This window comes from Gymnogyps californianus, chromosome 18, assembly GCF_018139145.2.
Source record: "Gymnogyps californianus isolate 813 chromosome 18, ASM1813914v2, whole genome shotgun sequence".
In the NCBI taxonomy this organism is placed as follows: domain Eukaryota; kingdom Metazoa; phylum Chordata; class Aves; order Accipitriformes; family Cathartidae; genus Gymnogyps; species Gymnogyps californianus.
Window position 1 is genome coordinate 3,101,915 of NC_059488.1, and position 144,179 is coordinate 3,246,093.

The 144,179-nt window shown below is 41.9% G+C and overlaps 1 protein-coding gene across 4 annotated transcripts; it reads right to left on the reverse strand.

Moving 5' to 3' along the window:
- Positions 1–15,664: 15,664 nt before the first annotated feature.
- On the reverse strand, positions 15,665–89,748 carry TNC (tenascin C). Of its 4 annotated transcripts, XM_050907715.1 has the most exons (27): positions 89,611–89,748; positions 62,978–63,563; positions 60,722–62,035; positions 58,647–58,910; positions 57,682–57,797; positions 57,430–57,586; positions 56,568–56,837; positions 55,244–55,429; positions 54,399–54,488; positions 53,412–53,675; positions 43,278–43,550; positions 40,940–41,212; positions 39,536–39,808; positions 36,925–37,200; positions 34,357–34,629; positions 32,605–32,877; positions 26,998–27,120; positions 25,605–25,748; positions 24,320–24,439; positions 23,728–23,871; positions 22,758–22,888; positions 21,641–21,773; positions 19,640–19,791; positions 18,632–18,728; positions 17,768–17,929; positions 16,315–16,478; positions 15,665–15,805 (listed from the first exon to the last, which is right to left on the reverse strand). In XM_050907715.1, the coding sequence occupies exons 2-27, from the start codon at positions 63,438–63,440 to the stop codon at positions 15,695–15,697; spliced, it is 6,246 nt and encodes a 2,081-aa protein (XP_050763672.1). In that variant the 5' UTR covers positions 63,441–63,563; positions 89,611–89,748; the 3' UTR covers positions 15,665–15,694. The 4 variants fall into 4 exon arrangements, with proteins under 4 accessions (XP_050763672.1, XP_050763673.1, XP_050763674.1 ...); XM_050907716.1 differs by lacking the exons at positions 34,357–34,629; positions 36,925–37,200; XM_050907717.1 differs by lacking the exons at positions 34,357–34,629; positions 36,925–37,200; positions 39,536–39,808.
- Positions 89,749–144,179: the final 54,431 nt, after the last annotated feature.

Genomic DNA, 144,179 nt, shown 5'->3' on the forward strand with positions numbered 1-144,179 from the left:
ATGCAGTAGTTGAATGGCAATAAATCTGTTGTTAGATTAATTGAAAGAAGGTAGAGGAGGAGGTGCCACAAGTGTTCAAGTTACCACAGGAGACAGTCCTAGACGGCTGCACAGACCACAGCCTGTGTTTTCAACACTCCTACAGCAGAATCGGTTGTGATAGCCATCTCTCTGAGCAAAAAACTGGCTTCCATGAAATGCTGTGGCTCTAAAGCTGGGAGAAAATGATTCAATGAATCATCAGTTCATTGGAAAAGGCACTTCTGGGTTGGCTAAGCCAGTTCGTGAATTTGAGTTGAATTTTGCTGAATGGTTGAAGCGAAACCACAAGTGCTGAACACTTTTGGAAGTGCTGAAACACTGGAATTAGACAAGATTAAACAGTGGTTTAGACAGATCCAGGATTAATTGCTTTTATACTTCTGATGGGTTTGGTTCTCACCAAAACCTGAGCTCGGTGATGGAGACGTTCCTCATCCATTAACAGGCTGGATTAAGGTACCAATGCACACCATAATAACTGTAGATATGATCTCCCTCTCTGAGTAATTCAGACCACAGATTTGAGCAATGATGTTCTCCCATCCTCAAGAAATCACTGTTATTAAATAGCATGCGCAAACCAGAACACCATAAGCTGAATGAAAGGGTAGGAAAATACCTGATAATAATTTCCTGAAAACTGCAAGTTAAAATTCCCTCCCTGGAACTCACTTTTACAGGATGAGTAGATAAGTCTGTGAATTCAACCACTTATGACCTGGACCCTGCAGGAGATCAACAACCCTTTCAATATTAGTTGGATAAGGAGAGAGCTGTAATTTTATTTTTATGCCAGGAGCAGCAGCAGCAATAGGCACTAGAAAGGTGTGCTCCATACGTACAATAAAACCATTCTGGAGCCAGCGGATGCAGATTGCCAAGAGCCACTTAACGAAACATCAGAAACACCACCCGCTGTCTTTGGTCACTGCGATGAATCAGAGCACTGTACAGAGTTAGACCAAATACCCATCTAGCCTGATACACCATCTGCAAGCACAGTAATTAAGTACAAGATGCTTTGGGAGAGAGTATAAGCAACAGGCAAAATATAGTGGGCATTCACCTGAGTTATCTAATTGCTATTTCAGTCCAATGACAATGAGATCCATAATTTAATCATGCAATGTATACAGCAAATGTTCTTTTCCTTTATTTTAAATGTTTTGAAGGGTTTATTTTCCTGGGGTGCCCCTTAGGCTTGTTACATAAAGAACTGGATTCATCTCCGGCTCGCTGCCTCCATGCATTCAATATTCATAGTGCTCTGTCCTACCTCCTCTCAGGGATGGCGGTTAAGCTCAGAATCTGTTGCATCCTCTAATCCTCCCTGTACTGTCCCCTCTGCCTGGTCCCTTTCCAGACCTTCCAGCTCCCCACGGGGTGAGACAGCAGCTACAGCACCAAAGCCTGCCTTTTCCAGTACATGATAACTTTGCCCAAACACTTGTTGGCAAAAAAATAGCTAAGAGCATCAGCCCCATTGTGCAAGGCTTTCCCTGGGATCAGACCTTGGTACCAGAGGGTCTCCCAAGCAAATCACAGCTGCAGCCCTCTGGGTGCAGGAGATGGCTGTCGATGAGGAGCTTTTCCTCAGCCAAAAGGACCCCTAGATCTGTGCTCCAGTTCTTATGGCACGCAGACTGAGCTGGGAGAGCACCGAAGCCTTTTTATTTGGTGGCTGCTGGCTTTGGAGGACATGAGAGGGTTACTTTCACCCAGCTTTAGACGTCTGCAATGGGACTTGCCTGCATATTGCGCTCTTTACTTTGCAATCCAGAGGGAGAAATGGACGCTTTTCAGAAGGGGTTTGTCTAGCTTATTTTATGTATCTGCTTCAGAAGGGCATGATTCATGCCCTGGCAGTAGCCGTCTCTCTCCAGTGACTCAGCTGCTGTTCACTTTTGCTAAGAGGGCTCCATCTCTGGAACACTTGAATGTCTGGGCAAACAGAGAGCCCGGCTGCACAGGGGAGCAGCTGCCTGAAGTCTCAGACCATGGGAAAGGAGAAAGAAAATCAAAAGCAAGGTGTGCTCTTTAATATGAACCCTGCAGGGCAGCCAGACCTGACGGGCTGTGACCTCCAGGAGCAGCCGCCGGCAGCTGCTAATGAAACCCCATGAGACAACGAGCGAAAGGAGTTGCACGCCACCGTTTTGGCTTGGAGCAAAAGGCATTAAAAATGAGCACGGTGAAAGGGAAGGTGTTGCTGCGGGTTTCTGGGAGGAAGCGGCACGGGCAGCAGGCAGGACTCCCTGCCTGTCCCCATGGGGGGACCAGGGCTGCGCGCCTGCTCGCCCCTTCCTCTGCACGAAGAGCCAGGGGGGATGCAGCCCTTCCCGGGGACTGCCCCCCGCGCCCGGTGGGGAAAAGCTGAGCATCTCTGCTTTGCCTTAAGAGGTTTATCCAAGAGCAGGAAATCCCAAGCTGGTCAAAATTACGAAGAAAAATTAAAATGAAACAATATTTACTTGTTAAAAGAGCTGAGGCAGGGCTTTAGGTTTGTTTTCACTTCAGCTAATGCCAGGTCAGTTTTTCTTTTGATCTGTATTAGTCCCCCCATCCCTATTGAGGCAGGCACAGTGAGAACACACTTCAGACTAGCTGACAGATTTCTGGTGTGGTTTTGTATGGTTTCCTGAGAATCAGGGGACATTTCTTGTTTTGCAATTTTACAGAAACCCACAAGTATGCCTAAGTGCTTTAAAGACCTAATAAACAGGTAGGTGTTGTGAAAGGTTAGCAAGGGGCAAAAAGTTGTAGCACTGCCACGGTCGGCTCGTCTGCTGGCCCCTCGCAGCAAACCCGCTTTGAGGTTACTTGTAGCTGCAGCGAGCACGCCGCGCCGAGGGATTTTGAGATACGAATGAGGCGGATGGTTATGAAGCTGCAAGAAAAATGTGGTTAGTTTTACTAGCACCTGCGGCAAATTCCTCTCAGAGGTGCTCCCACAAGGCAGTGTGTGTTGTACAAGATGATGCAGAAAGAACAGGAGGAGGGAGATGATTGTGTCATATGTTCCCCTGGGGCTCGCTGTTTTATTTTTGAAAGAACAAAAAAAAAAAAAAAAAAGCTTTAGAGTTCTTTTTGTTTGTTTGTTTCACAGGGGACATTCAGTGGAAACTATTACAGTGGCATCATAGGAAGGAGCCAGGCAGCCTCCATCTGCGTGCTGAGCTCATCTGGATCCCTGTGCCTCGAGGAGGAGAGAGCTGAGGATGAGAGCAGAGGCTTGCACGGTTGAAGCAATGGGGGTGGCAGTCAAGAGAGGGAGGCGATGATGCTTTTGGCTCTGGCAGTGATTTGCTGTATGTATTGAACTGGGCATTTAGTGCCTTTGTGCTTGGGTTTTGACACAGATAAAATGGAAATCCCCAGGAGCGAAGAGGTCTGTTGTGGGGCTGCTGTCTCTTGGTGTGTTTGAGAGGTTCTGTTGAAAGTGTTTTCTAGCACTACTGAAAGTGTTTTCTAGCAGATTTCTTTATGAGAAGAAAAATTTAATGTAAGAAGAAGAAAGATTAGGAAAACATTTAAAGTACAGAATGGCAGTTAGTAGCTCTTGTTTTGCACTCTTCCCCATGCCCACATGTCCCTGGAGAATACCTATATCTGGCTATGCTTTTTGCAATTATACAAGCAAAGATATAAGGAAAGCCTTCTTCCATAAGTGTTCACCTAAGAAGAAAGCAAGAAAGTTATAGAATCAATGATACCAGATGATTACTGAACCAAACCATCTCTCTTCCCCCAACCACAGCACCACACAATGGGTTTTCACTTTCTCCCAATGGCCTTGAAAACATCCTCATCCTGAGGAGCAGGCTGTTTTGAGCTGATGTTTCTGTACCTCAGCCTATAGAAAGGGACTGGGGCGCTCAGAAGGGAAGGCATTTCTGTACAATTTCTGGTATACCTCTTTCTTGATAGATGGGTAAGAAGCATTGAAACACTATGAGGTCTCTTACACTAGAACATATGAAGCATCTCTTGAAAGGACAATGACATGAAAAATAATCATCTCGTGACTCTTACAAGGACTAACTTTGTAGCCTTCAACTTAGTACATTAGAAATAACACCAGTGCCATTTATTGCTGTACACTTATGTTGCTAGAACCAACATAAGCAGTGAAGTAAGAGCTGCCAGATGTGAAAACCGGCCAAAAATGAACAGATTTGGATAACAGCTCTAGGTTTCCTGTTTTTTGAAGTCCAACTTGATAAACTTCATACTAATTTGCTGAGTACCTTTAGCCCCACTCGAAGTCAAAGGGAAGGTCCTGCAGCTAAGCCTGGCTGAGGAAAGAAGCCTTGAAACACCTCACATGGGCCAAGTGGAAATGAAGGCTCCCAAAGTCACAGGTGACTTCCAAAGAGTGGGCACGCTGGCTGAAGTGAGAGGCCTTTCTGCCCGACTTGCACCTACCTACACGGGTTGCAGGCTTAAGGCTGTCAACAGCTTTAAACCATAAAAAAAGGAAAGAGTCAACAAGGGAAATGTAAGAGTACGGTGCCAAGACTGCACTAATGGCTGCTTGTATATACATGTGGTTCAAAAGGATGTATGTTTGCAATAACTCTATTAAAATAAGCTGTGGTAACTTGAGGGGAGGAATTTTCCTTTCTGCTGAAGTCCATCTGGCAGCTTACCCGCAAGTGGGCAAACACAGCAATGTCTTTGGGGCCATGGTGCCAACCCACAACATTGCTAAGGTGCAAAGCTTTTGTTAGGAATAGATGGGGGGTGGATTTTTTTTGAAGAGTGTTTGTTTTCTGTGCTTTATTTTCTTCCAGGAAGAGATAGCTGAATCTTAGAACTGATGCGCTCCAAACTGTTAAATGCTGGCACTGCTTATTAGCTGCTTGCTCAGTGGAGAATATTCTTCCTTATATAGGCCTTTCAGAAACTAGGTCAGAGGATTAACATGAGTACTGGTTGCTAAAAATCCTCTTTGACAGCTTGCCTGCCTTTATTATTTTCTCACTTTGCCCATTGCAGACACCAACGCCTGCCAGCTTCTCTATTGATTTCTCCTGGGGTGAGCTGTGATGACCGCAAAAGGTAGCTCCACTCCCTGCCACCGCTGCAGACCCTGCAAACACCCTCGGCTGGTTGGCCTGCTCGGCGTGTTTGACCCCCGACATCAGTTGTCTTCCCAGGAAGAAGAGGTTGTTTTTCAAAGAAACGTGGCGGTGCCGCGCCAGCCTAGGCGTTCGGTTGATTTGTCAGTGGAAAAACATGTGAACACAGATGCCCTTGTGTGCTGAGGGACGGCATACTCAGGATACGCTGCCTTCATTTTCCGAAGGTCCTATTCTGAGAAGAGGGTAGCTGGGCTAAATGCCAGGCAGGGTGTTAGATGCTCACACAACAGTCCCCCTAAAAAGCTACGTCTTCTCCATCGGAGCTTCTAGGAAGTACTGCGCTGCAAATAACAATAATAATAACTGAAGCCTTCTGTGAAATGTTTGCACTGAAACTCCACGGAATATTCTTACTTTTAGACGCTGATGTTAACTCTGAAGGATCACACACAGTACATTTGTGCTGATGGGACATTTCTTGCCATGCTGTTTACAGGAGATAGATAACATCTTTCTGTGAGATACATATATCTATATTAAAAATACATATACCCACACATATTCACATATGCAGAGCATCAATAAAAGATTTAAAAACTATCATTATACACCCACTTGCATGAAATAGAAGTGATTTCCTAGCAGGAACAGCACACACTGTTACCATATACACTCTTAATCTGATTCCTAATCTATATGCACATGCATACCTATTTCAGGACTAAACTAACAAAAAATAAGATTCTCAGTGAGGGTTTTAAAATCTCTAGATGGCCACTTAGCAAGGTGCGCTTAGTTCCAGAAATGCTAAGTGCAGAACAGCCCCCCAAAATCCGCTGTGCCTTCAGCACTTTGAAAATCTGACCACCTGGGAGGGAGCAAAGCCTCACGATAGGTTCTGGTTTCGCAGCTGATCATGCAGCCTTCAACTGAAAAATAAAGCAGCTGATGTTTCTTTGGCCAGTAACACATGCAAAGCTCAGAGGTTTTTTCCTACAGAACCCTTAAACTGTCATCATGTGTTGTTTGCTTTGCAGTTGGAATAAAAGTCGCTTGTCGGCCATGTGTATCCTTTCTGCTATTTCTTCTCCAGATCCATGGCCTAACAAAGCGTACACACAAGTTATCCACTTTTCATTTGGGCACTAACTGTTCAGACAGCTGAGCGTGCTGACGATGTGCTTTCTTGCTATGTTCTAACTCCAGACAGCCCGTCGGTTGCAGCTGCCCTTGGTTTTGCTGCCTTTGTGATAGAGCCGAGGGCATACCCTCATTTTTTACTGCCTCCCATTCAGATGAAAAGTTGGTGTCTTGTCTCAGAGGTGCCATGTGTCTCCGTTTTTGCTGTACTGTAAAGTTCCCTGGGTATCCACATAGGTAACAGGATCAGGTGGTGTTTATTCAGTGTTCAGCTAAGACGAAGAAAATAGACTTCTCCAGAACCCAGTGTGTTGCGAAGCCTCCCAAATCAATGCTTTATTGAAATGGGAAGTTTGATGAGAATTGCCAAACTGTAGTAAGGAAGGAAGCTCTAAAGGCACAGATTGTTGAAATCCTTCCCTGGGAGAAGCAAAACTTTCCAGCTAGGGGCATTAAACAAAGCTAGAAGTACACGATTACTGTTCTTTTACTTTGATTATGTTCCCCACCTGCTCAGGCCTTAGGCACATGAAGGAAGCTCTGATCTGGGATGAATTCCTCCCAGGACAGAGACACGTCTTTGGTTCTTCCTTTCTTTTGTTTATCTGTAATGTACTTTGAAGCACGTACATAAGTGAATGAACTGATTGCTACAGAAATCAGAGAAATCCTACTTGTAAACACACTATAACAAGAAAGATAAACTTGCTTTTATCACACACTAACAGAGGAGTGGAAGGGGGTATTTTGGAGTATTGGTGATTTCTGCTTGCATGTAGTGTGGGGCTGGCGGGACTCAGCAGCCCCAGGCAGTTGCTGTCAGCTCGCCAGGGCCGATGCTGAGATCCTGGTACCCGCTGAGATCCTGGTACCCGCTGCCACTTGAAACCTCAGTGGTTTCTGCTCGCTTTCTAAGCCGCAAGAAATACTGACATTTATGCTGAGCTGGTAGCACTTTGGGGTCTCTATAGCAGTGATGCTCCCAGCCTTGCAACGATTGTATTTATATGTATGTGTGTGTGCACGCATGCATGCTGTTCATGTGTTCTCTCTCTCCCCCCACCCCTCCCAGTACAGATGGATATTTGTGGACAAAAGCATATACAGACATGGATAGTTTCTACATATGCATAGGTATAGGTATACACATATATATCACCTGTTGAAGTACAGCTGACTCGCTGAAGGCTGAAACTATTTGGCAGCTCACAGCAGTGCTCCCCCTGCACTTGGGGCATCATTTGAACTGCTGGAAGAAGGCAGGCTGGCAGGGTGCAGGACATTAACCCAGCCCCAAAAGCTGCTGGCGAGAGCCTTCGCCCTGGCAGAGCCATAGCCCAAGGGCCTCTACAAACCCACAACAGCCCACACTAGCCTGTGCAAGGCAAACAGGAAAGAAAACAACCTGAAGGGACTGCACCCTGTAGCACTGCAGTGCAGGGTGGTGCAGAAGTGATCAGAGATGTCACCTAAAGTGACACACACACACTCTCTCCACTCTCACTCACTCACTCTCACTCACTTCTGTCCACACAGATATGTGTGTGTTGCACTCTATATGCAGAGCAATCCTGTTTCCCCTTGCAGCAAAGAAAGAGAGGCTCTCCTGCTACCATGTGGAAGCAGCACCTCATCAAAGAGCTGTTTTTCAGCTCCATAGCCAAGTAAGATGACAAGGGTTTGGGACGGGGGAGATGGTTCGGGCTGAAGCAGGGCTTAGAATTGAGGTTTTGCTCAGGGGCACTGAAATTTTGGTAGCTGAGAGACCTTAACCTGTTTCAGTGAGAAGAGTTCAGAGCAGTGGCTGGAGCTGCGAGTGCTTGGAAAGCCTTTTGGAAAGCAAAGATCAGGCTGGTCAGATGCAATCACAAATGTGAAATCAGGGTATCCTCCCCCTTAAGCCCTCCCGCAGGTATCCATGTATCCAAGTATAACCATGGCTGGAATATATTCACACACAGGGCTTCAGAGGAGACTCCTTTGGGCTGGTGGGAGACTGCCAAAACACAGAGCTGCCGCCTGTATCATTGGTCTGATGAACTTATTAAAAAAGCATCTGCAATTAATTTGACTGATGTGCCAGCACTGCAGTGGGGTGTGTTATCTCGGGTTACTATAAGGTAGGGGATGTACATAGCTTGTACTTAAAACACATAAAAATTGGCATCTCAGGGGTCTGAGCTCATTTTTACTATTTATTTTCTAGGGAAAAGTCAAATGGTTCAGGGTATACATATACTCAGAATATGATGGATTTTTTTCCCCCCCCCGGTTTGTCTCAGCCAGTTACACTTCTTGGGTCTGTCATAATAGACTTGAAACATCTCTCTGGTGGCTACTTCAAAATTTCCCTTCAAAACCTTTTTCTAGGGAAGATAATATAGCTTTTTTTTAGCTAAGTACCTTCTTTGCAAGCAGCATCCTATTTGCATGGAAACTAGAACATCTTGTTAATAAAGAAGTCCCAACTCCTCCTAAAGCTGAGACTTTTACAATTGGTTTGATGAAAAAGTGGAAATTACCTTTGAGAATAAATCTGAATGGTTGTGCTCTCTAGTGACATAGCCAGGAATTCTTTTCTTCCACTTGGACAAGAAACAGTCTTTTTCACATTATTTCTCTCTCTCTTTGCCAGTTACAGAAATAGAAGGACAAGGCACGAAGTAAAGTAAAAGTAAAGAGGCAGGGGAAGGGCGGGGAGGAAATGAGCACTTTCAGTCCTGAAAGTAGTTTCAGTTTAAGCAGTGGACAAAATTTCAGGTTAGCTGTTGTTTTTAACCCTTTCCGCACAACCATAAAGCAGGGGGATGCCTTAGGCAAAGGGAGCCACGAAAGTGGCAGTGAAAGGGATTATCTGTACTGAAACCATCCATGTGTTGTTTTTTTCCCTTCTAATCTGTCTATCTCTCTTGGTCTCTTTCTCTCTTTCCTCTTTGCAGCATATAATTTACAGTAAAAACACAGGAAGCTGAATGATTTCCTCTGAGGAAAGTACCTGACAAAGAGGTGAATGAGTAAAATCATCAGGCCCTTTGACTTCATCACTACCCATGTATCCTCAATGGTTTCAGGCAGAGATGCTATCTTACAAGGAGATGCCTTTGAAGCGGTTTAGCCAGTGCGTGGCAGGCGGGAGGTACATGAGGCTTGAATTTTTTCCCTGTGGGAATCCAAGCACAGGGAGTCCTGAATTTGTGAATAACAGCAGCTGTTACTTACGTGGCATGTTGTACACCAAAAAACCTCTTAACTATTCACACACCGTGACTAGTGGTCATTCTGCACACGGTGCATGGGCTTCGGAGGCCCCTCTCCGTATCCAAAGACTGAGGGCTGCCAGGCTGACTCTCGGGAGCTGCAACGGGGGTACTAGGCAGGGGGAGGCAGTTCGCAAGCTCCTGGCTGCCTGGCATAGCCATAGCTGCCATTTCAAATCTCTCCCCTCTATTCCTCTCTGCAGTCTTCTGAGAAGCCAAGTTGGGGAAGCAAAACATCAGCACTAAGGAATGTGACTTGGGCCTCCTGCATTGCAAGACCCCTTTGAAAAGCTCAGTCCAAACTTTTGCAATTTCAGAGGTCCTGAAGAGGAACTTTTACCCTAAAAACCCCTTATCCTCAATGTCACCTAAAAGGGCACAAGTGAGTAACTCTTCAGATACCATCTCAATGAGACCGTGAGTTCCCCACACTTTAAAAGTGACTAAAACTGAAGTAGGTTTTTCAGTGTGCATGTGTCTAAATGTAGGAGTAGAAGGGATGAAAGACAGACAGAGATTGTATACTTGGGTAGAACATCAGCCTCTTTGTTTAACTATAATGCAATAACTTCCTCTATCTTTCTTTTCCAACTCCTACTACCTCCAGAAAACCTTCCTTTAAATTACAGAGGTGTTGAAAGGCTTGCATGTGGTTATATTTTCCTGCTCCATCCTCCACTCGGGATGTCATTTCCACTGCAAAATGAAATAGGACTGATTCATTTTGCAGAAGGAACATGATTGATACAAGCCCAGATGGAAACTCATTCTCAACCCTGTGGAAATTCCTCACCAGGGTTGCTAGTCAAGTGAAAACCTCTTCACTGTACAATCATCAGGGCTGTGTTGCTACTCCTAAACTTCTTGGGCTGGAGCCAGGAACAGCTTGTGAGCAGCTGAGGATGACCCAGAAAACCAGAGCTGTTCTTACATCATCTTTTTATTCTTTTTTCTGAGAATTGTCTTTCCCTCTCACCTAAACCAGCTTCTTCTTCACCAGAGAGGTCATGTTATTCTCTAGATTGAAGGTCTGATTAAGATGTGTTTTTTTACAGTGAGGCTGTCAGCCTTCCAAGAACAAACATCACATGTGCAGCTTTTGCTGATATTTCCTTGCAGTCTCTTGGTGACAAACCACACCTTGTTTGTCCAGACAAACATATGTTGTAACCACACAAAGCTGCTATGGCACTACAGGCTGAGATTTCTTTACCTGCTGAGGCTGCCGGGGAAATACCCAAGAAAAAGGCATATGAACAAAGGCTAGAGTCAGGAGGGTTTCTGAGCAGACTTTTTTCAAAGAAAATGATAAGGCAATCCTGAACAGGGGATATCCCCACCTGGAGCTCTAAAGCTGCTGAAGCGTTCATGTCTTCTTTTTTTTTTTCATTTTACATAGGTGTTTTCCCCCACTTCCCATAAAATACATTTTATCATTTTGCCTGATCATTTTGTCAAGAACCTCTATTTGTAGCGTTATATGAAGGTGTCTCGTATCTGCTCGTTACTTCCAGTCTGCTCCTGATGGAGTGCAGAGAACGAGCAGCCACCAGCCAAGCACCGTCTCAGCAATCCCAGCTCTGTTCCAGAGGCCTGTGTCATCTTGTGCACATCCCTGGAAGGCAGAAGTATGAAGTGGCAAGGTACCTGTGAGGCTGATGTCACCACCCTGCCATTTTCTGGGTGGAGGATCAAGCTGCTGCTTATTGATGACATCTAAACATTTCTATTCAGCTTTCCTTTCTACTAATCAAGGTCTGACAGAGAAAGTTCATTAGGTTAAGCACAAAGAATGCTTAAAAGAAGAAGAGAAAAAAAAATGAAGAAAAAAGTACTGCTCCTGCAGAGTTTAACAGCCCTCTGAGTTAACGTGGCAGCTGTGAGAAGGTTTTTCAAGGCTGCCGTTTTGGATTCAGGTAGTGAAGACTGAGACCAAACGGGTAGCAGGGGCAGCCACTGGATCACTCTATACCTGACTCCTAGTTTTACACGCTCTTTAATGTCCATTAGGCCCAACTCCTCTTAAAGCAAAGCAAATCAAACTTGTAATTTTGAATGAAGTTACATCCTTGTACAGGAAAGAAGGTGTCTTCTGTTACGAATCACTGCAATAGTTTGGGCTACTTCTTCACTAATGCAGGCTAGGGCAAGATGCCCTGGTTTTGTGGTTACATTTAGCCCAGCAATACGTGAGATTCAATTCCCTTGATTAATGAACAAAATGGAATAGCATCAGGAGAAGAGGTAAGGGAGCTGCACTCAGAGAGAGTGCAGCAGAGGAGGGTGCTCTCCTGGGGTCAAACTGAGCCGGCATCAAGGTCTTACTCTGGTTCAGGCAGATCGAGGAATTTAAAGTGTCTGTCATCTCCCACATCACACTGGAGTGCTCTAGCCACTCGATCAGTGTGGCTGCGCACTCATGCCTGGATTCAAAAAAACCTCATCATTTAGTAGTCTGAGTCCCACAGAGGATTTAATAACCTAAAAGCTGCCATCAGCTTAAGCCTCAGTCCCCCAAAATTGTCAATCCAGCTGTCTTTTGCCCAACTGGCTTGAAGCGCTCACCTCACCCAAACTTAAGTAAGAAATCCAAGTCTGAGATCCTGCTAGGACTGCAGTATGAGTAAGGGTCTCTGCAGGGCTGGGCACGCATGTTGACTGAAGGAGGAAGGACAGGTACAGTGGCACTGGAAAAGATGCTTTCCATCTACATGTCTCAAAAATACAGTCCTAACCCCACAAATCCCACTCACTTCCCCACATATCGCCTTCAGTGCCTCTGAGACCTTGGATCTTGCTGCCTAAGTATTTTTGAAGCCCTTCCTCTCCTGCCCCCTTGAGGCTCCTAAACTGCTTCATCACGTTAAGTATTAACACCAGCACTAAGGTGGTTTATGGTTTTTTAAGTTGACAAAGCAACCAGACAGCAATTTGGTGCACCCTTGGCAGGTTTATAAATAGATTTCAAAACTGAGGGTGTTTTTAAGCTATTCTCACGAGTTACAATCAGGAAAGGGGGGAGAGAAAAACCGGAATGTCTTTTAAATCCCTTACGATAGTCCATGGTGGAACTGCTTGGTACCAAATCAAGCTTGTGTCAGCTCTGAAGGGTGTTTTGGCATGTGTTACTTCAAGGATTTGCCAGTTTCTCTCTCACAGTAGTAATCATGAAAAATACCAAGCAGGGCATCTGTCAGTGAGTAATTACAGGAAATATCATCTTTCTTCTGTGCAACGTGTTTGCGTCATTTCTGGAGCGAGGCACAAATCTGAGCCTGTCTCCAGCAGCCCTCTTTGGATCTGCCAAGCTAAATGACATCACAGCCAGCTTTGTGATGTTACTAGAAATGAGGAAATAATTTCATAAATGTGAAGTCTTCCTCTGAATGTCTGCAAACAGACTGCAAGAGCTCTCAAGTCCCCAGTTATACAGATTTACTGCCATTTCCTGATAACTTGAAAGGCATCTTCAGAGTGGAGCATTATTTCTTCATTACTGGATTTGCTTTTATACTGCCAATCATTTGCTCTGACAAAGACCAAAGAAGGGCTATTAATTACAGAGAATGAATTTAATATAGCGCTGCACCTCGGACCCTTGCCAGTGCTCTGGAAGGTCAAAGGAGACTTGTGTTCCCTGTGCAAAACAAACAATATTCACTAGTATAACTTCAACTGGGGGGAGAGGGGGAGAAAGAAATTCAAAGTACATGGAATAATATTCATGAAGGAAGTTCCTCTTTGACACGTGCTTTTGCTGTGACCTAGCTCCTGCAAGCCAAAAATAAACATTTTCCTCACAGGTGTCCTTGCAAAGTTCCTGCTGTGTGGCCATAGGGCAATGCTTTACTACATGCAGCTAGTTTTCCTAACAAAGACCACTGCTGCAGAGACACCAACAACAGCTAGGTAGCTTGGAGTGCTGGATGTCACCACACGAGAAGACAACAGTGAAGAATGGCAGCGTCTGGACCGATGCTGGATACCTGCAGGATTTCCAAGTGCTGCCAAACAGAGCAGGCACAGACCAAGACAGACGGACTCCGTGTGCCATCTGCCGGTAGCCAGGCTTAAAATGGATGAGGAGAGTGAGCAGGGCTGCCAAGAGATGCAGGAATAGAAACTGTATGAACGGAAGACCTCCAGTGTTTTACTAATTCTGTTAGGAACTTCTCCCACTTCCCCAGCCAGGCATTGCCTGTTCCCAGCCAGTAAATCCTCTGCCCCATCCCCGTGCATTCTCTTAGCCTGTGGTCCTAGAGTCTGCCTAGCGATGAATAGCTGTGCACGGTGTGAGATGGTTCCTGGGAGATGCATTATAAATGCCTACAGAAATTGGACATTCTGAAATGTAGTTGCTGAGATGACTATTAATAAAGCACAGCACACAGGCTTTGATGCTCCTGTCTGCAGCACCTTCTGTCTCTCCACACAGCAATTCCTGCTGGCCCAGGGCTCTCTCACAGTAAAGCTGGTCCCAGTGCACGCTCCAGCATGGGGGGTCCCCACCAGGCTCTCCCCTCTGGGGCATTGCCAAAGTTTCAGTCAAGACTGTGAACAACATGGCCTTTGGATATAACCGTTCCCAAGGGCTAATGCTCAGCTAAAGCTCAGAAATGCAATAATCAAAGGATTGCAATTAAAAATAACAACAATATTAAAAGAAAAAATATACATATAAATTAGGAAGATGGAACCTAAGGGTGAAGGGAAGTGATTCCTTCCCTCCTTCTTTTCTTCCCTTCCTGATTTTGAAGTTTTTTAGTGATATTTCCCCTGCACACAAACTTTTTACACCCTGTGTCAAATCAACAATACCTGACCTTACCTAATAGCTAGCACTTCACGGTCTTATTCACAGAGCTGATCATATACGCTCTGACTGAAAGCATCTTCTTTCCCAGCCACCTTCCAGTGATTGCCAAGGAGGAGACAGAAACATTTGCTCTGTTTGAAAAGTGCAACCTTGAAGTAGGGCAGAGAGACTGGATTAAAACAAAAGATCTTTTATTGTCTTCAACTGAAGAGTATGATACAGAGGAACTACACGTAGGTTTCATTCATATAAAAAAGAGAGCCCTTTATTTACACAAGTGTTCAAAGTTGCCAAGGGTACCTAACAACACCTCCGTATTTTCTTTGTATTCTTTTGTTAGTTATTCCCACCTAGATGGAGCAAGCATTGGTCAGTAACACTTAGAAAAACATTTAAGAAGCTTTTAGGCAGGAAAAAAAAGAAACATGTTCTAAAAGAAACCAAATCCTTATGGGCATTTCACTGTAACAAACCCAGCAGAATACTTACAACCAATCACTGACAAAAGGAACAGTTTTCAGTACGGGCTCAGCAGCCAAATCATTCTCAGCCTTTCTTTTACTTCCCCATCTAAGTAAACGTACCCTGGACATGCACAAACTCAACATGTATGAAAAAAGGTAGAAATTTATTTAAAAGTAATTGTGCTTTTATTTATAAAAAAAATTTACAATCAGACACTGTCCTGCTGTGTTTCCAAAAGCATGGTTCTCTTAAAAATGACAAAACCTTAGCTTATTATTATTATCATTATTATTATTACTTTGTCATTATATTAATAATATTAATCTTATGCTTAAGTTTAAAAACATACTGCTTTCCCCTTCCCATCCCCTCCTTCTCTGTGGTACTTGATATATATAAAAAAGGGCTTTCCAACAACCAATGAATTTCAATTATAACTAATAATAATAATAATGATAATTGTACACATTTCTGTGTGTAAAATATGGCTGGTTCTAAAACAAACTACCAACATACAAAGCTGTTCTCCCTCCCTTACCCTGGGCCACCCAAGAGATAGTCAGACTGTGGAAGAACTTTATCCCAGAGGCTTTCTGAGAAAATAAAAATTAATAAAACAACATACAACCCTTAAGATCGTTGTCTTTGGTGTGGAGGACATTACTGGTGGGCAGTCGGAGCTGCTCTGCTGAAAATGCTGGGACACTTAAGGCTTGTTGTTTGGACTGCTGCAGAAGCCTCTGTTGGGCCAAGGGTCACTAATGCTTTGGTACGACTACCAGCTCCTCACATCCCACCACCCCAGTGATGCCAGAGGATCTCCCCACACCCCCACTCTATATCCCACCCCCCATCACCCTGCCCGTAGCCCCTTCGCCACCTCTGGGGCTTTACGCTCGCTTTCGTCTTCCTTCCAGATTTCGGAAGCTGGACGGTCTCAGCTTCATCTCCGCAAACTGGATGGAATATTCGTGGCCCTTCCAGTGGAACCAGTTAACACCCTGCAAAGAAAAAGATGAAGTGTGGGAGGTCACACATTCACTTCTCCTGTTGTCAGCCTTTACTGCTCTCGTTTCAGATTGCAGGCTGTTTTCTAACTTGGGAACAGAGGCGCAACAAAGTAGAGGGCCTTTGGGAAGCACAGAGCTCCGGCCGCTAGCATGCACGACCTGCACAAACCAACCCACATGCTGTCCCCCAGAGCTGTCACTCTTTGCCTGGCTTTCACGGCAGGAAGAACATTTTGTTTCACGTGTTGAAAACTGCAATCGTTCCCTGCACACATGGGATCTTGCCTTGGAAAATCATACAAAAACATCAATATTTCACCAGCTGACATTAAATTCTTGTTTTGTGAGCAACTGCCCATATCTTTCCCTACCATCCTTTGGTCTGGAGAGTGGGCTGGGTTGGTGCTCTGATGTCTGGCTAGCTGAACCACCAGACAGATCCATAATTGCAATTCCCCTTCTTCTAATGCTTTACGGAAGCCTTCAAACACCAAACTCACCTGACTGTGGCTGTTGTCACCATATCTGCCCATCAGATTGACTCGGTGACAATTCTTGTACCAGAATGCACCCTTGTATGACAAAGCACAGTTGGTGATGGCAGAATCGTTGTCCTTGTCAAAGGTGGAGAAGGACCTTCCATTATGGTACGTCATGGAGTCACCTGGATGGGGGAGACAAAAGAAAGAGCAAGGTCAGTGGTTTGCCTAGTTTAGATGACATGGGAGTGACCATTCTGCAGAAAATGTTTGGACTGTGCCATGCACTGTCTGTAAAGCCTGGCTGTGTATCTAAGTTTTTAGAAATTGACTTGTTTTAATACAGAAGGAAGTACACAATTTTTGTTGTTGGAGGCAAGTCAAAGTATTTTTCCAGGTGGTCTCTAATCCCCAACTTATTAAGTGTTTTTTTATGCAGCTCCATTTCTGCACTTCCAGCTGAAAGCTGGATTTTGGCCCTGTACAGAAAGCAGTGTGGACAAACCAAGTCCAAAGAGACCTCCCCAAGGAGTGAATCAAGACCAGAGGAGTCTCCATACTTAGCTGGTCCATGCAGTAAAGCTACCCATCTTCTTTAGCTACCCATCACCTAGAGAGATGTCTGCCTACCACTGACTTCCCACTCCCAGGGTCTGGGTGCCCATTTACAGATGGGTGCAATAGGAGCAGCCTTCAGTCTATGCTGGAAGCAGAGCTCACATTCATCCCTTAGTATCTGTGTTGCTCCATCCATTAATCTTAGACCTGAATGCTTAGGAAGAGGAAGTAGTAGGATTGACTCATACTAGCTGTAGCAGCTACTACTGCTCTGCACCAGGGTGTTTGCCTTAAATAGACATTAATTCTACTACTGCTGCATATCCTTTGTCTGTATCCCTATAGGCTGTGCAGAAAGTTCATGTGATGGTCACAGGGCAGAGTCCATACACACACATCTCTGTGGTCTGTTTTATGCACCTAGCAGCATGAAATTATCTCCTTTTAAGACATCCTGTGGAGCTGGATTTATCTCTTAATCCTTTGAAGCCCTGAAGAGGACTCAATAAGGGCTGCAGGGTTTGACCCAGTATGATTACAAAAGGCAGATGATTTGTTCAGCAAAATTACAAATCATGTTATAGCAGGACTTTGCTGCATATTCCACTGACAAGAGATGAGGCTGTGCCAAGCAATTATTAGCTGCATAAACGACAGTCAAGCATTGGCCAAATGAGATATATGGCTGTTTAATATACTTGTTTATATTCTGTCATAAGCATGCCATAAAATGTGGCACCTAAATGACTGGAGGATTTAAAATGGAAACATAAAATATATTGATATGTTCATATTTTCAAACACCTAACATACAAGAGGTACCTGCTGTGATGCTGATCTGCAACATTCACGCAGTTACCTTGAGCCAACTGGGAGGAAATTGCAAATCAGAAGAAAAAAAGATATTTCATCTCACCTGCTGTGCCACTGTACCCGTCCACTCTTAGCCGGTATCTGCTCTTCGCATCTCCAACGCTGAACCTGTCGTAGACAGCATAAGCTGCCTCACCTTTGTCCCGCAGATCCACGCGCAGCTCATACTGGCCCTGAGAAGTGATTTTGTGGAGGTTCTCCAGACCTGTGGACATAAATGAACAATTCATTTGCCTCCCCATGTTTATTTCTCTACCATCATGTTATCCCATAAAGGAGGTCACATACTGGCCTGTATAGATACACCAGGGCATAAACACTGGTGAGGAAAGTGAGCTATTTCAGCTGTAGGGTAATGTTAGCACAAAAACAAATAGATAAAACCAGGCTGACTGAGAGACCTCTTCCCTTCAAATCACAGTAGCAGGTAGCCCTTTGGGAAAAGCAATCAAAGTTGCGCTGTGTGATCATCATTGGCTTTCATTTACAACCAAATAAACTGTAGCACAATCTTTGAAAATTTGCTTTTTACTTCTATTTTCCCCACTTTGCTTCTTTGAGTCATATGCTTTTGTTGCTGGGGGTGTCCTAGGAGTACAGGAAGAAGAAGGTTTGCAGTTGCTTCTCAGATTTACCTTCTGACTTCTTACAGAGCACCAGCGAGCATTGGTTTGGTACGTTTGGTGACCCAAGGAGTATGACATCTATGAACTGCAACTGGAGGGACTGGCTTGGACCTAGCAATTTCAATCTCCCCCACAGCACGCTGTCCCTAGCCTCCTTTGCCCAGACCGTGTTCCCCTTTACAAATACTCTTGCCAACTAAATGGAGGCTTCAAAGTGGCTCCTAGTCTTTTGGGCTGTGTTCATGTTTTCTTTTTAAAAAAGACAAATTCTTGCCACTTACCTATCCAGAATTCAGCCTTAGGATCTCCAAAACCAGCCACATAAGTCTTCCAGTTCTTGTAGAAATCTTCCTTTCCATTTTGACGCCTCAGGAACACCTACAACCACCGCATGCAAGAAGTGTTATCGACAGACTGCCTTTGACAGAAAGGGCACTAGCAATGCGGCTTTTACAAATGCAGAGCTTGGCATTGCTGCTCCCCTGCCTTTACCACCCAAAGCAGCAGTCTCACTGCAATTACTGCATTGTACCAAGACTGTTGAATGCTCCTTGCTTTTTTTAAGTCTCTAGTTTCTCTATTGGGTTCCCAGGCTCCCCTGTATGATGTGGCCTTCTAATTCCTGCTCTCTGCTTTTTTAATAGCCCCTCGCAGTTCTGTATTGCTCAGTCAAGACTTTCTACATCCCCTAGTCTCCTAGCCATGCATTTTTCCAGCTCCTTCTTCCTTTCTGTGCCCTGGGTCCCTCTGGCCTGTTCAGATTTGAGGATGTCAGTACAGAGAGCTGGCATTTTTATTGTCATTCATTTGTTGTCTGGGTGGGACGTGTCCCTTGCATAATGGCGTGGGAAGCCCGGCCACATGGCTGCTGAACAAACGCTTTCTCTGGCCTGTGCTTTAACCTCCTTCACGGTCTCTCTCATTCAAATACAGTCAGTCCGCCCTCCTTTCACCTAATTAACTATTTAGAAGGTAGGTATCTGATCTAAGATGGTCATTTCAGCACCCAGTGGAGAGAGATCAGTGCTTTTCCTAGGTGCTGAAACCACTGATGTGACCCATCCTTTGGAGACACCTCTCTCTCCTCCAACTACAGGAAGAGCTGTTAACCTTGTTCTAGACACCTAGGTGTCCAACCCGAGATAAAATTCCCCCAAATTATAGACAAGTCAATCCTACTCTGATAACAGAGCACTATGAGGGATGGCATAGACAAGCAGGGATCCCCCCTGCTCTCAGCGCAGGCAGATGCGCATGAGCGTGGTGCGGGCCCTCTCCCTCTTACTCACAATCCATCCGCCCCCGTCCTCAGCCATGTCGCAGAAGACTTGCAGAGGCTGAGCCTTGTCCCCATTCAGGTAAACAGTGTAGAGCCCAGAGGTGGTTTCTCCATTCAGGAGAGCCTGGGAGCAGTCTTTAGGGTAAGGATAGAGAAGACCAGCTGCACACACAAAAAAAGAGAAAGCAGTCCTTAAGAAATCAGCAATTACAAGGAAGTTGTTGAATACAGATGACTCATGAAAATCTGTTGTGGGTCAATGGCACAGCCAGGTACAGAGCACAGGAACGGGCTTGAAATTGCTACCCTACGTACAAAAGATTCACAGTAAACAGCAGATGATGTAAATTTTTCTTTTGAATATGCTTTTGCACATCTGTCTACACTTTTGGAAGTGCTGTGAAAGCCAGATAACTACTCCCTGCTATGGTGGGAGTGCATCCTCCAGCTAAATATTTAAACAGCATGAGCTGTGTTTACTGCAACTTTTCGGTAAAACCGAATCTACCAATCTCTGATTATGTGACAGAAAAGGGAGGGGGAAATACAAAGACAGGACTACAACTGAAAATAAATAAATTGGGAATATTTTGCTAGCAAGTACAATATTAAATATGTTATAAAACTAGGCTTTTAAAAACTAAAGCAAGCAATAACAGTTGAAACTATAGGGAAATGTTGTTAAGCACTTCTTTCTGACAACAAGGTAATAGCATCGTTGCAGTCAGAACAGTTTCTAACCCCCCAGAAAGCTTTTCTTTTTTTCTTTTTAAATTCACTTAGGCCATTAACTTTTTCAGCCAATGGTCTAATTAAATGATGTTCTAGGTGTGTCCATAGGAGAGTTTTTAACTGTGGCTGCTCACAGAGTGGCTGTTGTTCCCTTTCCAGCGTGCTGCACATCCCTGCCTGCACCTCAGCTACAGAGAATTTGCACCAGCTTTGGGATTTGGAGAAAAGCGGCTCTCTGCAGGGAGTTACTTCAGTGTTTCCTTCGCACTAAATAGCGCACAAATGTACTTTAGAGTTAAGGCCAGCCTTAAGCATCTGCCTGAACAAGGCTGACACTGCGTTCATACGGGCAAAGGCAACCCATTCAGTCCCTGCTTATGGTCAATTTGCCAAACGTCACTTAAATACACCCAGATTTAATTCTCCTATTTCTGGTTGTGGATTGTTGCCTGTTGGTTGAGTTCATCCTGCTCTACACAAGAAGTGACTGTGAGCAGACTCGGGGCTGTGTCACTTTTATTAGCGTTTCTGTGAGTCCTTGGGCTGAAGTTGGTACAAGCAGCAGAAGGGAGAATGGAAACGGCTGAAGGTCCTGCTGGGTCTGAAAGGCTGGAAACCGTGAAAAGAGAGACAAATGACAGGCAAGGTTTCACAGTTAATACTGAACAACTTTTTTTTTTTAGTGTCAGCTGTGAAGTGACCTTCAGAGAACCCAATCTGTTCTTGCATTCAGCTCACTGGAGAGCTGTCCTGTTAGAGCTGGAACAGACATGCCGTGTGGCTTTGTGAAAACCGATCTCAGAAAGAGGAGGAAAAAACCTGCCCAGAAATTCATCTCCTTGGGCCACTGAACTGATTTGTGTGTGTGTGTGTGTGTGTGGTTTGCTCCATTTCAATTAAAATGCTCATTTGTTTTAACAGCTTGCTATGCATCAATACAGAAGTAAATCAGGGTGTCGTTTGGATTTTAAAGAGTAATGTTCCTTTTGATATTCTACACGGGAAAGGCAGATGTTTCATCAGAGAGAGACTATAGAGGTGATGTGGATGGATATAAAGAAAAGAATTTCACTGTGCTAGTCCGGGGAAAGCAGATGACACTACAGCTCTGGGGGAACAGGGACTTTTGCACTGACACTACAAGCAAATGAAGACATACTGACAATTGGATTAAAAATCTTCCATGAGGTCTGTGTCTGCTTATTGCAGAGCTCAGCTCTGTCCTGAGAGCAGTAACTTATATGTTATTTCAGCTGTGCATGTGCTCTAAAGTCCTTACTTGTGGTGAAAATAGTCTGGATTGTTTTGCTCTTCAGGGATCTGTTCAGCGCCTGGAGTTTCACTGTGTACTGGGTAGATGGGCTCAGCTCTGTCAGGCTGTAGGAAGTTGTCTCGGGGTTTAGGATGACTTCCTATGAGGAGGAGAAATAATACAGGGAAATCTCAGTGAGAAAATCATAACGACCAGAACTATTACGCATTGTAGTTTGTCACACTATTTTTTGTGGTAATTATTTATGGTATTTTTAAACATCTAAAGTATTTAATACAAAACTTCTATTCCTCAAAGATTTTTATCAAGCTAACTTTCTTTAGAAGTTTGAGAAAAGTTGCCTGGAAATGGATGTTTACCATCATAGTGTATAAACTGTGTGGTTTAAAAGCAAGTCAGCACAAATGTTTACACGCCTTGAACATACACATTGTATAGATGTCTCCGTGAAACTCATAAAAAACTGAGAAAAATCACCCTTTAGGACAAGGAAATATCATACTCCTGTCTCCAAAAGGCTGTTTTTCTGTGACTTTAAAAGACTGATTTTCAGTATGGTTAGGGAATTTGGCTTCTTGAAAATCAGAACCCCTTCTGATGTACCAGGCTGGGCATCCAAAATTATCTGTCATTTTTGCTGGGATTCACCTCATCCATATTTAAGCATCTAGTGTAATCTAGTTACGTAGGAACATAATAAAATTATTGGCGAGCAAGAGGCACTTTCAAAGGGGATTCATCCTGCCTTAGACACCTCACTTGCACAGGGAGGAATTCTCCTAAGTTTAGAAAGGGGAATCCCATTCGTTGGGGTGTGTGAATTTATTCCATGATACAGGTTTGGAATGAGGGAAAATGGTTGCTTGTGCTTTTATCCGTATTGTAGAGAGATGACTGTCAAAATTCAGTCTGCAATTGAGCTTCTGTTTCAGGATACAATATAGGAAAGTACTTAAGCAGGCTTTAAATGCATTTGTGTTCAAACTAGCACTGAAACAGGCACTTAGTATTTTACCATGTTTAACTTAAGGCACATGATTATGTTCCATTGCTGGACACTTCAGAGCATCTCTACTGCCCAGTTTTGAGGCCTAGCCCTTCTGGTTTGGTTATAAATGTTTACCTTGACTCTGCCATCAATGGACTCGTAGATCAGGAGATAACCAGTGACAGGAGCACGTGGAGGCCTCCAAGTTATCACAGCTGTCTCTAACTGAACCTCAGTGGCACTTAAATCTCTTGGAGCATCCAGTCCTGAAGGAGACAACAGATCAATTACAATCACATCTATATGGCATTTAGTACGCTGGCTATCTTACGGGCAGTATATTAAAACAGGTCAGAAAAGCAAACTACTTCTCCCCAGAAATCTGAAATTAAAAAATATTTCAACCTGAATTTTGTGATTAAAAAATAATTTTCCCATTGGAAGTTTTAAAATACAGGTATTTATTTTATCTAAGTTAAAATATTGGCTTGTCTCAGGCACTTCAGTTTATAAGCAGTTGCATTGAAATGTCTTTTCAAACAAAATCGTGCCTTTCATTATTCCACACAAGAAGACAGATCAGTATCTACATATTCCCAGGAAGAAAAACTTTGCTTCCAAAGATGCCTCTTTTGAATAGGAAAACTTTTCAAACTTGGTCTGGCTACAGCTTCCCTTCTCCACTGTAATTATAACACTGAATTTGTATGGCTCAGCTCTTAGTTCTCTAGTTAACACCCTGGGACAAGTCAAGTAACAGTCAGGAAAATGAGAAACATCCATGATTTCATTGGTGCTAATGGAAAGCCGTAAGTATGAAACCAACTGGATACCTTCAGCATTGGTACCCCAACATCAGCCCCCAAAGAAGAGCTCCTGCTCCTGCTTTGTGTGAGCATCTGTAGAACTGGTGACAGAAAACCACCTTCTGGGTCAGTCACACCAGCCTGCCACCAGAGAAAATTTGGTGCAAATACTATTAAACTTCAGGTTTCTAGTAAAAAAAGCACAATGTGCTGGCTGACTTTATGGTATTAGAGAAACGTAAGCCAGGTGGGACCAGAAGAGATGGCAGCTCTCCTCGCAGTGAGGTGGGACATAGCACCTGTAGTAAACTGGGTGGAGAGGGTCTCGCTCTTCTGTGTGTCCTTCACCGCGTGGACACTCAGTGTATACTCAGTCGCAGGTCGAAGGCCCTTCAGGTCATACTCCACAGTGTTTCCTGATACCATCTGAGTAACTTCTGGTTCTAAGAAGAAAACACAGAAGAGAACAGGTTGCGGCATTATTCAGACATGTCATGATGTACTCAACTCCATGCTCTGCTCAGTGATATTTTTTTACCAGCCGGGAGCAAGTGCAAAATAGTAAAAGCCCGGAGCCCATCTCTCTGCTTACACCTATGCTGAATCTGAATTAACACCAGAGTCCTTTATCGAAAAGTATTAGCACTCTCTAGTGTTCATATGAATTATAACACCACCTTTTCTTTTCAAGAACCTCAGTTATCTCTGTTCCTGTCTGAACTGGAAATGCTTAACTAAAATGATCATTTTTAAAATGCTTCCAGCGAGGCATCTCCTTCATATAACAGCCCCCCGCCATCCTCCTGGAGTCACATTGCTGCACCCATTTCTGAGCACCTCTCGAGAGCTGTAACGCTGTCAGCTCCCTGACCCATCACTAACTCTTCTTACCATCCTCAGAAGCATAGGAGACAACGTAATTATCCACAGCAGCAATTGCTGGTTGCCAGGTTGCCAGAGCCTCAGAGTCTGTGATGTTCACCACTACTAGGCCTGACGGGCTGTCCAGAGCTGAAAGAAAGAGAATAACAGATTGAAGGATCTGACAAACATTCTCGGCTCTGTGCAATGCTCTGTTGTAAATATATGATATAAAATGCACAAACACTGCTGCTTGATGCAGCTTTTATGATCCCCTTTGGAATAGTGGAGCTCTGCAGAAAAGATGTCAGTGCCTATAAAGAGACATCAAAGCCTCCACTGGAAAGGAGGTATTTCAATGTGTGAAAAGATTAAACGCTGGGAACAGACATAACTATGTTCTCAGATCAGTCTTAATATTATCAATCTTAACGGCTCTTTCAGAGCTGACACATTTCTCTCAACACCCTCAAATCTGGACTGCTTTTTGGAGCAAACTCAGGAGACAGAGCTGGGAAAAATAACTAATGTGAAGGCAACTGATAACCACTGTGACCTTCCACTAGCTTGCCCTGCATGTTTAAAAATAAACCAATCAAACAGCCAGCCAACCATCCAAAGTCCCCATATATACTGCCTTGCTTTCTCATGGGACTCTATTTTGCACATAGTTTCATGCTCTCCCTGAACTGGGATAGATATCTGCCTCCAGTACAGCTGGAATGGGTTATAAATTTCACATAATTATCCAACACTCATCATCTTGTTCCTTGCTGCAGTTCTCTGAATACTTGTCAGCCCCCAAAAAAGAAAGAATGAATGAGACTGCAGGGTGGGGTCAGCAGGAGCATCGTGGACCCTCATTTCCTGCAGGGATATTTAAAGCTGTATTGAAGAAAAACCAGGAGAGAGGATGTTTTTCTGATTAGGACACAGTCTGGAACTTGGGAGATGAGTCCATGACAGAAACCGGTCTGAACTGTTCAGCTGAGCTGGCCCTTTGTTCCCTCATCTGTAAAATGGTATTAATTAAACTTCTGGTTTTTTCTGATGTGTTAGGACTGTAAATACATGAATTGTCTCTGTCTCACTGCAGGCTGGTTCAGCACTTAGCAAATGGGAGCCTGATCAAACTTACAAGTTCTATACTCATCTGAAATACAAAGACACAAAGAAAGAGTGGGCAAAAAACTTCCTACAGTTTGTGCGGACAGCAAAAATGGGATCTCAGTGGGTCTTCAGCTCCAGTTCCCGAGTCTCTCCTACAGCACAGATAATGCATTTAAAAACCTGCTATTTCCTCTTTATATATTACCTGTTTTCAGAGTGCCAGAGATGGGTTCACTTTCTTCAAAGCCTTTCACAGAGATGATACTAACATTGTAGTCTACACCTGGGACTAACTTCACCAACTTGGTCCTTGTCTTGCTTCCATCGACTGTAACAACATTTGGAGTATCTAGGATGAAGCCAAATGCCACGGGATTAGTGACACAATACTCCAGTAAATGCTTGAAGGATGTGTTTCAAGTTAAAGACATTATGACCAACGTGGACGTACTTGTACATGAGAAGGTGAATTTTCCCCAGTTAGTTACAATCACCGATGTCAAAGGGCAGCCTCAGGAAAAAATATCGCTGCCATGATGCCTAAATCTAAGACACTGGTTTGTATTCATTCCTAACGGTATGCCAACAGTAACAAAAAATTAACATTTCTGTTCAGGAAAACGTAATTTTACAAATGAGATATAAGGTGAAAACACAGCACACTCTACATGGAAGTTCATACACCTGTGAGGACACAGTTTAGATCCACTTTGTTTCTGGTAAGGGCTGGAAGTTTCTCCTTCACCCATCTCATTTCAAATAAAGAAATATTATATATTATTTTAAGAGGTGCTGCATGCATGGATGAGGACTTAGGACACATACTTGTTTCAAATTCTGGGTTTATTCCAGGAAAGCACTTAGACAAATGCCTAACTTTAAGACTGTGGATTGCTCCTTTTCTTCTGTGGGATCACTCTATATTCAAAGTTGCATGTGTTCTTACATACTATATTGTCTAAAGGCCTATATCTTTACTTGTGTTAGTCAATAGCATGTCTTTTATGGTCCTGACATCTGTAATGTTTGCTCTTTAGCTGTTTCCTTTCAGAGGTGTCCCTAAGTTATGCTAAAAATCTGTTTGAGTATAGGATGTTTTTTAAGTTGAACACTAAAACAGAGATACAACGGATGGAATGAAACAACATTGGGGAGTACTAAGAAAATTACTGCTTTGGAAAACTATTATAACCATGGATTACAGTTATTATTTCCAAGGGTCATCTTTTCAAATATGCTTAGCTCATAAAGTGCCTACAAAATAATGAGACAGTTTGGAAATAAATCCTTACTTAGGAGGCTCAGCAGGACAGAGATTTTTGTGAAGGTGGCCATATTAGGGGTACAACCATTCCAGCATCTAGCTCTGAGCTCCCTTACAAATCTTGTCCATGGGATGTGGGGCACCATGTTCAGACAAAGGTTGGCTACTGGGACCATGTATGCACACCCACATTACTGGTCAGCCGTTTGAAGAAAAAAGAGATGATCTGTGTTAAGATCATCTGAGAGACGCACTGAGAGATGGATATCAGCACAACAAACCCTTTCCGCTCTCCCTTTTACCATCTTCCCTGTCCCTCCTGGCAGTTACTCACCTCCTGTGACAGGGATGTAGGAGATCCGGTAGCTCTCCACACGGGTGCGAGGGGGTGTCCAGCTGACTGTAGCGGAGTTTTCCGTGATGTCAGAGAAAGAAATTCCCTTGGGAGATCCAATAACTGTCAGTGGAGAGGAGAGAGCAAACACACCACATAGAAAGAAAAGGTAAATCATTTTTTTATCAGTCCTTGTGCTGGAACACTGATTTGTCTTATCCTTCTATCCCAAGAGCTGATGCTATCAATATTCTGTCCTAAAAAAACACTAATGCAGGGTGTACCAAACAGTTAATGGTTTTATTACACACTGACAGCAACAATCTATTTGGTCTAAATTTTCCTTTTTCAGTAACATTACAGTAGTGCATAGCTTAAAAAAATACCCCAGACGTATATCTACATATCATGTACACAGAAGTAACAGAGATTTCAGTGTTATAGAAAAGTATGGAGGAATACTTACAGGAATACTATTCTATTACCCAGGAGTCATTGTATTTATCATTTTTTTTACCCCAGTTTCACTTGGATGATTTTTAGTCTTTCTATTGAGTCTCGGAGCCCTATCTGTGACACAAAGCAATGGCAGCCCTTAGGAATGGAGAGATCTCTCTTCCTGAGCATAAAAATTCTACTATAGGATGCCTAAAAAAGACCTGGACTCAGTTGCCTGAGTTCATCAAGGGTCCATCCTCGTAAGCACTGACCGCCTGTAACTTCTTTTGGCTTCAAACTAGCGACAAGATTTTCTTCTTGGAATCTCTATCTGAGACCATGATTTTTCTCAGGTACGTTCAAGCACATCCATCCAGAGGACATCCAAGTTCAACCATCATGAGGAAGGCACTTGTGATTCCACTGCAGCTCTCTGTCATACAATCCAGCCTTTCCCTGTATAAACCTGAGCACTACATTTACCCATATAAATTAGATCAGTAAGCTAGGCAAACAAAGCCCAACTTTAGCCAAAGTCACCCAATCTTAAGATGCAAACCAACGTGTATCATCTGAAACACTCCAGTTTAAGGCCTAATTAAGCTACTGCAAAACAAGCACGGAAAGGGCTTCTGGAAGGACATGGTAAAGAGATCTGCCACTTCAAAGTTTAGACTGAGCATCTCACTTCTCATTTGCTTTTTTGACTGTAACCAAAACAACCCTGACATGTGTTAAAAAAATAAACAGCCCGCATAGAGTAGGCCATTAGCATAAAGGGGAGAGATACCAAACCTCAGCCACATTAAGAGCGGTGGAGACAGGCTGAGGGCAGGGGAAGGGGGGCACGAGGAGAAAAAAAGTGACTGTGCTTGAAATAGCTTGGAAAGAACGTGTCTGCGGGAAAGAAGTCAGAGGGCTGTTTGTTCCATGTGTCCCCAAAGCTCCAGCAGCAATGCACTAAATCAACTGAAAGGCAAGGAAAGAAAAACAACTAAGCTCTCAAGAGAAATGTAAATTATTTCTCTGGAGCTCACTAGACATGTTGGGTTTGTGGGGTTTGCTCACATGGAAAAGCCAAAGAAAGAAAGAAAAGAATTAAAGATAATGAAGAAAGCAAGGTGGGGTTAGTAAAGCTACATCACACACAAAGTTGCTACCGATTTAGGTACAGTCTGAAGGAAACAAGAGCATAAAGAAAACCTGGGAAAGAGAGAGAAGTGAAAATCACATTGATTTTGTTTCACATTGTAGGTGCTCTTAGTGACTGGTGAAAAGTGCTAGTGATGACTCTAGAGACCAAACAGATGGACCAGCACTCGGTTTTCATACACACAGGGAATTTCAGCCTTTCCCAGAAAATAAAGTACCCAGTCCATCCCACTTGGACTCTGCTGTGCACACTTCCATGGGCTTCCTGCTTGTTTTCTGTACCAAGTGAACTGCTGCTTAACAAACAGTAGTAAGAAGAGCCTTGACTACATGAGAGTTCCACATCCCCACTACCGCAACTGTGGCTACTTTCCTGGGAGCAAACCTGGCAAAGAAAGTATAACTGACCATCAGAGCAAGCATCAGTCCTGAAATGAGTCCCAGAGATGTAAGAGAGTGGTACTTTTGAGCACAGGGAAATGAAAAAGGAGCAAATGAAACCATCTTCTTGAGCTACCTGAAAGCCAAAATTAAGCAGGCATAAAAATGGTGAGTGTACTTCTGTCTTGTCACTCATAAAAAAACTCAGTTCATCTGTTGGGCAGATACAGGTAATTAGCATTATCCTCCAGCATCATTCCCCATTAGTTGTATGAGAGACGGAGAACTTTCCTGTGAGGTTGCTAAAGCACCCATGATACCTGAGTAGCTGTTATTCTTTGGGGATTTTTTTGCTAAAAAATTTTCTTTCATTACTAACAGACTATAGGAATATGTTCACTGGCTTTCTTCTCTGAAGTAACAGGAAGCATCAAGTTGCATTTATCACGTATAAAGAGCATGTGAAGTGTTTTGTGGTCCTCTCAGATGAAAAATGCTGTCACAGTGTGGTAAAACACCATCAGAAGAAGAGGAAAGTAACAGCATGAGACCCACACTTCCAACCAAGGATATTAAGTGGCACGCAGCTGTGTTGTGGTCCCCCGGTGAGGGCTGAATTGCACCTTAACAGACATTATACAGATTAATTTCCAGAAGACACCAACTGAAAGTCCCTCTGAAAGCAGCAGTGGACAAACTCCCTTGTGCCAACTTGTTTAGACACTGCAGGTCTGTACGATGCTGCCTCGCACTACAGTGATTTTACAATCAATGTTTTCTATCACAGCAGAATTGATGAGGGTAAAATGACAGACAAATGCGGAGGATAGGGAGAGTGGGTACCATCATCACCCTAAACAGGGTAACCTTCTAACAGCATTATCATCAGCGGTTCTGGGGAAAAACTATTGCTGTTCACTTGTACATAGGAGTAAATAATGGAGGAAGAACTACTTGTGATGGGTGTGGGAAGATATGACTTAATCCTCAACTCCCATGCCCAGCAGTTTCACACCACATCGCTGGTGCGATAGGAGCAAAGGAGATCATCTCAGCCTCCGGGCAAGATACCAGCTGCAGGACCAACACAAACTACATAGAGAAAATGGCAAATGCCAGTCCTGCCCTACTCATCCTTTCCTCACCCAAAGCCCATGGCTGTCACTAGATCAACTGCCTTGTGAATGACTTCTTAAAAGAGAAAGAAGGAAAGGAAACCACAGAGGAGGACAAGGCAGCAGAAGGTGAATACCGCAAGATCTTTCCTCCTCCTCCTTCCTCACAGCAGGTGGGTGGTTTGCTGTACAAAGATAAGAGGTCAGACCCTCAGAGAGGATTGCCTGGCAATGCTCAAACCAGATTCCCGCAACTGCACCAATTACATCACTTGTGGACCTGATCTCTGAAGACTGCATTTGTGTATACAAGGGTACGTGTCCAGAGAGGGAAGAAGGGGGAAGCTGTGAGTGATAAATACAGAGAAGTTTTAGTCTAGACTATTTTCCTGCCTTCATTTCCATGGTAGTGTTTGGTTTAGATTTGCTGGTCTGTTTGCTAGCTTTGTTCCAACTGTTGTTTTACTATCTCCTCTACTAAAACTAAAGATTGTCTAGCTAATTTATTCCTTGCTCACTTGTATCTGGTACACAGGCCAGAATAAAGCAAGGCTGAATATAAGCCTGAGCTAGCCCCCTGAGGGATAGAAATGTTTCTTTGCAACCAGACTGGAAATGCTATAAATACACGTTTGTCTAATAATCAACTCCTAAATAAGAAACTAGTGAGATGCCTTGGCAGCCCCAGCTACCCAATATGGTGCAACCTGCAGTCCAAATTATTTAGCTGGATTTTTGTGGCTCCAGCTCTGTTATCAATTATCCATGGGCTATTTACATCTGACAAACATCTTTTGGGCTATTTGCTTCAGTAGGTGACGTGTTAAATCTCCCTGAAAGAACTGAGTAAGAATGTAGTCATGAGGAAAATGATAACTCTTAGTGGTTTACCATAAATATCCTGGAAGTCAGTGAAAATGGGGACATGCTGCTAACAAGTGCAGTTGACTTTAAACATCCCTATCCATTATGAGTCAACCCGCATGAGCCTAGAGAAAGGTGGCTTGTGATGAATGCATGTTCTGCTTCATGTAAATGTCTGGGTGAGTGTATATATGCCCTTGCTGTTTATTCAAGGGATGTGATGGCAATCAGTGGAGCTGGTTAGAAATATGCCTTTCCATGCTAACAACTGGCACACAGACATTAAGGTGAATCATGAGGCCATGCTACTTCAGGAAAAGCTGTTCAATACTGAGTTATTGTTGTCCCTTTCCTGTGCGTTGTCTGGAGTACACCGCTACAGCTGAGCAAACGCCTCTTTTATGAATTTCTGTTGGCTTCCTCATGCGTCCCCTTCTTGTTCCCCTCCTCCCGAAATTAGATTGATTTGAAACAATTATGTTTTCATATCAGCAAGCTCAAAATTTTTAAAGGAGAGAATTTGGGTCATAGGACATTGCTTCATTTGCTTTAGATTTAAATATGTTTCAAAATGAAACCACGATTTTGGTGGAAAAATTGAAAAGCTTCATTCAAAAGTGCCAAAATGAAACGCTTCAAATTATAAACCTTTTTTTGTTTAAATTAATCTCAGGAATTCAACCTAAGCCTCAAGAATTTTTTACTTGACTAATATCTCCTTATTTTCATAGAAAAATAATATAAGAAAAAATAGCCCAGTTACAAATAGCAAAAACTTCCTTCTTCTCCCTGGCACTGAGAAAATGAGGCTCTGTTCTGGTGGAGATTTTTCAGAAACATATATAGGTTTAGGCTAACTTCAGACAGCAGACATTTGCAGTTATGTTTACAATGTTTCTTCATTAGTGTGAGACTATGAAAGGCAAGAACTCCAGCTTTGTGGAACTGGCATGCTGCACTTGAGGATTAAGGCCTTGGTATTTTTAAAACAAAATGGCATGAATTGATAGTCATACCTGGCATGTTTTCTTCTGGATCATTTTACCTGGCTAAGTCACTAAGATAATTTACATCAGAATTTTTGACACACAAGAATGAGAATATAAAGCAACTTCTGCTGAGGGAGTTCAAAGCTTTGATTTTGCGAGACACTCAAGTTTATTTGCAATTATTGAGCACATGTTGCTCCTGGTAAGATCCTGGTAAGTCTAAGTTAATGGTGCTTAGTCCTTTGCTGATCAAGCCATAAACAGACTTCTCAATAGCTCTAGTAAATTCATTTTGTCATACCCCTTTTCTAGGGAGGTAAATCGTTGTGGAGTGGTGATATATAATTAGTCCCAGGAAATCACTGAAAAAGGCTGATACAGAAACAATATTTCTTGGCTCTCAAAGCCAGTGTTTTAATTGCTAGATTCTGCTGCCTAATTTCAGATCATGAAAGTAATTAAATAAAACCATATTAAATAGACAGTGATGAGGCTAAGGAATCCCAGATTATAAATAACTACACCCCGTTGAACCAGTAACTTGGATAAGAGACATGCAGGACACAGTTCAAACACCTCAGTAACAGTGCAAGCTGGCTATGAAAAGGAGACATGCTGAAAGAAACAGGCATGAACATGTTACGCTTTTCCTACTGCAAAGACAATACCTGTGGTTGCTACTGCATTTACGGGTTGGGAACGGCGTCCGCTGCTAACTCCATAGAGCTCAATTTCATATTCAGTACCCTCTTTCAGCCCTGTTATATCCTGGGTGCGCTCATGGCCTGGTACTATTAGTTCCAGTGGATCAGATTTCTTTTTGGTATCCCTGATTTTTAGAACAAAACTGTCGAAAACCCCATCATCTGCAGTCCAGGACAGACGGAAGCCATCTGGAGTAGCATCTGAAACCAGAAGGTTGTCGACCTCGGGTTCTGCTTCTAAAAAAGGAGAAGATAGCAGTAGGGAAAAGAAATGATTTTTTAATCAGTTCATTAGAGACCTGCCTGAGGTCTGGATATAGCATACTGCAAGAATCCAACCACAGTTCAAAGAAAGGGAAACAATCTGCCAGCTATTGAAAAAAAAAAAAGAAAGAATATTAGCATTATACACATACTGAAGAAGATACATGTGAGTGTGTACAGGCCCATTCAAATTTTCACTCTTTAATAGCAAATCCACTGCACGGACATACACCATTTGCCTCTGACATGCAAAGTTACACATGCTAATAGTAAGTTTCATGTGCATTTCTCCCTTGCTACCTGTGCAAAACCTTTATGTACGATAAAAACAAGCTCTTGTTATAGAACTGCAGGCATGCCTGTAATATCGTCAGGTCTCTCTCTGTTAGGAGGACAACATAGAAGCCACTTGAAAGAGTCTTTTTCTTCATGCAAAACCCTTATTTCATGCACTTCTGGCATCTGTAATGCTTCCAATCAGATAAATCCTTTACTTCGATATTAAACAAATGCTGAAGCAGCAAAGGGGAATCATGACAATTCATATCCCTTAAACAGCACACTTAAATCCAAACGCAAGACCTACTATCTTTAGTGAAAGAACCCATTCAAGAGGATCCCAGGAGCTGTAAGTTATTAATTACCTGCAAAATATCTTTAGCTCGGTATGGTCAGGCATCATTACCTAGAGAAATGCTACTGGAGCAGTTACTATCTTACAGCATCTCCAATGCACTTCTTTCTTCCACAGAAAGACATTCCTATTTATTTTCTCGCAAACCTCCAGTCAGGTAACCCCCAGATTTACTGCTGCATAGTCAGCAACATGCAAATGAGACTTGATGGTTATGGGGCTAGAGAATCAGTCTGCAATGACTTTTCAAGAAAGCTCAAATGCTGCTGGAAAACGGCAGCTATGAAGAGGTTGAAAACATGAGCTAAGGCTTTCTGGAGAGAGATGCCAACTTTATGGGTAGCAATGATGGCACTTGATGGTCTGTGGGTGGAACCCACACAGAGAGTGAAAGAAAGGAGGCCATGGGCAAGAAATCCAGTATGACTCTTCCTGAAGGTCCTGTTGGTTGGCAAGCTGGAGAATGCTGATGCGCCCAGCAGCTGTTAACAAGACGAGCTCCCACATGCAGCCATTTTTTCTTTAAAGATTACGGTTAGAAGTACCTGCATGACCATACCAGAAACTTTCACCCCTCAACCCACGTCATGCGCCTCTACAGGATCCCTCATAAAGAAAAAAGGGAAACATCAAGTTAAAAGGAACAGAATTTCATTGGTGAACCTATCATAAATCAGGAGTTAAGTGTAGCCACGATGCAGAAAAGGATGCAAAAGCCAAGGTTTGCTTTGCAAATGGATCGCATTAAACATCTTCCATGTGAGAAGAAAAGCAAGAAAGAAAGGGTGGAAGAGAACAATTTGTTCACGTTAAAATACCTGTAACAGCCACAGTGCTTAGGGGCTTTGTTTGGTGCCCCTTGGCAAAACCATAAAGCATAACCTCATAGCCAATGCCAGTAATAAGGCCTTTAAGCTTCAGTTGCCGCTGGGCTCCTGTAAGGAGGAACTCCTGTGGGTCCAGCAGCTTGCCAGAATCCACCACGACTACTAGAAAGTTGTCAAAGGCATTCTCCGATGCCATCCACGACACTGTGAACCCATAAGGGTTAATATCAGAGACAGTTAGGTTTTCCAGTGGGGGCATGGCCTCTAAAAGAAGGGAAGGTGCAAAAACACACAAAAAAGAAGCGAAAAACATTGCAAATTAGAAAGTGTCACAGATTCCACCAAACATAAATCACATTTTCCCCCAAAGTATGGATTTGATATAAGTGCATAGCCAGGACCACAAGACTAGGATTTTCAATGGAGCCTCCAGAAGTTAGATGCTCAATTTTTAATTTCATCATGGGTGTCTCAGCACCTCATCTCACAAGCTCCACTGAAATTCCTTCCAAGCTCACTGTGTAAGCACATTTCTTCTGTTACACATGCACTGTAAGACAGTTATAACCAAAACTGGTTTAGAAATGCTATGCATAAAGATTTCATTTCCTTCCACTTGCGTCCACCATCCGTGCTTTAGGGATAAGCCTCAACTTTGGCATTCACAATTCCTGTATTTTGCTTCTTTACCTCTCTACTTCATGTGAATTTCTCCAGCTTTTCTTTTCAATGGTGGAGGGGTCAGAGATGCCAGAAGGACTGCCAGAAGCAGGACACTGATCAGTCAGGGCCATAGCTAGTGCAAGTACTAAATACTTGCAAGATTGTTTTTTGCGGGGGATAGGAGAGAAGCCAGAGTTTGCACTGGCTAAGGGCAGGGGCTAATGACTGCAGAACAGAGCAATAATCTGTCCAAAGAGCTTCACAGGCAGCTGCTAGTGTGGTATGTTGACAACTTAAAGAAATTCCAGCGAGGGGTCTTTTTTTTCACATGAGCATGACATCTGTCAAAGTTTAGAGGCTGTGGATCAACTCCTCAAAACTTTCCCACCAAGTGTCTGAAAAAAAAAAGGCCAAATTTTCACAAGACAGTTTCTCAGTGTATTTTGCTTACTCAAAATCTGACAAGTCAAATAGGAAGATCAACTGGCTCTGCTAAGCCCTGGCCTTGATCCTGGATCCCAGGCATTACTAGTATTTCTCTAAATTATTTGACAAATTTTGCTTTGTTGGCTCAGGAGCTAACTCATCTGATCTTCCAATTACTCAAATTCCACTCACTTAAGAAAATACCAGTTAGTTAAACACAGAACTTTCTCTGGGAAAGAGTTTTGGGTTTGGGTTTGATATTTCATAACTGCTGAAATTGATGTTCTGTTAGAATTTGGCATAAAAATTCCTTCCTAAGGTTTTATAATTTGGAAGTCCTTATGTTTTGATGTTTACACATTTGGGTGCCAGCGATTCAGCTTGAATTTACTCAATTTGGAGACATTTCTGCAGCTTATTTGCTTCTAATCAAGCAACCCCAGAGTCACATTTTGGTTTGGTCTCTGGGAGGGTGGGTAAACAAATTAAGAGCCCAAAATGCTGAAATTATTTTCCTGGGATACGTGTTGAGTGACATCAACACTCTAAATCCAGCAGGTTTATGTGAACTGCTGGCACATCCTTCTGCTGTGTAGAAAGTGCCACATGTTTACCTAGCTATGGGAAGCTTCCTCTCAAAATACCAGTGTTCATGGTTTATTTTCAAAAAGTGCAGCATTTGTGCTCTGGTGGAGCAAAAGAGCAGGGGTTTTGGAATCAGAGTCGCTCACTTCCGACTATGTGACTGAATGTCATCGGAGGCAGATCAGAGCTGGTGCAAAATGCAACCGTTTGCCTTAAGGAAAATGATCATGGACATTGCCTTTCACCGAAACTGACAGCCCAGATGCTGTGAGGGATGCTGCTACTGCAACTGGTGTTCCCACTGCATGTTAATGAAGAGAGGAGAAAAAGGAAAAGGCCTCAATTTCTCCATTAATCCTATTTAGGGCGTCCATATGTCTATGTGACAAGCCCTAGTAGCACATATTGGCCACATAATATATAGAAGGTGAATTTTGTGGCATTTATTTGATCATCTAGGAGGCACGTGATATACAACCAATCCCAGTCAAAATCTGGCCAAAATATTCAGACATAAGGGATGTGTTGAGGGGACATCACAGGACAGGAGGTGTTCTAAAATCCAGTCCTCTCTGGATCCTTTAGATGCAACTACTGAGTATTAGGCAAATTTCCCCCTCAAACTTCAGGAGTTAAAAAAGATTATTAGACATGGGAGGAAGACTCCAGAGGGCTCTTAACTCACTTCAAACTAGTACTCCTCCTAGAAATTTTTTTTAAGGTCAACATGACTGGTCTGACCCATCCTTGCACTAAGTTTGCAAACAAAACCATTGTTGCTGGACGAGATATTCAGTGCTGTAGAGAGTCTTTTTTTTTTTAATCCATGCTGGAATATGCATTTTTATAAGCCAATAAATAGACTCCAAACCTTTAAGCAGGTACCTGTCATGACAAAAGCAGTGAGGGGCTCTGTGTGAACACCTGCATTGGTGGTCCCCTTAATGTTAATGTCATAGCCAGTGTAATCTAGCAGGCCTGAGATGTGAGCGCTGCGAGCACGTCCTGACACCGTAAGCTCCTGGGGTTCATGTGCTGCATAGGAATCTCTAATGTGTATAACAAACTTGGCAAAAGGCCCATCTCTTGTGGTCCATGAGAGGTTGAAGCTGTCGGGGGTAACGTTTGTGAGTGTGAGCGTGCCCAGCTGTGGCTCAGCCTCTGAAGGAGAAAGGAACACAGGTGAAGAGACAGCGTTACTCCGGGGGGCTGAGGGAATTAGCAGTGGAGGTTTATAGATGCTTAAAGATAAGGCTGAACGTTTTAGCCCTTGTTTTGCAGTGGTTGAAGAAAAAAAAAGGAGCATTGCAGGAGCTATTTTGTAAAGTTTTGGAAAGAAGCCACTGAAATTAGTGCTGACTTTTAATTTATTTTTTCATTGAATTTTCTTAAATAAACTCAATTTTCCTAATGAAATGTGGGCCTGATTTACAGAAGAACCAACAGCTTACAGTCCTGTGGTAAAACCATAGAACTTGCAGGAACTCCACACTGTGAATTTGATGGGAATACAAACCCATAGCAATTCCAAAGTACATAAAGTAGGATTCAGGCAGGAATTAGGTGAGTACAAAACAGACATCCTTGAAATCCCAGTTCAGCTTCTGTTTAGTGTTTCTGTTGCCTGGAGTTGTAGATACTTTTACTTTTGGATCCTGAAGTTTATGAGGGGTTTCAATCCTAACAATCTCAGCACTAATCTCAGGCCAAAACCTCCTTGGACTCCACAGATAAGGTGTTCCTCATCCTCTGATTAGGCACAATCAGAGAATATCTAATAGACTGAACAAAAAAACCCCACCACATTGCTGTTGCTCTCCTTTCTGACTGTTCAGTGGTCAGGGCACTTTCTTAAGAAGCAAAGACCTTCCTTTTCTGCTAGAGGAAATTCAAAATCACATCTCTCCCCTGCCATGGGAGAAACTTGGCCTTCAGGCTACAGGAGGGGGAGAGCTCCTTACCCATTCTGTTTTAAAGCTGTTCCATTTAGCATAAAATTATTAAAGATTCATTAGAGCACAGAGAGAGCACAAACATGACCTGGCAGTCAGGTGGTCAGAGAATCCTGTGTCTGCTCTCAGGGCTGATTTTCTGTTTTTTCTCTTGCCAATCGAGTATAAACCAAGAACACCTTGGAAAATGCAGCCAGTGAGATACAGGAAAATAACTATGTAAGTGATTCATGCTGGGAGAAAAGTAAGAAAGATGTATCCCACTGACAAAGAGAACAGTGAAAGAATGAAATCCTTTTCTTAACTAAAACATGAACTGCTGCGAGATGTTCCAACTTTTACTCCTGTCCCTCATTGTAAGACTTTTAAATAATAGTCCACCTTCTCTGGAATTGTCTAGGAACAGGTGAATCCAAGTGGCCCCAATTAAGGACACATGCTGTCGTCATGCTGTCCACCAGTGACCGTCAATGCCTTCATGGCTGACAGTGAAGATGTCACCATGTAAGCACGGTACTTCCAAAGACAGGGGAGGAGATGAGAAAATATCCACAAAGCAAACAGGCTTGGGTGGAGAACCCAGTGAAACAGAGCATGGAGCCATCAGCCCCGCATGCAGGTCAGAGAGGACAAACCCATCCTTTCCAGTCTCGTCCTGAAATGGCCACATTCCTTCACATGCCACTTGCATCCAGTCAGGCACGTTCACATCATGACACCCAGACTCCAAAGAACACTACATGCAAAATAAGTTGAAATTATCTCTTCAGGCAAGTCTTAGTGATCTCCTGCCATCCTGGAATCACTGTCACCATAGGAACAGCTCTGACATCCAGTGAAACAAGACAGGTCTTAGAGACTCAAAGGTAGCAATGCAAGTGACAGAGTGGTGGGCTGACTATCAAGAAAGGGTGAACTTGCTTTTTGAGCCCTGCTTTCTGCTGGGAACACATAAAAATACTAGGCAGAGAAGAACATCAGAACCAGCACAAGGTGGCCAGACCACTCCATGCAGTTTTGGTTGATCATTTAGCATGCTGCATGAAACTCCCCCAAGAGATGCAAATGTCTTTGAAGACATTTGGTTTTAAGAACAAAGAACCAAAATGACATGCAGGTGCCTCTTCAGGCTGATAAAGACATGAAGGCCTCCCACCCACAACAAAGCAAGTGAGGATGGGACGAACAAGAACTTTATTCCAGATCAAGTGCAAAGATGATCTGTGAAAAATATTAACCATCTGGAGCAAGTCAATTATATATACACAGACCTTGCAGATAAGTGTATATATAAGGAAACCAATCATGGTTTACTACTGGCTCCCTTAATGCTGGGGGCACTTTTTCAGCCTTTTCCATTGTCTCAGATCTCTCTTTTTCCAAGCACTCTCAAGCCCAGCGTATTTCAGCCTCCCCTCATAGTGATCTCCCTATAATTTACCAAAGGAACAATGATGAGTTGGAGCCATGTTTTAGAGCAGTTCGGTGGACAGCAAACGAAAGAAGAGAAAAAAGCAAATCTCAAAGGTGAAACAGTGAAATACCTGTGGTTGCCAGTGCTGTCAAGGTCTGACCACCTTGCCCATCAATTACACCATGAAGCTGGACAGTGTAATTAGTGGCAGCTTTGAGGTTGGTGACTACATAGCGCCGGGAAGCCCCTGGCACTGTGTGCACCACGGAGTCCAAAGGGAAGTCAGAGTTTCTGACTTCTAGAATAAAATGGTCAAAGGCACTGTCCTGCGCTTCCCACGTGAGTGACATGCTGTCTGAGGTAGCATTTGATACAGTGAGTTTGCTAAGGAGAGGTTCCTCTACTATGGGAAGAAAAACAAATGGAAATGTATTGCAATTATTAAAACCCAAAGCAATAAAATAGAATAATATAGAAGTTCGAATTCACATAAGCCACAGGTCACAAAGATCATCTAGCCTTGTGTTTCTCAATGTTTTTCATACCACCACCCCTGCAGTCACCTTGTCCATGTTACCCATGATTCAGTGAGGATAGTCACAATCTGATGATGCTAGAAACTGCAACTCTGTATTATCTGATCACTGAAATTTGATATTCTGCTTAATGTCATTGACCACATTAATCTATTGCTATAACAAATTGCTATGACTTTTCCTAAGACCATGTGAGCAGGCAAAATTTGGTAGAGATATTAAATGATCACCATGTGAGCTATTATCTGCCTATTATGAGAATGCACCTTCTGCTTCCGTAGTCTAGTCCTCTCCTTCCACTTTCATACTGTAATTGGCTAGAGCACATCGAACATTTGACTTCCCTGTCTTTTCTGGAAAAACTGCCAAATGTAAAACCTCAAGATGTGTAATGTGCCAACAACTAAATGCCTACCTATTTCATTCACCAACATCAAGTCAAACGGACTCTTTCAATCTCTCATCCAATGTAAACTGAATTCTGAAGTTGAATTCAAGCAATGCATTTGCCTTGTAGGAGCCTGCTGTCACAGACTGAAATGTGCCTGAAACCTGTTTAGAGAATCAGGATAAAAACTGTATCCAGAAATCAGCTTATCTGAGAGAAATAGTGTCTCCTCTATGCTGTGTGACAGAAGCAAACACATGTTGCAAGGCTAACATAATGAATCATCTCCCACTTGGTTCTTGGGCAATTCGTTTTGCTTCTCATCTGTGTCAGAGGTTGCCCCAACCTTAATGTTTGAACAAGAGCAAACTTATTGTGTGAATGAAATCACATCACAATGTGACTGATTGACTTTGCTGGATGGGATGGTAGATTAACATTCACAGTTCAAAATGTCTCCGGCAGGTCTTCCTTAGAGGGTGTCAAACAATGAGGTAGAAGATTTGGTAATGGGTAGACTGATGGGGTAGCTGAGGGGAGGGAAAGGGGCACAACCTGTAAGGAAGAGTTAGAAGAAAGGAGAATTAGCATTGAGGTAGGTTTTATATACCTGTTGTAGCTGCAGCACTTATTGCCTGTGTGCGGAAACCATGAGTGATCCCATAGAGGTAGACAATAAAATCAGTGCTGGGGGAAAGCCCTGAGATATGAGCAGTTCTTGAATTGCCTGAGATGTTGAACTCCATGGGCTCCAGGAACCTGTTAGAATCAATAATTTCAATAGTAAAGATGTCGAAGTCCCCATTGGTGGTTGTCCAAGAAAGGTTGAAGCTTTCAGGAGTAATGTCGGAAACGGTTAGCTCACCAACGTCTGGGTGCAATCCTGAGGAGGGAAACAACATTGGTCAGAAGGGGACAGCCCTGTACCTCCTCCTGCTCAGAAATGCTGTGCTTCTCTTTGCTCATGCTGGCAGCACTCCAAGCTGCCGTTGGAGAAAAGGGTTTGAGTAAAAGCTTGCTACAAGCAGACAAGCAGACAGGTACTAAGGGGAAGAAATCAAATGAAAGCATCTCAAAATGTTAAATAAGAAAAAAAGAAAAAAAAAAAAGAAAAATAAGCTTTAAAGCTATGGCTAGTTCCCTTTACCTCCAAGAGCAGCCATATGTCTTTGAGGTCTGAGCACGAAAGCAGATGCAAAAGAACTTTTCTGAATGCCCCCAGGGCATTTGAAAAAGTCAGCTTCCAGTATTAGGAGAAGCTAAAACTAGAGCTATTGCTTTATCCAAAGGAAAAGGTTGTGTTTTGTTTGCTCTTCTACTTTCCCTTTCAGCTTAAGCCTTTGAAAGCTGGCATGTAATTTTGGAGCTGGAGCCAAAATGCAAAACAGTGATAGCTGCCTTGGGGTTTCTTCCTCTCTGTAGACATCCCTGATGCGTTACAGGAAGGCTCAGAAAATTCTGACAATTGGAAGTCCCCAGAAGGGAAAATTTGAAAAGCCGGGTGGTGAGCATGACCCAGAAAGGGAAGGGAAAACCTCAGCAGGGCATCTTCTGCTGTTTTCATTAAGTTAATAAAAAGAGAGCACATTGCATATTTAGGGAGGACACCCATGATGTCTGTTTTCTTGTTTGTCCCTGTACAGTCTCCTTTGTCCAGCCACATTTGTCTGTTTTCAATGGGCAATCTGCTACCAGCTCACACTCACGATTCTCAAAGCACAGGTCTTCCAGCCTGCAGCAGGACACAGCCCAAGGCAAGTGCCTTATGCCAGACACATTTCTACCTAAGCCAGGCTGTTTAAAGCGTTATTGAAACAAGCAAGCTCAACTGCGTTTCATGTTTTAATTCTGTTTAGTTCTTATGTGTAGTTTTATCCCCTTCTGTGCTGAGTAATATGTGCTTGGGGAAATCAAATATGAGGCAAGCTTGGCTATCTCACAATCACAGGAGGTTGCAAAGGTCTGTAAGGAAGCCCAGAGGCAGCAGATACTGTCTACAAGAAATTATCTGAAGGAAGAGCCACTGGTGCCCCTTTATTGCCAGTTAATTCATACCCTGTTCATTACGAATGATCGTAACACCTGGAAGAATCAGTAAGCCATAGAGGATAGACAGAAGTATGTATTTACCTCTCACAGTCAAAGCTCATGATAAGCTCCCATTTAAAACTGCTGTCTTTCACAAGATCAGCCAGCAAATAATTTTTGTGGCTCCTAATTAGTTTCATGCAACCTTCTGATAATGCGGAGCTTACCTTCCTTCTTTCAGGTCAGTTTTATGCCACGGTAGTTCTGCTGAATTTGGTCTTCTTGCATTATATCTTTTTCAGACCAATCAGACTGTTTAACAACCTTACGTGGCTTAATATATGATACTACTCTTGGTAGGAATTAATTTGTGTTCTTTTCTATATGAGAACATATAGAAGGTGTCTGTCCTTGCCTTTGAGTCAGATGCACTCACTATACCCCTGAGTTTGTATTGACACAGAAGCACGTGCATAATTTCAGAGGTAGCTTCTGAAGGGTAAAAACTAAACATACTCTCGGGCTTTGATTATCTGGGCTATAAAGAATGGATTTTGATAATTTTACAAGGCAACCTCAGCCTTCCCGAGCGTGTACAACAGCCAGTTGGGTTTTGCTGTTAGTGTCAACCAGCAGAAAAGCAAGTAAAGGGAACAAAACAAGCTATTCTGAGGTGGGGGGAAAAAAGCATTCCTAAAAGTGAAGGGCTCCATGGGGGCACTGAGACTCTTATTGGAAAGTCTGATCATGAGACATTTCCATGCCAGAGATGTTCAGCCAAGCTTTAATGAGTTCAGTGCACCCCATGCAAAGCCAACCAAGTGAGCAAGCTTTGCCGAGCAGTTGCAATAGCTCTGGCTCACATCCCTGTCTGCAAAGAAAGGGAGCCATGAGACTGGATGAGTGACTTGAAAAGATACCTGTCATGGTTTCAACAGAAAGGGGTTTGGTCCTGTAGCCTTGAATCACACCATGAAGTGTGACATTATAAGATGTGTTGGCCTTGAGGCCTGTAACATTCACAAAGCGCAGTCCGCCTGGGACTGTGATATTCCGTGTTTCTTCAGGACTGTCAGACTCCTGCACCTGAAGGATAAAGTTCTCATAGGCCCCGTCGGCTGCTGTCCAGGTGAGCTGGAAACCATCCCAGCCAGTCTCTGATACCGATAATTTTCCAAGCTCAGGTTCCTCCTCTGAATAAGGACAGAGAGTCAATCAGTTACTCAGATTACGGACTAGTAGTGATGATGTATTATTTAATGATGTTCCGTGTTAATGAATTTCACTTGTAATCAGTGACACAGAGATGCACCCACACACACAGATTTACATTCTCAGCTGCCCCCGATAACTTGTAAAGTCTCTTCAGAGACATACCAAAACAGAACAGTAAGAAAAGAACTGTAATAACCACCACATTAATGCTAAAAGACTGCTTACAGAAAGCAGCTTACAGACCGTCTTACAGCTGCAAGTGTTCTGCCAACATTAATTACAACTCCCTACGAGACAAGTATTACTATAACCGCTTTACTGCACTATTAACAACTCAGTGTCTGCCATTATGCAGTGACTGTGAATACTGCAATAATGCCTGTTGTAAGGGTAGGAAGACACTGAGTTTAGAGTAGTTGGGATTCAGATGTTTATGCTTTTAATTGTGTCCACATGAAGGATGCTATTTATTCTTCAAAACTAGTTCTAATCCAAAACAATAAAGAAGGGGAAAATTCCTTCATGTCTGCATGTCTTCAGTTTAATGGATTTGTCTTCCTTATATGACATTATTCTGTTCACAAAACCTTCCTGGGGGCAGAGAAGCTTGGATTTTCAGAGTTACTGATATTAATCTAAAATTGAAATCTGCATTCACAGAAATTAACATTCTCATAAGCCATCACAGGGGTGGCAAAGGAAGTTGGGAACCATCAGAGCTAACTCTCTGATGCTGTTAAATCTGAAAGTTTAGGTCATTTTCTCAGCAAGAATAGAAAGTCCTCTGTTACAGAGGAAATGCAACTGATTCCTTAAATTAGCAGTCATATGAGAAAATGACAGAGTAATACCTGTTTTTTTCTACATGGAAAATCTTGCTATACGATCTATCATTGGCCTGTGGACTGCAATGACTTTCTAGCACTCTTCTTATTTATTTGCATTGTTGACACATAAGCATTATAATAAGAACAGAGTCTACCTGAATAATCCCAATCTACGAATTTATAAGAGACAACGCATGAAGGGAAATGGATCTGATTTGTCAGTTGCAAACTTCAACTTTAAGCTTTATGCATATTTTAAGGCAGAAGATAAAGGGGCCCTGGAATAAATGAAAATTAGGCTCAGCAACATTCTCATATAAATTTTCCCCCTGTAAAAAGAGAGTGCTGCTTTATGACTGCTGCATAGCCTTATATAGGTAGCTGGGGTTGTATTTTCAGAGGTTGAGCACTCATAGATCACAGTCAATTATCTTCAGTGAGATTCACTAATGTATAGTAAATTGCTACTACTCAGGAACACAAAAGTTTTGACGAGCTTTTCCCACCCTGTTAGAAAGGAAGAGATTGTTTATGAAATAACACAAAGATGTTCAACAAAAAAAAAGCATGAATCCAGAGCTGTTTTGCTTAATCAGGAACAGAAATGAGATGCATTGAGGCAAAATATGAATCCTGTCAAAATAGCACTGTTTAGCTGAAAAAGAGAAAGCAGGACAGAAAAAGAACTGGTTATATCAGAAATAATGATCTTTTGGTGGCAACGAACACAAATAAAACAAACACATTTCCTTAAAATGAAAATTAAACTAAACCAAAAGTTAGAGTAAGGTAAAATCTTTTAAGTAAAAGCTTGATTATGATAAGTAATGCAGTAATCATCACAGCTTAAAAGCAATTCAGAATTCTCTGAAGAGTGCTCAGTTTCATTCACCTCCAAGATGCAGAGTCCCTTTTCCTCCAGTTTGTTTCTCATGCATGTCTGAAATGGCAGTGCACACAACCCCATCATGCTCTCTAGGGACCAAGAGATTCTCATACAAAATCATGCATCAACTTGGACTGTTGGAGACCTCCAAAAGCCTCATCCATAAAGCATCCAACATATATGACAAAACAATGACAATGTCATGGCAAACAATAAAGGGATGATGTTTCTTACTTTAAAAAAAAAAAAAAAAAGAGAGAACAAACATTGAGAGATGAGACTGCTCTAGCCTTGTAGTAGGTGTGAAATAATCTGTGTTTCTATGTCAATATTTTATCTCATGTTGTGAATTTGGTTTTGGGTGATGGACAGGTACAGTCATTAGTCTCCAGCTAGGTTCTCCAGATATGAACTTACACACTGGTACTTTGATCGTTATTGAACTGAGCCCTGTGGCTATAGGCCTGTTTCCTCTTGAAATTCATGTAATAGGGATAAGAGGTGGAAGTTTTTAGAAGGGTCTACTCCCAATGTGTTACAATCTTTTTTTTCTCTGACATCACCACTTCCATGCCAATGCTGCAAACTGCAACCTCCTTGCAATCTTTCTTGTGTTTGAACCACAATCCAGATAAATACCTGTAGCATCTTGCTATTTCCATGTGCCTTGTAAATAGCAGATGCATCAATGTCTCTCTTTGCATGCAATTTGAAAAGAGATAATTGATGCTACACCACCTTAAAAGCTGCATGGGGCATTGTCCATGCTGCACCACTCAAGGCTCTCATTCCATAGCAATAAGAGTTTTATTCCGTGCAAAAGCAACAAAGAAAAAAAAACAACTAAGAAGAAATGCATCACTCACAAAGCCTAGCATTTCTGCAGTGGAACAGCAGTACGAAAATGAAGTTCTGTATTTCAAAGCAGAAAAGGAACATATGGCTAATGAATCCATAGAAAATACCTGTAGTAGCTAGGGCTTCCAGGGACCAAGAGAGCTGACCTTGAGTGCTTCCATGGAGGTTAATCTGGTATTGTGTGCCAGCTGTGAGATTGGTAATTTCTGTTTCTCGATGGTTTCCCGGCAAAAAGATTTCCTGTGTTCTGTTTAAACTGGACAGGTCTTTCAGAGTGATAAAGAACTGATCAAATACCTCATCCTGTGCTGTCCAGGACAGGGTGAAACTACTGAAAGTCCTGTGTGTTATATTAAGGTCATGAAGAGCACCAGTGGCTTCTGAGATGGGAAGGTCAGTGGGCACCAAAAGCAGAGCATGAGAATCAGTGGTGGGGTTTGTTAAATAACTTAGCTCTGTAGGTGCAGGACTGGTAGGATTAAATGATGTTTCATTGATTGATTCTCCAGGTGTTGTGACTAGATGTGCTAAACAGAGGTAAATTACAAGTTAAAATTTCCTGATAATAAACCCCCAAATATAACAAAAGACAGCTAACATCTGCTACAAAACAGTTTGTGTGCTTTGCATTAAAGAGCTCTAAGAACAGAGAAAACAGATAGGTACTTCTTCTTTGGAGACTGAATCCAGGCCACAAGCAAAGCCAGCATCACCAAGCACAACATGGTTCTCTCACAACCACACTAACTAGTAGATCCAGAGCAACAACCATTAAACACAGAGATGAGCTGATATGCTTCCAGCAGAGAGATGGGCACATCCTCAGTTGATGTAAATGAGTACACTTTGATTACCTCCAAAGAACTTTGCTAATTTACATCGGTGAGGATTTGAACCCCAAGTCTCTCAAACATGCCTTTTATCTTTACTACAGCACGTCAGTTATTGCTTCTGATACAAACCATAAGTGGAATGCATGCCAAATATCGCAAACATATCCAAATCCAGACTGAGAGATCAGCCACAGCAGAAGCATGCTAAATCTCATCCTATCCAATCAAAACCAGGCTTGGAGGAGTCATCCATCTGGACACATGCAGAATTTTCAAAAAAGGCGGGGGGACACACACACATCCTTACCTAAAAACTAGGACAGAAAGAACTTGAGCAATCTTTCTTTAAAGAGATCCGAAGGAATGGAAGGGAAAAAGACTTGGCCTTCAACATGCTGAATGATCTGTGAATATATCCTGTAGCACAGTCAGATTCTGAAAATCTGAAAACTGTGGAGATCACAGAGAATGTGTGTCTGATCACAGCTGCAAGGCAACAGGCAGGTGATTTTTCTGACATGCAGAATTATCTCCTCATTAGTGGAAAACCACATCATTTCACACCTCAGTGACTTCCTTGCTTTCATGCTCCACTTGCATTCAATTAAGAGAGAGCAAGTCATCTACCACCATCAATCACATCAGCACAAATACGTACTCAGGATTCAGTGTCTGTCTCCAAATTCACACATGTATCAGAAAAAAGAAGTTTTCAGAGGAGAAAGATCAATTAGAAATGTTTTCAAATAAATGCAGAAACGTTATCTTGAAAATATACTCTCAGGACAAATACAGATGTAAAAACATCGCTTTCTGCTCACCTCCAGGAAGGAGAGAAACCTGTGAGGCACACAGTGATTTATATTTACATATATCATTGATATTCTTGACTTAGGTAAGGGCCCTCCTTAAATTACTCCAGCACATGATCTGAACCAGGCCCTACATATGCTGCAACCTGAAGACAGCCATGTTGTCATCACACCAGCATACCTCCAATGGTAACCACTAGCATAATTCCCTCTTTCTCTGTAAACTGCTGCACCAGGGTTACTGAGCTCACGTAACAAAGCAGGAAGACATGCAGTATGGAACTGTTAGCCTTCTGCGGCTCTCATCTGCTTGTGCACAATTAGATGCCAACCAGCTCTTTCCTATTCTGGGAACAGGCAAAAAACTATGGCATCAAGCAAGTGCACTGGTACTTGTTCAGCCTTAAAGTTCTCTAATTAACATGCACAGTGGTAGCTGGGCTTTACTGTGGAGTATTTCTGCAGAAGACATGCATAGATAGAGTGAACAGACCACTGGGGAGGAAAGGGCAGCAGTACATTACACAGGTACAGCTCCATGCTGTGGATGGTCCCACTGGGAAACTGCCATGCACTCTGAATTGGAAATCGAGGACATCCAAAAATACAAGGGAAAAAGAAAAAAACAAGGCTGGCATTACGCTCCTGATATGCTGAGGATCCGTGAGAAAACCCTGTGTAATATTAGTCAAAACTGGCTTCTCATTTTCCCTCATTTTACTTGACCACCCCTACTGACATTTCTCCCAGATTCCTGCCAGTTATAGTATAAACACACAAGGACTTGATTACTCTAATCTGAACGGGAAATACAGCAGCAGTTCAACTGTATTATACAAAAACTGAGGGACCAACCACCTAAGTGGCATTTTAATTCAGAATTTTGCTGTCACAAGTGGATTAATTTTATTGTGCCAACTTTGACAACTACATGGGAGGTTGCCATGTACAGATTGTCTCATGGAGCATATGTAATTATATGTAGTTACATTACCTCTGATTTTTTTTTCCAGACCTAATTCTGAATATTACCTTGGGTTTAATGACTTGACTCCACAAATGAATTTGTGGACAAGAAAGAGTGATCTACTCTCTACACACACATATAAACACACATATACCCCACATTAAGTTCATGTGTAACAGAGGAATATGTGGCTTGTGTACAAACAAACAACAGATAGAAAAATGAAAATGATATGAATACATGGAAAATACTCTGATACCACAGACAGTATCAGTGTTCATTGTTTAGCAGATAGAATACTGTAACAGGTAACGGAAAATGTGGAAAACAATCGAACTGTAGGATAACAAGACCAATTGAGTTCAAACACTTGACTTAGCAACTAGGGGACTAGATGGGGAGAAGAGAAAGAGAGCTCTAGGAGCCCTAGGTGGGTGGATGACAGCCAGATAGAATGATTCATGGTGGCAAGATGAATGAATAGTAGATGCCAAAGAGCTGAAAGCTATGTGGAAGGGAAACTGGATGGACAACAAACATACGCTCTTTCTCAGACTGGAATACTTCTCAATATCATTCTCTTAGTAAAATCTTCAGGCTGAATATGGCCTAAATATGTCTATACTGCTGTTGCTAGCCTTCTGAGGAATTCCATTGTAATGCTTCATTGACAATTTTACTAAAAAGAATGTTAATGTCCTGCCAGGACATTTCCCCAGTTCCTTGGGATGGAGCAAACAGTATTCTGTATTATTTCTTGCTTCTGTCTCTTGGATTTTATATTATTTGCCAAGGGGGGCTATCAGCCAGTTTCACTGCGGAATCTCTCATCAGCTGAAGCACACCATAAGACATGATGGCCTACAAAGGTATGTGCACTCTTTTCAGACCCCTTTGGCTAAATGGCTTTCCCCTCTCTCAACCAGCTGATTAAACTGGGCTTAAAGTGCCTGTGCACCTCTGAATTTCATAAAGAAAGCATTGTAGTATATCACAAGCCAGAAATACTACAGTAGCTACCACTAAAAATCCTCATATTGAAGTTAGGTTCCAGGTACTCTCAGCAGAGGAATCAGCTGAAGAAATGAGCAATCTTTACCGGCAAATTTAGTTTCCCAGTGGTCAGCACTGCAGTTTCCCACTGAACTGGCTCACCTAATCATTCTTCCTAATGTTTCATTGAGTTTGTATAAAAAAGGGTGGTGCAATCTAAGACTAGTAGAAGCCAGGAGAAGAAGAGGGACTGAAGCACAACACGGACTTTAGTAAACAACATAAATTTTCTTAAAAACATTCAAGAGAATGGAAAAGTTACTTCTCCAAGCCATGCTCCTACGTGCAACTCACTTCCAGAGGCAAGACAGCATCACATCCATGATTCATCAACAGTTGCTGCACAATCTGGGTCCTTCAGCAGAGGAATTTGACGTTGGCGCTTCGTTTCTCTAATGTCCACTCATTTATCTCCACAGGCCTCTTGTGCCTGATGTATTACCATCCGTCCTCCTCCAGGACCCACATTGTGCTATCCAGGCAGGATTCCAGAACCAGAGCAAGAAAGAACAAAGCTGCAGTCTGACTGCTCAGCTTCCTCAGAGCTGGGTTACGTGCTCACCCTACAGATTAGTTGTTAATCTGATGTAACATTCTCAAAACATGCTGCCAGAAAGGTCCCTCCAACTAGTAAAATGCTTCATTTTCTTAGATTTCTGAAGTGATTCTAAACCAAAACCTTAGTGTGATGCTGGGTGGGAGCTCTAAAAAATAAGTAGTACCCTAGTTTGTGATACCTTCGTTAGTAACAGAAAGGAGGTACCTGTTGTAGCCACAGCTTCCAGAGGAGAAGAGCGCTGTTCTCCAGCCAATCCATACACCTTGATTTTATAGGAAGTGTTAGCTTGGAGGCCGTCAATCACAGCACCTAGGGATTCTCTGGGCAGGAAGGTTTCTGCAGGGGGCCCAGCTGCCAATGACACTTCCTTGTACTCCACCATAAAACTACTGTAGACTCCTGTATTCGCATACCATGAGACACTAAAGCTGTGATCTGTTACCCTTGAGACCACAAGGTCCCTCAGTGCCTCTTCCTGCATCCCTGAGGCCTCTGGAGCAAGAAAGCTCCCAGAGCCAGAAAGCTTCTCTGGGTCAGGAGTCATTGCCTGCATTAGGGTCAGACTATATAGAGCTACAAAGAAACAAACAAGCAAATGGCAGTGTGAAATATTTAGTCGTTCCTTTTCAGCAAAACAAAATAACATTTAGCAAACTGTTAACTTTATAATCTTTACCATCCCTTAAACGCAGAATCATGGACATCAGTTAAAAAAAACTTTGTCACTTGAGCTGCACTTCATCCATATGAAGAGACAGAATCAACAGAAGGCTGCCATCCTATACTATGGAAAATTTTGTGACATGTCCTTTGCTAGAGGTTCATGAGCTCTGAACGTTTCAGCTGTCTGTGTGTGGAGAGTTGATATACATAAAAAGATAACAGGAAGAGAGAGGAGAGAAGGCACCAACAGATCTTCAGCTCTGGGGCTGAAAGAAGCTTTACCCTCAGTGATAGAAAATTCACTATGCAAACAAATAAAAATAACATGTGGGAAACTCCTGAATACCTGCCGGCAGAGAAGTCTGACTGAACCGTCAAGAGGCTGGGAAGAATATAAGATGAAAAACTGGCAATCTGGAGAAGCAAAGGAAACTCTGAAAAGAAAAACTCTCAGCCTTTCCGCAGTCCCTGGCTCACTTGTTCAGCGGGGATGGCACATGCCCCTCTAAACAGCAGGACTGTCTCCTCCACCCACCGAGAAGAGCTAGTCCAGTCCTAGCTGTGCTACTGGCATTTTCCACTTCAATCATTCCTCTCTCTCCCTGCTTGCTCCAAGTACTCTCCCCAGCTGTGCAATGGACCTGAGGTCCCCCATAGCTCTGCAAGAGAGAGTAAAACAACAAGTTTGTTTGGCTTAGCCCGAGGACTTCAGGACCTCCCAAGTACTGGGAACATGCATAAAGAGGACTGATTTGAGGGTGGACAAAAAAGTAAACTGAAGAAGAGACCTCTTGTCTTATACCCCACAGGCTTAGAGAGCATTTCTGCCTGCCCATGCTCATGTGTTTGGATTTGTCCGTTCCTACGCAGGAGACAGGTTATGTCAACTACTGCTGTTGCTTCTAAGGAGCCCACTGCAGAGAACTGTTTGTTTACTGGCTGCTCTGAGTAAAGACTTAAAACAAATACACTGGCCAGATGAATGTATTTATAAAAAACCCAAAAACCAAACCAGGAAAAAGAAGCCACCTTGTGAGACTTTGGAAGCTGGTGCTGGAAAGACCACACTGTGAAATTCCACAGCATGTTGTTTCTGCCTTTTCACTGTCTATCATACTTCTTTTGAGACCACTCAGTCTTCAGACAGATGGGGAAACAGATAACTTTGGAAAAATCGAACCCTGCTCACTCCTGCCACATAAACCTTCAGCTTCCTTTTGTATGTGTGTGCCTCAAGGCTTCCTAATTTTTCTCTACATTGGACACAGGCCTGACTTATGCATCAAACGAGTAATTCAGTACTGATGGTTTTCTGTAGTTTGCACCATACCATATAACTCTCCACTGTACTGGATTACTTGATTCTATAAAGCATTCAGAGGTTCTGCTGGCATGAACACTACCAGGGAATATGAAACCAGTTGTGATTAGTTAAGCTGTACAGTTATTAATTTGTAAAATCCACAACTTCTGGCATGTGTTTACCTCATAGATGGCCTTTTGGGAGAAAAGGATAAACACCATGATATCTGCTAAAGACAATAATTGTAGCCCAGCTGATTCTGATTTTACTGTCTGCTTACTTACAGCAGTTCAGGTTTTGCCTCGCAGGATTTAGCCTGAAGGCACGTAAAGATTCAGGACCTACTTGTGTTCTATACCAAGATATAATTCTGTATGCAACAAGCTTTGGGTCAAAATGTTTCACAAAGTATAAAACCTTGTTCAATAAGTAGTCCACTGATACTGGTTAATTGGAGTGGTTTGTACAAATGGAGACGGCAGAAATGGTCCCCTTCTTTGTAGACAAATGTAACAGTCATGGTATCCAATGGAAACGGTGACTGTGACCAGATTTGTGGCAGTAGCCTTTCTCGCTTTTGGATGAGAAAACTGAAAAAGGGCAACATCAGACCCCTGTTGACCCTCCTGAAGCATGATGGGTGGAGGCATGCTGTGAAGAGAATTCATTAGGCAGGAACAAGCAATGTTAAATACATTCTGGTTGCTATTCCTCCTAGTTTTCGGCTGTAGAAAACAAAACAAGTTGTAAGACATAATGCACAAAAATGCAGCCTCATTTAAAACACAGGATGAGGTCTGCATTTCCTACAGGACAAATAGCTGCGTTCTTTGTGAGTCTTCTCAAATGATAAGCAAGAAATCACTGAGAACATGGAGCTAAACATAGTAGGTAGGGAAATACACAGCTATCCCTCAGTTAAGTCTATCATGCTAGAGAGAGCTAAGTCTGCTCTGCAGGCCGTTGATGTTTTTAAGCAGTTCCCCAGACATGGCTTACAAAATCAGGTGAAGTTGTACTTGGGCTAGTCATTGCCCAATAGCCTGGTGCATGGTACTCATCAAAAGCTGCTACTCACCAGTCGAACCCTTGACAGTTGTGGGTTTGCTTTTGTGTCTGCCTTTCTCCGCCACCAGACTAATGGTGTATTCTGTCCCTGCATCCAATCCTCGCAGGATAAAAGACGTGCTGTCCACGGGGATCTCCACTTCATTCTTCCTTCCAGAGGGGCTAACGTAAATGAGCCGATAACGATCAAACTTGGCCACTGGTCTTCTCCAGCGAAGGGATAAGGTGGTTTCAGTGGGGTCACTGGCTTCCAAGTCCTTGGGGTTATCAAGATCTACAGGTTAAAAAAACAAAGTTGAGGTGTGTCTGAACTGCCCTGGGACAGTTTTTCAGGCATCTGTAGACAGAGTAACATCTATACTGGGTGTCTAGCAACAGGTCAGAGTCTTATCCACCTTTTGGAGTTTTTGAAGCCCCGTTGCTTGATATAGGTAGAGGATGATGAAGTTCTCTTTTACAGACAAACCACACTAGAACAAATTTCCCCCACTTACGAATTTCCCACTCACTTCAGCAGGCACTGCATGAAGGAGAGGGAGAATTTAAGCCTCCAGAGAATTTACCTGGGAAAAGGGGGATATTGTGAGAAAATGCTGGATCTGAAGGGCAGTCAGGACTATTGCAACCACTGAGGCTGCACTCTTTGTCAGATCAACCTTTTGGCCATAAGTACCATTCCTGCCAGAAACCCTCACAATTAGAGGATGGCCACAGTAATCAGTGTAAGCATAATTACCATTAAGGAGCTCACCTGGAGAGGAAATTCCCAGAACATTAAGAGATCCTCGTATAGGAAAAGAAAGCCAGATTCAGAGGTCAAGATCTTTGGGGAAATGTTTTTTCTTTCCCTTGAGGGGAAACGTCCCATTGGTACCAAAATGAAATCAAGAACTTTCTAAAGTATTTCTTAGAGCATTACTTGGAAATGAAAGAAACAGAGTGGCTCCACCTGACTTGCCGCTTTCTCCAGAGCACAAAGGGGGATCAGGCTACTCACCAGTGCCAGCATTAATGGTAGCAGGAGCACTTTCCCTGTCCTGTCTCACTGCTGTCACTCCAATGCCATATTCAGTTCCAGGCCTCAAACCTAAGAGATGAGGAATAGAAGTATGAGTTCCTGTCCATGGAATATGCCTATGGGCATTTGTTTAAATAAGGAAGCCTGAATGTATGCAAGGTAAGATATAAGCTTTCCTGTGTATGCAGAGAATCAAGGTTTCAGTTGACCCTCCAGCTGACCTGATGTTAACAAATCTTTTTCCATGTACATGCCAAAGGATAAAGATTATGGCTGATTGAGATTTCATTCTGGACACTGTGCAAATGCATAATCAGAGATAGCTTCTACTTTCAAGTGCTTGCAGTATAGGTAAATTTTTCTTCTGCCAAAGAAAAGCAGGTAGACATCCATGTGACATGGAGAAAGTACCATTATCTAGCCTTGCAGGCTAGTAAGGCAACTTGCAGGTACACAGAAGTTGCAGACTGGCATCAGTAAATACCAACCCTAGCACATGCAAAAGCCTTTTGAACTCAGGGATGTGAAGCCATGTCCACAGAGACACACAGCTACCTAGAACTCAGGGAACTGACTAGTGGGATTCAGAGATGCACGTGAAAGTGAAATGGCTACATACCTTCTGTTGGCTAGTTATCCATCTGCAGGTGTGTAAATATGTATTGCATGTATTTTATATAATATAATTGCTTGTACTCAAAATGTGTAACCTCTGCTTGTACCTCTCATGTATAGTGATCAAAAGGGCATTTTTTCACTACACTACTCTGCTCTAGGGTGATGGCAGTGGCATGACGTTAATGACAATCTCTCCATTCTCCTACCTGTGAGTGTAGCTCTGGTTGTTGCTTGGTTGCCCTTTGGCACTGTGATCTCAGCATGGTCTCCACCAGAGATGGGAGCAAACTTAATTCGATAGTTATCAATATTTGCATGGCTGTTCTTCCACTCCAAAGTAATGCTATTGTCTGTCTGTGACACCCGCTTCAGGTTTCTTGGAGCATCCAAGTCTGTAATCGATCAACCAATAAATAAATAAATAAATAGGAATAATTCTCTTATGACAGCAGTCTCTTATAACAGTACTTTTCAGAAGGTCAAATGATCCATTTCTGAAGTTAAGTTTCCTCTCACATGATACCACTATGTTCTTAACTACATCAAGCAGATTTCTGTTAGCATGAAACGGAGAGTTCACTAGCTTTGGGGAAAACATCAGTGGGAGAAATTCAATTTTTATCTCCTGAGACAAAAATAACATTTTCAATGTTAGTAATTTTTTTTTATTACAAAATAGGCTTGCGGAAAAAGATATTTGGATGAAAATACTATTTGTCCTTTACAAATACCTCAGTTTTCAAAAGGAAAAGGGCTGGTAAGAAAAAAGAATTTATCATCTCTAGAATTTCTGTTCAGTAAATAACGTGCATTCACAGCTGAAAGGCACTCTTAAGCCTCAAAAAAAAAAGGTGAATATTATGTAGAAATTCAATGGGCTTTCACTGTTCACACCTATAAGTAGACTCAAATCCTGCTCTGAATGAACAACTACATTTTAGGATGAAAAGGGAGGTAATTCTCTATGTACCATTTGCTCAGCTCCCTTAATGCATCAAACCTTGATAACATGCTAAAGGACCCGCACTTTCATAAAGCGTTCCCAGGATCACTAAGGACCAAAGTAAATTTATAAAAGCATGACAGAAAACATTTGCAGAACTGAAGAAGGAAAAAAAGCAGTTCTCTGCCAATCTGTTACGCATTTAGACAAACAGAAATAAGGTCTTAGATGGAATAGGGACCATGGAAGATATTTAGCTCAGCAGACAGACAAGTAATCCAGAGGAATTTGTTTCCTGAAGTAGAGATTTAGGGTATGATGAGCAAAAGCTTCTAAGAGACTTAATAATATAACTCTCATTTTCAAAATACATTTAGATACTTCGGGGGTCTAAATATTTTGTTGAGCCAGTACGGTATATAAGGCACAGAAAAACATTCTCCACTTTCACGTACCTCTATAACAGTGCTGATTCTGTGTTGATGCAGTAACTATCAACTGAAGCAACATGACGCAAATGGCACAGAAAGATTGATGGTGATTGCATTACCTTCCCAGAAGTCTGGATTGGTATCCAAGCCTCTTACCTGTGACAAAGACTTCTTTCATGGGGTCACTTTCCATGTCCCCTCGACGAGAGATGAGCGTCACTTCATACTCTGTGTGCGGCCTCAGGTTTCCAATAGAATATTGGTTTTCATCTTCAGAGAGATCAATAGTTGTCCTGTCCCCAGGAACATCCTTGGGGCCATAAGTGAGCTCTATGCCTTCAATTTCAGCCAAGGGTTTGGACCATGTGATAAGAGCTGTGGTGTCTGTGACATCTTTTGCCTCGATCTGGCTAGGGGCATCAAGCTCTGTTACAAAAAGAGAAAAAGGTGGTTTTTAAAGAAATCTTGCCAGAAAAATCATACACATTCTTGTGCTTTTAACTGCTGATTCAGAGCAAAACTAAAATGAGTGGCTTCTACCAACCGAAGCTTATCTTCATTCACTTTCTTCCTTTACTTTCTATAGTTGTAGAAGAAAGTGCCAAATGGAGTCAATTCATCAGAAGCAAATTCATTAAAATTCATTAACATCAGAAGCTGCCAAAGGAAAGACAAGCAGGAACCCTAAGAGGTTCTCCATCTGCACAACAGAAACTCTCCTTAAAATAATTTCTTCATGCAAATATCACCAGGGTGAAAGAAATTCTAGTTCCTGTTGATGTACATTTTTGCTACCTTCTAGATAAACATAAATTTCCTTTCCTCTTCAAACAGGTAATTTGGAAAGGAATTAATTTCTCCTCATGTATTCTTCATTAGCAGCTCCACTACTTCCTTTTTCCCCCCCGTCAATTCACAGTAGACAGCCTGTCTTTCTCTTTGTTTAAAAACTCCCTCGGCTACACCAAACAGCAGTTGTTTTATTGGCGGCACTATATCAAATACAGGTTGTGCTCACTTGTAGTTATCACTCTGGATAGTCCTGGTCCTCTGGTATTGTTTTTCACTATATGAAGGGATACATTATACTGTTGCCCTGGTGCCAAGCCTGGCTGCATATAAGATGTTTCTGGCCTTTTCAAGCTGCTGGTTATATCTCCATTATCATCCTTTTTCTGTAACACATGGAACAATCAGTCAGTATAAACACAAAAAATCCAGGATCTTTCACTTATATATGGCCTCTATACAAGAAACACTGCTTCCTTACCATATTACGGAAGATCAGCTCCCAGCCATCAAATGAAAAGTTCAGAGGATCCCACTCCACCTGGACAGATGTTTCTCTAACAGATTTGAATTTCAGACCTTCTGGAGCAGGCAGATCTGTGACAGAAAAAAAGCATAGCATTACATGAGCAACAAGTTCCCATAAACAGGGCACTGGGAGTGGGACATCTTTCCACCACTATAAATATCTGCCATGTAGGAATCTGCATCTGCGATGTTTAAACCCTCTTCACAGCCAGTTATTCTGTCTTTGGAGAGACATTCCTCTGACCTGTTTTAGATGTCACCTTAAAGTAAGTGAATTTTGCCCTAGAAATCTCTTTTTTTGCCCTCTTGAAAGAAGCCTACTGTGGACATTTGAAGTTAGGCAAGATGAATCCCGCCCCAGGTCTCTAAAAATGAGCACAGTGACAGAAGTCAAAGAACATCTTTTGAGGCTGAGATGTTTAGATATGACTGTGGTGTGCACAATACAAAAAGGAAGATTAACAACAAACGAACAGACAAGCAGATAAAAAGTAAGTTGTAAAACACACTGAAGATGCAAACCAAATATAACCTCCATTTTAGTCAAAACAGTTTGATTCCAAGTGATTTCATATTGCTCTTTTACACACTGCTACATTTTCATATTTTTTCAGGAAACATTACCAGATTTTAAAAATGTACCTTATCATGAAGAAGCCAAAGGTTTTAATTTACAAAGATCCCATATTCATTGGGAGGCACTGCAGAGAGCAGAAGAGCTAGTGAACTGTACTTTTAACACAGTCATTTGTATTGGAAAATAATAGAAAATGAAAGTACAGAAGGCTGTCTTTGTCCAGAACAGAAAATGAATTGAAAATAGAAAATACAAAAGAAATAATACCCCAAAAAACGGATGCAAATAAATACATACTACGGAATAGACAAAGGAATGAATACAGGAAATATTAAACTCACATGTTGCTATCCTGGCACTGACTGGAATACTCTTCTTGTTTTTAAGGATCGCAAAGACACGGATAAAGTATTCTACACCCGGCTCTAGTTCATGAATAGTGGCAGCTGTCTGGTTTCCTGGCACGGTGAACTGCATATCTAAGCCACCACTGCTAGTAGGGACATAGGTGATGAGGTACTCATTGACGAGATTCTCATGCTTCCATTCCAGATTTACGGTTTTATCTGTTATGTTTGTCACAGTCAGCTCAGTTGGAGGAGACACTAGGAAGGGGAAAAAACAAAACAAACTTGTAAGAAGTTTTCAAGGCTCAGAGAATAACGACTTACCCAGTTTCACATTTTCCCAAGAGCAGTTTATAAGAATCATCTAACAAACAGGGAATGGGGAAGCCATATCACACAAATTAGCCACTTGAAGAAAGGAATGTTCAGCTGATGAAGACTACAGACATTTCCAAAAGTCACGGGCCAATTTCTGCTCTCACACTTGCACACAACCTATGGCTGACTGTGTTCCAGCTCCTCCTCTCATGGCTACTGCACAAGACTACCATAGCTGGGTCCCTAGGGATTCAGACGTTTAATTCAACTGCCAGCAACACATGATTTTATAGCTAGAAGTCCTGGGGTTTGCACAGATTTTCCAAAGTAAAATAAAACATGATTACTTTTGTAAATACTTTCAATAGATTACTCCACATTTGCACGGGCAAGAGCACAAAATGTGGCTTAGGAGTCTTCCAGAAGGAGGATATGAAAAATGGGAATTTCTTTTCAAGGGTACTCATTGTCTTTTATAATGTTCCCAACCCCAAAGTCCTCTTTGATTACTCTACAAAGATCTTAGTTCCAAAATTTCTCCCCTGGGATGTACTAAAGAAAACTACCTCGTTTATAGCGTAATGCCTGTCATTATCTAGCTGCCAAAATTTTCTATCAATTTCCATTGAGTCAGTGGTACTGGGAAACCAAACATGTGGCTTTATAGCTAAGTTTCCACTCCAGCTGATTCCATATTACTCTAAGCTTTTGTCAGATCTAACATACACACAAACACATATACATTCACATACATGTATAGACACACATACATAAAATCAAGTTTTACTTTAGTTAGAAAAATCTTTTTGGCCAATTGAGAGATAGCCAAGGCCCCTGTAATAATCCTGAAAGCTTGCACTGCAATATTTGCAACATCTGGCAATTCCATCGTGACAGTTGTCTCATGACACTGATCACTCATGAGTTGATCACTCAGACAAGACAACATTATTTTTGGTGTGTGCCTTGCCTCCACTACACCCTCTGCCTCCACCAGGGCTCCAGCTCAGAGATCTACCTTCAATGCAAAGTCGCTGAGCCCTTGGGGTCTGTCAGTGTATATTGTCAGTGCTGTGTGTTTCATTTTCAGCTCCTACAATAGTGATAGCATTGTAAATGCAAACCCCTTTCTTATTCATCCAGCATGAGACTGGGAACCAGAATCTCGCTGTAAGAAACTTTTGATACCCAGGCTCTTTATTCACTGATATTCATTATCTACATTATCTCATTCCTGCAAAGCCTTATTGTTTAGTCAAAATTCAGTCCATATTCTTTTGACTAATCCTGCCGAATACCTAATAAGAAGACTCTAGATACACCTCCCTCTTCTCTATAGCTAGAACAGTTTCTTTCAGATGCATGGGTTTTTTTAGCATCAAGAGGTACTATGAGAAACTGAAAGGTCATGGTGAGAAATCCCAGCCAGAGCTAGCTACAGCTCCAGTGACATTATGGTGGGAGCAAACTTGGAGATAACAAATGGACTGCATCACCATTATCAGCCTATTGGCTTGCTGACTACCAAAAGTCACCAGCAACCGCTACACTATATAGCCCTGAAAAGTAAGAGAGGCCAAGAGCTTGCTACTGGTGTTGTTACTTCTCTGATTCAGCTGTTTGGACTATGATAAAGAAGAGTGGCAACAGGGCCCAGCTATGTGGAAAAGGTTCACAGAGCCTCTAAGGCTGCTGGATGGACACCGGGAATTACCCAGGGGAAGCGGTTCAAAAGGGACATTGCAACTTACCATCGGAGCAGTCATCCCCCATGTAACCGTCCTCACAGACACATCGTCCGTCGATGCAGCGGCCCGCGTTGTTGCAGTCATTGGGGCAGGATCGTTCACGGCAGTCCTCCCCCATGAAGCCCTCATGGCACACGCAGCGCCCATCAATGCAGCGCCCGCGCTGGTGACAGTCGTTGGGGCAGGACAGCTCGCTGCAGTCCTCCCCCGTGAAGCCACTGTCACACTCACAGCGCCCCTCCACACAGCGCCCACGGTTGTGGCAGTCTTCGGGGCATCGCAGCTCCCCACAGTCCTCCCCTGTGTAGCCCTCGTCACAAACACACTGCCCATTGACACAGAGTCCACGGTTGTTGCAATCATTGGGGCACCGCAACTTGCCACAGTCGTCCCCGATGAATCCCTCGTGGCACACACACTGCCCGTTGACACAGCGCCCGCGGTTGTTGCAGTCACTGGGGCACCGCAGCTCCCCGCAGTCCTCCCCAATGAATCCTTCATGGCACACACACTGCCCGTTGACGCAGCGCCCATGGTTGTGACAGTCATTGGGGCACCGCAGCTCCCCACAGTCCTCGCCCAGGTACCCCTCGTGGCAGATGCAGTGCCCGCCCACGCAGCGCCCACGGTTGTGGCAGTCCTTCGGGCACCTCTTCTCACTGCAGTCATCCCCCACAAAGCCCTCGTAGCAGATGCACAGCCCGTTCTCGCAGCGCCCGTTGCCATTGCAGTTGTTAGGGCAGGTCAGCTCCCCGCAGTCCTCCCCAGTGAAGCCCTCCTCACAGAAGCAGGTCCCGTTGACGCAGCGCCCACGGTCGAAGCAGTCATTGGGGCAGATGAGCTCACTGCAGTCCTCGCCGGTGTAGCCCTCATCGCAGACGCACTCGTTGTCCACACAGCGCCCACGGTTGTGGCAGTTGTTGGGGCAGAGGGGCTCACTGCAGTCCTCGCCAGTGAAGCCCTCGTGGCACACGCACTGCCCGCTCACACACCTCCCATGCACACTGCACCCCTGGGAGCAGAGCTCTTCGCTGCAGTCTGTGCCCGTGTACCCCTCAAAGCACACGCAAACCCCATCCATGCACTTGCCTTGGTCGTTACAGTCAGACGGGCATGTGGCCTGGCCGCAGTCCTCGCCAGCGAAGCCTTCATTGCAGATGCATTTGCCCTGGACGCAGAGGCCCTGGTTGAAGCAGTTGCGTGGGCAGTCCGGTTCAGAGCAGTTGGGGCCTTTCCAGCCAGGCTCGCAAATGCAGCCGCAGATCTCCATGCTGTAGTTGCCATGTCCACTGCAATAGGGTGTTGTGTCCAGGCGACCTGTACCAACGATCCGGAAAACCCATTACTCCCCTTGGCTCTGGGATGCATTAGGCCAGCATGGTGCACACAACCTAAAAGGGGTCTGATTTTCCTAGCTCCCTACAGGACATAATTTCCAGAATCACCAAAGCTTTTAAATGAGAATACCTCCTTCTTTCTCCAGTGAGATTTAGTTTACCAGGAATGCTTTAACTTACACTAACGCCAGGGAAGAGCCCCTGCCAACTACTTGGTAAATGAGCATGCTGGATTCCTCTGCCCTTCTCAAAATCCCCCTTTCACTGACTGAGCAGCTTTCCTTAGGGCATGCACCATGAAGCATTATTCACCAATTCACTCCAGAACATAAAAAGCCAGGCAGCATCCTGTATCATCAGCTGCGAGACTGGCTCTGTGCTTGGAGGCACAGATTACTACTGAGAAGACCTGTTTTTTCTCTTGTATGACCAATCTCTCTTACCTCAGTTTAAAAAACAGCCGGAAGGGTACCTTTTTTCCCCCTTCTCTAAGTATTTGTGCTTGTCTATTACCTTATATCCTGCTGTATTTTTATTGGTCGCTATTAAAGAAAACTTGGAAATGAAAACGGTTACATTGGCAGCTTACTCAAGGGGACAAAACGCGGAGCCAAGACCTTGGACTGTATGAGTTTTAATCTTAACTCCGACAGATTGTCACCATGCCCAAGTGCCGTACATGCTCGATGCCACAGCTACAAAGAGGCCTAGGCAGACTTCTGACCCACAGATTCATAAAACCACAAAACTGTGAATGAATGCATCTTGCAAGCCGGCCAAATACGTTCTCAGTTCTGATTACATTTCAAATTTAACAGGTTGACTTTTGCTCATTCTTGAAACAAATTTGAGTATCTACTCTAAACAAGATCTACAGCCAGCACAAGAATTTCCCCAAGAGCAGCTCCCCAGTCTGCCTTACCTTCTACTGCCTGGGAATTAGGACAGCATCCAGCCCCACTGGCACACTGCTCCCGTAGGGAGGATACCAGCCCCTCCAGTTCCTCTAGTCTGCTCAGCAGATCCTTAATGTCTGGGGCAGCTGCACAGCCACAAGCCCGGCGGGGAATGTTAATACGGTGTGTGAAGACAATCTGGTTCTCCTCGTTCACCGTGTGCTCCTCGTAATTCTTGACAGGCTCAATTTCCGCCTTCAGGTCTGCATCACCGCTTGCTGTATCCAGGTCCACAGAGCAAAGGGAGCCAACTGGCAACTTAATGTTGTAGACATGGTTAAAAACCACAGGCTGATTATCCTCCGGCAAGGTCACGTTTAGCCCAGTTTCACGCTTCTGCCGGATAATTCGCTTGATGAGTCCACCATTAACATGCTGGTACAGCAAAGCTAAGATCGCACAGGCCAAAACCTGAGTGGGGAGTCCCATTGCAGCGTTCAGTTCCTTTTCAAAGCTGATGGAGTATATTTGGCCTCCGTAGTCTGGAGCAGAAATTGGAGAGCCAGTTCAAACCAAGTTGGATATCCCTTCCTTTCCTGGCACACTTGTTCCCTAAAAGAAGAAGAAGCAGTGTAAGGGATGAACCGCAGCTACACCACCCAACAAAAGGCCTGTAACACTGAATGCGTGTTGGTATCCTTAACGAACGTTGCTAGGGTGCTACTCAATGTACGATCTCACTTTACCCGAGCTGCTGAGCTTGCTCTTATATATAATAACATTGCATTACCTTGTTTTCCAGGATCTCAGTGTGCTTGTGAACAAAATGTCACAAGGCATGAATCTTGAAGGAAGCTACTATTATTTCCAATTTAGAGCAAGTATAGTGGAGTATGGAAGGTTTAACTGCCTCAAGCAGAAGACCAGGGCAAAGAAGCCTGCTGAGTCTCATCTCAACTGAAAACACGACTTTCAGACAGAGGTAGGTAAAATAAATATATGTTCTGTTATGATTCAACTAATGTTAAAAGTCTGTATTTCCTTCACCCATTAGTCCACTGCTTGAAGGCTACTGAAGGCTGGATCATGTAAGAAACTTGAGACATTGTCAAAAGGTATCTCAACACTACTAAGCTCATTACAGCCCTTTTCCATATTTAAATTACTTTAAATTACTCCAATTGCTTGGGAATCTGAACTCCAGGGATTGTAGCCCAATAGTAAGTTTACACTGTTGTGTTGCGTTTGTGTAGCAGAGGAGGGGCTACAGGGGTGGCTCCTGTCAGAAGCTGCTAGAAGTTTCCCTGGCTCCAAGTTGGACCCGTCGCTGGCCAAGGCTGAGCCCATCAGCGACGGTGGTAGTGCCTCTGGGATAGCATATTTAAGAAGGGGAAAAGACTGCTGAGGTAGGAAGAAGAGGAGCTACAGTAAAGAGAGGAGTGGGATGTGAGAGAAACAACCATGCAGACACCAAGGTCAGTGAGAAGGAGAGAGAGGAGGTTAACAGTGGAGCAGAGACTCCCCTGCAGCCCGTGGAGGACCCCAGGCCGGAGCAGGTGGCTGGGCCCGGAGAAGTCCGTGGCTCTGTGGGAGAGCCCACGCTGGAGCAGTTTGCGGAGTTCTGCAGTGCGTGGAAAGGACTTGATTAGAGAAACTCGTGGAGGGCTGACCCCCGTGGGAGGGACCCCACGCTGGAGCAGGGGAAGAGTGTGAGGAGCCCTCCCCCCGAAGGAGGAAGGAGTGGCAGAGACAACGCGGGACGAACTGACCGCAGCCCCCATTCCCTGTCCCCTTGTGCCGCTGGTGGGGAGGAGGTAGAGGAATCGGGAGCAGAGCTGAGCCCGGGCAGAAGGGAGGGGCTGGGGAAGGTGTGTTTTTAAGATATGGTTCTGTTTCTCATTATTCTACTCTGATTTCGTTGCTAAAAAATTAAATTGGTTTGTTTTTCCCCCAAATCGAGTCTGTTTTGCCTGTGACCATAAGTGGTGAGTGATCCCTCCCTGTCCTTGTATCAACCCAGGAGTTTTTTGTTGTGTTTTCTCCTCCCCATCGCACCGCGGGGGCTGGGAGGACTAAGCGAGCGGCCTCATGGAGCTTTGTTGCCGGCTGGGGCTGGGCCTAAACGATGACAACTATACTGATGATTTGTCTACAGCATGCAGATAAACAGAGCTCTCTGGAGAACACTGCAGGTTGAAGGTTCTGGTGTCAGTGCTTGTAACATAGCCAGCAATACTTTAGCATAGAAGTAGCGAGACACAACAGAAGATGAGACTCCAACAGGGGAGACACACTGTAAGAAACAGCAATAGAAAAACATGTGCGCAGACATACACGAAAAAGGGAGAGGAAGAGAAGGAAAAGAAATCCTTTGATCATCTAAGTCCTTCAAGAAAGAGAGAAAGCTTCACATCAATACAGGTGTAAAAACATCTTTTTAGCAACCAATACACCTTTTCACTAGGCAACATTTCCCACTGTCTGATCTTTCATCAGCTATAATACAATAGCTCGCTTATGGTTACAAGCACCTGGCTGGGCTGTACTAGCTCCTCCTGAAACTCATTCTTTTCAATTAGCTTCAATATTTCCTCTTCCTCCTCAGTCTGTACCTGTTCCTTTCAAATGATACGAGCCAGGGGAGCTGAAAGACATCTATTGACTTCCATGCAGAATCAACCCTTCAGCATGTAGAGTGAGAACCAAAAGCAGCTAATGGACGGACTAAGCAAGCGCACCTAATAAATGTCAACTTAGCATTTGTTTTTCTTTCTACTCCCAGAAAAGCTTGGTTAAATGGTTAGGTAAGTGACTGTGCTTTCACTAGTTGTAAGCTAGTGAAATACCAGTAATGGAGGAAACAGCAATTTATTCTCTAAACACCACTGTTTTGATGGTAATTCATTTGTCAGATGAGACACTAGCTCCTTCCACCCTTCTGCTTCCCCCAAAGTGTAGAGGTCATTTTTTCCCATGCTATCACAGCTGCTTTTGTGAAAGAATGACAACAATACATCAGACACTTTACTAAAGTTAATTTTTTTGTAGACAACATTGAGCTTACAAAGAGTGAACTTCACCCCTTTTTATTGGGGAATAAATCAGAAGTAAACAAGCAGCAGTGGAGGCTTTTTTCTTGTCACGGAAAAGCATTCAGCTTTAAGCCGTTTCTGTCACTTACCCTCTTTGTTCAAATATGTCTGCAAGCCCTGAAGAGATCACAAGGTAGCTAATAAAGAATAACAGAGACAGACATGGTCCAGGTCTCATTTGTGACTCAGGCCCATCCCTAAACTGGGTTACCAGTTCATGAAACACATTCAGGACAGTATTTGAAGTGGGATTTTACTCTCAAGCACTCCCACTTGTGGTCTGCAAATTGCTTTCCATGCAATGAGATTCCATGTGCTATACACCTTTTGCCCTGAGACAAGGTCATATAGCTAAAATTGGTACCTAAGCCTCAAGTAGTTAAGGAACAGGCTGCTTGACAGATGCAACACCAACGGAAAATGGAACAAACTGGAAGCAGCTCTGCATCTAATCCTAACTGAATTTTAGTGAAAGTCGAGCATCAATTTCCTTATGCTTTTGTAAATCCCAACCTACAAGAATACGGGCCTTGCCCAAACCAAGAAAATTGATTGTAGTTTTTCTGCTGACTGACGTGAGTTTACATATCCTTTTATGACGGTACAAACTGTGATTTTTTTAATATGCCTGGAAAATGAAAAACCTGCTTCTGACAAGAGCCACTGTCACCTTCACTGTTGATGAAAGCCACGTGAACACCATTACTTTTACTGGATACTCATTGCATTCAAGTCAGCCAAACCTCTCAGCCTACAGATGATACTGGAAGACGTAATGTATCTTGGCTGACATCCTTTTGAAGTTTATGAAGAAGCACTGTGGTGGTCTAGAAGAAGCATTCCCCAGTGTCTGATCTGTGACCTCTGTGTTTTGACACCTAGTGTGATATCTGAGCTAATTCAGATCAGGTGTTTCTCATCTGATCTGTCAAGGACCCAGCATGATTAGCTAAGCTCCACTCCTAGATCCGAGATCTACAAAACAATACACCTTCATACAATTATTTATACATTAGCCATATTTTTGGCTGGAAGAACAAAGATGACATCCTTCTCTCCAACTCCCATTCCTCAACCATATCTAAACAACAGCTCAGACCACAATGGACCACCCAGGAGCAGGCCATTCTAGAGAGAAATGGAAGCCACAGCAACTGTCAGGCTCTGTTGTTCCTTCATTTTTCCCCATCGTCTTCCCTTCAGAACGGTTCACATAGATTGGATTTTAAACTTGCCTCTTGGAGACATCCCCTCTATATTTTCTTTGCAGACATCAGCTGCTGGATTATTTACAGGCACCTAAAAATCTTGCAGCAAGAGTTTGCAAAAGAAGATGACCCTTCTCATCATGAGTTTGGCCTTGCTGTAATGCATATAAAAGGAGCTCGGTGATGTTTGTAGCATATCTCTCAGATATGTCGAGAGGCTTGTATGACTAAGAATGGGTCCACTTTTTACAAGCAGTTTGTCTAATACGGAATATTACTCATCCTAATGAACTGTGCCCCTCATGTCTTCCTGCCATCCTGACTACAATACAACTGCTTCAAAAAATCTTGGTAATGATTATGTGGTTGGTCTGCAAAATATTCTGCTTGTCATGCAGAACAATAAAGTCTGGAGCTCATGTTCTCCCCATGCAATCGTTGGCATCTTCCCACAGCCATCACCCTCATTGGGCAAGAGTTATCTTTTACTTCCTCCTGTTCCCTTAGGCACAACCACAATATAAATAATAACAAAAGATGCCATGGCCTCTCACATGTCTTAGATTTCCTTGATCAGGAGTGACTTCCTGCAGGACAGAATTTTGCAGTTCTGTCACTTAATGAGTTGCGTACCAGCACCAGATAAAAAACAGATCCAAGAGTGTATCTCTCGGAGTCATCTGAGGCCTACTGTGCACATCTTTGCTTCCAAGAACACTTAGGTAGCCTTACCCATCTGAGTACAGCTTGTGCAGGTACAGGCTGGGCGATGAAACCTTGGATCACTAACATTGGATGCACCAGCTATCATCGTAAGAGTACTTTTTTTTTTTTTTTTTAAATTGTGCAAGATGTTCTTTAGAGCACATAAACTTAACGAGCGATGTATGTGAAATTATTGGTCTAGGTGCCCAGGATAGAGATGTCAGTCTCTCTCTGATAAATGTGCTGTCCGTATCAATGTGACATGGGAAGAGGGCGTTTGGCAATGGCTCAGCCACCATGGCAGTGGTGGTGTTGAAAGTTTGGAATCTCTGCAAGGAGAGTTGGGTCCAAGTTCAAGTCAGAAGAGTATGAAGATAACACACATTTTTTCATCTCAGCCACAGGCTAAACTTACTGTCTCCTCTCTACTCCTCGGTCTTGGCTGGCTCAGAGTATGTTACTATTCACTTAAGAGTTTCTTTGGCCTGTTAAAAAAATATAGAGGCTATGAATTGAGAAGCTAATCATGGTGTCTATACAGTACCAGCTGATGCAGGAAGAGATTCAGGAAAAAAAAGTCCTTGTCTTGTACAAACGCTAACTGTAAAAGTTAGATGTTATCCAAAGAGGAAAAACCAGACCGTTTCTAGAAAAACACGCCTTATAAACCTAATGACTAGCTAGTAATACTCTTAATAATATGTGGTGGAAGTAAGATGGACTGTCAATAGCACAAAGGAAAGGAATAATTTTCATTTCCACTGCCGCCCTTTCATCTGAGGATCTGAAAGCACATCATAGTCTGGCTGTCAAAAGCTGAAAAAATGTGAGGGTTATTTTTTTTGTTTAGACATTCCCCGCCTCCACTCCCCTCCCGACATCAGAACTTTTTCAGGACCTTTCCATTTAAGTAGAAATTTGTTTCTTAATAGGAAATTTTCAATCAATCTTGAAAAAACCCCAGGAATCCTGACTCCCGGGGAATACTAAGCAAAGGTAATGTATGAATATTTTCCTTCCTCAAAGACATATTTGCTGGAAACCAGCAGGTGTGAGAAACTAAATTAATGTTTGCATAGTTTAAAGTTCTAGTGTACCACTCTAGTCTCTCTTGCAAATTCAGAAGTGGCAGAGTTGTGAGATGATTTGTGGGTATGTGGAGCGATAAATATGCAAATGAGAACCCTGTGTGATTTTAATCAAAACAGATTGCAGCAATGAAGAAATAGAGGTGTTAAAAAGTATCTCAGCTGTCCTTCTTAAAGGAGGCAGAAGGCTGATTAGATTTGCTCAGACACCCTCTACATGTCATGACTTGGAAATTAGACTTTAAAAAGGCAGGAAAAGAGAGAGAAAAAAGGAAACAATTCCTCTCTAAACAGATAATTCCAACATTACAACAGGAGGGGATCAAATACTGTCAGCATATACTGGATTCAAGCACATCTTGTTAAAATCTGCATAGAAGTAGCAATGGGCTGGATTCTGACAGAGAGGAAGACTCAGTTGGAGAAGAGCCATAGCCCTCTACAGAAAACACAAAACAGTACATTTTGAGGTTTGTTAATTGCTAACCCCAAAATAGTTTTCTGTGATCTGTTAACTGAAGAAACTTCATGTTTCAAGAATTTCCACCAAGGCGTGATCTGGCCATCTGTTCCCTCAAGACTGGCGTACCCAGCAGTGCACGTGTGTAGGCACTGGCATCATGGTGTTCTTCTCTTTATCTATTGCCATACAGACAAAAGAGCCACATTAGGAATTTGAGCTGACCTGGAATACTCTCTCTTTGCAGACACGGGGAATTTGTGCATTTTCTACAAGGAATACAAGCAGTGCTATTGCAGAGGACTAATAAATTGAAACTGTCTGCCAGAGTGCATTTTTACGAGGCAAGGCTTCAAAAGATGCAACCTTTTAAAGAAAAAGTGCTAATGTAGCTTTGCCAAGAGCATGTGACTCTTGAGGCTCCAGGCATCTTCTCGAACACAAATGGATTAAGTCTGAAGTAAATTGAAATGTTCTCCAAGAAAGAGACTGGGGGGGCAGGGGCTGAACGTTTTGACATGGCAGGCCAAAACACGAACAGTTCTGACTTCATCATCTTTCACTGCTGTTTCCATACATTCATAACTCCAGAAAATATTTTTTTTCCATTCCCAATTCCAACAGGGCAAAGGAATCAGCAGGGATACTCAGTGTAGGTCAAACTACATTAAATCACAGAGGAGAGCAGAAATTCGTAAGTCCTAAACCATCAGTACTGAATCTTTCCAGCAGAAATTATTAAAGCCAAATTGTTGGGGTTTTTTTTCTTCTTTATTTACATTGTATTCATTCTAAGGAGAAGAATTTTAAGGCAGTCAAATCTAGAGTAATTCAGAAAATCTATTGTGTTCCCCAAGGCTCACAGAGAATGTGTATGCAAAGAAATGCTGCAATTGTTTCAACACTAATTAGACACCACAGATATGAATAGGTCCTTAGGATGTGAAGCTCCAAAGGGAAATAAATACTTGTAATTCAGAAATTTTCTTCAAAGTCTTAAATCGACTGCACGAAGAGAGGAAAAGAGGATCATAATTATCAAAGAAGAAAGAAAGAAGCTGATTCTCTCATTCTCAAAAGTTCTAACAGACAAAATGCAGTGTGATAAGCTGCATTTCATCCAGTTTCCAAGTTGCACTGTGAAGATTTAACTCTAATCTATATTCAAACAACTTCACTTCTACCTCCATGGCCAGTTCATGAAGAAAAAAACGTCCTGCATATACTCTACAATTTCTACGAAAGAAATCCCACATCTGGAAAACCCGCAAACAACTATGGATCCGGACTCAGTGACCATCCCTTTTATAAACAGCAAAATGCAAAGGCACTGATTTGAAAGCCTTTGCCACCCTACTCTGCTCCAGGTTTGCAGACTGAACCTATTCCTGGAAGTTAAAAGGGAAGAAAAGCATTAACCAAAAAGATCTTGCTGTCTGTGGATGTCCAATAATAGTGAAAAAGAGGGAGAAAGCACCCTCTGGAACAACTGCATGGAGAAAGAGGCAGAGAGGAAACAACTGGGACAGAAGTTTTAAACCACATTTGTTTAACTAGAGGAGTATAAGTCTAAAGATACAAGGTGGTATAGGTACTAAAATCCACTTTCTGTTACAGCAGTGATTCAGTGATGTCTGTAGCCCCAGAACAAGGGCCCCATGGCATCCATGTGTGCTGTAGGTGCGGCAGAAATCCTTTTCTCCAAAAGACTTTGTAATTATAGTGGACAAACAAAGTGTCATTCCTCCACTTTAAATATGGAAAACTGAGACACCGAGAGGCTAGCACTGAGACACCAAAGCTCCTAGAAGCCTCTGCATTTAGGCCTAAGTATTTACCCACTGCAAGACTCACAAAGCTGATCCAGCTTCGCTGAGTCCCATCGCAGTAGTTCAAACACAAGCACCTCCCAGAAGGCATTTATAGCACCTTACAGCACCAGACCCTAATACCATACTTTCCTTTTCACGAGTCTGCCTTCATGACTTAAATCCTTTTTATTTAAGGGCAAACTGGCAGTCGGTGTTTCATGGGGGCAAGCATCCACAACTCAGAGCTCTGGATACACCCTGAAGCCACCTGTGTTTCATCTAGTGCTGGCACCACACATTTAAGAGCAGCCCCCTTCATGGGACTAGAGAACGCTTACAAATAAGGGCACTTTGAATGCAGAGATAGGAACTAATTTGCACAGTTAATTCATGATTGATTTCCAAGCTCTCATAGATCAGTTTTCATAGGCAGAATGTATCTATCATATTCTGAGAGCCTTGCCCATGCCACTGGAATTACTAATAAAAACAAAACAAGTTTTAGATTACCATAAATGAACCCTACAGTAGATCCTGGTGATCACTAGAATTGCGATCAGATTTATACCTCAGACTGTTTCAAAGAACAGCAATTAAAACAAATACACAGATATTTTTTGCCCCATCCAGCCCCTGAGGTCCTGCATTAAACATCACTCAGCTAAGCGTGAACTCTTCACTCCAGTTAATTTTTCATCTTTGGCTTCGGCTCTTAGATGACATTTCTACTTTGGGGAAGCTGTATAGTTTCTGGTTCATAGATCCTACTGTACATCATCTTTAAATAAAACCATTTGGATTCATTTTAGCCTCACCCATTCTACCTTGGCTGAAAAGCAGCATATAGACAGGGCTTTGCCAAGGCTGTTTTGGAAGGCATTTTAATTAATTGCTTTGTGTACAATTTAGAATTTAGCAAAGGCTCATATTTCAAAGCCATCAGCATGACAGTGCCACAAAAGAGGAAGGAAAAATAACCCACTGAAGCCAACATCCATAAAAATGTGAAAGAGCTATGGTAAATTCTGAATGATAAGCATAAAAGGAGCCTCATGAGAGACTAAATCTTCGGTCGTACAGTGACTATTTTGAGTTAAATTAGCATGATTATTCCATTATAAACTACTTTGTTTCAAAAGTTTTGTACTCTTAGCCATGGAAAATCTCTCTAGGTCTATCCTTGTTCAGGATCTGAGAGAGAACAGACCTTTCCAAACTAAACAATGAGTTTGGCTGTTTTTTGAAGCAGAGCAAAAGTTCAGAGATCAGAGGTGGTCTTCTTCCAGTATCAGTAACACCCTTGATCAATAAAGTATTAATTGTAATGAGAAAATCCATGAATTAAATGAAAAATTAAGTCAGCTGGCAGAGATACAGCTGGGAGAAAATGACTGCTGAAAACAGGCAATAATTAAACAGAAGTGAAAAACAGATTATGTGATGAGGTGCCTGCAATAACAGGATATTGAACTCAACAAACAAGAGATGCCTTCCAGTTTCATAGTCCTAAAGACTTTTTTGATTTATGTTTCTTAGGAATTACCTGGCCAATCATGAGAAAAGCAAAGAAATTCTGCCTGAACATACTACTGCTGCTATTGTTATTCCATCAAGAGCAAAGGAGCAAGAACTCAGAGGAGAGCCAGGCGTGTGGAAATGGCACTGTGCTGGGACTTGTGAGATCTGAGATCATTCCTCATTTCTGGCATGAGTTTAGCCAAGTCAATTATCATCCTGATTTCTAATAAGTCTATGGGAGATTTGCACCCTAAACAAAGTGCAAATAACTAAACTAAATTACTTCTTTTTATGTTTCCAATTGTTCCTCTAGAGAGTTTTAGTTCAGTTTACCCCCTATGAAAAGACTTTCCCTGCTCTCAATTTTTCTGCCTAAGTTCTATAATCTTCATGCTAGAGGTTGTCTCTTAATGCTTTTATACACTACCTATATTAGATGAAGCCCCAAGTGTGTTAAACAATAGTAGCTAAGCGGCCACAGTTCTTAATAAGGTTTAATCACAGTCACCTTCTAAGTAGGCCTCAGATAGACAGTAGACAAGACTGAGGGTGAAAAGGGCAAATGAGATGCCTTTGTAAATTATACAATCTGGCTAGAGCAGAGCTGCTCTGAAACAACTACCATGTTTTTTAGGGCTGCTGGGTATAAGATACTCTTGTTAAGGCCATGCCTATGCAATTATTTATAGAATAAACTCAATGCTTCCTTTGGAGCCGTTCCAGAGGCCAGCCACCATTGGAGGAAATTAAATAACAAACCTGTGTTTAACATTATTAAAAGAAGATTAGTTTTATAGAAATGCTTTGTGTTACTATAAGGAGATTTCCATGTCAAGTGTGTTGGGGGGGGCGTGCAGCTACGGCCCCTGCCACAGTTTGCACAGCAGTGCAGGGCAGCAAACAACGTGGCAGAACCTGCACACCTTCTGCTCTGCTTACTGCCCAGGCACAACTCCTGCAGGATGCGTAAAGGGCCACTACCCCTGAACGTTGCCTCCTGCAGATAACTTCAAAGTTGTACGTTCGGGCTGTCATGCTAAAAAGCAGCCTGCTGTCCCTTAAAGAAATGTAAAGGCACAGCATGTATTACAACATGATGATCTCATAATGGATTGAACCCTCACTTAATCAAAACGATCCTGAGTATCAATTGGAAGCCTCAAGAACAAGGGTTTGCAACATCTGTTGTCCCACCAACAGGTATCACAAGTGTTATGCAGAATTCACATTTACAGGATCAGACCCTACGGAAATGGCACCTGCTGAATCCTAGAATATCCCAGCTTCTCTTGGCTTGTGTCAGAGCCTTATAGCTTTTTAAACACAGTCGTTTATATGAGAAGCATCCAACATGGCATTACTTAATAGTTATATATAGCAAACCAGACTCAGGAAGAGACCCATACTAACACAGGAATCCAAAGCTCTTAACTCATTTTTGGTACCAACAGAATTAATAAAATTATCTGAGTTCAAAATGAAGGAAGATAATTACCGAGTGACTTAGATGCGTAATGCAGAATTAATCAGACCATGCTCATAACTTGGTGTTTAATCTCTCATGTAATATACTGTTAAATGTGCATAAGTAGAAACAAATAGATGATACATCTCGGTCTGCATTGCAGCTGTGTTGCCTTCCAGCATGCTCATGGGCTCCTGACTATGGATCATGTGGCTTACACCAAATAGGCCTCCAGCTTGTGACTTGGCAGGATCTTGCCTTTTAGTTAATTTTACTTCAAAAACTGCAGAAGCCTTTCCTGCCTTTTCTTTGAGACCCTAAGGTCACTGCTGCTATACCTTATCCAGCAAAAGCGTGCCACAGTGGGAGGGTGCACTGCTCTCCACATCCTCCTCTTCATTCACAGAGGCAATACAAGCTACATCTTTACACCCAGACTGAGATTTCAAAGCACCTGGCTAGAAATCCACATACTTCCTGAGAAGTGCCTACAAAAAGGATATCCTAAGGATATCAATGCTGTCCAGTATTAGGTACTAGAGACCCTGAGAGCATCAAGGCAATACAATAGTGTCACTTCTTATATATTAGGGAGGGATGCGTGCCATCTTCTGGCAAAGGGTTAGTTTTGGGAGCATTGTGTGTGACCCCACAAGTGTTCCCAGAGTCAGCTCCCAGCTGCCAAGGCTCTGAGCACTCAAGAAAACCAAGACAGACAATGGGAGCTGTGAGCAAAAACCAGACTTGCTCCACGACTGCAAACCTGTGCCAAAGCTCCCTGGTTCCAGGAGGGCAATGGCCCAAAGGCACGGTCCAGCCAGCAGCTTTTGAGTGCACGGCAGGCTATTTGTGACCAGGAAAATCTGCCTCTTGTGCTGAATTTCCATACATCTTTAATCCCAGTGACTGAGGAAGACATTGGCAAAGCATATGCCCTGCCGAATGGAGGCGAATAAAGCACTTCGCTGCAAATGGAGGCTAACGTTTATTTTGGGTGTGCGATGGAGTCTGAATTCATGTGATAGAGTAATCCTGTCGATGAGGTCATGTGTTCCTCTGAAGGGGCTTCTTTGTACCCCGGGTTAGTTAGCAACGCTTTTTCTGTTATCAAGCATCTGATTAAACTCACAAAACAAGGGTCTTTAAAAAACAGTCTCAGGCAGAATTGAAAAGTGAATAAATAAATTGTGGGGTTTTTTTTTCCTTTTCATTTTATCCGACAGGAAAAGGAGAGAGGAATAAGATGGGAAAGGGGCAGAAGAAAGGGATTCATTGTTCTCAAACGACAGAACAAAGGTCTTAACCTATTTTCAAACTTTCTACAGAGCCCAGCCCTGTGGCAAATACTAGTTCTACACATCCATGTGGCAAATTTGACCTTGAAGGATCACAGTGCACTATCCAAATAGCACAAGCCTCCTAGAAGCCATCCCATGCCCCTCACTGCTGGAGTGACACAGCGCCTACCTTGGGCAGTACTGAAATCCTTTACCAAAACACTGGGCTTTTGTTCTATTATGGGGGAGGTAAACTAAGATGTGCTCCCAATTTTTATTTGACTTGAAGAAAGACTGAGCCCTTTGGATGAGAATATTTTTTGTCCTGCAGCTCACACAACTTTTGTAATGCTCTGTAGTACCCCTTACCATGTGGCAGGAACACCAGCTCAGCTCTGACAGCAGGGACAGGGTGAGTTATAACTAAATCATTACTGATTTCCCTTGCAGGACACACACCCAAGGTCAGCATAGATTGTGAAGTCTAAGAAGAGCAAACCTCGAGTTGTTTTGCACTGATTTATCTGTAAGCACTCAAAGATGCTTGTAAACGGTAAGATATCTGCTGTTAAATACCTGTACTTACTAGAATTACATTATTTTAGATTAGTTATTTGGTGGCATAAGTGATCCTCTATATTAGAAAAAAAATTAACTCAGTTTCTCTCATTCTGGATTATTTCATTATTTCCCTGTCCTCTCCATTAGATGTCTGAGCAACCAAACAGACGTATAAAGGTTGGCTCCATAAAAAGAGCACTATAAAAGAACTGCGATCAAGTGTGATCAAGTAACAGGTACAACTGGTTGAAAGTTTTTTCACAACACATTTTGCCATTGAAAGATGCCACTTTTCATTCCACTCTAAAAACTCAGCAAGAAGAAAACTAAAATATCGTCAGCAGCATTTCAGGAGTTCCCTTTCTCAAGAAAAAATTCCTACCCTGAAAAACCTTTCTGAGGAAATCTTCTTTGAAACCAGTGATTTTTCTGCTATGGCTTGCTTTGAACAAAATGGCCTTTTTGAAAGAATAACCACCTCAATCATTTCTTCAACCTCCTTTTTCTAATAAAACACAGAGCAGCCTGCACTTCAATTACTAAGTGAAAAGTGTTATGGAAGTGAAACTACAGTGCTCATGCTCTCCTTCATGCCAGGACAGGAGGAGAAAGAGAATTTATCTTATGTTCATTTACACCTCTAAAAGTGCAGAGGTGTGCCCATGGGGAAGTAAGACATGTCAGTGCATTTTAAGACACCCTTAGACACCAAACTGAATTTTCAGGTAGCAAAATACTTCAAAAATAGTGGTCCAAGAGCCAAAGAGCTTTTTATTGATGGCCGACTCATCGTCCAATTACCTTTCTGTTTCTTACCATCTTTGAGGACACTGATTCTTCTGTTTGCAAGGCAAGTTCTGCTTATTATACAAAAAAAGTATCGTAACTACAGACAAATAACACTCCCTCTGCACCCCCCAGCATATTTGGCTGGAAACCATCTTGGCTCAAGATGTGAAACAAACAGCTTGAAAGACTGGGAAAAGAGAAGAAAGAAGAGCTGGGGAGGGGGCAGGGAGGGGGAGCAGAGGAGACAGACACTAAGATTTCTCAGTTTTCTGATTTGATTGTACTGTTCTGGTGTATTAGCCAACTCCACTTTCTCTTTTCCTACAAAGCGTGTTAGACCAGCTGGTGAATGTGACCTGTGGCACTCCAGTGATTCACAGCAGCTAAAAATATGTCTCTGTACTACTTTTTAAAAATACAGTTTGTTTGAGGCAAAATAAGGATAAGATCACGTAAAAACGATGCCGCTGAATGAGTTCAAGGGAATAATGCAAACTGCAGTAGGTTGACTGAAGTAATGTCTCACACGGTTTATGTTGCTGCTTCTTTCTGCCTTAGAGGTGCAAAGCCCAGGAAATTAAAATGCTGCATCTATAAAATGCACAGGTTTTGGTTTTTTTTTTTTACAAATTAGGTTTATTCCCTTTATTATGTGAAGAGGTGAAACTTGGAATGCTGAGCTGAAAAAGCCAAACAAATGTTCATTTGGAGTAATTTTTTTTTTTTTTTAATATATTTCAGCTGACATTTACAACAGTGGCTTGTATGTTTGCGTGATTTGGGTCCTACTACTCAGGCAGCATAAGAAAAGGAGCAAGTATCTTCCGCGTTTGTCCTGCAGGGACATGTGGAAGACAATGGCAGGCAAGGGAGCACACAGCTCACTTCCGCTCTACCGCAGAGCCTTGGTTTGTGGTGCTGTGAGGATGGATCTTTCTGGAGAGTAGACACTCTCCTTTATGAAAAATGGGAATACAAACTTCCAGATGGACTTACTAGGGAGTCTACTGCTGACTGATGGGAAAATCAAAATGGAAATAAAGTTTGAGATAAACCAATATACAGGGCGGCCAACGAATATGTTCATCTGGGAGTTATAGTTCAATGGAATGGTGAGGCATAGACTGTTACCTTATAGTATCATTGCAAAGTGAGAAATGAACAGGTCTCCCACTGAATGGATTCCCCAGGCGCGGAAATATTACGTCTCAACAGCAGTCAAGGCAAAAGCTTCCCAACCAAGGGTCTGCCACGTCTGAGTCTTCTGAACCATAAAGAGAGAAATGAAGCTAAATAGTTCTGGCTTGTTAGGGCTGGACGCGTAGAGTTCCCACAGAATCATGTGGTCTCGGCAGAGACTCCAAAAAGTGCTCACAACCTTGGGATTAATAGTGTGGTCTCGTGGTTAGAACTGAGGACTGGAACTCAGGCATCCTGCACTGAAATTATTTTATAAATCATCTGGTGTGTCTCAGTTTATCCACTGGTAAAACCTCACAGGGGGAACGTATGTCTCAGTGAACTAAGTATTCCAAGGACCTCACAGGAGACGTACTGTCAAACCTCCATTTCCATAAAAAGCAAAGAATTGGAGTGTTATCTCCTGCAATGTAAGGGAGAAAAAGAATCACAGATAGGGAAATGTCTTTTGCACTGAAGAAGAAAATCTGACCACAGGTGTGTAGCAAATATGCAGATAGCTATATGACCGCTTGAAATTCTAAGGTAACAATAGAAAATTGAAGACTTATTCTGAAGCCAAAACATAGGATGTGCCAAGCCAATTACCAGAATAAGAAGATGAATCCATGGAAATAAATGATAAGGTTAACAAAACCCACAGAGAGACACACCAGGAAATTGAGAAAAATCTGCAACTGAAACAAAATACATGGGTCCAGCTAATATTCTTATATCTACAGAATGCTCTTTCATCTATAACAGTCTCCAGACATTTTATGAAATCAGAGGAAGCATTCATATACGCATGTACACACAATCTTCCTCCATGATGAGCTGTATCCACCATTGTGTAGCAATATCTTCTGCTGTTACACAACTGAAGTGATTCATGCTTTCAGACAGGAAGTAAAGAAGAACACTACATCCAGCTCAAACCACAGAAGGATTTTTAGACAAGCCACAAGAAACAAACTAGTTATTTTATGTGGCAGATTATTCAATTGTGTCACATACAAACTAAAAGAGAAACAGAATTAGAAGAGGTAACTATGGGAGAACTAGCACCAACCCCATCTGGTCTAGCTCCCAGTGACTGAGATGAGGCACATGTTAACAGGGAATTCAGTCTGTCCTTGGAGCTTGTTTTTTTGTTAAGAGCTTGGACACTTGAGCATCAATTTCTGCAAATGGGAACTTAGAAAAGAGAAACAAAACAAGCAGGTCAGTGGGGTGCTTCTGAGCTGCATTCAGACTCATGGCAGGGTGCACAGCAATCAGCCAAGTAGAGCAATTTGCTACAAACTTGAGAGAGAAAAAAAAGAAAAGACAGGACTATGCATCTGCTAAATACCTTTTTTCTCCCATCTGCAAAGCAATCTCTGTTCTTACTGTAGCTTTCAGAGCTGGAAGAAAAAAGCCACTAGCAGAAACAGCCTAGACAAAAACTGTGGATTAGAAACAGCAGGACATGTCAGTGACGCGAACAGCAACAAAGACAATAGATTCAGAAAAACTGTCACTGTTCTAAAAACAGAAGCAGAACTATAGAAATGGGTCATCTCAGAAGGACTCCATGGAAAGCAGAAGTGATGTGTTCGCACCTTCCTTTTGCTTAGTTTCCACTGAAACCCCTGTTTGCATTTACAGCACAGAAGTGAGTTTTACCCATTAGTCTCTGAAGACACATGTAGAACTCTGGACTGTTAAATGTGGAATTGAATCAGGTCCATAGCAGAGCTGCCACAGACACTGAAGCCTAGATTAGTGCCTTTTCCAATATTAAAAACCCCTTTCACAGCAAAAGCAACTGTTGTGCATAATCTCACAGCAGAAATCACTCGCCTCCTAAGTATGTACTGTACCTTTTAATAAAGCCTTTCCTAATAGCAAAAGCATTCGCTTGGTCTCTTGGCTTTTTCCTCCTCATAGCAAAGACGCAGAGCTGGAAAAGATCTACGGTTTTCTAAACTTGTCTTTGGAAAGTTTCTTTGCCAAGTTACACTTTGTCAGGAGCTCATTATTTTCTGGGTAGACACTAGAGACTTCACTTTGAATTATTTTGAGGGCTTTGCCGATGCAGTTTCAAACTATGAGGTTTGTGTGCTTTTTTGCATGAATCACAGCAACTTACGTTCATTCCACATACAAAGCTACGCTTCATTTCCAGACCCTTCTCCACAGTGTTTCTTCCAAAACCACCTATAAGTTTTCCAGAGCCCATTTCACAAAATTCTAAATGGTTTTGTGATGAGATGGGAAGCGCAGAAATTCAGGACTTCTGAATTTTCTTCCCACTCCTTTCACACTGAGTAAGAGTTCTGAGAACAAAGCAGCAGCCAATTCTGGAGATAGGAGGTTGGACAGTCTCATTTGTCTCTAAAATTCACAATTGAGGTATCAAACATCAGCTTTTCTACAGATAATGAGAGGGAGGAAATGAATCATCAATACTCTTGATAAATATAATATAAATAGGTGAATAAATAGGTGATCTGCTATAAAAAGCAGATGCCAAATTAATAAATTTACCAAAAACATTGGTGAAAACTATGCAGTAGCAAATAGGATCTTTGCACTTATAAGAACCATGAACCATTGACATATTCAACAAATACTCACATAGTGTACAAGCGACCAGGCTAAGCACACTGAGACAACATTGCTTTGTACAGCATCTCTGATGAAGCTGTTTTTAAAATTTCTCCTGGAGGTCAGAAGATGTTAGGCAAAATTCTACTCCATACACCCAGCATCACACTTTTCCATATTTAAAGTGATTTTAGCTGAAGGAATGTCACGTACAGAGGCAAGTGATGTGGAATTCTTCTGTTTTAATGACTTTGCTATAACTGAGCGCACAAATAATTTACATATATATTGGTCTGGAATAAAAAAAGTGTTTAAGTAATATGAACTGCTACAGATGATATTGGTCAGCAGGCAGCAGGATACTTTCAGAATTCATTGTGGTTATTTGCATGCAGTTTGTAATTTTACTTTGATTTGACCATATACTTATTCAAGCACTGAAAATGACATCTCTAAAAATGTCTCAGAACTCAGTCATAAAAGCTTGTGCTATTCTTGGCGACCACGAATATTATTACTTGCCTCCTGTCATTAGCAGACTTTGGTTGTCGTCTTAAAAGAAGCTGGGGAAACATATGGGTAACCCTTCCCCAGACAATTCTTTGCTTTTAAACCAATTATTAGTTTACTGGGGCGGCTTTTCCTCCCTGCCAGAGCTCCTCTGTCCTTGGTACTAGCATCTGAAATGTGCAGGAATGTGCACATTTTTCTAACTCACAAGACCACAGAAGGAGTTCCTTGAAATCTGACTTCCAGTAATAGCCCCCAGGCTAGATATCTGCTTGGCCTAGTTCTGTCAGATGTGGTAGCATTGAGAATTTGCATCTTTGGCAACCTAGGGTAGGGTAGCAAACTCTTAGTACAACAAAATATATAATGAAGACTGAAGATGGAGTGAAATCAACCATGGCTTGGCAAGACAAAATAAATATAAATGAGATTCACAAAATACGAAACAAATGGGGTGCAAGGCATTTGGAAAGAGAGAGGAGACTGTTTCTAAAAAGTCCAGTCTGAGGATGTTTCTCAGTGCTCTGATGTAAAGCAGAAGCACTTATGTAATGGAAAATACAGCCATATACACAGCCCTGAGCAAGTGATTAGTTGCAATGGTGACTGAACTCGGACAAAAATCTGCGCTGCTGCTTCAAATGTCAACAAATTGGGCACTGTTACACTAATGGGAGACTTGAGAGACCTCCACCAATAACGCTCTGACCTCTTTCTCTTAACCCACAGTGACTTGAGACCTGTCTGTGTTAAAGTCTTAGCTGACAGCAATTTGAGCCCTGGAATAAAAGAAGGGATGTGGAGCTCAATTATCCAGCAACAGATCTCCAGTGAAATCAATGCAATTGTGTCACATGAGAATTTGGCTGGCAGCCTCCAAAGTCTGCATAGGAGAAAACTATCCCTTCAGAAATGCAAGCTGCAGTGAAGCGGACAAGGAATAATGCAGACAATGAAGTGCCACTCTATGCATGAAAAATGCTCAGTGGATTCTAATTTCCTCTCTGTCAGACTGGTTTTATCCCCATGTTACTCCATGAGCAGTACTCCTGACCTACATGAGCACAAACCAGAATTAGATCAGGCCAAGGCATCCTCTGCAAAAAGAAGTTTCTCTACTATGTAATTAAGACAATGTCAAGCAGGTATACTATATGCATATTTCACACCTCATATCAAAGTGAAATAATAATTGCTCATATTAGCAGAAAAAGTTCTCTCCCCAAGTGAAACCGCTGAAGTTAGACACTGTAATCTCAATTTTTATTTACACTAAGGCCCTCTTTTTATCAGTGTAGTAGAGCTTATTAATAGGATATTAGGATACAGGATTATAGGATATATAGGGCATATTTCTATTTATAGAAATTACACTTTTCTTGCATCAAGTGTGAGTTTTATGTATATACACAGAAACAAACACAGTTTAAGGGTTCCTGCACATGTTCTGAGCAGTACAAATAGTAATTCAGGATCAGTTCCCTGTTCTTACAGGTAAGACTTCACCCATTTGAATAGTGCCAGTGGGACCATTAGTAATGTGGAGATGTAATCACACCCAAATCTAGAGGAATCCCAACCAAACCAAAGCAAATGAACTCTGTGTCCAAAATGACCTTCCTCAGCATTGACATGGCATTACAGTACCAGAAGCACAGGGCTTTTGAGTACGCAGATGGGGCAGTGACACTGAGTTCCCAGAGATGCAAGAGCCTAGGCACCATGTCCAGTGATGAGGAGAGCACGGACAGGCACACATGGCTGGCTGGTAGTAAACCGTATTTCCTTGCTTCTGCCAGTGACCCTGTCAAATCCCAGTGTACTACTACTAAGGCAAATAAATAGTATATGAAATAACAGCCTGAGAATGACAAATAAAGTACAAATAATGCATTTGAGAATGGTGCTTTCTCTGGGTCTTGCATTCTTTCCATCAAACCTGGAACTGCAGCACTTGCAGTGCTGGATCATTGTGATTGACTTGCTAACCCGTAAAGTGTATAAGTCTACATCATAATTAATGCTTGGCAGTAGAAATATAAATTCCCTGGCTTGTAGATGGTATATCCTCCTATAAACACTTCACTTGGCCACCAAACTGGAAAAATAGATAGGACATTCATAAGGAGTGCTCACCATGGGAAATGCCAGCATTTTTTCCTGGAAGCTATTTACATTGCCAAAATACTTCAATAAGAAAAATGATCTGAGACCTTTCCCTTAATATGCATCCTGTTCTCATTTGATTTGTAGTCTACAGTGTGCAGCATTCATTCTGAGTCAGACTTGAATTACTGTAGTACAAGCAATGCAGAAGGGAAGTACAAGCCACAAGTAAAGGAAAAATATGCATTACACTGTCTCACTAAGAGGAATGGATTGCCTACACATCACAAGCTACCTTTATATCTTTCTTGGCATAGACCTTTGTCACGCAGCACAGAGAAACTATTTAGGAGGATTCAGCATATCCAAAGAGGCTGGCTTTCCAAAAGAACCAGTAAAAACAAAGAACCAGTGCAAAGTGGACACTGAGCTCCTTTTGAAAGCCTAACAAACTGACTTCTGACAAAATGAGATCATGCCAGGCCAAGAAGGAAGATAACCACTAAGATCTTGTACTGAAGTGTACAACACATACTGAAAGTGAACCTTTCCTGTCTGAATAAAGGCTGTTCATCAAAGCAAAGAGGCAGAAAACCGCATTCACAAGAGTGTTCAGCTCACAGTTGGCTCTCTCACCTGCTAACCCTGCATCTTGTCTCTGAGACAAGCCCAAAACTGATTGACAAAACCTGTCTGCTTCCAGTTCTTTTAATTTCTTGGGAATGAAAAGTGAACTCCTTTCTTAGAAATAAATCTTTTTTTTAATTCCTTTCCAGCAGGAGTAATGGTGGAAATAACTGTTTAGCCAGTTCTGATGGGCACACAGGGAAACGATCTCACAGTTTAATTTTCATGTATAGTCAGAAGAAGATATTTACATTCCCTTTTAGCTTTGTACTGCCAGAATGGTGTAAAAGATCATAAATTTAAAGAAGAATCAAGGCAGTTTAGATTAATATTATGGTTAATATCCTAATCCTATGAGAAAATTAACATTTGTAATTTTAGCTTTGTGAGCTCATCATGTTCTGGTTCATCTTGGGATAAGGCACAGACAAATGCTCAAGTACTTAGTTGCAGCAAAGTCATTACAGAGGAATTTCCCCAGGCACCCAATTTCAGACTCCTTTGAGTATCTTGGCCAATATCTATACACATATAGTCAATGCTACAGCCTGGCATGGGGAAGAGGCAGACTACTACAATAGACCTTTGTTGTGCCTATGATTCAAGCAATTGTTTTTAAAATCTGTATTAAAGATTTCTGTTCTACCACCCTGTACTTTCTACTCAATTACTAAAAAGAATATGTTTTCTAAGCATGTAACAATATCATTTTTGTCAAGAGTTTGGAAACCGAGCACTTATATGAATTGAAGAAAGCTTCCTTTCTCTTCCCTGTGCGGTTCTGGTTATGGGGAAAGAGCTTTCTGTGTGAGTAATCTTTCTAAGTAGGAAGCAGAGCTCCCCTATTGCTAGGGAAGAATGGACCTCCAGTAGGCTAATATGTGATGGATGACTGAATGCAAACTTGGCAACGTCGTTCTCCGCTACCCAAAGAATACAAAATGCCACAGGCTATTCGTACACAGGGACTCTCTAGTTGGAAGTTCTGAAAACTTGGCAACATCCCACCTTAGTTTAATTGACACTACAGTGGCAAGACAATTAAAGATGTGAATTCAGAGAAATTTCTTGCAACAAGATCAAATCAGGATGAATTCATCTTTGGTGACTGACTCATGCATAAGCCAAACAAAAACATAAATGGAAAGTTATTATTGACTCCGCAACCTGAGCAGCAAAATCTCACATTTGTCTGAGGGGTACTTTATGGGATATAATGTATATTAGCTAGTATTCTTTAAAGTCTACATCCAGATATATTCCCTGAAGCTATGGGGGGGGGGGAGTGGGGGGGGTGTTTTTTGTCAGCAACAGGATATGCAGTATATAGGAGAGAGAGAGAGAGAAATGATGCATATAGAAATCCAGTAAAATATTACATTAAGGCCATGTCTAGTTATAAAGGCATGTATAACATTCCAGTCAATGTCAAAAAGAGACACTAAGTTATTCAAACTTTGTCCTTTTGGTAGAAGGATCCCTATTATATTCTGTCTTTCAATGCCTGAACACTTTCTGCTGGATCAAGAGACATCTCGTCAGGCAGAATCCTATTCTGACTCCTCCTCCCCAGTCTGCCCACTCTGCACAGTTTAGTTACATCATACATTGAAAGACTTCACTAGCTGGAAGAATGCCCGGTTTTTAACTTTTCCCACATGTGGAAGGCATTTAACTTCAGCTCAGATTGGGCAGAGGGTCAAACACACGAGTGGACAGTAAGCACTGAGTTAGGGGAAGTTTCACACTTGTATAAACCCCAGAGCTCGGCAGAAACTGAGACGGCTCAAGATTGTCTCTCGGGGTTGTTCATTTTCCTTCTTTCCGGTAGTCCTGTTCCTCAAAGAACTACCTTCTTCCTTCTTTTTTCTCTTCACTACACAAAGAACTTTTTTGAACAGTTAATAATAGCAATTGTAAGTTCTTTGTGGCAGAGAGCATTACTTATTATGTCTACTCACTCTTTCTAATACAATGAGGCCCTAAAAAGCTGTAGCAGTAGTAACATCAACTGCTAATAAACTCCTACACAAAACCAACAGAAGCCATGGACAGCAAGTCCACTTTGATATCAAGCAGTTTAATGAATTAAATTACATCTTATAAACTCATAAGTGATCTGTACACATCCCTTATTTTTCAGCTCTTGAGCTCAAGTTACAATGTTTCCTGTCCAACACTTACTAGTTACTAGTCCTACAATTGCTTGCACTAGTTTTGCATATTTCTGAGGCTGAGCGATGATAAAATATTTACTCATTAACTTAATTCACTCTGATTGCTATCTTTCTTAGTTTCCTACTTCGGTAACAACGATTTTTCTGCAATATTCCATCAGCGACTTTCCCTTAAAACTACTATGGGCAGCTATTACATTCTACAGTAGTTTCAGACTTCTGTAGTTTATAACCACTGGTTTTGATAACAGAGATCAGTCTTTGAGATGGGTGTGCTAAATTCACACCAGAAATTAAGTCTGAGAAAGTGCATGTTGGTAAATCAGAGCACAATTTTAAAGCTCAATATCTCAAACTGCCACAGTTCAAAACAAATGCCTTTTTATTAATGGAAAGCTGAGACTTCTAACTTTCTAGTTATATAAATCATCCATTTCTAAGCCTAGAGCTTTATGAGACACTGGACCTTAAAACTGTCAATGGCCCTTCAGCTTAGCAGGCTGTGATGGCACGTGTCCAAGGACAAATATATCAAATCACAGGCTTCAAATTAGAGTAATTTTTAACCACTCTGAATTTCTCACGTTTCAACGTGTCACACAGGTAGGACAGGTAAATGTGTAGCTGATAATGAAGCAGACACCACCCTCTACATTTACGCTTACTTCCAAATGTAATATTCAACCTAGACAAATACCAGGGTTCACTAATGGAAACAGCCAACTGAACGAACACTGTTTCTCCCTCACAGATTTGCCAATATGGGACATCCATTTACACCAGACAACTATTACACAATCCAGTAAATTTCATTGCCATTTAGCACCACTCAAACCTCTGAACGCAGCCTACAAAGCTAGATGAACAGATGTACTGTTGTGTTGTACCAGGAAAATGGCAGAGAACTGCACAAGCAGGTCTAATATTTCAAATGGTTTTACTAGAGGGAATGAAAGGGTTAAAGCTCTGGCTCCAAAGCAACATCACTGTTTCAAATGCACACTTGCTTCTCAGTTCTGCTTCACTCTTGAGAAGGATGAAAAAGTCCTGAGAAACACAGACTCTGCCACCTAATCTCATTTTCTTATCAAAATGTGAAACAATACTCAAGAACAAACTTTGACAGTGTCTTTACAGCAAGTCAGAACATCTTCATACATGAATAGTCTTTGGCTTTTTTTAGATATTTTATAAAAAGCAGTAATATGAAAAATAAGCCACCCGATCTGAACTTCAAACAACTTTAGAAACGCCATTCTAGCAACATGATAGTTAAGTTTAAGTGCATACCAAGGAGAAATGATCCAGTCTTAAAGAGCTGGGATCAAAAAAAAAAAAAAAAAGAATAGATTTCCATTAACAAAAAATCTCCAGCTAACACAGTTACTCATAATTTTGTGGAGCACTTTTTAGCCTGAGTTTAGGGATATTCCCAGTAAGTTCTAGCATCATTAAGCATCATCATTTCAATGGGAGAATTGGATCTGGTTGGTTCTCTTTTCATATGCCTATCACCACAACGTACCTGGATGAGATTTCTTCAGCAGAATATCAGCTTCCTCTCCAAATGAGACATGACATTCTAATCTGCAGACTGTACACTTTTCAGCAGAACCTTTGGCTCTTCTACTACTTTGGAAACACTGATAAAGTAACTCCAGTTATAGGATTAAGGACTGAAACTTGCAAAGAATTTTCTCTGGGCTGAAAAGAGCCAGAGGATAAAATTAATGAGCAAAAAATATGGGAAATGAATAGCAATTTGCTGAGGATAGTGACTGTGATACGGTCAATGACAGTGGGGGCAAGCAGTCCCCTGTACAGCATCCCTCTCACTCTGCCTCTTTTCTGCTGCTAATCATCCTGCTCAGTTCAGATGCGCATCCTTTCCTGAGCGATGGTGCAGAGGTGTAGCAGCTGCAAAGGAGATGCACTGGGAACACCCTGATAACTCTTCCAAGTACTTTCAAAATTCACTGCCAGGAAAGGTGAACTGCAGATAGACAGATTCTCTTCTTTTGGCTAAACAATTTCATTTGATCAAACATTTGCTCCTGAGTTCCCAACAGCAGTAAGAAAAAACCCAAAAGACATCATAACGCTTTTCTGCAAGTCTTCCTAGAATTCAAAGGACTGTCGCTAACCCCCACTGTCCAGCTCATTCTCGGACTACAGCACGCTTAAGATTTCAGAGCTTTAAAAGGCAAATGCACAACCCCAGCATAATAAAACAAAACACAGGTATAACATTAATCAGGAAGTGTGTAAAATGAATTCCCATTATTTAATATGATTTTTTAAAAAAAAATAAACTGGGAGGAAAAAAACAAACACAACAGCTTGACAATAAGCCGTTTACGCAGTCCATAGAATTGCATGCACTTCATTGATTTCTATTTTTTTAATGAAAGAAAATTTGATAAATATCTTTATTATGCTTTTTAATTTTATGTCTCCACTGTGCAAGAGGATATGTCACCGCAATTTCAATCTGAACATATCTTTCTCCTGTATAGTATGATACAGACTTTTCAGAAGTTTAGAATAACTGCCAAAAACTCCATCTCCTAGTAGCCAGAGAGCAAATCAGGCAGGGAAAACTCTGCAAAGGTGATATAACACAAAGTTTCGAGTAAGTGGGCTTAACTCCTAAATGAAGCGAAGTGCGATCACCTTCTCCCAGTCAGCTTCTGTATTTTAAGCCAATTTGAGCCTAACTGGTAAGTGCAGACACAGTCATGCAGAAAATCTCAGTGCACAAGGGAGCAAGTAGTTAAGACACACTGTAAAGCAAGTGTCTCCATTTTTCCACCACGATGGAGAATTTCACCTTCCCGCTCCCCAGAACCCACCCATTTAAGTACTGGTAATAAAATACCAGCTGAATCTTCCTTTGTCTTTTGCTCCCCACTGCAGACTAATGTTAACATACTTTTAAAAGAAACTGGAGCCCAGTGGGGGCGGGGAGGAAGGTGACAAAGGCTTCAGTGCAAATAAGTGTGCAGGCAGCAAATTAAAAAGGAAAAGGTCCTGACTCTTTTCAAGTTATACACAATAGCATATGAAGAGGAGTTACCTGGGAGGTTTAAGAACTGCAAGTGGATTTAGTCTGGTACACGAGGTGAGGATGGGGGAAACATTTATATTACTTCAGTAGCCAAGAGGAAATCCCAAATCTGATTATCTACCCTTCCTGTCAATTAGGCTTCTGTCTATATTTCTGGAGACGTCCAGCATTCAACTAACTCATCCTTCATTCATTTATTGGATCAGACTGATGTCATTGAGACATTTCTTACATTATTACTACACCGGACAATAAAGACAAACTGAAGACAGGCATGCTTCAATTCAAAAATATTCCCTAATAAGATCCCTGACTATTCAGACTGATAGCCATAACTATGAGGGTCATGACAGAACACTGTGTAATTGCAAACTTGTGTGGGAGAAGAACTCCTGATTTTTTTAATTCAGGAAGGAAGCAGACTTACCTTATAGACTCTGACAGAGATTAGATCCCGCTGTGAGCAGTCTCCATGAAATAAATATGATGTTAAGTCAGCTATCGGCTTCTGACTTTGTTGCCGTCCTGTCAAAACTCAGAGAAGTTGCGTTGTCTAATTTTGCGTGTGAGTCTGTGAAAGACAGAAACGTTTGACAGTAAGGCAAACTGGTCAGATCAGCCAGATTCTGCTGGGTTTATATAGCTGAGCTGCAAATCCTGATCCTTGGCTCATTCCACTGTAATAGGACGCCTGAAGGCATTTTTTTCAGTTTTGCTTTAAAGGAACAGCCTCTCTCTTTGGCTTAGCTTCTGAAAGACACACACGCACACTCACATACACACACTGTCATACACAGGCACACACACAAAAAAAGAATTTGCATGCAGTTTATGGCTAAAGAAGGAAACCCCTGAACCATTAAAAAAGAAAGTCAGCTCAGGGCAAATGACTCAGAAAGCAGAATATTTTCCTTACAGCATCAGCAGAGTACATTATCAGGAGTTTTAATCCCCTCATCCCCATTATTTTGACATTGTGAAAGAGTAGCAAACTTAAATAAAATCAGAAGAATCACGAGCAGGATTTCAATTCCAGAAACTCCTACAGAACATAATGGATCTAATATGCAGCTGGCATAAATCGACCCCACTCCACTGGAATCAACTGAAAAATTCACATTTACACAACCTGAGGATCTGGCAAATCCCCATATTTTCAAGCTTGTGATCTCCTTTGCATCCTTTTGCACTCCTCCTGCTCTCTCAAGAGCCATAGGGAGAAGAGAGGAGAAATCAAGTCTAGTAAGCAGAGTCCTAGCCTGATTCTTCATTTTAAAAAAAGAGAGAGAGAGAGAGAGAAAAGCCCAAAGAGAATGACACAGGAGGGATTCCCTTTCTTCTCAGATCTGATAAAAAGAGACTATGTGGCTGTGTGTGTAAAGATAATCCAGCCACTTTTGTGAGGCTTATGGTTTCTCAGTCATTGCATTCTCTCTGCTTCCCATGCCAGAACTATCAGTAACACACAGAGCGCTCATCTGGGACCTTTTCAGGGGTGTTTGTTATCTCTGACTACTCTTGAACCTCAGGCTTGTGGCAAAAAGATCACAGTTAAAGGATTCTCATTAACACTGATCTCCCTCCTACCCGATACTAAAAATCTGCCTCTCCCTTGCCTACATCCCAGCCCACTTGGTTTGTTTTCCCTTTAGGTTTTGGGTTTTGTTGTTGTTGGTTTTTTGGTGGGTTTTTTGGGGGCCAGGGGAGCAGTGGCACAGGAGGAGAGAGGAAGCTTAATCTTTAACTTTCAGGTCTATCTTCTAGGATAAAGGATGAAATGACTCTTCTGTTTGATGATTTAGAAAGCAAGACTTATCCAAACACCTCTGAAGACAAAACACAAAACACTACTCACCGATTTCAAGAGGCTATGAGACAGCCCAGTAGGAAAGTAGTGGGATCCTACTCAGGAACAAGGATGCTCATAAGGATAAAAATTGATTGCCTTGGCCTTTCTGATCATGTTTCTTTCTGAATGTATCTCCTCCCAGCTGGCCTTTCCCAGGCTCCATTGACTCACACATCATCTTCAGGATTTCTTCCTTTTTGCTGCTTCACAAGCACAGCACTACCAGGAAGATTTGGCCCATCCTACACATTTAGGAAAGGATGGGAGAATTCCTGACCCTGAAATTCTGAATCACCATGTTAGAATCATTATTTTTGGAGACCATAAAAAGTAGAGTTCTTTTGCTCACTGAACTACTTAAATTTTCTTTGCTGTGGCTTTCATACAAAACATTGACCCCATGTGTGTATTCTCTTGTATCTAATAATATCGCTGAACTCACACCAAGCTCCCTTCCTCAGCACATGGCACAAATTTTAGTCATTTCCAAGTAGATGCTGATGAAAAATCCAGGGGAACACCTCCCCCCTCCCCCCCCAAAAAACCTCGTAGAAGTTTTTGCAAATGATTTTTCCAACAAACACATGCCACTTCTCCAACCAATTACAGAAGTGTTCAAAAAACACTGAGATCAAAAGTTTCAGTAAAATCAGTGATGCACCTGTATCAGCCATTTATGAACACACATTTCCAATTTCTGTGTTAATTTTTTGACATGCTGGGTTTCATAGCAGTCATTCCCTAAGAGAAGAAACGAGGCTCTATTGGAGAGAGGGTCAGAAATGTTGACTGATCCCTGGCAAAGGCATCAGATCCTCTTTGATTGCTGATTTCATAAAAGTAGATCTTGTTCTGGACATCTCCACCAATCTCAAAGGCAACGGGGTTACTGTATACAACCACTACAGACAGTAAGTCTCCAATTTTTGTGTGTAATTCTTCTCAGAATATTCTCATGATGGTCCTGGTACCAGCTTACGTTAGCTCTCCCCCAATTACACAGTCCTGTGAAATTCAATTAAAATGTGTACTCAAGGCCAAAAACTGGATGTGAGATGTAACACAATTTTTCCAATAAAACCTGATGGGGACTCAGAAGATGGGTCCCCATACAATGAACCATTCGCTGTCTCTTACTTCAGTAGTCTTTTCACATACATTTGCAAAATGCTATTTCATTGTCCACACCCACAAGTCTAAACAAGATAGTTAAAGCCTGTGTGCAAACTGTGGAAAGCAACTTGCAGGATTTGTTTTTGGAGCATTTGCTATTACTAGCTTTTCTGCCAACAGTTGTTGAATCAAAATTTAAACTAAATTTTTCTCCAATAATTCTCCACCCACTTACCTGACTTCAAAAAAATACGCCATATGAGATGAGTTTCAGGTAAGAGTTCAGGCCTGTTCTTGTTTTATCTTTTTGGGCTCACCCATCCTTAATCATATTCTGTTGCAAACACTGAATGATATACTGAGTCAGAAACAAATGATAACATGAAAGAACAGGGAAAATGTATTTTAATCAGAAAGATAGCTTTAGGTTGTGATCTCTAACAAGCAGGACTAAAACTGAATTCTGTGCCCTATGGTATCCTCTTTCATTAGGTAAGTGTTGATAGCAATTGATTTTTTAAATGAAAGGAACAGGGAGAAATTAAATGAACATTGAACTTCATAGTCTTGAGTTTACTGCTGTGTTTTTATGTGCTTGCAAGCTCGTATTAGAGATGAAATTCAAACATGTATGGAAGTTCATAACAGACACAAATCTAGGAATATCTTGATATTTATGAAAGCATAAAAGAGACCAGCTAATTTTTCTGGAAAATATTAGTGAACTGCAAAAAATATGCTCATTATTACCCTGGGACAAAATTGTTACAACATAAGTAATTAGACTTAGTTCCAACTTAATACCTGTGTTGGTTGTTGGTTCACCCCGTCGTAGGAATAATCTACTTTGTAGCAGCATATTTGAGAGAGTGAAAGCTGCCCTGAATGCGAAGACATGAACACAGGGGGAGTTAACGCTACCGTTAGCATAGCCTGAGAAGTCTTTCGCTACGCACATAGTGCAGCCGATTGCAGTAACATGCAGATGGGAATGCAGTGAGCCACTGGAACGTAACTTACGAAACATAAATGGCCAGATGATATCGCTTTGGGGCAGGGAAACAGATACTTGATTTGAACAATTTTAGGAGCCAGGAGCCATTTCCTGTGGCTGGAAGGAAGTGTATTTCTCACAGAAAACTACTGTTAGAGTAGGACAATGCTCAAAAGCAGCACCCAAGAGCACAGCGTGGAGAGCGCCAAGCCAGCCAGCTTGAGAAACAGTACCAATTTAGTCACAATGAAACGCATCCTGCTGAAGACTTCTCACTTAGTGTTAAGAGGAAGATGAAAAATCAAGATTTACAGAGAGACTATAATATAACAGGGTTGCTCCTTAAGGGGACATGACTTTAAAGATGCTCCATTCTTCCCACTGATACTTTTAGGTCAAGTAATTTCCAGAGGCATTTTAATACTTCTTCACTGAATAGCCTTTCCTTACATTTTCTGTCTTTTGAGACCATATTCACAAGATTTCACTGGTACAGAATCAAGTTCACAGTACTTTTGTCTTTACATCTGCATTACCTTGATTCCTTTACAACTGTAGCGAAATACAGGTCAGCTAATTCTAGTTCACATCGAATACTGTTCTTGCAATCTTGCTAAAACTTTGGCTCTTGGGCTACCATCTTATCTGCTGCTTTTCAGTTGATTTCCCACTAATTTGCAGCAAACCATTGTCCCAGTGCCTTCACTGCTTCTTACTTGACAGTCATTTGCAAACAGACTTTGATTTCTGTGAGAGTACTTGTTACTTAAAATCACTCAACGCAAATATACAAGAAGACACTTCAACTTATTTCCCCAGAAAATATCTAAACTATTGCTTTAAATATCTGCTATTTGCAGCAATTCATGTCGCCTCTACACGAATATTCTCCCTTCCTTGATGTGATTACTCTCAAAGAGAATAAGGGCTTTCAAGCACTGCAGACTTTTGGCTACTTGTCCAGTGCTTATATTTAGATGAGAACACTAATTTATATAGTTATACATAGACCATCCTTTCCCAAATGTTACGAACACTGGTATGACCATGTTCAACCATGCTGAAGACAACATTGCTTTGAGGCTGGATTGATCCTGATAATTGCAACCCATGTTAAAAGGCAGGAAAAGTGTCCACTGTTTCAGCATCAGAGAAGGCAGAAGCTCATTCTTAACCCAGGGGAAGTCTGACCTAAATAGATGAATGCAGAAACTGAAGGTGCAAGTTTGCAATTGCTGCACAGATCAGCACTACTGAAAACTTCAGTGGAATCAACTGCACTTGTAAAGACAGTAAAGTTGAGGTCCTATAATGTCCATTAAAATATTAAATATCACACCAAACACTAAATTACAAAAACATACTTGTCAATTTTGGAATTCTTAAGAGATGATCTCCAAAAAGGGAAAGGAAATTTCCTCTATTATTTGAATTTATTATTATTATTATTATCAGGACATTTCCCAACAGTTGCATTCATTCCCTAAATGAAGAAACAGGAAGCAGCTGTTTGAGAGCAGATCCACTGGGCTTGTGTACTACCTGAAGTCAGTTGTGACAGATATCCATTTAGCCTTTCTTTAACTGTTCTTTTAAGAGCTAAGTATGTCTTGGCAGTATTTGCATGACCTGGAAAGACCACAAGCTTAATCACAAACAAGAAGTAATTGAGCAAATGTTGGTGTTTAATAAAGTTATTTCAAACTCTCCTATCACATCAGTGAAAAGAAGCTATGTGCTTGTTAAGGGATACATGAGAGTGCAGCCAGATGACTTGGGTGCTAATGCAAGGACTGCCATGCTCTGAAAAGATGACCTTGATTATCTCTTTCCCTGATCTATAAAATAAATGTCCTTTGCAAGGTAGACATCACCACACTGATAATATACACTAGACAAGAATTTGTTGTTAGTGATATTACAAACATTTACAAAGATAATCTCCATAGCACTATGCAAGATTCACTCAAGAAAAATCAAAGCTTCACAAAAAAAAAGTAAATAGACAATAACAACTACGCCAGCACATAAATATTTTCCATCCAAACTGCTGGTGTCAGACTCTGTGACACAGAGTGATTTCTAATGTTCATAAATAACTTTGGCTTTTATTATATTTACAGTAGACTTTATTAGAAGTTTGAGACAAAATATGGCTTTCACTATGTATCAAGGTAGGAAGAGCGACAAGGAAGACTATGCCGAATTGCTGAGGACTGAGTGAGAAAGTGAAGCTTGCTATGTGGGATGGCATAAAGCTTTTATCAGCATGTTAGCGTTACTCATAAGTGGTTAATCCATAGATGACACAGGGAAAGTGACTCAACTGCTGTAAAGGTTTTACACCCTGCCACACCAATTTGTATCCTCTAAGTGCTTGAGTTCATAAAAATACTTAAGCACAGGCTTCTATCCTTCCCTAAATACTTACATGCACTTTACTGTAATCATGTTTTTAAGATTGTTGATGTCAAAATTACAGCTAATCATGTTAAACACATCCTTAAATGTCTTGCAGGAACAGTTTCCCTACTGAAGCTTAAGTAACAAAACCAGCAAAGCAAAAGTCCATAGTGCTTATCCATTCTATATGAAACATGTTCAAATACAACAATAGCCATTACCAATATATGCCCTACAGTGATGAGGATTCCTAACGCTAATAAAGACTGAAGGGTGGATAGTTATACAGCACAAACAGATGTGAGCACACCTAAGTACTCTTTTGTTAGAAAACATGATGCAATTTCACCCAACTGTCACCACAAGGGAGTTGGCCTGGGAGGAAGGTAGCCTACATTACCCGCAGGATTGCTCTACCTAAGCACTTCCTTAGATAGAGATAGGGGCATCTAATGAACACGGTAGTTGAAGAATGTAGCTCTCCACAGAGAGTGACAGCAATGTTCCCTTGGTCTCTGTCTGGGTATATCAAGTATGGTTTATTTAATAAGAATCTGTCTTGATTTGGGGTAGGAATTTGATGGTGCTTGCTACCCAAATGTCCTCACTTATGCCACATTAACACCTCCCATACACCACCTCCACACCACAGCAAAAAAGCTGTGGATACTCCATAGTCTTTGATGCCCTCCTGGACTAAGTGATGGCCCTGAAGGGCCCTGCAGTAAAAGGTGCCTGAAAGAACCACCTCCCCAAGTGAGATGTTGCTCCCAGAAAATGTGTTCAGTCACTAAGAGACATGCCAACTGGTCATCAGAAACTGACCACTCACCTAGCGTCAGCATGAGACTACTCTGCAGGAACGTACACCTGTCACATAGACATATCTTTGTTTGCTGCTACTAAATATAAAATCTACTTTCTTAGGAAAAAGGAGAATGAAGATTTAACAAGAAGATCCTCTGGTAGCTAACTACTTCCTTAAATGATTCTAATTAGTGTGAGCCATGCTGTGCTGTAACTAAAAGATGGAGAAATGCTTTCATGAGTTTAAGCAATATTTAGTCCCAACTGCACATTTCATCCAAAATTGTCAAAGCACTTACACAGAAAAAGAATGAGATGGGACATTAAAGGCAATGTAGCCTTTCCCTAGGGCACAATAAGCTATACCAAAACCAATACAGTTTAGTAAAACAAGCTTGGCAAAGAGTATAGCACTGTTTTTTTGAGGGGAAACTGCACCAAAATTAAGCATGATGTCAGTAGCAGAACAAGAAATCAAAGGCAAGGTTCAAGGCTTTCTAATACCCAGCCAGAAGCCTACATGACAAATTTGACATTTTTCAGCTATCCCTACCCAAATACACAACATCCTGGTTCTAATTCCTGCCTTAGGATGAAGACTTCTATTCTGAGGAAAACAGTGAAAAATTCTTTTCTAAGGAAAAAAAAAAAGTTACAGCTCAGTTTAGTCAATCATGCTTCAGGCAATGCTGTCAATTAGTCCAAAAACTGTACCTGGTCTGGTTAGCTATTTAACAGGTAACCCATAACAAATGTACACATGCAACCCCCCCAACATAACAAAAGAGAAACTTTACGAGGATTTGGATCCATGGAGTTGAAGGTGGCGGGTTTGATAATCATTGTGCAGTGATTGATTTTTGCTAATTGGAGAGACAAGATCCACTGGCTGTCAAGGTAACTGTGTCCAACTTTTAAAGTAGAAAGCTGGTCACAACGGCTGTCTTAATCCTAAAGCAAAACTCTGACACAGGAAGACACTGTAGAAAAATGTGGCAGAAGGACCTTCGATTATATACCCTCGGAAATTAAATAAAAGCTGCTGTTTAGCCAGATTTATAAACATCGTATCATGCATATCACCACTGGCATTCCTGTGAGTGAAGGTAAGCAAGCATATAGACAAATTAGCATTTGATAGGTATTCCAATCAATGTTCTATCAATAGCATCCATAAAAGACCCACTTGAGGATAAGCAGACACACTGTGTCCATCTTGCACAGTTTGACTGTGCTTTTACAAAGACAGTCCTGATCCACTGACATAAAAGAGGGGGGGGGAAACATTTCTGTTCAAAGCACCCCGATAAACAGACAGAGAGAAGAGACCTGTTTGTCCTTTGAGTCAAAAAAAAAAAATCTCCCCAAACCCCCAAACCTTGGAGGAAAGCTGTCTGTCCAAGTACTAGAAATCTCAAGCTGTGGTTGAGAAGACAGGAAATGTCCCAAAACAATTAAAAACTACCTGTTTGTGCTGGCCCTAGAGACTTACGTCTCTAGTCTTCAAAGCATATCCTAAAATTGTTTTAAGCTAATAAATCATGGTCACAGATTAGCAAATAGGGATATTTAACCTATCCATCCAGCTTTTGGGGATGAGCAGCAGATAAAGTCATTAGAGAAAGTCAGGAATCTGGTTGATGGAGAACCGATCATTTGCTTTGTAGTTCTTAGCCTCTGCAATCAGCTGAAGAGGTGAAAGGTTCACTGAAAGAGTAGAGACATAAGCCAGACAGCAGAGCTGTTTGACCTGCACAGCATTTGTACAAACCAGCCAAGTGTTTTAGTGTGAGAATTGGAACTAATCTGTTCATTTTCAAGGAAGAACTAACTCTGGATGTTGAGCCTCAGGTTCAAAAGCAATATCCCAGGAGCAGAGCGGAGGGGAGCTGGTAGGTACAATAGACATATATCCTTGAAATATAATTTTGGCTTCCTCGAGTACTAACAAACAGGTTTTTACAGCTACGTTTGCCTAATTATTGCCTCACTTCTTGATGATGTAACAAGAAACATGGTCAAGGAAAAGCAGACTTGTGAGAATTTCCACTTGACTCCCCAGCTCCAATCATGCTGATTTTTAGTAAAAAGTGCTAATTAGTGTATCCCTCTCCTCTGTTCTTTCTCAGAATTACCCCTGACCAGCTGAGATATCATATCCAAGTTGTCAAAGACTGGCAAGGACCAGCTGCATGATTAATCCCACATCACTCACAAGAGTCCTCAGAAATGTCCTGCCTGATCTAGCTGTTCATCTCCAGTTTGCACCCAGGCATGAAGAGACAGGAGCATAGTCCTACCAGCCCAGTTCCTGGCGCTGCCCATTTTACCCAAGATATTATGGACACAGCAAAGCAATGGGAAGAGGAGGAGGTGATGCTGGCTCTTCACGGAGCTCTGATCCCATTTATGTGGCAGTGAGGGGGAACACAAGCTCCTTCTGCTCTCTCCTTGTGTATCGCTCACCACACTGCACTGTGTCGCTAGTGAGGTCACATCATATAAGCAGACCAAAGGAGCAGAGGAAGGCCTTTTTTCCTTGCCTTTTTCCCAGCATTTCCGGTAGGAGCCTATACACCTCTCCTCATATCCTGCGTTTGGCTTCTTCTGGGACCAAAGGGAAACCTCAAAGCAGATGGGATTTAGCTTACTTACATTCTCTATAGCTAACTCAGATTTTATTAAACACAGCTGTAATCCCAGACTTCTCCAAACGGGTTAGCTCACTTCTTACTTTGCTTCCGTATCTTTAGACATCCAGGCTTAGCAATAATTTTGAGCCCCAAAAAAGACAGATGCTTCTGACAAACTCATTCTAAGTCATGAATTTAACAAAAAAAAAATGCAAGTTCGTAATTGAGCCCTGACCAATCCTTATTTCCCAGTTCTTCACATCTTTAATAGGGCAGTGTAGTCCACCCTAGACTGAGACTAGAGTCCATCAGATAACACAGCAGAAGCAAAATTCACGCTAGAGTAAGAAAGGATAATGCATAACTGACTACTCCTTACACCAAGTGCCTTTCCTGCATTCTCTAAAACCCAGGAGCACCCTGTTATCTCCTCATAAGTTTGGGGCTCTCAACATCAAGAACAGAAGAGCAAATTCAGTTTAAACCTTCTCTCTTGCTTGTAACCATCTTTCTTAGCTCAGATTTAAGATTATCTCCCTTTCAGAGCTAGCAAACAAGGCAAACCTTCCACAACAGAATGATCCAAATCATTCCACGTTGCTTGCAACCTATTTATGTGACAGCACAACAACAGAAATCATGTATGCTGCTTTTATTCTGAATACAATTCTTTTATCCTCGTACTTTTGGAGTGCAAATTGTATGACAGTATTGTACAAATACTCCTCCAAAACTTCATTTACAAAATTGAAGTTAATTGAATGCACAAGTTCAATTCACAAAAGAACAGATACTTCTTTTTTTTTTTGCACTATCCATATCAGTAACTTAATAATACCTATGTTTTGAAAACAATCAAGACAGAGCAGAAAAGTCTTGTTGCTGTGCACAGGGGTAAATTCAACTTTTTGATTATCCCAAACAAATGGCAGTCACTGTCTATAATAAGGAATGCACAGAAGCACACAACTAAAATGAGGATCTAATCAAGGGGAAAAAAAAAGAAAAAAAAAGAAAAAAAAAGAAAAAAAAAAAAGAGTTCCTGCTGTAGATCTCTGCTTTAATCTGTCATCTCCAGAACAGCCCTGATTTTGTTAGAGTGCAGTTAGCTTTCTCTCATCTAAAGCAATTTTTAGGGCAAACATTTGCATTATGAGAGTTTTTTCTACTGTTGTTTTAAACTACATTTATTCTGGCAAAGGCAGTGCCTCCCACAAGGCTGAATTCTAAAACTGATGCCTGGAGAACAGAGAGAGGACTCAGAACCTATACAGGTATCAAATTCCAAATATTTTATTTCTTCTTTAAAAGCTTTTTACAGACACCATTATGCAATGAGGATTAGAAGTACTCATGTAACAGCCAGTGCTTTAGCATCCCAAAACGATCATGTCCAGGATTGCTCATTACAGTCAGGAAGTGATTCCATTTTGTAAAGCCAACAAAAGATACTCCATGTCATGAATTCCAGTCAATTATAGCCAAATTCAGCTCATGTCCTCCTACTGTAGTTTTCCACAACCTCTACATGGTAACTGCTACACAGTAAAGCTCATATCTCACTACCTGTTGCTAAATAAAAATAGAGAGAGAGCAGTGTGGTGGGAAACTCAGAATTCAACACATCAAGCATCTTGGATTTCAAGTTGGCATTTGGCCAAGGTGCAGAAGCACTTATGGACTTTACACATATTTCTCTGATAGTATTATGACTTCTCTTTTTCTTTTCTTTTTTTCTTCTGTCTACATTACTAGTGTCTGTTCCCAATTTGCTGCGTAATGAAGTGACACAGGGCTTAGGAACGTCCCCTGGAACAAACTACCAACCCCCACCGCCTACTGCGACGGGGAGACTCGTGGCTCTGACTTCATGGCACCCGGGACTAACCAGCACAGAGCTACTGCAGCAGCCCTGGCAAGAATAAAAAAGCAACCAGACTCTATACGTCCGCCCAGTACTGAGGGGGAAGTGAGTGAGGACAGATTTTCCATTCTATAGCCAGAGGCCCATCTTACGGGAAATTTCAGTCAGTAAAAGCAAAATGTTACTGGAATGTTGCCTTCTTGAGCTTGCATGGAATTTTTTATTATTATTAGAATTCATCTCTTTCCCCACGGGGCCTGTTCAGATGTTGCAGATTGCGTGGATTCTGTGAGATGCAAAAGGGCTTCTGTCTGGCAGTGTTACCTGCAGACAAATACCTGTTTCTAATTAGCTGCGGGTGTTCCCCCACCTGCCCACCCCAAGTCAAGCCAGGAGGAAAGCATTTGGCAATAACAATGATATTGCCTGCTGAAACAAGCTGTCAAATAACTTCCTTTGCATTCAAAGTATCCTTTAAGGTAGCTGAAGTAGTGAGCTGGAGCATCTCAGTTCTTTGTGACCAGCCACAACGCGAATAAACTGCCCTCCGTATGTAGAGGATGCTCAGCCCCCACTGAGAGGCTACCACGAAATGACACTGAGCCCCTATTGAAACACTGACTGCTCTCCTCCTTTAGGTGAGGCACCACAGAAAGGCATCATGGAGCCAGAAAACATCTTTCCTGTTTGTGCCACCGCTCCATCCATGCTCCCAGATCTCAGGCACTCAAGACAGGGCTGCAAGGGGGATATTAACCCTTGCTGCATTGACTCTCCTGCTAGCACAGAGCCACATGCTAACAATGTGAATGCAACATGACTCATTTCAATACTCACATTTAGGTGGCTTGATAGGCATTTCTAACCAGTCAGGAGTGTGAGCAGGTAAAAGCAAGCCTATGTCCTATTTAGTGGAGGTGTCACAGTCGTACAATACTGAAAAACATTAAGGTAAGAAGCCCCTGAGCAGGCAGCCAGACAATGATAGCAAGAGAACTAGGGAGAAATGCCCTTTTTATTCTATGGGGCTCTCTGTTATGAGCTGCATATGTTTAAAAACACATTACAATTCAGGAAGGATATTACAATAGATTTTACTCTTTTCAGCAGCTGGCTCAGACAGGAGAGACATGGATTCAGTGGGTCTCAGATCCAGCAAAAAAACCCAAAAGTACAGAGAGAATAACAAGCAATGCCTTGGTAAAACGATTTTCATCTCCAGGCTAATGGACAGTTGAGGAAGTTATTAAGATATAATCTTGGAAGTGACTCTTGGCACCTGTGCCTGTTCCAACACTGTGGTACAGATGAATAAATTAACCCCCAGTAAGAGAGGAAAAAATTATTTTACATTTTTTACATCTACTGACAGACAAAAGCAAACAGCCCAGTAATGAGGGCAAGGAACATACAAAATGTTCCAAGTTTTCTAACTTAACTTGTTTCCTTCCCAGAAGCTGACTGCAAAGGATACAGTTGGTATAAGAGCTATATTGAGGGGAACAACAGACAACAGATGCCTTTCAGGTTTTCTCTTCTGAAAGCAGTCCAGGGACTTAATACTTCTTGTACTGTGTATAAAAACCAAAACAACAAAAACTCTTGTGCATAAAAGACTCAGATGATTAAAAGCTACGGGATTTGCTTGCAGAGGCCTGAGAGTCCCTGTGCACAGCATTTCCTAAGGTCAAATCCAGCCCCTTCCCATTGTGGCCACTTTATAGCCTGGTACACAGCAGGAGTGACACTGTGCTGCGCTCTCTCCTCCCACCACCAGCGAAGAACTGCCCTGGCCTGTGTCCATGGGCTGGCCAGAAGGTTCAGAACAGGATGATGGTGGTTCAAGCATATACACACATGTATCTATATACCTGCTTATTTTGCAGAGACATCTGCTCTTCCCTTTCCCTTTTTGTTTCTAGTCCTTATGTTCCGTTTAAGTGCAATGCACTTTGCCAAGGCGAGAATGTATGAGATGCACTTACTACAAAGGCAATTTTCTCTCCAGGTTCTGGACTATCTGATAGTCAGACCTTTTCCCAAGGCAGCATTGAAAGTGAGCTATTTGTTCCATAATTAACCATTTCAGAGACAAGTTACTGGACTGCCTGGACTGCTGTCTAGACCTGGTCTGGCAATTCCCATTTTCCTACAGAGTCTAATGGAGTTGCTCATGTATCACATCTTTTATTTCATTTTATTTTTTTAACCATGAAATTATTTCATTTTATTTTTTTAACCATGAAATTAAATCTCTTACCTCATTAAAGAAGAACCTGATGAAAGGCAAATCTATTCCAGAGCGAGTTGATATATTTACCACAATGGCGTAGGGCTGCCTGACCTTCAGGCTGCTGTGGATTTATTGTGGGAGCCTCTGAAAACCTCAGTGTTTTAACTAGGCAGGAAGAGGTTGAGAGGAAGGAGAGCACTCAAGAGCAAATTCTGCTCTTAAAGGGGTGTAAATCCAAAACAGCTTCCCCAAAAAAATGACATTACTTTAGGTTTTGATTGGTGTAAATGAGCTTGCCTCCTAAATGACAGGTGAAAAGTCTGGTGTTTTAGACTGGAGGAGAGAAAGCAGTTAATGTTTCACCGCACTGTAAAAAGCCAACTGTGTCAATAGAATATACTCCACCTGGAGAAAGAAGTTTCTAAATGTGGTCAAATTTGACATCAGAAATGCATAGGTGCAGACTCCTATATAGTATCAGGAAACACAAGGCGAGACATAATATGTCAATGCATATTTTTTTTACCTTGAGAATATGAATAATGTGATCATTGAAAATGTGGTCCAGGGACCCTCACGACTCAGGGTGTGCAAATCTCAAATTCCTTCACAGGTTAAGAGGTCTATTTGGAGAAAACATCAATCTGGACGCTTCTACAAAGCTTTCTCCAAATGTCCCCATGTCAATTTGGCTTGGAAACCAGGCTGAGCACAGCATGAGACCCAGCTCTCCTCAGAGAACTATGGGACTTGCTAGGCATAATTTGAATGGTTTCCTTTGCTTGCTAAATGCAAGTTGCACAGGAGGTTTTGAGGACTTAATAAAAATGACTATAACTTATTTAGTTTTCCAAGAAGTTCATTGATGACTGTTCCTGATCACAGACTCATCCTGAAGTCAATTATAACAACTGGGCAAAACCAACAATTTCCATTCTCCAAACAAGGTGGCCAAAGGATACGAAATTACACCACCTATACCATGCAAGTCTGAGACTATGCACACCACCACATTAGAAACACACTTGGCTTTTACTATGACTTTCCAGTCCTGGATAATCATGAAGTATCATATCATGACTTAACTAGCTGTCCCTCTCACCAGATCATGACAGGTATTAGCCAGAGAGACAACTACAGAAACAATGTTTACTGGGAGCAAAGGCCTACATTCAAAATGGCAATATTAAGGAGGAAAGGAGGCCTTAGAAATCAACTCAATGTTTCTCTTATCCTCAGGACCCACAGCAACCCCTGGAGCCTTATGCCCAGGATAAGCTTGTCCACACGTGCAACTGACACTAGGCTGCTGCCAAAATCTCTTTGGAGAAATATCCTACCTCATTCATCTTACGCTCTCTGCACAGTCAAAATCCTTTCATTCCTCATACCTGCAGTGGAAATGACAGGTAGAGGAGCAGGCCCTCGGTACCTTCTGTTCCACCAGCCAGGCACTGTGAAGCCATATGTCTCCTCATTCAACCTGAATTCAGGATCCAGGGGAAGGCTCAGAAACACCTTGTAAAGATGTCTTCTCCTGCTTCATAAACTATCCCGGTATCACATACAGCTCTTGCAAACACCTGCAGCCTCTCGAGTATCTCCTTTAAAAAACATGCAACATAGTTTTGGTATCTAGACAAACTGCAATTTAAAAATTGTGAAAGCAGCTTATGCTAACTAGTTCTAGACTAGATGGCAAAGGGAGCAATGAATGTGAAGGCATAGAAAATAACGTTTCTATACAGACTATTTGGTAACAGGTTGCCTCACAACATAGATGTCACTGAAGGTGTGTTTCAGAATCCCAGGGGAGTTTTGAAGCCCTCTGAGTGCCACTGTGGTCCTACTACCAGAACTAGGGAATTTATAGGCATATAGTTGAGCCAAGGTTAAACTATTATCAGATCATTGGCCTGCAGTACAGACATACCCAAAGGCTCCATATAAGTCTCTGGCTCTTTCAAATAGAAAGAGAAAATAAAAGATAAAGATACTTGCCAAATACCAGAAACTCCTAGAAAATGAAGTATTTTCTGGAATGACTTTTGGCCTGTGGTTTCCCCTTTTGCCAGGGGTTCGGGCTGCACCTGAGCCGGATATTACAGTTCTGTGTGGGTCCCTTCACAGAGCAGGCAGAACAACTCTGCACTGATTACACAGCCTTGTCTGAGTTTCCTCAGCAAGACAATTAGGGATTTTCCATTTCCCATGATCATTCCTGACTGGCTGTAGTGGCTTCCCTCGAGTTACCAAGCACTTTCAAATACACTTTAAGCATAAAGGAACACAACAGCTGAATTGGGGACAGCTAATAAATATGTATTTTTTAAAAGCTGTGCACAGATTTGCAAAAAACTCATCCCTTTGTATCAGTTAAAAGAAGAATGCAAATAAAGTAGCATAATTTTGCTAAGAATCTTTGCAAATTTTTCCAGAGCAAAGACTGGGAAACTCTCTGTATTGACAGTTACTGAGTTCTTTTGAGATCTATAACATCAACTTCTTTATAGAGGCTTCTAGGTTAGCCCTGCCCTAGAATGACAGTGATCTTTGGCCTTGCAGCTCTATGATGTCTGCTGAAAAGGCTACTGTTCACACATGCTAATGTATTCTTGGGATGCATCTGCACAGCAAAATGTAGGTGCAACCTGCTATATTGCTTTCACCTTAGCAACACAGATAATGGCTGTAATAAGGAGGTGGCAGTGGGGGATTTGGCTGCAACTGAAGTTAGCTTTGAGAGTCTACTGGAGACTGCAGCTATACAATGTGGCATCTCTCCAGTACTAAAATCTGTCACGTATTTTAATAGTCCTTAATATTCATGCCACCCAGTTCGAACCTTACTTGGAAGTTATATCTGCATATAGTACAGTTAGTTCTTTGTTTTGCTGACAATATGTGAAGACAGAAGGGTCAGGTGGACTCTGAACAAGTTCAATGCGGGCTCCTTTCAAAGCAGCTAGAAGAGCCCCAAAGTTATGGCATAAATGACATCGATAAGCTCTCTAGCTACAGAGCCTTCATGAACTTGTAACACAGGATAAGAGAAATAGCACAATCATTTAAGTGGCTAATGGTCACCCTTTAATGACTCTCTAACTCACTGAAGTTTCAAATGTACTTGATAAACATGGCTTTGGCTCCCATTCACACTGTCTGGCCAACATTTACTACAAACAAGTTTCCAGAAGACAATCTTGAACCATCTTCAATTCAAGGTTCCCTTGCAAGAAGGAAGGGGGATGTAAGAACCCTTTTAATTGTTCTTATACCTTGTGAGCTCCAGAATAGGAAAAATCCTGGAGGCATATTGCTCAATGTCATCGAGTTAAGAAGCAGTAAGCCAAGTGATGTCATCAAAGGCATCAAGTCTGTTTCTTGGAGATATTTGGATGAAAAGGCTATGTGGGAGACTGATTTCATTTTGTAAGAATTCCAGCTATAAACAGATTAGCAAATTATTGTGACAGGCAGTAAGCCTTTCGTGAGAATGTTTACCACTGAGTTCCACAGGCCAGGATCTGGCCAAGCCCGTCATCTTGAAACGTAACCAATGAGAAGAAACTTCCAGGAATCACATGCTGCTAAGGCAGGTGCCGGCAAGGCAGGCTGGAAGCTAGAAGATGACTGTGGAAAAGGTGGCGGGGGCAGCAGGGGGGAATGACATTCTTTCCTGACTCTCACTCCAAGAATCAAGTTTGGAAGCCAGAGGACAGCAAGCCAAAGAGCTGAACTCATCTGGTTTTGCAGAGGTGTTAGCCAGAAGACTCTGACAAATGGATCTGTGCCTACAAAAAGGGTCCCTAAGGTGTCAGGCTAGAACTGTGGAAGTGAAGACGTTTGGTTTGAGCTTTATCTACTTCAGATTATCGTGGTAGTTCTTTCCTTCAGTAAGATAATCAAAGTATTAGAGTAGCACAGTGAAGGATGGAAATACTTGTATAGATAGTCTCAAAAAGGAGAAAGAATAAGTATTCCATGATACAGATCTTGTTCTTCCCAGTATACCAAGAAACTATAAAATCCTTTCTGGAATAAGATAGGGCTAAGTTTGAAAGCTGAACCTGAAAAACAATGAATTGTACATTAGTACCATTCTTTGCCTTTCCAAAATCCTCTATCTGAAACCCACACTGCATTTTGTATAGTTACAGACAGAAAACAAAATAAAGACCAAATGACATAGATAAGGTTACATACAGTGTCTGTGACAGAGCCAGAAGCAGCCAGATCTCCTTGCACCCAGGAGGATGCCTCAGCCAAACTAAATCCTTCATCACTTTGCAAGTCTGCAATGGAATGTGTGGCTTCTGGGCAAGCCAGAACTAGAAGGAAACATTCTTTGGAATGGACATATCTGGGAAAAAACTGTTTCAGCTTTTCAAAAAGGAAAAAACCCAACAACCTTTCCCAATCTTTAACTTAAAGGATACTTTTTCCTAATGACTCATGATAACTGTCAGACCCTGAACTTGCAGACACTTACACATTCAGCTAACTACAATCCACATCACAAAATCTGTTTCATTAGTGTCATACTGGGACCCCAAGCACAAGGGAGAATGAAGCTTATGGGTTATTAGAGCCAGCAGGGAACAAACACACCGCTGAAACCAAACTTATGCCCTCAAACCAAAATACTTCCTCTAATATTTCAGTACATTAATATCAATACAGGAATAATTCTTAGCTTGAAACGGGCATCTACACCACTGCATAGCTATTAACCTACTTGTCTAGATCTTCAGAAGGATATCTAAAACCTGGTGAAGAACAGATCCTTATATAAATTTCACCGGCCTCAGTTCTGCCCTCATGAGTCTCAGCCATGTTTGCCCTTTTCGTTCTTATTAATGCCGAGTAACAACGCATTCCCTACCAATGATGGCTATGTTCATAAATATTTACAACTGACTGAATGAAATCATACTTTGTTCCATCCACCCATCTACACTTAAGTGTGTCAGAGAGCCTAAACTATTACACTGCCAAATACAGAGAACTTCATGAAATATAAAGGAATACAGTTCAACTTTGCTCAAATAGAGTTCAGCCAATTTTCATCAGCTGCAGATCTAGTTTTGTATAAAGTTTACGTTCAGGACCTCATAACACCACTTATTTCCTTGGTATACTATGAGAGATCCAGACTACCTGTTTTGTCTACTCTGGTTGCTATGGTTTCTCATGGTTTAGTTGAGAAGTCCCTCCTGAACCTCAGAAGCTTCACACACATAGCCTTACACACCCTCCTCACAAGACCTTAGCCTCACTAAGCTTTCTGTGTCATTAAGGATTGATACTGATTGTCCGATCTCATACGTAAGAATGAGGGTAGGCTATTTGGTCCATTCTTTCCCAGCCCAGTGCATGTCAAATTCAACCCCAGTTATGAACTGTAATGAGTTTCAGCTGTCTGACAGCTCTTTATCCATTATGTTTGTACGAACTGAGTAGACTGGTGCTTTCTCCAAATGCACAGTTCAAGTACAGAACACCACAAGCACTGGATTTGGCTTTTTGGCCCAGGGCTTTATTTTCTTCCACAGTTTATTTACAGACTGAAGGGAACTTTGGTATGGGAATAGGAAGGCTCTAAATCCACTCTCATTTCATCTTCCTCACAGCAAACAACCAGGCCTTAGAGCCAAACAGTGATGCTACTGCAGTAGCAGCAGGCCAGTTTGTTTTCTTACAACATCTATTTAGAGACAACGAGGCTTTACCCTTCTCAGTTTTGTCCTGTATTTCTAATTACTAGTAAGACTGGATTGTCTTTTTTTGAATACAGCTATTAGATATAGACTCATGTAATTTCAACAGCTCTGCAGTGTATTCATTATTTCTAGTTGCTGCTTCTTTGCATTCCTGAACCTTGGACATTGAAATTGCCTTTTAATGAAAATTTTGGCTTGCTGCATTTAACCTCATTGATCCTAAATGCAAATAAAATTTCAACTTGTTGGCTTCCAGTTTAAAGTGTGACACAATGTTCTATTTCACGATATGCGGGGGGTGGGGGGATGGGGGTAGGTGGAGAAATCAAGAAAAGCCCAATTTCCCAAAAAGATCAAGAGAAGACCAGTGCTAGAAATCATTGAACCAAATATGCTTGTTTGTTGCTTGTTTGCAAAGACAAAAGCTTCGCCCCGATACGGACCACTCATTTTCGTGTGTATATATTCCTTGCCTTCCTTCCTGCCTTATCTTGTCTTTCAGATAAGACTAATTCTCTGTTATTCCCTGTAGTGATAATACAGCTTCCTACGATTTAGAGGAAAGGTCCTTCAGAGGAAGGCATGCTACATCTTCAGTATACAGATTTTATACATTTCAGGTTTACTTTTGGTTTCTTTTTTGCTTCTCCTTGTTAACTCAAAACGAAAAATCATTAAAAAAGATAGTAAATATGATCGAAGTTTAGAAGGATGAGGAAAGACAGTCTTGCAATAAATGCCCTGATTACCCCCAAGACATAGACAAATCATTTAATATTCTTTGTGCCTGAGTTTCCTCATTAGACATTCAGTGATACCTAGAAGTCCTTTATTTCTTCCAACTTTTCAGGGCAGGAACTACCTTACTTTCCAGGTCCTCTGCACATAACACAACAGATTAAAGCAGGGCCTGTAGTAAGACAAATACTGAGTAAAACCAATGCAATTGAGGACAAAATTTCACCAAGGGTGTTCAGTACATTAGCCCCATCCCAATTATTATATATAAAGGCTCAAATCAGAATTAAGTTCAGCGTCAAAAAGAAAGCATCAACTACGTAAAAACAAATTTTCCACAAACCTGGGATTTAGTAACATGTCACATATGATATTAAAGGCAGGATACTACTGACTGAACATGCGACTCCAGTCTATCCCTGCAACAGGTATGTTGGAATAGCTCCTCAATGTCCAGCTACTGTGAAAAGTATTTATGAAGCATGCTGAGATGAATTAAAAAGGAAAGGAGGAGGGAGCTAACTGATTGGCCTATCACAGCTTCTCCATCACTTTCCTATCCCTATTTGGAAGGAACGGGAGCTTTCCAAATATCTGCATGCAGGAGAGGCCGTAGGTCTGAAATCTACGTCAGCAATCTGCGCTCTCGCCCACTGCCCTGCCAGACACAAACTCTGCCTGGTGGGAACCGAGCTGTCGTAGGGCCTGCTCAGTTTGTTATTTGCACTGCAGTGTTTAAAACTGCTGCAAGGAAACCCAGGGGATATTAAGCAGAGCTGTTCCTTCCCTGTCAAAATGTGTAAACATGAACAAATACGGGGTCTGTCTGGAGAACATCAAAGTCAGGTAACACTTAGCCCAGTGCAATACCCCATAGCTGTGGGGGGACTAAAGTGTGAAAGAGTTCTTGTTTTACATAGCTGCTGTGAAACGTCACACAGCCTGGGGTTAGAGCATGTGTTGGCTGTGTTTCCACACCATGAACCTAAGTCCTCCCTTCTTCTAGCTGCCTGGAGCCAGATTGTTTCAACCTTTGTTTGCTTTATAGTGTCCTTCTGTCTTGCTTTTCTTGAAACATCACACACCCTGCATGCCAGATGCTGCTAATCGAGCACTGCTGACTTGATGCATATTCCAGCCTCATGGAGAATGAAGGAATCATTTCTTTAATGTCACAGTTTGATATTGTACACAGAACAGAGACAAATGAAGTGGACACACAATTCTCCCAAACTGTGTGGGTATCTGCACAGAAACATCTGCTGCTGTCTCAGCCACAGATACTCCAGCCTCCAAACATATCAGCAGACTGACTTACTCTTTTCATGTCTCATAGCCCTACTGTGAATTGCAGAGAGACATGAAATTGTGGGGCAGATCTTAATCTTTACTTATGTGAATAATCAGATTGACAAGTCATGTGTTTATAGACTGTTTATACAAGGAAGGTCTACCAGAAAAAAACTCTGCTTGGATTTATACTTTATAAGGATATGACATCCTATAGTCCAAGTATGCTGCAAATGTATTTGTATTCGGGGCCAGATCTCTACTCTGATACAGCACAGCTGATTTTGGTGAAGTCATGCTGAGTAACAAGCTGGCCTTCTCTCATTAGTTGCTCATTTGGATTTGCCCTTGCTATTTTAAAAGATCTGCCTGGGGTTTCCTATACCAGATATGACCTCCAGGCTGCCCCTTCTCTGTGATGACACAATAACCTCTAATTACAAGCCCTTGAGAAAATTTTGTAAGAACATTATGCACCATTCTTGATCAGCCTTCCCCTCACCCAGCTCTGGTTCAAAACAGTTGGCTCAGTGATTCAGCTGCAAAAATCAGCTAAAAGACTATACAGTTTTGTTATTATAACAGAAAACCTGAATCCACACACCACACATCTTTCCTCTGGATGGGGAATTCCTTCTCTACAAAGCTCTCTTTAAAGTGTTGATTAGCAGTTACTTTATAAGAGAAAGGAGAAACTGCTTTCCTTTAATCCTCTCTAGAAAAGTTAATTTTTTCTCCACAGTGATGGTGGGCTGCTGCATCTAGCAGGTATATCTGGAAATCAGTAATATCATTAATTCTCTGCAGAAGTCCAGATCCCTCTGACAGAAGACTCAGGCTCTCTGCAAATCCCAGAGGTCCTCAATGGGCAGGATGGACAGAGCAATCACTTTGACAAGTTTTTTCAAAGCCCTGTTAGAAAAACTGGATCTCCCCCCACTTTATCCCAGCAACATAATAAAATAAGCATGTGTTTCCTTTACCACTTACTCTTCAGGGAACGAAGAATGCTTTCATCAGGACACAGAGATGAAGGCTCTTCTTGCATCTTTTGTGTATCTTTCACTGGAGAAGTGAGACTACCAAAATAAACTCACTGAGCAACAACTAATGATCTATAACTGTGCATATACAAAGTCCGCTTGCCTACTTAACTCCAGCACTTTCTTCTACACCCACTGTCAATTGTCCCCTCCATAGGATGTGTATTGTCACACAGCTGGTGTCACAGAGTCACCATTGACAAGTGAATAGAATTCACAAGAGAAAAACACATTCTTAAATAAAAGAGCTGTAGTGGGAAGGCTTATGTATTCAGTAGGATTCTCACTCTAGGAGAATATATCTGCAAAAAATTCAGTTGAGGACTGGGGTAAGCTGTTTATCCTATTATTTCATGTCATTACCTTCGGCCAAGGCTCTAAGGTTAGAGCCAATAAATGATTTTGATGCTCACAAACTAAGCAGAGGCCCTGCTTCAGGTATCTGTCTCTTCCCCCTCCCAAAAGCTATAAAGTCTCATTTTACCACTGGAAATGACGAAGGAGGTGAAATCAGTTTGGAAAATTAATTCCAGAGGATTTCCTTCTCTAATTGAAACAGATTTCTGTGTGGAGACCATTGGGAAAGCCACATTTAGAGCAGGAATGGGTGGGGACTTCAAAGATACTGTTCAGATGAAAGACAGACTAAAAATGTTTTATAGCAGATAAATTATCACAGAGACCTGAGATGCAGAGTACAGCCTATGTGTGAAAATAGAGAAGAAAACATCTGTGAGGGTTTCTGACCCTTCAGACCAACATTTTGTTTCAAGATGTATCCATATCTTTACCAGGTGCTTGTTAGAAAAATACTCAAACTTAAATCCTGACTTAAAAGACAAACTGGCACCAGGAAATGTACAGCTAGGTAAGAACACAAAAACAGTATTCCCACAGTCAAAAGAAATACGTATAGCATCTGCTAAGGGAAGAAAAAGCCTCCCCCTCACACATCATAGGCTTCATTTGAATGATGAAGCAAGTCAGTGGCTTCTAATACACCAGAGATGAGAAAAAGGCTCTCCTCAAAAGGGTGATGCAAAGAGATTTGGAAAGCAGACAAGTTACAGAAATGCCTCTGTGATACCCCAAAACCCTGCCATACAACATGTTGAACCTCAGCTATGTGCCTGTATTTACCCTTACTCAAAAAAACACTGCAATCCAAAAATCTTCAAATTCATGGACGTCAAATGAATTTTAAAGTTCAGTGCATTCTTGAGAGTTTTGTTGAATTAGGGCCTATAGCATGTAGTTTTAGCAGGTGTAGAGATGCAAGCATAACGCCTAATTGTAAACCATTTGAAATTATTGGTGACAAAAGATAAATATGCCTCAAAAATGCATTAGCAAAGGTTTTCATGTAATCTTAAGGTGAAGGTCATCTTCAATGGATCATAGTAGCGCTCTCTTACCATCATCCCATGCCTGTGAGTTCCCTAACATTCTATAAAGATGAACACTTGGTTCTTCTCCCTCTATTTTTGCATATTAAAAAAAACTGCTGAAGTTATACAAACAAATCTCTTCCCTTGCGCAGGAAGAGAATAAAACATCACCGTACAAACTGAAGAGAAGACTCTCAATTGTACTAACGCTCACTTGAGTTGCCTGCCCTGGAGGGAGAGCAAGTGAAATCAATGACTTAAAGTCTCCTTATGGCACCAGTTTGGTATGAACAGACTTTATTTCAAATGAGAACCACGACTTCAATCTTTATCCTGTCTTGGTCCTTACCCTTCCAAATATATACACTCAGTTCACAACTGCACTGTTTACAAAACAAATTGTTCCAGAAGCAGTGGAACAGACTGAATTCCTATTGATTTGTGGCCTTTGCTCCTGAAATTCCCCCTCTGCCCTTCCCTGCCACAATACTTCTACCAAGCGTAAGACATCACGTTCTGTTCCTATTTAAGACCTACAGAGCCCGAACTGGCCAGTCAGTACATACATGCTGACTGGCCAGCTGACCACGACCAAGCCGTGGCACGGCTGACTTCTTCCTGCCTTTCCATTAGTGGCCACACAAATTTGGCTCTTGTGGTCTGCATAGTTGCTGGGTTCATGAGTGTGCGCAGATTTACTAACATCAAGACCTTCACCCCTCAAACATCTGATCAGAATCCGACAATATGTTCAAGTTAAAGGCATACATGGAGTGCAGGGGGAAGAGACATGCCAGGCAGGCTGGATGGTTAAATTCACAAATATGTAGGCTGTATAAACCTCTTTTCCCTAGGAAAACATGCTAAATATGCAGTCAATAAAAAAGACAAGGCAGCTTGGAATGCTTTATCTTTTGCTTATTTTCAGCACAGCTGATCTCTTTCAGAGTTAAATCAAGCTGTACTATTTTACTCTTTGCCTAATAAAGGCACTTTAAGCTTTGTATGAAACAAAGCATTACCTAGAACTTCCATGGGAAGGTAAATAGCTTGGCAGTGTGGTACAACCATAGCAAAAATACCTTTAATCTCTTGAACAGTACCTGAACCTTCAGATAAACCTACTAATGAAACAGAACTTCTTAGCTAGGTCTATACCCCCACAGCTAACTGCAAGAAAGATCACATTTATCATCATATTAATAACATGCATGTGCCAGGAAAAGAAGTGGTTTCTCAATTACTCCTCTTTCTAACTGGCTAGTACGCAGAGGGGAAAGGGGAGGTTTGCTGCAGAGAGTTTGGAAGTAAGCTACTACACATTTTGAGCAAAGGAAGAGATGGGGCCTCTGGCCTTGAGGAAGAAAAAGTTCACAAAAACTACTGTGAACTACTTAATTTGCTTTTACTCTCCCATAGAAATGCCTGTGCTGTACTAATAATTTACGTACAAGGGCCCATGCAAGCAAATTGCACGTCCTCTCCACCTGCAACGCATGCTGGCAGATCACAAGCCAGCAAATCCACAGCTATGACAGCCCAGCACTCAACCCAAGCTGATACATCCTTCTCAGCACCACCTGGGATTTCAATGCCATTTTAACACAGATACAGAGTTCCTTAACCAGAGCAGGTGCACATCTGCCAGCTTAGAGCTCATGCTGTACAAGTACGTGATTGCCTACTCCTGTCTGCATAGCCATTATAAGGCTTACCTTAACCCAGTTTGGAAGCAGATGAGCTGATACTGCATGAAGGCACTCAGAAGAACGTTCATAGGAGGATATACTGCAAAAAGAGTAAGAGAATGAACGTTAATGGCAGTAGTTATTCCCTGATAGACAAGTCTTGAGCTGGTTTGTTCTCTGCTCTGCCCCAATAGCAACGCAGTAACAAATTCCCTTTTTCCTGTGCTGGCTCTGCAGCTGTAGACTAGGTCACACTGCAAAACTACTTCCAGTAAATCCTTATCAAGCCCCAGCTACACTAAACTTTGATTATTTTTTTTTTTCTCCTCTACACAGCAAATTCCACCCCCCCTACAGATCCATGACCTAATTCAGTCTCAAAGATTCCAGTAGAAGCACACAGAGAAAAACCAATGAACAATCTGGCATTACGGCACTCTATCTTTCACACAGGACTTAAGCCACTTCATCCTTGATATGTTATTGTTACTCCCGACAGCTCTCTGCATGTGATTTGTGGCACGCGGCAATGACACAGGGCATGATTGTTGCAAATGTTGTAGCAACAACTTAACAAATTCCTGTTAAGAGAGATCAAGACAACATGACATTTGCAGAGAGCAGGATTAAGTTGCTTTTGTGTGATGCTCCAGAAGGCTTAGGAGCTCTTGACAATTGTTTGGAAAAGAGTAACTTTTTTCCTCCCTAGGAACAGATTCTTAAGGAATAAAGTGTGTTATCTACTTGTATGAAAACCAGTCAGGCAGAAACGTCGCTGACATTACAGAATTCACGATGAAGGAGGAGGCAGTAATGGGAAGCAGATGCAAACATTTTATGATTCAGGAGGCCAATCCAGACCAACAAAGTGGGTACATTTGGCTGGAAAGGAAGCGGGAACATCTCCCAAAAATATTCTGCTGACTTGACTGCATGTCTGCTGGTGGAACTCATGAAATCTTCAATGGTTTAAAGATAGCTGTGGCAATATCTGGGCCTTCAGATTTCATGGAGACGACTATGCTTGATAGTGGGACACAAAGCTGATTCTCTGCACCCTCTTCTATTAAAAAAACTATCTAATTGGAATTTTTCAGCTTACTGTGTAGCACATTCAATTTCTTGATTTAGAAGACAGACTCTGAATGAAAAGCTGTTGTTCATATATATATTTTAGGAATCCCTTTCCTGCACTACCCACTTGCCTGACAGCTTCCAAGAGTGTAGACTCACAATGTTCCTCATGAAAGGCAGCAACTTATTGCCTTCACCGAAGATACAAGACACAGAAAAACTAAGGTCTAGCTATTTTGAAGTGGGATCTTGACAGAATTTGAGCATCTCAACCAGTTTCAAAAGCCCCCTTAACTTTGTTGTTATTGACACTTTTTCCAGTAAAACTCTTGATATCTCAAGCCCTGTTTCTTCATTTCACAGAATAGCTCATTTAGCTCATGTACTGGTAAGGGCTCTTCTTAACCATGGGCCACTTTGCCACCTTTCCACTGATGGGGAACAATCCATCTAAAGCCAGTTCACAGAAAAGAATCAGTCACTGAGTTGACAGACCAAGGCTGTACATAGCTTATGCACTTTATATTAAACAGTAATTGAAGTAAATTCAAATATTTAAAATAAAAATTTTGGACAATTCTATCAAATGAAATAGAATTGCATCTGCTTAAGAAGCAACCCACTAATGAGGTCATCAGCACACATAATCCCTCTGTATTACATGCAAAATGCACTAATTTAAGCTCCTGAAAGAAAATGAGCAAAAGCATGCCAGATTAAACACCAATGAAAGACAAACCATCTTCCACCTTGGGTCATTTCTTTGCTGATCCAGCTGATAAGCAGTAACACAGCTGAGGCTGTAACTACCAACTTCAATAATGTCTCACAGCCTCAACCTCAGAAGTCACGGCCTGGCATCCCCACCACTGCACATAAGTGAAAGGTTGTAGAGGAAAATCGTTACCTTTCAAGTAACAGTCAGTTGTTATACTAACAACTTCTGAAGAAAGAAGCACTAAGAGCTAACACTAAGCTGATAGAAAATAGGTGTGTCAGATTGGGCCAGTATGTCCTGAATTTTCCACATCCTCCTTTTTCCATCTGACTCCCCACTTAAAACCTGAAAGTTCTTCCAAGAGTTTAGTGTAAATCAGGCATACTTTATATAATGATTAATATATTCCTGCAATAATAATAATAAAAATAATAAAGCAGCAAGAGACACTTTAACTACCAGCATACTCAACTCCCTAGTAGATTTGAAGTAAGCAAGTGAAACGTGTCACAGCCTTCATAGCCAAAACGCACTGACAGATACTAAGGCAGAGAAGCAGATTCTTCATTAGACTAGCTGAAAGTTTCAGCTGGATTATTTCACCCGATAATTTTAATGATTTCTGAATGCACAAACTCTGTTTTATCTACGATTTCTCTACTAAAATGGTTGTATAGATCGAGACAAAACAGATTTCCATAGAAATTATATGGGGTAGCACTGAAATAACGATACAGCCTTACAGAATTTATCTACATTTTTAAAGTTTAGCTACATATTTAATAGAGTACTCTAAGTACCATGAAACAGTTTACGAACCCTATGGAAAAGATCTTTCTTTGAACTGTTTTTACCCCTGCAAAGCAAGGAACCTTGTGAGAAAGCACGTCCAAGAGGTCTGTGCCAGACCACCTACCGACCTGTTTAACACATGCCAGGAGCCACAGGATGCCAAGTGGGCCAGTGGGTTTCTCTGCCCAGATGAACTGTTTGTGTCCCGACAAGGGCAACAAGTTCATCCACAAGACAAAGGAGCATTTCATTTCTTCTGCTTGCCTGTTCCACTTTTGTGTCTGCCTGTGAGTCTCTGTTGTTAAAAGCAAATGATTAATTGGGCACTGGGGAGCTGTCAGTACTACTTTTTTCAACCAATGGACTCTTCTCAACTCAGATGCTAAGCACTTTAAGATATCTGGAGTTTTTTCTTGAAATTTTATGTTCCTAAGTGCATGGTTTGTTTTGGGTTTTGTTTTTTTTTTTAAAGATTCTTTATCAGAATTTGTACTTGACAAAGCACATGAAAAGACAGTGAGCCCTTGCAATGTGTTAATAAGAAGGCTACAGCCAAGTCCAGCTCCCTAACTACAGTATAACCCAAAATAATTGTTTTCACTTCTGTAGAGAAGTAGCAAAACTAGGCACTGCAGCACAAATTAGAGTAGCAGTAGTGCTGCTGCAATGTATACTGGGCAGCTTACACCACCAAGGGGCTGTTTTAGCACTGAACGAACCATCAAAATCTGGGCTGTTTGGACATGGCCTCTCCTTGTGGGACAGGCGAGCACAAGCTTCATCGCATGAACACTGCTTGTTACCAAACTTCTGTGTGCTGCTAAAAGCTAGTCAACACCTAGGGCAGCCACATTTACCTTTTTTTCCCCCCCTCTATGGCCTGGCATAAGGGAGCTTCAAACAGACTCAAGGTCTGAGTATTACAGTGAAAAAATCTGTACTGTGCACTCCTTCAAATCTGGCTTACTTCATAAGCTACAAGCTCTTCAGGATAGAAGCAGATGCTTCTTGTATACATGGGCTGTGTTTGGAAGTGCCACTGGAATTCATCATCACTGTGGGCAACAGAGCCTTTTCAAATGTCACTTTAGCCCTAAGCCAGGAACAGTAAAGTACAACCAAAAGCACAGAAGTGAAGTTCTCTGCCTACAGAAATCAATGACAATTTTGTCCTTGATTTCACTGGAGCCAAGCTTTCATCCAGTGTATTTGTACTTTACGTTTCCCATGGTGAATAAATAGAAATTAAAAGCTAAAGTCCTGACACCAGTGTTATGAGTCAGACAATCAAGTACGTGCAGTATGCATTTCTTAAGAAAAATCAAGCTTTTAGGGCATCAGTGTCTAGATACACAACCAAGTGAAATTGTTAAGCTAGACAACATGACTTCTTTAGCGGGAGCAACAACCTCCTGCATGTTTTCTTTTGTAGACAGGAAGTCAGCAGGGTTATCGGTCTCAAAGAAGTTTTGCAGATACAGAGCTGCTCTGGGAAGCATACAAGGTTGTTCCGTAAGCTGAGGAAAGAGGGGTATGAAAAGAATATTGTCAAAGCTGGGACAGCCCTTGTCAAAAGCTATGATGTAAACACAACAGTCCATGAAATGAGATTTTGCTATTTTATGGTATTTAGTGGTATTTGGTCCCAAGTGAGAATTTTTCCCCATAACCCAGCTGAAAGATTCTGTCCTTTTGTCCTGGTTTCGGCTGGGACAGAGTTGACTCTCTTCTTAGTGGCTGGTGCGGTGCTGTGTTTTGGATTTGGTGTGGGAACGATGTTGGTAGTGCTCTGATGTTTTGGTTGTTGCTGAGTAGCGCTTATCTTGGGCCGGGGACTTTTCAGTTTCCCATGCTCTGCCAGCAAGCAGGTGGGAGGGAGCATAGCCGGGCAGCTGACCTGAACTGGCCAAGGGGGTATTCCATACCATGGAACGTCATGCCCAGTATATAAACAGGGGGGAGCTGGCCGGGAGGCACGGATCGTGGCTCAGGAACTAACTGGGCATCAGTCAGCGGGTGGTGAGCAATTGCATTGTGCATCACTGGTTTCCCCCCCCGCCCCTTTTTTTGTTATATTCCTTTTCATTACTATTATTATTATTATATTTCATTATTACTATTGTTAGTATTATATTTTACTTTAGTTATTAAACTGTTCTTATCTCAACCCATGATTTTTAATTTTTTTTTTTTCCTTTCCTCCTCCTCACCTCACTGGGAGGGGGGAGGGGGAAGTGGCTGCATAGTGCTTAGTTGCTGACTGGGGTTAAACCACGACACCTTTGTAGGTACTTACACCACTATGCTGAAAAAAGTATTTCCACAACAATTTTTACAATTGTTAATAATTATCATGCTTTATAACATGTGTTTGTCACATCAGAATTACTGTTCACATTCATTAATTCAGAATTGTTTGATGCTACATTTTAATTTTCCATTAGGAACATCTGACTGGAAAAAAAAATAATCAAAGACTAAGTGAAGCTAGCATTAAAAAAATATCTCTTAAAATCTTTTACAATGCTCTTTTTGTTATTTGGTCTGTCCTTTATCTGTTAACATATTGCAGAAATTACAGCATTCCCATTATGTATAAACATCTGTAATTTTTTTCTTTTCTTTTTAAAACACACCCACAGCATGCTTTTTGTCTGTACACACCTACATATATGTACCAACTATCCCAGTTATGGGTATCCAAAGTCACTGGCCATTTTGGAAAACAACCTGGAGTAAGTGAAAAACCATAAACAACATGCAAAGCTAGCACATTTCTAGGATCTGTAAAACCAGAAACATTCTTCTACTAATTGCCTTTTATAGCTTATATCTTCTCACGTGCAAAATAACACCTGCCTGCTTTGTAAGATGGATGAAGGAGAGATACCATTAAAAACAGGTTATACCGGCATCCAACAGTTCTAATGGCAGATTTTTTCTTTTCTCCTTTTTTTTTTGTGTGTGTGTTTGTTTTGTTTGCGGTTTTTTGGGGAGTTTGTGTTTGTTTGAGTTTTTTTTGTTTGGTTGGTTGGGGTTTTTTTTAATAAATCACACATTGAAGGTCTGGTTCTTCACAAAATCACAGGTCTGTGGCATACAATCCTTTTTGCCATGTGTCTTTGAAGATCACCAGTCATCTGGGAGCCAGTTCCTTATTCAAGGCCCTTCCTCCACGAGGTGCAGCTACAGGAGCTGTTACAGTGCTGCACGCACATGTGCATCACACTCAGCACAGCTCACAAATACCAAGGGGAGGGCTACAGGGGCAAGACCTGCCCCAGCCTATTACAGGTGCCGCCAGGAAATCCCATGTTCCCCATATGAAGCAACATGATGTGCTGCTTTAAGAGCCCTTAAGGGAGATTAGCCAGAAATCCCGGAGCTTTTCCTTCTTTGGGTCATCCCTACCTGCCTCTCCTTTTCCCCCTTCTCTGCAGGGAAGTTGGGTCTGTGGCGCACAGACTTTCCATGTCTGCAGTTGCTCATATTCCCTTGTTGTGGTTTCTTAGGAGCATTCCTGAACTGTGAACTCGTTGATTCTTCCAGATTAGAGCAGGGAAGCCAGTTCAAGTGCCTAGTATTCCCCTCTCGATGTGGACAGACAGAGTTCAGCTGGTTTGCATGTGGAGCCTGAACTCCAGAGAATGACTGAAGCTAGAAGCAGCTGCTGATGCTATCACAGCAGGATGCTAACTGCACATTTTCATGTAAAGACATCATCACTTAAAAGCTGTCTGCTAACAATCCCAACAGCTGCTTTTCTGGCTTTGTTGACGCAGATACCCCAGAGTGAGATATACGAGTGCCTGTGCCTTTTCCTTCCTTCAGACTCCTTTTAATATCCATTTAATCATGTTTACTGTTTTTCTCTTTAATCCAAATGATGACTTCAAGCAGCTCAGTCAGCTGCATGCACGACTTTGAGGGAAAGATATGTATACACACAGTTAGGAAGATGTTCCCTGACCAGCTTGAGGGCTGAACATCCACTGAACAGTGTGGATACCAGGACAGCTCAGGGACTGACGATCTACTGACAGGCCATAAGCTTCAGCTCTTGATTCACTTTGGATATGTTGACATGGTATCCAGCAAACAGACAGGAGTTTGTTCTACCTATGTTCAGGTCCAGACAGCCACAAGCCCCTTTGAACCTCACATGCTATAGCTTTTGCAGGTGCATACTTTTGCCCAAGTTAATGAGGTCTGCAAAGATGTGGCATGTACTAGTTCAGGCACAGAGCCCTACATAGTCACGCATCTTTCAGTCAGTGCAGTGCCTGTGGTAAACAAGCTCACGTTTGCCTGCAAAAGACTAGGCAGGCATAATCTTAAATACTCTCCAAAACTGCAAACCAGGTCCTCGTTTTCCTTAGGCTCTCCTGATAATTTTAAGGTTACTATTGTTTGTTTTGAAATTGCTATGGTGATTACCTAGGCAGGTGTCTGATTCAGATGATTTATTTTAAAATTATTAGCCCAAGGTAACATCATATTCTCATCTAGAATTAGTAAGTGTTTGTAAATTGTGCTTACCAAGCTTCCAGCTGTACAGTACCTCCTGCACTTCTTGCAGACCTCCCAGGCTCTCAGGGAGGTGCAGCAGCTGCCAAGGCCGTGGGCAGTGGTGGCTGTTCTGAGGGAGATGCTGCTGCTGCTGAAGCATTGCTTCTTCCTGAAGAGATTTTGGTTAAATGTTAGAAGCCTAAGAAAACTTCCCCTCCTCAACAGAGCAGGGGAAGAAAACAAGATGGAAAACTTGTGGGCTGAGATAAAGACAGGGAGATCACTTACCAACTACAGCCACGGGCAAAACAGACTTTTTTTTTTTTGAAAAGTAATTTAATGTATTGTCAATTAAAATAGGTTTGCAAAGTGAGAAACAAATTAAAACACCTTTCCCCCACCCCACCCTCTTCTTCACAGGCTCAACTTCACTCCTGACTCCTCTACTTCCCCCCCAACCCTGAGCGGTGCAGGGAGATAGGGCATGGAGGGTTACAGTCAGTTCATAACAACTCTCCAACACTCTTCCCCCCTCACACTTTCCACCTGCTCCAGCATGGGGTCCTCCAGGGGCTGCAGTGTGGATATCTGCTCTGGTGTGGTCCTCTCCGTAGGCTGCAGGGAAATACCTGTTCCCCCTCCTCCTTCACTGACCTGGGTGTTCACAGGGCTGTTTCCTCACAATTTTTTCCTCATCCTCACTGCCTGTGTGGCTTTTTGCCCCTTTTAAAAATAAATTTTTCACAGAGGCACCACCAGTGTAGCTTGCAGGCCCAGCTGTGCCCTGCAGTGAGGCTGCTGGAGCCGACTGGAACCGGCTGTGTCTGGCACAGGGCAGACCTGGCCTCTCCTCACAGAGGCCCCTGCAGCCTCTCCACTACCAAAACCTCGCTACCTACACCCAGTACACAATTTTATAAACTTTATTCAAAATGGGAGGCTTTTTTTTTTTTAAACAGATGAGTGTTTGCCCCTGAAGCACAACCGTTCTGTACAAATGGAAGTGCCCATGAAGCTTCCTCGTTAAAATGGTAAGACAACATCCACGCTGCAGATCAGACACCCGAGCAGCACATCCAGAGTCTGATCTAGATTTCAGCTGAATTTGGCTTTTGCTGAAGTTCGTAGCCAGCGGCCTCTATTCCACAGAAACACTGAATCCCTGCTCTGAGGCAAAGGAAATTAGGACATCTCTGGTCGTGCAAGAGTCTATGGACACCTTAGGACATCCCATCCCAAACGATGATGAATAACGTGGCATTCATCTTCCACATTGAGCAAGCCGCGGCATCGCCAGCTTTCACCCCAGCAGCCGGTGAGTCAGCAGTCCGGGACGTCCCTAGCTGCCGTTCAGGCAGCACATGCTAACACAAGTTAGACTACTATTTAAGGTCATTCCTAGCTTCTGCGTGGCCCTAGGCCAAATCATATTCGCAGGGCTTTAGCCAACTCCTCCTCTGAAGTTATCCCCTCAAATGCAGTACGCAGTCACTTCCTCTGCACGTCCCTGGTGCTCCGGGCTGGGCTGGCTTCCTCCTCCTCTGCCACCTCCGCACGGCACTCCTGGGGCAACACGGGACACCTTTCTCCCAGAAACACAGCTGGGGCTTCGCTTTCTGGACCATAAAGTCAGGGAAATCACTCACAAATGCAGCTGGGGCTCCAGTCAGACCATAAATGGGGAGCTTTGGGCCTTGTTACAAGGTTACATTTAGCATTTAAACAATTGTTTTCATGTGACTGTGCATCCGGTAATAAGTTTGTGGCACATGGTTTTCGGAATAGTGCAATCTCTTGTGCCTCTGCAAATCACACAGGCTTTCTGAGTAATCCTGCCTGGGCGAATATACTAGCTCTGACCCAGGGATACTGCCCAGATGCACATGATCGAGGTTCTCCCTCAAGGTCAGATAAGAATACCTCACTTCATTGCAATGAAGCACATTTGAAGACATAGGGGGACCTTTCCCACCCTTCTTTTACAAGGATAGAGGTAGATGAAATTTTAATGTCAGCCTTGGTCACGTCCTTCTTGCTGAGCACACTTTGTCATCAGTTCGGTGATATCCCAATTGCTAACAATAATATTACAGTGCCAAAAAAAACCCCAACAACAACTTGAAGTACTTAAAGATGACTATAGGAACGGTGGAAACCTTTAGCTGAGCAAGACATTAACAGCATAGGACTCAGCTTTGCTTAACCTTCATTTATTACTCTTCTCCCATACAGAGAGACTTCACTCCAGAAATGAAGGTGTTAGAGATTAAGGTACTAGCTAAAGATGTGTATTCAACGTTTTCTCCCCCACCAGAAATCCTGTGTGATTTCAGATGATGCACAGTCCTTTCATGCCACTCTTCCTCACCTGGAAAACCCCAACATCAATCCTACCTTACAAGGGTGTCACAGAGCAAAATACTTTCAAGATCAGGAGATGCTGCTTTAAGGTCAAACCCCATGGGATTTATACCTTGATTTCAGAGCAAGAAAAGCAAGCAACCTTCTGAGCAAGCTGAAAAATATCACTTTAAATTCCACTTCTGTCTCATTTATACTTTTTCAATTCCGTTTATGTCAACACTTCATTTACCCCTAATCTATTCATGTCTCTAGCTGCAGCTCAGGTGAGAACCTTCACATTTAGAACAAAAACCTTCAAAGAACTAGGTAAATAAGGACAGGTTCTTGATCCTATGCCTAGCCATTTGAGATTACTGGGAAATGCAAACCCTTCATTAATTATCACAGTAACAAAGGAGGTCTCTCATAAGGTTTTGCAGAAAGAAGCCAGTATATCAAGCAGCAGATTGCTAAGATATTAAAAATGACTAGGAGAGGTGGAGGCTGAAGAAAATCTGATGTTTAATTCTGGACTGAAAGGAGAAGCTTATCTCCAAAACAGTCTCCTAGAGAGCACCAATGCAGGTGAATCCCATCTCACACAAAACCAAGAGAACAGGTAGTGCTGTCCTCTCCAACTCAAAGTCAACAGCCAAAGCCATTTAGGGTGAAGGAGACTTAGGACCAAGACCCAGCTTTGTTGGATTTGAAGCAAGGATGGGAACCCTTGAGTCAAAGCTCCCACAGCAGTCACTAATTACCAGCTGGCAGTCTCTCAGCTTCTCCTCATGAACTTGCTCTGCTTTGTGTCATTAGCTAAATATTTCTTGGAGCAAGAACAGGAAGCTGTTCCCATATTTGTATCATATTCCATGTCAAGGGGAGCATTTGGAATGGAGAGCAACTCACCCCAGATGAGCTGCTAGAGAAGACTGCATCCAAGTCTAAGCCAGGCAGAAGAAGTTACAACAGAGCTACTGGGTAGAATGGGGAACACTTTAACCTGAAGTTTTTTTCCCAGCAGGTCAAAGCACTCTCTAAGTCCAGCTGCTGAATCAGACACGCAAGCTAGAGAAGGCAACATCTAGGTTGTGAAAAGTACTAGAGCTTAGCTATGAACGAGCTGCCAGCTTCATTAGTGTTGTCATGGATGAACATAAATTAGCAGTAATTTAGTCATTGATTTTAGGAGTAAAAAATGAAGGTTCAGAGATTTGGGGTAAACCAGGGCAAGCTGGCAGCTGAGCGAGAGCATAAAGAATAACTGCAGTACCTATGCAGTAGATTTACATGCTCAGAGGGACAGCAGGGTACCCAAGGTCCTATAGCCAATCTTCCTCTCCTGCCTGGAAATGCAAGATCAAGTTCTCTTGTATGTGCAAAGCCAGCTTTCTCAAGATTACATGATTACATGTGTTGTAAGAGTAGAAGAATAATCTATCCTACTTTTAACCATATCAAGATTCTAAGAAATATCCATCTAGTAGACATTTTTAATTCTCATTTCACATGAGAATCTAAGTGTGAAAAGTGTGTCCTTGATGCCATCCAAGACAGAGCAGGTAAAAAAAGGAACAGAAAAGTTCTCCTACCATGAAGCCTCCTCTTTTATGTTGCTCCTCATAACTAGAAAAGGATAGTAAACTTCCTTTAAGTTTTTAGTCTGGCCGCCTCCTCAGAAACAACAAAGCAACAATAAAAGCTGGCGTATATCAAGATGCTAGCTGCATTTTTACGAGGTTTATTTCTTAATAAGATGTTGATTCATTTGTAAATTAAAAACATGGTTTGTTGTGCAATCTCCTTTTACATGCCACTCAAATATCAAATGCAGAAAATTAAATAGTGGCTTGTTTACCAAGAAGAGGAGATCCTCTTTAATTTAGAAGAAAGTTGTTTTGTCTAATGGTTGGGGTTTTTTTTGCCCCAGCATGACAAGTGTGCCAAGAACATACAAATAAAATACACACAATATGTACTTCAGAAAAATAAAAAGCCAAGATTTGATTTGAATTTAGAACAACTATAAAGAAGTGATTGTTTTTGAACTAGTTGTGTTACTCAAACTAGTTCCACACTCACCAACCACAAATCCTACTCAAAAAAAGAAAGCTGCACAGACTTATGTTTGCTTCCACAGTTAGAGAAAAAATGAGTAACAACTAGATCAGGCACTTTCCCTAGTGTCAGCCACCAATCTTTATTTCATTAAGAAAATAGCATTATGTTTCAAGTAGCAATAGTGACTTATTCAGAACCTGTTTTTTCCTCCATCGGTACTGGCCCTGCTGCCTGAGGAACATGCATAGCTGCAACTGAGCTGCAGCAGACTAGAGAACTGCTCAAAGATGCAAGATATACCATGAAAGTTCATAATGAGGCGTATACAGCTAGCTGCCTTCAGCAGTTAGATGCACTATACCAAGTAATTTATAATATAAAGCACAAGAATCTGCAAATTGTGTAATAGGGCTCAGCAAAACATCTTCGGGGACAGTGAAAACTAGTTGAGTTTCTTGTAGACTTCTATTGTGGTTGAACTGAAAGGCTGACAAAAAGAAAAATCAGTGTATTCTGGAGAAAATGTTAGCTCTGAAAAACAGAACAAGTTGCAAAACAAGCCTTATGGAAACCTTAGTGACACTAGAGGCAGCTTCTGGTTGGGAAAATGGATAGCACAGCTCTGCAGCACTTACCACCTGCTCGTGCTGTGACACTCGGTGTAATTAGGCAGAACAAACTACTGGAGGGAATGGAGCAAAGACATGTAGGAAAACATGTATTTCAGGAAACAGAAAGACAAAGTGATCTTTATCACTCATAAATTAAACTCTGAGCCCAAGTGCTATAGCAGCACGCACATTAAGCCAGATTTCTGTTCTCACAAAAATGGAAAAAATTACTTCCAGTGAAGTTTTACTTTAAAAGGGCTAGTTATCAAAGTCACTTTTGTGAAGATTAAGCAAAGGCTGCCCCTACCATGACTTGCAGTGGAGCTTTTCAAGAGCCTGAGATCTGTCTGGTGTTGGTTCATGCCTATACAATGGCTCCATTCGAACTCAGAAAAGCAGACCTCATCTTTCTTCTTATTCATTGCTGATACTGTTCAAGAGCTCATAGACCATTTACATTTATAGTGACTGTAAATAATGTGCTTGTTTTGGTATGAGGGGAACAATCTTAAAACTTTTCTCAAATAAGATTTTTTTTTTTTAAATCCACAGAGTTTTAGAAGGGATAACATTACTTCATGTTTCCCCATATTGTCCCATGTGGTTGCTAATCGTTCTCCAAATTTTGCTTTTACACAAGAATGAAAGTGCAGGGATACTCTGGCATGCCTATGCACCATACCCTCTTCCCCTAAATGGAATGTTCATCGTTATTAAAGCAAAAAAAGTCTTGCCTTAATCATTCACCCTCATTTCCATTGTTAGTCAATTAGGTACATGTAACTTCCAGCAAGGGATGCACACTCCATCTCAATTGGATCCATACATTCAAAAAGAACATCTTTCACCCCAAACCGTGCTTCAGACCTGATGTTTTTTGACTTCTGGAAGAATTCTGCTCCTTCTGAGTTTTCTTCTCCTTACAGCCTATTTTTAACTTGTTTGCCTGCATTTTTTAAGATTGTATTCTAGAAGCAATATTCTGAGTAGAAATCCTCAATTTATTTTGACTTCCTTTCTGTGAGATGCTTGAGAATTTTTCCTATTTCATAATAATGGTGATAAAACCAACAGTACTGTTGCAACACTCAAAAATTATTCTGCGAAGTACCTCAAAACTTACAAACGTTTAAAGGAAATCAGTCCAATGTTATTCTCCGAAATGTTCTGCTCATTTCTAGCACAGAGCACGGCTTTGGCCCATTCTTCCATATGAGGCATACAAAAATGATTTGCAGTGGCAGTATACGTCACTGCAAATTTCTCAGAGTCCTACTCAGTTCTAAAGTCAGGCCAACATGAAGATGCTTAACACATTACAGCATCAAGGCTAAAACAAGTCAGTGCCGCATCTGCATAGGACAGCAGGCTGCTTATGGCAGTTCGGACGTGAATCTCACCGACACTTAAACTTCTCTGGGAGTGCAAGTGGGACATTGGAAGAAGGGTAACTCGTGTCTGCCATCCGCTTTCAAACCAATAATATGAGGCAATCCCAATACAGATGAAAATGAAGCATGAGATCTTGCGTTCCAGTAACTAAATCAAGAGTAACATGATGAGAACTACCGCTGCAGTCAATGCGGTGAATGTCAGGCTGTTATCAAGATATTGATTCAAGCAACAGGGCACTAGTCACCATATTCACAATATCTTACATGCTCACATGTGCTCTGTAGCATGTTCTGGAACTTGCAGCAACATCAGAACATTTCATTACAAAAGCTGACTGGAAAAAAAAATTAAAAATCCATTTTATAGAAAAGGTAAAACTTCAAAGGAATTTTTTTTCATGTCACATCAGGATGAAATCAAAACATTTTCATTCTATTCGGATAACAAAATATTAAATCCCAAGAAATAGCTAAGAAGTTAGCATCCATTGCACTCCCAAGAGTTGTTTCTAAAGTAGGTTCAAGTTACTGCTCGAAGTGTCACATCTCAGAAAAGCATCTTAATCTGCAAGACAGTCTTTCCTATCAGAACTGCACCACTTTTAGATAAGTGACTGAACACAGGTTTTGATGACCTGGTCACCCTCCTAAATGGGACTGAGTTACCACAATTCACCGCTGCAAAAAGAGGATGACTTGAATCTGACTTCATCCACTTAGCCACTGGCTAGCCTGAAACACTTCCCTTCCTCTGACTTTCACCACCAATTCCAGTTAGAGGGAGAGAACTCTTCCAGATAAGTTTAATCAAAACCGCTCCATTTCCAGGAAGAGCTTTGGAAATCTACTGGCACCAAGTTTTTTAAAAATTCCCAATCATCCACTCAGCTCTTTTCTGTTAGTAAAATGACTCTCTGCATGAAGTTGAGCATGCAGCTTATTAGAGAAGTCCTGACAGTGTTTGCAGCTTGACTCTGAGAAACTGAGCACTGGCACTTCTGCAAACACCATCAGCAATGGATGACTGGGAATTTTTGAAGATGTTGCTGCCAATAGGAAGAAACTGTCAAGCAAAACAAACCACTTGGGAAAATCCCGTTTCAGGAGGCCAAAGAAGAACTGTGGCCATTTTCACATCTGAAGATTAATAGAAGCCCTGTTTTTCTTATTATTTCCCTTTTTTTGTTTTGGGTTTTTTTGTTTGTTTGTTTGGAGGTGGTTTGGTGTTGGGTTTTTTTGTTTGTTTGGGTTTTTTTTTGTTTTTAAAATACCTTTATAAGAATCAAGAACCAGCTACTGGAATACAGCTGCTCTTTCCTCTGAAGGTCTTCAGTGTGTGCCTGCAGAAAGGGCAGCTGTCACACCAACAATGCAGATCAGACTGTCCAGCAAACCTCACTACTTGGAGAAATCTAGTTTCAGGAGGCCAAAAAGTAATTGTTGCAAGCTTCACATCTGAAGACTATCAAGCTGCTTTTATTATGATTTCAGGTTTATTTTATTTTAGTATCTTTAAAAGAACCAAGCATTTGTCACGTAATAAATATATAAAATGGATTAAAGTCTTTGTGAAACAGTTCATTACCAAAATAAAAAAAAAAAAAAAGACATCAACAAGCAATTAAAAGCCATTTGTACAGCATCTTCCCATTGGAATTTAGTGCTCTTAATTGCCATTTTACATTGATCATCATTTTTCTTCACTAGTGGGGAAGGAAATAAGAGTCTCGTCTTGTACTCAAGAGCAAAGTTGATCTGAATGTCTCAACCAACTACAGGCTCTGACACAGGATGTGATCAGATTTGTTTCATTTTCTTATTTTCCATTAAAAGAGGACACTTGAAACCACAATATTTTTCACTCCCTGGATTTAGAGTGTCTCCCCAGGAAAGTCTGCTATTCAGACATTTTGATTTGTAAACAAACAAGTTCAGACTGTAGTTGTTTGCACTATAGCAGAAGAAATGAATGCTTCGATGCATAGTCATCTGCTGCAAAACAAACTGCTAAAAATATAAACCGATCCATATTCACCCTTTGGGCTTCACTGGATAAACAACAAGAACAGGGGAACTCAGCAAAGCTAAGCTCCCTGCCATTACAACTTCTGTCAGCAAACACTTGTAGGCACAGAAGTTACTGGAAAAGGTTCACGTTTTAGGCTTTGATCCTTATCACAACAAGAACTGCTAAACCCTACCCAGGTGCCTTTAACAGATAAGTTATCTAGAAGATCCACTGCTTTAGCATACTAAGTTGCAAAATACCCTGGCAGATGGTAGAGCATTATCTCTTCCCAAATCTCACTCATCACTAATGCTGCTGGTTTTCTGCTACTTCTTTAGACAGTCTGCAGTGACAATCAAAAGCACAATTTTGCTTGGCCAACTGTGCACCATGCTCACAGAGCCTCTCCTGGGAAAACCACAAACTCATTGCCTTTCTAAAGGCTTTACTGACCTTTCTCAAAAGGCCACGGCAGCTGCTTTTTGAAGACTGTGAGGAAGAGAAGGGAACTCAATCACCACAAAGTATTCTTCTTATTATTTCTCAGCTATTTCCCCATTACAGTTAATCAAGGACTCTGGGGAACGGGCTCTGAGGCAGGCAGTGTTGCAGGTGGCAACTCATTTCAGGACAACCAGCTGTAGCTCTGGGTTTGGGTGGGGATGAACTGGAGGAGCCAAGAAGACAGGAACTCGCATAGTCTTCAGCACTGTCTCCTCTTTAGCTGATCACTTGCAATAAGAAAGCAGCAACCAACCCAGGCATGCAAGAGCAGCTTTCGAGGAAAGCAGCTCTTTAACCTACAGCTCACTATTCCTCTGAGCAGACAGGCAAGAAACCACAACTTTCCTACTAAACCCAAAAATCTAACTTGCTAAATAGGAGATTTTTTCCTAAGAAACTCAGGGGGTAATTAACTTTACAGAGTCTTCTACCTCCTTGCGACAGATGGCGAAACCCTTTAGTTGTCTGGTTTTCAGTTTGCTCCATAACTATGTTTGGTGAAAAAGCTATGGCCAGGCAGCAGCTCCCCATTTGCCTTGTCCTGCCTGCTATGCTTGGGTTAAAAAAAATCTAAGAAGAGCTAACAAATCCAGTCGGGGAGACCCGGGTTTCACTGTCACCTGCTTTCCAGAACAATGGCCTGAAACTCAGGAACCAGTGGGTTTCTCTTCAGCTTTGCTGTGCCATGCTGGCTTTTTGCTACAATTACATTCCCTGCAAATGTGTTTAGGCTTTCCTACCCAATGTCACATCTGGATGTTAAGCAATTTCCCCCCCTTAAGGAAAAATTAGTCAGGAGTTTCTGGAAGTGCTCAGCATTGTTGTACCCATAATTAGTTTGTACACAATGCACATTTTCAACCATGAAGTTGCTTTTCCAAGGAACACTCTGAGGCGTTTTCTTTAACAACACTAACCCCTGCAAAAGCTATCAACTATCTGCAGTGATCTTGCTCCCTCCTGAAAAATTTTTCTGTTAAAGACATTACTGTCTCACAGGAAATCATTACCTTCCATGCATACACTACCTACCTCATACTTTTCAGTCATACTGCTATCAAAAGTGAAACTCAAAATCATGCCTAAGCTGGGATGATCATTACCTATTTGTATAGGCAAGGTACCCTATTCATGTACTGACCACACAGAGACACCCGCTTTGGCATAGGCTGGAAAATGCACACACACTAGAACTGCCTTGTTTCTTTTAAAAATAGCATTGAATAAAGGGCTCCTTCATTTCAGGCAACTACCTAGGAAATCAGAGCATTTTGTGACCCACTCCTTTGGATTACCTGCTAACATCTCCATTTCATTCAGAAAGCTGCCTTGGGTTTGTGCAGTAAGGAATGAAATTCCCCCCTTCCCAGCAGGAAAAGAAATAGTTAGTGGTATCCAAAGATTAACCAAAGGAAGCCACAAAGAAAGCCTGCAAGCACATATGGAACCCTGTACAGCATCGCAGCAGTGTGTTTCACATACGTTCCCCCTGTGCAGCCAGTCTTTACTGACACTGATTGTTTTACTTCCCCTCCTTACCTATGTCACTTTTTGGCAGGGGAGTGGTAGAGAACATATTCAGAGCAAGATGCAGCTCCATCACAGTAACAGTATCACAGTCTGTAACCAACTAATTATGTTTCCTACACAGAACAAGGTAGGGGAGATTCTAAAAACCAGACTAAACTTCAGAGATGCATCCAAAACCTTTCTATGAGTATTCATTCATCCAGATGTGTGAACATAGGTTATTTTGCTGTATGTACTTGTCAGTATATGCCAACTTTACCATTTTCGTAAGAAATAAGATGCCAGATCACTCTGGTTTTTCGTTTTCAATCATTTGCCCAGAATTTTATGGATATACCACAGAAATGGGAAATGCAAGTGCATTACCAACCTTACAATATATGTGTAGCAAACCCTGTTTAAATATCTTGCCTTATAGCTGAACTAGATCATACCTGCATGGACTGAGGTAGTTTCTGACTCATACTCTGAGTGGGTCAGATATGTAGTAACTGTTTTAACAAGACACAGAGCACAAGTTACTGTGCCCTGCCTCTCTGTTGATATGGATCTGAACTGGCCATGTCAGGCTTTCTTGGAGCACAAGAAGTGCAAATAAGGTCTGTCTGCACTGTCATTGAAAATGTGCCCTTGACTCCACACTGCTTGTAGAGAATCTTTTTGCTGTTTAGGCTATGACAACCTATGACTCCTTTGTAAAAGTAGAAGCACTCTCAGGTGTAAGAAAGGCAAGACAGAGAAAGAGGAGGAGGAAAGAAGAGACTGGGGCAAAGACAGGGAAGAAACAGAAGAGACACAAGCTTTATTGAAAAGTAAAATATACAAGGAGACTGAGATCTGGGTTTGATGCAAGACTCCATAAAACCATGCATAGTGTGAAAATGTAACTGGAGAGCTGTTTCTGACAGGCCTGATTCTAGATGGTGGCATCTTAATGGACAGGCTGGCATCTTGAGGGGAGATCTGGCAAAGGCTCAGGTAACCAAGCAGACACAGAGGGTTTCTGGAGAGTCTTTTAGGGAAAAGGAAACATTCTGGACCATAGAGGGAAAGAGGAGAAATTCAGAAGTGAGAGCTGAGGTATTATAAAAAGACATTAGTAAGACAGTGTAGCAGAGACTGAGGGGCAGAGTCATCATTGCTTACTGAAAGACGGAAGTAAAATTATTCAAGAGGTGAGGCACAGAGACAGCATAAAGGTCAACAGCAAATCTTTACTCTTAAATTTATTCTTAGGTAATTTACATGTGAAAAAGGCTCAAAGGAAAAAAGCAGTGTAGTGTAAAGTGGGATGCTGCATTAACCTTTTAGCATTTCCATTCATGCCTACTACTTTTCTTCTGGCATGAAGGACTGGGCTTCAGGAGGGCTGGCCCTCTTCTCCCTACAACACTGCAACTCCCATCAACATCTGTAACTGTACCACGCATCCGGGAAGCAAATGTAAACTTTTGTGGATAAATCACTTTGATGCCAACACCAGTAACTCACTTGTAATTTAAAACGCTTCATCCCATCCACTGTAACATAAGTCAGTCTGCAAGGTTATGCCAGCTCTTGAAGATATCACAGTCCAAAGTAGCCTGAGGACAGATACAGAAAGAGAGGATAAACCAGATTCTTTAAAAGTCTACACTAGAGAAGCAACACTGCAAACAGCTGCCCCACCTTCATTAAGTACTAAAACAAAGATTGCGTCTGCTACCTTGCTGTCTCTGCAAATCTGTTTCACTAATAAAATCCCTTCCCAAAGCAGTGTTGGCCCTCAGCTGAAATAAGTTTACCTATTTTTTTCCTAGCTATACAGAATTAGAGCAAGCCAGAGAAGCATCATCTCACTTCTCAGCTCAAGAAGTAAGGACAAGTCCCCTTTTCAATCTCCTCCATCAAGAAAAATCGATCTCCCCTAAACAGAAAAACAGTAAAGCTCATAAATCCCTGCCCCTACAGTTTCTAGGAGACAGAACAGGAATTGGAAATGAAAAAATTTCTTATAAAAATCAAAGTCAACAACATTAATTATTGTATTGCAACATCAATGGCTCATTGATTAAAAGAAACATTTGTTCTCATGCAGAACACATTTAACATCCTTTGTATCTATCACTGAAACAAAGAAAAAAGCCCCTAATGGTCAAACTCTCATTACCTCCCTGTTTTTAGTACTCCCTCCCCTCTCTCATGTTCATGTCATTTGTGCCTTCTTTCCATCTCCCTCCTTTGCACCTTAGGGCAGTCATCTAACTTCTCTGTCAGTTTTGCAGCTTAGGTCAGAAATTTTGGATCCTCATAGGAATGAGGAGATACATATCCAGTAATGACTATAAGACACTGTGTTCAATAACAAGAGTCAAAAGACAGCCCTTCTTATGCGACAGATGTATTTTATCTGATTTTGTGGAAACAGGGGCACACAGAGGTTAGACGTCTTGCCCAGGGCTTCAGTGAGTCATTCTAAAGCCAGAGGTTGGACCGGGAACCCCGAGCTCTTGCTCCTTTGCTCTAATCAATTAACCACTTTTCCTCTTCAGGATTTATTTCCTCTTTCATGACTGATGACTCAGCTACTGTCTAAGGAGAGCATTATATACTACTTCATGATGAGGGGCTAATTCCTCCTTGACACATGCTGTTGGGTATAACATGACCCAATGTTACTGAGATAATTGGTCCATTGTCTCAGTATGTTAATTGAGACAAATGGTGTAATGAGTCATGTTTAGGTGTCTGCTTCCATGTTTCCTCTTTGTTTTCTGCTCCTGAGATTAATGCCTTCATTGGAGGTGACTGCTGATGTTCCTCCTCTCTGAGCACTAGTGCTGGGATACAGCGTGAACTTGTGCTATCTCATTTGCAAAATACTCTGCTTATTCAGATTTGCTATTTTCAGAGTCTTTGGAGAATTCTTTTTCCATGCCAACTGTTTTTGAGGTTAAAAGCAAATGAGAAGAACGGAATCAAAACAACTCCCCTTCCGCCCCCCTCTTTATACTTGAATCAAAAATGCGAACCCATCCTTTATAAGCTTTGCCATTTGGGATTATGTTTAAATGATTTTATCATCCGAACATTAGTCATCTGTTAATCAGGGACATTTCTGTCTGAGCTTTCAATATGGGAGCCAGGGACCCTCTTCACTCACAGGGCCATGGATGGAAGAACAGAGGGCAAACAGTGGTACCCAATTTCTTTACAGCAGGACCTGGTATTTGGTATTTGCCATGTTCATGTTTTCACCTTTGCAGGGGATTCAGTTCCCCACAACCAGCTGCTTGAAAAAAACACCATCTAAATCATTCCTCCAGAGAGCAAACCCACAGCTTCCAGAGCTGAAAACATGGACAGTTAAAACTTGAGCTAAAACTCCAAGCCAAGATTGTGACACTTCCTCACTAATGGATAGCTGAAACTTGGGATCCACTACTTTCTTTCCTCTTTTAATCCAAGTAGGTTGCAATCAAAACACAGTAAAAGGATTTCCTTTGACCTCTTTAGCTGTGTCTTAGGCAGCTATCCGAGTCTCGTTTCTCCCCAGCTGGTAAAGCACAGTACAGCAAAGGCAGTCAGAGGTACTGTGACTCTTACCCCACGTATGGGACCAGTGGTCATCCTCTTCGCTTGCATTCGCTGAAGGCCCATCTAAACACTCTTTGCAAGCAGACACATGCTTCTGCCCAAGTTTGAGGCTGGCTAGACATGAGCCTACTTCAGGCTAATAGTCATATGGGCCCTTCTACACATTCCTCAAAGCCCCAGCCTTGTTGCCACATCAACATGGCTGCACAGCTTTGAGACAGAGGCCAATTCATACACAGGTGGCTTAAGCAGACACTTAAATACATGCATAAAACCATAGAGCCAGGCTCTGCATTTCTTCAGACAGATCTATTTCTCTGTTTCAAAATCTCAGCAAGGGGGAGAAAGGAAATAGCCCTTATATAGACCCCTGCAATTTTTCTCTTTAAGGGCTATGTAATCCCACATATCATTTGAGAGTATTCAGCAGACATGGCTGAATTCAACTGTTGCACGTTTTCCCTCAGCTTGCAATCAGTGGTTAGAGGTGAACAACTAGTCTTCTCAAATCAATATATTTTTTACTGTTAACAGCAAAAGCTAAACATAATATTAAAGCTAGAGGATTTTTAACATAGTGAAAGGCTTTGAAAGAATGCCTCCTATTCAGTGGAAATTAAAATCTTCCCTAAGACAGCCACTGTGAGTTAAGCCAAAGTATGCACAGAAAAAAAAAAATCAAAATATCCCACAGAGCTGCACCGTAACCATCCATGGTCATACTCTGCATCAGTAAATTACTGCATATCAGGCACAGCCACAAGGGAGTTTAGCAAAAGTTGTTTAAGGATTTAACAAAAGGGCACAAGTCTGTGTATAGACAAAACTCAAAGCAGGGCTAGCAAAGTCAATATGGTGGAATTTATTGCTAAAGGCAGTAGCAAAAGTGGTGAAAAATTGGCTCATTTGACAACTTCTAAAAAAATTACCATGCTAGCCTTTGCAAGATCACATATCTCGTCAGAAACTTCCATGTCTCTACCAACCCATCTGCAGTCAGGCTTTCCATGGGGGTCCCTCAAATGCAGTAGGGTAACATCAGCCACACACAAGATGGCAGATACGCTCATATAGGATATGATCCGTATGGAGGCTGCCAAGGTACAATTGACATAGCTCTATAAGAAGCAAATCTTGGCTCTGTGCTTTGCACTCTCAGTCAAGACAGGTTAGAGGAAGACAGCACCATCAGAGGGGAGCAGAGCACTCGTGCATTTGAATGTAAACAGCAGTTAATGATGAAGCAGCACATAAGTAGTGATCCATTTTTACATAACTTTATTCATCAGGATTGTATGGAGGTGTTAAACTAGATGTCGTGACAAATCTTGGTCCCAAAATAGAGCCTTAATTGTTTAGCAAGGTGCCGCCCCCCCATGAGGTTGAATATACCCAATTTAGACAAAGAAGCTGCCACTTAGGTGTCTCTTAGCTGGCCCCAAGCACATGGTTTCAGTTATGCCCTTCATAACTGATTAAATTCCAGACTTGTTTGGATTTTGTTTCCAGCCTGGAAATACAATACATAAACACAATACAATCACATTCGAAACAAGTTCTGATGAAGACATTTGTTTCCTGGTAAGTGGTTAAAGTGCCACCAAAACATTTGGCTGCCACTGTAAAGAAAGGGGTTTCCCTGCTATGCTGGGCTAGCTAAAATTGAAAGACAGCTTTATGGGTTCTTTCTAAATGTTTAAATAAGGACATGTCAGAAAGTTCAGCCTGAAACAACAAGAAAACACTTTTTTTTTCCCCTCTCCATTGCAGCTTTCTGTAATTTCCATCTGACTGTTCAAGGCTGGTCCTCTCTCAGGGACATAAATACCCAAGGGAAGCTCTAAATATCCAGACATTATAAAGGTATTTTATTTGCAAGAATATTATTCAGCTATGTTTTTATAGAGTAGAGGAGACTAAACCAGGCCATTAGCTGCATAAACAACCCAACTCTGTTTCAGTTTTGTCCCTACAACTACACATCTTTTACTGTACTAAGCTAAAAAGCTAAATTATGTCTACACACCAAACTGAGCCTTATTGCAGCTAGGGAAGAGCAAACATTAGAATAATTTAACTTGAACTTCATAATGAGTAAGTTAAAGGTAACACCTGCTATTTGACATCTGGAGTTTAATCAGTGGGGATTAGGAAAAACTAGGCACCCTAATAACCACTCCTTCCTTCAGCCATTCTGTCATGCTGAATGCACTACAGTATGCACAAGAAGTAGAGCTTTGCTACAGCATATTCAAATTCAATTCGCAAACCCTTGAGGAGAGACAGAAAATATATCATTCCTATGTGTACAAATATTCTTCTTTATGGCTTTTTGGCCAAGTATGCCCATTTAAGACCTTTCCTTCTTGCTGCCAAAACAAACACAATTCCTGTTTATTATTTGAAGAACAATCAAATTACATGTTATTCAATTCTCACTGAATTTATCTGACACTTAGAAGCACAATGGCTTCTAAAAAAAAATCCAGATAAAACAAATTATATCAAAGGATTCAAAGTGAAGAGATGAAATGCAAGCTGGGCAGATGAAAGAAAAGTTTCAAAGCCAAGGTCAACGTTATTTTGAGAAATGCAGGAGAAGTCTAAGCTGTCTTCTCTTACCTGCTGCCCACCCCTCTCTTGCCTGCTCCCCTGCCCATCACAGATCTTCCTGTTAGAGCCTCAGACACAGTCCTGAGTCTGGTTATTGGACTCAGGACTACTGTAAAACCTCTGCAAGGACCAGTTAACATCCCAGTTGAGACCTACAGCTACGAGAGAGAATTTGTTCTCTTGGAAGCCCTTCACATCCCCTCCTCTGCCTCTTTGTCTGTTTTCAATGCAAAAGCAGTTTTCAAAAAACAAAGGGTCCAGTGAATGATTTAATAAATTCTGGATTAAATAAAAACTAAACTGTGCCATACACTTAATTCAAACAGCTGGAATATATATATGTATCTTTTCAATGGGCTCTAAGAGGAGAGGAAGGAAGAAAAAAAAAAAAGAGAAGAGAAAGTGTTTTAAAGACAGCAAAGCTCTACTGCAGATTTCCAGAGAATCCATGGGGAATTATATTCCCTAGAGGAAGATGAATGAATGAGGACTACACACAAAATAATTTTATGGTGTGTGGTAGGGGAGGTGGAAGAAAAGGTGTTGGGTAACAGTGACAGAAGGAAATGCTAGAAACACAGAAAGGGAAGAAAAGGGCCAGTGAGGAAGAGATCACCTCCTGTTAGAAGCTGACCTTTGATGGGGCTCTGCAGAGCAGATGCAGCAATTCTTGCCTTGTAGATGCAGTGCTGTGTTTTGTAATGCGATGTTGTTGGAGGGGGGTTGCACAGTGAGCTCTTTGTAGTGGTTTCTTTAATAGTCTCCTATTCTTCCCGGGGCTGCTTGCGGAGGCTGGAAGGGAGGCAGAGGGCAGGGTAAGATGGAAGAAACAATTCAGAGGGCTGAGAGACAGAAGGGAATAACATCAAAATAGATCCCCCCATGGGCTGCAGTGGCAGAAACATACACCAGAGGTTTGAGGGCTTTGAAAGTTGAAATGGAGGATTTAAACTCAAGGCAAGATAACATTTTCTTTTAGGAGCTCAGACTATTTACATTCCAGTTGTAGCTGTGAATGGGCCTGGATAACCCGCTGCCCCAAGCACCTCTCCATCTTCTTGGGCTGACAGGCTTAGCCTGAGCCGGGCAGGAAGCTAAACTTTCATTTGTTTTCTGATCCGCTATCACCTCTGTCCTGAGAAAGGCTGTATGCAGGTAAGTCACTCTGCCAACCTCTTCAAAGAAAATGCATTATCTTTCTGAACAGTCAAGAGCCCAATTTCCCAAAACATAACTGTACTGCTACACTGCTTCAATTCCTTTCATTTTTTTTCAGATCTTATTTCAGTGAAATTGGAGAGTAACAGAAGCCTAAGGGCTCTATTAGATGTGTTCACCTTTAAGGAGAATTTGATAGAAATAGATAATCCTGCTACAGACTGCTGGGAGTTTGTTCAAGTAGCCACACACATACACAGACACCTTACTGTGTTTAGGTTTTGCAACTGTTCAGATCCCATCATTTTCACCCTTGATAAGTTCTGTAAGACATTTTGATAGTAACAGCTGAACTCTGAGTTTCTTGCTCACTTTAAGGCATCTATGCTCTCTGATGCCTTCTCCCAAACTACCATCCAAAAATAAAAGAAAAACATTCAGAACAACTGAAAGAAGAAAATTTGGAAATAGATGCATAGTTTCCACACCCATCCCTTGCATCACCAATAAATCACCATCAAGAGCTTTTTTTTTTTTTTTTTTTTTTTTTTTTTTTAAATCGCAGGATGTCAGTCAGTCCCTCCTGGAGATGAGAACAGAAAGGTAACTCTAGCAGAGCATCACTACACTACAAGTGTCACACCTTCAAAAAGAAGTTTCACTGATTTTAAACAACTCCTGTTTCCAAACACCAGTAGAGGACATGCACACAACCATATAACCTGTGATGACCTGGAAAACGCTTTGCTTACTTCCTCAATTCTTTGTTCAGTCTTGTGCTTGTGACTTTCACCTCTTAGTTTGGATAATGGCAACTGTTCCAAATGCATATCCTTGCATCCACCCATACTGTAGCTGCTTAAAGATGTGGACTTTGGATTCAGTCATGTGCTGATACGGCCTGCTGCTGGATCATATGGGTCTGACGTGCAGTGCCATGACCCCAGCTGTCACATACAGCCAGTTGCCTGGTCTGTTCATCTGCCAGCCAGTACTATGTGGTGCACACCCTTAATCCTGAGAGCAATTGTACCTAAGGATATACCAAAATCCATGCAGAAGCTAGTCTGGTACTGTGGCTCCTTGTAAGTAAATATGCACCATCAGGTGTGTACTATATGATCGGGTGGATCAAGTACTGGGCCAACAGCAAAGTTTCATGGTCTGCAGTAGGAGACAGTCTGCTAAAGCTAGAGTCAGATCCTTTCATGTCAAGTCCCAATTTCTTACAGAAATGCCTTCTTTGACCTTCTCCCATTTGGACACCACCTGCCTTTAATTATTCTTTCCTTTCTGCAAGTGAAAAATGGCAGGCTGTATTCCTAGTGAACATCAGATCTACTGAAAACTTCAGTCTTACGATCCCAAGATTTAGTCAGCTTCATGAAATAGTACCAGCTGAGGGGAAAAAACACCAATACCCCCATGGACATAATAGTGCCTGTTCCCCTTTTATATTTGTACACAGCCAGCTCAAGGGAAAGCAAACACACAAGGCAAGTGATCAGGGTTCAACACTCTTCTCTGTCCAGGTTCCAAATGCCTGTGCTTAAGGCGGTCATCATAACCAGCCAGGAATGCCTCTATACTCACATGCCTAACAGATCTTCCACTTGGAAATCTTCCATGTTCCAGCAGGAAGAAACTGTGTTCTTCTGCTTAAATAAGTTATAGCCTGATAATTAGAGTACCTGCTTGGATGCAGGAGATACAGGTTTGAATCTTTCCAGGAAAGAGAAAACTGAGCCAGAAACTTACAACTGACTGAATGCCTAGAGTCAACCTACAGTCTGCCTAGAGAAAAGGTAGGAACACCACCTTTATGACTCTCTGCTTTTCTTTACTTAGACCCCAAGCACAACAAGTATTTGCAGTAAAATAAGGTTTTTTTTAAAGGATGGTTTCATTCCAGAGAAATGGGAAATATTGAAGATATCATTTGATTCAACTAGGTATCTAAATCTGGGCCAAGAATAAATAGGCAAACAATTGCTCAGACAATCCATCTATTTAATCCATCCTGTTCCTGATTAAAGCATCTTGGTTTGTTTCTTCTACTTCCAACCCCGTTTCTTTTTCCACACCCTTCTCCCAGTTCCCTCCTGATTTCCTCTCATTCTTTCAGCTTCCTCCCCAGGGAGCTGAGCCAGGCCATTGCAGCTGGCAACGACGGGCTATACCCCCCTGCCTTTGATGCAACTTGTGGTCCTGTTAACAACTCAGGGTACCCTCATGGATCTACTCAACTCATGCAAAACCTTGACCTGCTGGCTTCCCTGAAGCAATGCAGAATTTAAGCAGCAGAAGCCTCCTGTTTCACTAGACATTGCAGTATTTTTTTACAGGGACTGATGTCAGCTTGAGCATGTGGCAATTGGAAAGACAACATTTGTACTCTGGGAACAGCAAAAGCTGTTTCCTTTGCTTTGTAATTAGATCTTCAAGTTGGCCTAATCCATGTGCTGCATAAAAAGGCTTATTCTTCTTAGCCTTAGTCACTCCAGTTGGAAATAGAGACTGTCAAATTGCTCTAAAAGGTATCCTTAAGCCTGTTGTGTCATAAACCCCAAAACTTACCAACAAGTGGATCACATATAATTGAAAGGAGTCCAGCAGGGTTAAACACCGGCTATGGATGACATGAGAATGGGCATACCTTCTGCAGCTCTGGAATGGGAATGTTGGAAACATTTTGAATCCAAAAGTCAGAATCACCAGCACCTTCACTCACAGCTAGGGTCAAAGTCATTCTCAAGAAGTTAGATGGTTCTAATTCTTCCCATTATGCTTTGCATGTCCACCTAGAACTGTAAGCTCCCTTCACCCTAAGTTCCAGCTCTCCAGCAGCCTGTTGAGGGGAAAGAAACAAATCAACGGGCCTGTGGGTGTCTCAGTGTCTCCTATGCAAAGTGTGGATAATGGTGTTAACCCCTTTTGAGAGCTACAATGAAGAGTGCCACACGAGGACATTACTAATAGGAGATGAGTGCTTTCTAAAGTTCTGCCCCATATTTTATAAGAAAAATATGCCTGTAAGCTCTGGCCTGAAAAAACTTTTTCATTCAGAGTTTGCTGTGAAATACAGAAAAAACACTGTACGAGCCAATTCTCCCATTTTGTAAAAATAAATCTCAGTATGAGATCCACATGGACTACATTTTCTCCTGGGCCATTCTTCCCCCACTGGGAACTAAAACAGATTTCTAAAATTCTCCCAGCAGGAAACATTCTGTGATGTCTCTACTCCACCAGAGCACCATCGCATCAGAAACCGTACAGTCCTTATGCCTAATTTTGTTCTAACAAAGTTTATTAATTGGCCATCTTATTTTCATCAGCAGAAGGAAGTCCTTAAGAGCAGCTCTGCATTCGATTTCTTCATTGGCAAATTCAGTTTGACATTACCCTCTTTCCCCCTCAAATTGTTTCTAATGTCCTGGGCAGTGTTTTGTTTTGGTTTTGTTTGTTTGGTTTTTTTTTTTACCTTCAGTTGTGGCAATGTAATTCTTCACTAGACTGCACTTTAAACTAGGTCTGTGAAGTGACCTGCAATTAACCTAATATATGTATCAGTGCATAAATCCATACCACTTGTCTGTGTAATTTTTTTGCTGACCTAGTTTAGAAAACTTCTGCTCCCAAAGTTATTCAGTACAAGTGAGGACAAATTCAGCAGGGTGACAGTATGTGGAGCTAAGAACTGTTTTTATCACGAGCTTTCCTGTGAGAAGAATCTTAACAGCAAATCATTAATTTGAAATTATCCTTAAGTTCTGCGTCACTCAGAGGCTTCATGTGGATGCATTGCATCCTGGGTTGTGTGCACACAAAATAAGTAATTACTTATTCCTCATTAAGAAGGCAGAGAAATAAGAACGAGTACTTATGCTTTGACTATTTAGCAGAAACATTTTGAGAAATGCAACAATTAATCCAACCTCAGAGTACAAAATGTTCACAGTTTTCCCTAAAATAAGGTGTCTGCTTTCCTCAGAAAAGTCAAAACTTCAATTAGAGAGCTGAAAACTTTCAAGTGATACTCTTAATTTTAAGTTCTACCTCAAAATATATGGGTCTTCCTAGAGAAGTATTTTCAGTGCTTTTCAATTATTTGAGGAAAAAAGTTTCAGTGGAAAAAATATCTGACTAGTGCCAGTAATTACACAATCTGTCATTAGAAAAATGCCACATCTGCCATCCATAGCACCTTATAACCATGATCTTATTTCTGCTTAGGAAAAAAGTCATTGTGACAGATGCAGTAGCAATATATGCACAACAAAACCCCACAGAAAGCATACCATCTTTAGATAGATCAAGAGATCTAACAGCTGCACTT

Bases quoted from the DNA above. Each gene is read 5' to 3' on its own strand.
- TNC (XM_050907715.1), bottom strand. From the start codon at position 63,440: ATGGGACTCCCCACTCAGGTTTTGGCCTGTGCGATCTTAGCTTTGCTG. The intron at 58,911-60,721 runs GTAAGTTGCAAT...TCCCCTTCCTAG, and splicing joins GGGGGATGACTGCTCCGATG to TGTCTCCTCCAACTGAGCTG. The intron at 25,749-26,997 runs GTGAGTAACTGC...GCTTCATCCTAG, and splicing joins CTACATCCCTGTCACAGGAG to ATACTCCAAATGTTGTTACA.